This window comes from Schistocerca serialis, chromosome 8 (genome assembly GCF_023864345.2).
Source record: "Schistocerca serialis cubense isolate TAMUIC-IGC-003099 chromosome 8, iqSchSeri2.2, whole genome shotgun sequence".
Classification (NCBI taxonomy): domain Eukaryota; kingdom Metazoa; phylum Arthropoda; class Insecta; order Orthoptera; family Acrididae; genus Schistocerca; species Schistocerca serialis.
Window position 1 is genome coordinate 51,165,170 of NC_064645.1, and position 121,896 is coordinate 51,287,065.

Here is a 121,896-nt window from a genome sequence, read left to right on the forward strand (position 1 = left end):
AGGTCAAGATGAGCGTGGAGGTGACTCACCAGGCAGACAAAACGTGGGTCATTGTCTGAAATTCCGTAGATATCCAGTAGGTTATCCACTAATGTGAACCAAGTCTTTGGGTTATCTTTTTGCAAAGCAGACTGCTTAGGAAACCTGTTGGGTAACACATGTTGATGTAGCACCAGCAGACGGAGATTGGGAGTGCAGTAGTGGTGGATGGTTCGTCGACCGAGGTCTGTGTGAGGGAGGGGCGGGGGAGGGGGGCAGCCACATGAAGCTCACAGTGTGGAGTGTGCATGTGCAAAAGTCAGCACGAAGTGTCCGAACTGCAGGCCCAATGATGAACACGACGTGGGTGCAACAGCCAGTGCTGTTGCAACAGGGAGCAGAAGGTGGTCGCAGTGCAGCTGCGGGGGGGCTGACCTGGTAACCGGCGTGGGCAGAACGGCCGGCGTCGTTACGAAAGTGGGCAGGAGGCGGTCTGGTGTAACCACAGAGCAATGGTCACAGAAACTGGTGCAGTCAAGGCGACCGGTGTCGCCAAGACAGTGTGCAGGGGAGCAGGGGGAGGGGGGGGGGAGGCGGGGGGTGCTGTGACACTAGGCATATAAGAATGTGCAGCAACCCCTGTGCATGGAAATATTCGAATCACAGTTCTGGAACTTCGTCAGCACATCAAACCAAACCAAAGGAGACTGCATAGCTGAGGGGTAAACCAGAATGTGCTTCACTGGGGCTGGGTGGGGTGGCTGAGCGGTTCTAGGCGCTACAGTCAGGAACTGCATGATCGTCACAGTCGCAGGTTCGAATCCTGCCTCGGGCATGGATGTGTGTGATGTCCTTAGGTTAGTTAGGTTTAAGTAGTTCTAAGTTCTAGGGGACTAATAACCTTAGGAGTCCCATAGTGCTCAGAACCATTTGAACCATTTTTTCCTTCACTGGGTGGTCATCCACAATGTCATTAGCTGGGGTACACTGTCCATGTTGTGGCCGTTGTTGAGCTGCTCCACTTGACTGTGGCCATGTTGGTCCAGTTAAGGTTATGTGGCTGAGTGTAGATAATTTTTCACTTTTAACCAATGGCGCATTAGGGACACTTCACCAATCATGGTCATGAGCACAGTTAATAGGATGCATAGCACTAACACTGAAAGACACTGGTAGAATCATTGTTCGAAAGACAATTTGGGCTGGCACACGAAGTCCGTTAATGACGAAGAGAAGCATAAAATAACTCGCGATCATATGACGATGATATCGGGGTCACCACAGTGGTTATCACATTATGCTGATCGGTAATAACGCAGTTTAAGTATCGTAAATGCATTTATTAGACATGAAGCAAGAAGAACAAAGCATGGCAGCACACAAGTTGCGCTCCAAGTGAGTCATAGAACAAAGCAGTTCAAAGAGATCGGAGTCAAAGTTAGGGCGCTTTGCGCCAGAGACGCCACTAGTTGAGAGATCCCACTGTCTCTCATTAAGAATCCTATTGCTCCTAGAGAAGATGTTATCGAGTGAAAGCCTACTTTAGTGAATAGCTCATTACGTCCATTAGCCTCCAATGCAACCATATCTTTAGCTTCTATGTAGAGTGGTTGATCAAATGTCACGATATATGTTTGCAGTGTGGTCTTCTCTGTGATGGCATAAGTTAAAGCAGTTAAAACAGTACTGTAATCTGTATGCGGGTTGTTGATGAATGAAAGCCTTCGATTGCGTATCAGGTTCTGCAGTTGCGATTTTCTCGATAAAACCTTGCCATGCAGGAAAAGAAAGCAGTAAAAACTGTACCATAATCCAAGTAAAATCGTAATTGGTAGGCACTGTTGATTTAGTGAATGGTTTTGCTGAGGAAACATTTTGCAGAACAATTTCTTCAATTCCAACACTATTCTGCCTTCGGAATGTTACCTGACTAATTTTTTGGGCACTTGCTGTTTCAGTAGAGCTCGGCATGACAGAGAGTTTCGTTACTTTCTGATATTCTACCGCTGTCCAGGAGCCACGGACCTGGTTCCATCCATAGTATGGAGTGTACCTCTGCCTGTCATTGTTGCAATACTGACGTCAGCATTGTTGAAAACGAACTGCGAGAACGAATCATTTGAAATATTTGATTTCCAGAACTGAATGGCAGAAGCCTTAAACAAAGCCACAGCGCTATATGAAGAGCAGAAACCCATATTCGAGGCAATTTCAACACTGTTTCTTGATCCCAACGTACAAAACAAGTACACAGTAAGACCAAGTTGCAGTGGGGAGATAAATGAACGAGGCCTGACAGCCGACAATTGCATGGGATATTGATGTAGAGTTTTTTAAAGGAGACTGTTCACAACCTTTCTTTTTTGACAAAACCACACCCTTCAAAGATTCGTGTAAAGCGTCAGGAACCATAACTTCAGCATTCTCTGTTAAGTCATTGATATCTGGATAATCGACGTTACTGTAAGGAGTCATTCTTATATCCTCACGGATGATAGCTACTGCTTCTACTATTCTCCTTTTCTCATCTTTGTCATCAACAGCTTGTTCATTGTACCACTGACTCAAAAGTTTGTGGCCACTGCGACGACAACATACAACTGAGGGACTTTTTGGCATTGTGGCAAACAAGACCCCATCACCAAAGTTTTCAGTCAGTTTCTTTTTCAGAGTTTTTATAGTCATTGTCGCTCCTTTCGGGAGTCATTCATTAACTTTCTGCAACGAATCCTATAAATTTGCAAAATTCTCGAAAAGCGGCATCAAGTTGGTATCTTGAGGGCGACCTCTTTTTCGAACAGACGAGAGGTTCGACACCAATTCTGGATGGCAATCTTGATGATAACGGGCTTCTGGAGCTATTAAACACAAAACACTGCTGATGCGGTCGGAAACCTTCCTACCGAAATCATCATCGCATTTCTCTGCTTTCTCAAGCAGCGTATGTTTCATAGTTAAAGAGTGAGCTTCGAACTCTCCACGGTGTTTGTGGAATAGTTTTTCGTTTCCGCCTATATGTCACACTTTTCAGCACATATGATACAGTCTTTTATGAAACTGAGTGGATAAGAGAAAGAGGATCTCAAACATTATCGTCTACTTGTGCAACATACTGATTAATTAGTTTCCTTACAATATGTTCCTTGATATATTCATGTCGACATACCTTATGCACTTCAGTCAGTGCAGCGTTCTGCAGAAGATTATGAGTCCCATCCTTCTGTTCCTTGCTGATGCGTATCAGACTTTCCAAGCCCTTCGTCACTATTGATGTCTCTCCTTCCGAAACAGATTTACCACAAGTAAACCAGGAAGTAGGGCCCAGCATTATTGTTCTCTCAGTCCAGACAAAAGAAATGAGACTAAGAAGAAGCGCTTGATAACACCACAAACTGATAAACACTGTCACAAAACAGAACTCTCTGCCACTACTTTGACAGTTCACAACATTAACTCCACTGAAATGGGCACTGGGTAGGAAGAAACGGCAGCGACAATAGTGGTAGGGATGCGCTGAGTGACTGGGAAGGCGAACTCAACGTTTTCGTTGTGGGCACCTGCTCCTTATTTCAACAATACTGATCGCAAAAGAAATATCATCAAGTAGAGTATATACGCTACGAAATATTTCCATACACATCATTAAGCTTTTGATATAAATACTTTGCTAAGTAACAAAACCTGCAAACTATTACGTTTTAACAGAATTCTGTTCCAATTCTTATACCTCAAACACTTTTCTTATAAATGAAAAGATGCACAAGATCTTTTCCGTGTACAATTTTGCGAGGAATATACTTACTAATAAGAGCCGAGTTCGAAGAGTGAGCCTTTTTGCGTATAAATTTAAATTGACTTTGGAGGGGATAAACGGGAGACGCCCCCCCACCCCCCACCCCACCCCCTCCCCCAACGAAAGGAACTTTTCTGTTTCTTATTACTACACCCCATACGAGTATTTTCCCGAACTTTCAAAACTATATACATTTTCCCCCATTTGCTGCTTTTCTTACTAATTTGCCTGGGGTAAGACGGCGGCAATAGCGTGCAGCAGTCGATGAGTTTACAGCGAATGGCGAGCCATGTCCTTTGAAGAAATTATTACAGCAGAACAAGAAACGTCAGATAAGTGGCAATCTGGTAATTCTCAGTATACAAATAGATCGATTGGAAGGAAGGTACTGTGTGGAACAGCAATGAAGCTTCTACTGACGGCTAGTAAATATTATGATTATGTCTTTCTGTTCTGACAAAATTAAATGAGAAATATGTCTCGCAAATTTCTTGCCTCTAGCGATGTTAAATGCAATTGCTTGGATTGTCTAATGCTGCTTTCGTTTTAAGATAAAATTTCAAAAAACAAAAAGTTGTTGAATTGACTTTTACTTACATCAAGGTAATTGCAAGTTCTTCCCCTGGTGATATAGTTGAGTGGAAATTGGTACAGGGTACTCTCAAGTGTGCGCCGGTCTTGTTCAAAACGTAATCAAACTTAGACACAGACATTCTCGAGCATTACTGGAATTTATCTGGATCTAATCGCAAAATCTCTCCTCCCGCTATCAAATCAGATAGCAATGCATCAGTCTCTGTTGTTTGTCTCTACGTGTAAGAACTACTGCGATTTTAGAGAAACAATTGGTAGTAAATATTTGTACCCGTACTGTGTAGCTTGACAATAAACTATCGTTGCATTTACGCGTTCAACCATTAAGTTTCTTCAATTTCTGTTTAGTTTGGCAAACGAAGCTAAATTTAATGTGACATCCAGATGAATATACCTAGTATGCGTTACTCAAAAGTCGTCACTGATAACACTTCTGCAGAAAAAATGTTACAGCGTAGCATCTTTCCGTTCCTATGGCATTACAGAACCATCTTTTAACCATTCCGTGATATTGGCGTCGACGAATAATTTCGAAGTTCTGCAAGTCGTCAATGTGTTCATGGTTTCAGAGTTACGAAAGAGTTTTACTGCGTTAGTTATACTCTGCAGCATGAATACAGCAATGTTCTATTAGAAAGAACAAATTTGATGCCTGTTTAGCTGTGGACAACAAGTTAACGAAAACATGATAGCCATTACTTTATGAACAGCGAGACTACTCACAAAGGTTAAAATAAATTACAAATATTTGTAATCTATCTTTAACACATTAAAAGATTATTACGTATGGTGAGGCACCTCATCACTTCACTCTGAATATACACTATCCGCTGTGAATTGTTTTATGTTTCTCAGATGAAGAACAGGGACGAAATACTTTGGTAAGTTTCCAATCCAGTCGTTCACTATCAAAAAGTTGATGGATTACGTGCTTACGCTTGAATGGCAACAGTGTTGGTGATTTATTTTGTCTGAATCGTTAACCGTTTCCCATTTGAAGAACCATAATTTGCTATGGTTAATGGCTACATTTCTATTGGTGACTGGTTTAATTGTGCTCCTTTTACAAAAAACACAGTACAGATCCACAAAGTCTACTTGTAATAAGTGCTGCAACAGAATCATGCAACAGAGGAGTTATTAAACGAGTCAAAGCCATTGTACTGATTTGCTGTTTGTTTTTTATTTTTATTGTGTTTATTTTTGTACTAGCAAATTCTCTTTTAACTACCTATCAGTGACTTTTTAAAAATTACAGTGCTGGACTGAAAAAAAAATTAAAAACTGTACCTTCAGCTATATCGACATAGATAAGAAAGTTACGTATGTTAAGCACATAGCAAAATACTGTCGTCGTTGTGTACTATCATTTGCCAAAATCTCTTTTCGATATCTCGAGCGGTTTAGGAAATATAAGGTATGCTACGAATATTTCACTGTCGCACGCGTTCAGTCAGAAGTGGATGTGCTACGTAAGTTCTATTTTCTCTACAGGAGACAGACAGAGACCTCGAGGCCAAGTCTGAAGACAAATTCAGTACTTTAGTTAAGTTTCATTCACAGCAACATATGATATAATGTACACCATATGCAAAACCATAGCGACCCATATTTTTCATTGCAAACTCTTTCGAGGTTCGCGCAGCTTCTTACTTAAATGCGGATATCTCAATAAGTATGACCTATATCTAGATCATTTCACCATTACAGTGACACTCAAAGCTGTACACAATGTAAAAATGATTCTTTTTTAACCGAATAGCTTCTGTAAAATCGTGTGGGAAAAACTGCAGAGTTAAGGAAAGGGAGGGGGGGGGGGGGGGGTGCGTGACATTCTACTCGTAACGGCACTGACATCCTGATTTCAAGACAGCATTCTGGAAAGTGAGATGCGGCACAGTAGGAAGATTCTGTTGAGTACGAGAGCTATTTTTGTTTTTCTTCAATACCGCGCGTAACTCTCTCACTCCTATCCTTACTCTGGTGCTAGCGGTGCAAGAGTGGAGTATGTTAGCGGAGTATGTCCCTTTCTCTGTAGAAAACTAATTGTTTTGTTTTTTTTTTTTTTTTTTAATCTAATATCATCATCGAGAGTTATGGGACCTGATAGTAACATCACACATTGAAAGTGCGGCCGACAAATTCGTGAACCTCTCTAGAATGAAATTACAACTAAATCAGTACCATTAGCTGCTGACAGGCGTTGATATACATCAACGGGGACAGTTGAAAATGTGTGGCCCGACTGGGACCCGAACCCGGGCTCTCCTGCTTACATGGCAAACGGTTGATCGTTGGGTTTGGTCGTTGCGGACGTCACATGACAGCCATTAAAGTTCGTTTGTTGATCGTTCCACTCAGTTTTTTATTACAGAGGCCAACCAGCTCTCTGAGCGAACACGCTGGGCTACCGTGCCGGTTAGCCACCGAGGGCACAGAGGATAGTGCCACTGCAGGGACTTATCGCCGGTTCGCTCCCCGTGAGACCCACATTCTAAACCTGTAGTCCACACACTGCATGCGTGGTGCCCCTGCCATTGTACCCATTACTCGTGGGAGACAATCCACCGAGTCCCGTAAGAGTTCAGGCGATTCGTGTGCATGTGCACTGAAGAAGGTCATCGGCCGGTTAGCCTTAACTATATGAAGATGGCATCTGTTCTTTCGGACATGTCGATTAAAAGATCACATCATAGGCAAGAAATGTAACTAGATGCTACCTAAACTCAAGCTGATCAACTGGTTCAAATGGCTCTGAGCACTATGTGACTTAACATCTGAGGTCATCAGTCCCCTGGAACGTAGAACTACTTAAACCTAACTAACCTAAGGACATCACACACATTCATGCCCTAGGCAGGATTCGAGCCTGCGACGGTAGCAGCCGCGCGGTTCCGGACTCAAGCGCCTAGAATCACTCGGCCACCGCGGCCGGCTCAAGCTAATCCTGCATAAGTGACAGCATTCAAAATTCAGCTGTTTGCTTGCTTATATGTCCGTTTCTGGTAGTTCAGTTTCTGATGACCACTACATTTGGCTTCTCAATTTTTATGAATATGAACAGCATAAGATGAAACTTACACGCAAAATCCAACAACTTACTGAAGAAAGACAGAAAATAGCACCTTTGCATCCACCGCTAGTTATGCTTTGTCGTCAATGTAATCCTTACACTTACAACACACAGTTGTAAGCATGCAATTCTACTATTGTTGTGCAGTTCACGAAAAATGTTTGCAAACTACTGAAACTAACATTATGTCCACAAAATATACAGCATGTACAATTTTATATACCATAACTACAATCACTGCTTCACCCTAATTGGAAAATTTCTTCTTTATTGTCGTATTGTTCAAATGGTTCAAATGGCTCTGAGCACTATGGGACTCGACTGCTGAGGTCATTAGTCCCCTAGAACATAGAACTAGTTAAACCTAACTAACCTAAGGACATCACAAACTTCCATGCCCGAGGCAGGATTCGAACCTGCGACCGTAGCGGTCTTACGGTTTCAGAATGCAGCACCTTTAACCGCACGGCCACTTCGGCCGGCTGTCGTATTGTATCTTCATATCAGGTTACAACTTATTTCAATCTTACGTGACAGTCACTGTGAAAATTTAGATTCAGACTGTTACAGTATAGGGTTTCGGACTTCATGTTTACCGTGGCAAACCTTAGCAATGAAGCAAACATTAAAAAACTGAATCTAACTATGCTAAGGAAACCATCAATATCTTTTTTTTTTTTTTTTTTTTTTTTTTTTTTTTTGCTGCTGGTAACGGCGTAAACACTTTGTTTTATCAGAGCAAGTACAGCGTAGAAAATGAGTAAGAGAATGAGGTATTTTCTCTATGCCAAATGGGCCACTATAAAATAATTGTCGTGTTTTCTTTTCATACTAATGAGGGAAACGTTTTGATGATTCCTTCTCAGCACATTATATGGAGTACCTTCTCCTCCCAAGAGGTTTCTTTCCTAGACAGTTTTGATTAGTGAATTCATCTATTCATTATCTTCAAATATATTTAAGAGTAGCTTACACGGGGTGCTATTAGTTGAAGTGTGTGGTAAGTTGTTCACGATTTCTTCAAATGGGACGATGTACTTGATCCAATTACTACGTTTGTTGAAGCAATGGCTTGCAATAAATCTATTGAATTCCCTAAAGACTCTCTCCACTCCGTTAGCTTCCAAATTGTACTGTGATATTAATATTTTACTTACTTTTCTTGCAAGAAACGTTTCCAGTGTATTCTAGTAAAGTTACTTGCATTGCATGAGAGAAGCGAAATGGGCGTGCCAGATTTCAGAATATAATGTTCTACAAGTTACCCGATTATTGGAGCACTTGTAGCTTCTTAATGACATACAATTTTATACTTTTTGAAAATTAGTTGCATACGCCAATTCTACAGGGTGGTCCATTGATCGTGACCGGGCCAAATATCCCACCACATAAGCGCCAAATGAAAAAACTACAAAGACGAAACTTGTCTAGCTTGAAGGGGGAAACCAGATGGCGCTATGGTTGGCAAGCTAGGTGGCGCTGCCATAGGTCAAACGGATATCAACTGCTTTTTTTAAAAATAGGAACCCCCATTTTTTATTACATATTCGTGTAGTACGTAAAAAAATATGAATGTTTTAGCTGGACCACTTTTTTCGCTTTGTTATAAATGGCACTGTAATAGTCACAAACATATGGCTCTCAATTTTAGACTAACAGTTGCTAACAGGTAGGTTTTTTGAATTAAAATACAGAACGTAGGTACGTTTGAACATTTTATTTCGGTTGTTCCAATCTGATACATGTACCTTTGTGAACTTATCATTTCTGAGAACGATTACTGTTACAGCGTGACTACCTGTAAATACCACATTAATGCAATAAATGCTCAAAATGATGTCCGTCAACCCCAATGCATTTGGCAATATGTGTAACGCCATTCCTCTCAACAGCGAGTAGTAATGTTCGCACATGCATTGACAATGCGTTGACCCATGTTGTCAGGCGTTGTCGGTGAATCACGATAGCAAATATCCTTCAACGTTCCCCACAGAAAGAATCCGGGGACGTCAGATACGGTGAACTTGCGGGCCATGGTACGGTGCTTCGACGACCAATCCACCTGTCATGAAATATGCTATTCAATGCCGCTTCAACTGCACGTGAGCTATGTGCCGGACAACCGCCATGTTGGAAATACATCGCCATTCTGTCATGCTGTGAAACATCTTGTAGTAACATCGGTAGAACGTTACGTAGGAAATCAGCATACATTGCACCATTTAGATTGCCATCGATAAAATGGGGGCAATTATCCTTCTTCCCATAATGCTGCAGCATACATTAACCCGCCAAGGTCGCAGATGTTCCACTTGTCGCTGCTATCGTGGATTTTCCGTTGCCCAATAGTGGATATTATGCCGGTTTACGTTACCGCTGTTGGTGAATGACGCATCGTTGGTAAATAGAACGCATGCAAAAAATCTGTCATCTTCCCGTAATTTCTCTTGTGGCCAGTGGCAGAACTGTACACGACGTTCAAAGTCGTCGCCATGCAATTCCTCGTGCATAGAAATACGGTACGGGTGCAATCGATGTTGATGTAGCATTCTCAACACCGACGTTTTTGAGATTCCCGATTCTCGCGCAATTTGTGTGCTATTGATGTGCGGATTAGCCGTGACAGCAGCTAAAACACCTACTTTGGCATCATCATTTGTTGCAGGTCGTGGTTGACATTTCACACGTGGCTGAACACTTCCTGTTTCGTTAAATAACGTAACTATCCGGCGAACGGTACGGACACTTGGATGATGTCGTCCAGGATACCGAGCAGCATACATAGCACACGCCCGTTGGGCATTTTGATCACAATAGCCATACATCAACACGATATCGACCTTTTCCGTAATTGGTAAACGGTCCATTTTAACACGGGTAATGTATCACGAAGCAAATACCGTCCGCACTGGCGGAATGTTACGTGATACGACGTACTTACACGTTTGTGACTATTACAGCGCCACCAATCATAAAGCGAAAAAAGTGGTCCAACTAAAACATTCATATTTCTTTACGTACTGCACGAATATGTAATAAAAAATGGGGATTCATATTTTAAAAAACCGCAGTTTATGTCTGTTTGACCTATGGCAGCGCCATCTAGCGGGCCAACCATAGCGCCATCTGGTTTCCCCCTTCAAGCTAGACGAGTTTCGTTCTTTGTAGTTTTTTCGTTTAACGCTTATTTCGTGAGATATTTGGTCCGGTCAATATCAATGAACCACCCTGTATACCCAGTGTTCGGAAATTTCCATTACGAACTTCTAGGACTTGTAGAGGGAAGTGAGTACATAATTTATGGAGTAGGAACCCATATCTGAAAACGTACCGTTGCTAATTAGTTGTACAACAGGATAGTCATGGTACAGATGGTTACGTCATTTGAAGTCCATCCCACCTCTCTGACGTGCTTCAGGCGCCATTCACGCGTCTGTGAGTGTTAGAGCAACATGGATGATCACACGTTTCCAGAATAAACAGACATGATCCTTCTGAACGGTAACGGATGTGCTCCTTTATCGAGATCGTCTTCTACGTCCGACTCCATTACATACCATTTTCGCCATAATTATGCGACGGCTTCGAGAAAGGTTACCTTAATCGTCACCAACCAAAATGTGGATCCTGCAGCTCTTCAACCATTGCCCTGAAACTTCTAAGGTCCCCAGGATATGAAGAAAGGCAAGGATAGTGGCTCTGCTGCAGCGTGGAAAGGAACCAGACTAGCCAAAGAAGTATTGGCCTATATCACTTCATTGCAGCTGTAAAAGTTCTGTTTTGAACCACATGGAGACTCTATCGATCTGAAACTTATCCCTCATCTGGCTGGCTTTAGGCTGGCAAACCATGCACCAGTCAAACTACGTACCTCACAGGACATGCAGAAGAAGATTACGGAAGTAAAAGGCTTACAGGCGTGGCGCTGGTCCACCTCACCTCTGTGCACGATACAGTCAATCGTAGGTTGCGCTTCCAGAGACTCTACAACGAGCACATAAATAAACAATTCGTCTAGATAATTGAGTTTCTCTTACCAAAATGGATAATTTTACGTTCTTATCGAGTGAAAGAAGAGGTCTGGTTCAGGGAAGCGTTCTGGCCCCCCTCTTATTTCAGACTATACACTAACGACCAGCCAAGACATAATCATACTAAGCATTCCCTATAGGTAGAGCTACGTGAAATTCGTTTATGCTATAAATGTGAGATAAAATGTGATATCAGCGCATTTCAGCGAAATTTATTAAAATTTGCAGATTTCAGCGAAATTCATTAAAATTAGCATATTTTAGAGAAAAGATATTTTCCGTAAGACAGAAACCGAATTTCGTTTCCTTCTTTTAGCGATTTTGCTCGACCGATTTACACAAATTACGTCTGGATATCAGCTGTTCTGGTTACCGCAATGGCTGTTACTCTTCAATTAAAAAGTAGAAGTAGACAATTTCACGCTCAGTCTAATTTCCTACTTCTCCTGAACTGCACAAGACGTCTCTCCGTCCACATTAACCGAAAATTTTTAAAAACACGACGTAACCTCACAATCTGGTACGCTTCAAAATCGGTTGTGTGTTTACATTAGGTTTGTTTGAGACAGCCTACTTCAGTCGACTCCAGTAAGATCTGACCGTTGCTTCTGCGCATGCGCGAGTTGGATTCTACTCCAACGCTTTGGCACCAATGTTTGTTGGCTGCAATGTGTAAACACGTGTATGTAACGTTTTGCGAGTGTTGCGAAGTGATAATAGTGTGTTAAAAATAGGTAGGCATAAAGTCAGTTTGCAGGACCGATGAAATGGCTATCCCAAAGAAGAAGGTTTTTATGTTCACGATAAAAACACTTTTATGTGTCGATTTTGTAATGAGAAGCTCAAATGGGAGAAGAAGGACAATTTAGAAAAGCACATTAATAGTGCTAGTCACAGGGCAAAAAAAGCGTCTGCAGTGGTTGCGGGAAATTCATCAAAAAGGCAGACTGATATTGGCGAGATGTTAGACAGAGCCAAAAAAGTGAAAACTGACAATGAATGTATGCGCCACGATATAGTTAAAATATGTTTAAAGGCCAACATGCCATTGAGAAAATTAGATAACCCTGAAGTTAGGTCCTTTTTGAACAAATATGTACCCGGTGCTGGTTGTGTACCAAGTTCGCCGACCGAAGTGGACGAGCGGTTCTAGGCGCTTCAGTCTGGAACCGCGCGGCCGCTACGGTCGCAGGTTCGAATCCTGCCTCGGGCATGGATGTGTGTGATGTCCTTAGGTTAGTTAGGTTTAAGTAGTTCTAAGTTTTAGGGGACTGATGACCTGAGCAGTTAAGTCCCATAGTGCTCATTGAACCATTGTTTTTGTACCAAGTTCGGATAGACTTCGACGAGAATATGTCAGTAAGTGCAGTGACGAAATGAAAGAAGAAATCAGAGATTCTGTGAAGGATGTACCTATTGTGATTATCGCTGACGAAACGAGTGACAAAAATGGAAGGTGCGTATTTGCGGTTTTATTTCGGACAATGACCTCAACTTGCGAACAGAAAGTGTATCTGCATTCATGTAACTTTTTAGATGTTGCTAACAGAATTACTTGTGCCCAGGCCATAGTGGATGCCCTAAAAGACTACAGCATCAAAAATGAAAATGTTGTGGGTTTAGTTTCAGACTCTGCTACATACATGGGATATTGTTTTGAGGTACTTCAAGAACTGATTGGAGACCATTTAATACATTTCAAGTGCTGGGCCCACAAAATGAACTTCGTCGCTTTATGAAAGAACTGAAGGAGCAAAATTTTATTGTCAGTAAAGTGAAAATGGCGTTCCTGCACTCTCACAAAATGAAAAGCGCCTACCTTCAGATTCTCCAAGAAAAATATCTTCGCCTGCCAAAAAACCTTTTTCCCGACCTGATAATCACGAGGAATTCTTGGTTCCATGCAGTGAAGTACTTGGACACATACTTAACAACTATCATCGAATTTTTCAGATCACTGCAAAACAAAAATGTTGCCATTGAGCTCATTCTGGATCACTTAAAAAATGAAGCTGCCTCAGATATAGTCGTCCTGCAATGCAAATTTGTAAGTGACATACGTGCTAGCATTGTTAGTTTCATCACAACACCAGAGGGAGCGACTTACCCATTTGCACATTTGTTATGGGAGGAACTTGAGAATATTAAATCAATACAGAAAAGAAATTCTGAAGGTTGGTTTTCAACAGGCACTATTAATTGTATAAACACACTCCAAAACGAGGCACAGAAAGCATCTGCAAAAAGTTGTCTTAAATCTGCTGCTATGAAAAGTTTCTAAAGCTATGTAAACACACAGCACCAGACCCAGCTAATATTTTTTGCTAAAACATTGGCAAGCTCTTCAACCCTGCAGTTTGTGGTGCGAAGTTAAATTTGGACAATTCTGCTGTTGTTAATATAGCAAAAACAATTCCGCAATTTGAAAGCATTCCAACTGACGGATTTATTGAAGCATATTCATCATTCCATCGACACCTTACTGACTGTTTCAGGCATGATGAGAAGCCTGATATATTGCAGCTTCTACTAACTGAAAAGCTGAAATACGATGAATTTGGAAATGCTGCTTTATCCGCAATATGGGCACCTATCAATAGTGTGGACGCGGAGAGGTACTTCTCAACACACAATTTAATTGTAAGTGACAGGAGGAAGTCAATTAAGTCAGACACTATTGAAACAACTTCAATGATTGCATTCAATAGATAAACATTTTTATATTGGTGTATAGTGAGTGGTAATTTGAATGAGAAATAAAATTATGATGACGTGTTCCATAAATAATCAATTTCCTATTTTCTTCTTCTTTTTGTTATTACAAGAAAACTGGGAATAGTGCAAAAGAAAAATCAAACTTTAAGGTAAGAACTTTGTCGTCTAAGTGCATAAATAAACCAAAAAAAAGTAAATGCTAAATTCAGATATTAAAAGCTAGATTCAAATTTCAAAATGCTAAATTTTCGAAGTTTATTTTCTAATTTCACGTAGCTCTACGTACAGGCAGATGACTTGGCAGTGTCAGCTCAGAGGAGGAGGACTTTCGGGAGATAGAGCAGAAGCTGGAGAAAGCAGAGTCTTGTCACAGTGCTATCCGAATAACTCCCTTAAAACAAATCCTTCGAAAATTCATAAAAAGTCCTTGCCGTCTTCGATCCCTTTTAAGCAAAGAGAAAGCTCAGTTTTTGCTGGAGTAGTACCACATTAGAACACTCAGATAAACCAACCTCTCTGCGTTTGATGTTGGGTAGATATCTAACACATGGACACCATTGTGGAAAAATCCGTCAGAAGGTGGCCTCCACAAATACTATTTTGCCGAAACTCGTAAACAGCAAAAACTACTATCTGAGAACTATGCTTCTCTAGAGCTGAATGCACATGCCCGCTATGGGCCGATCAACCCACGTGAATAATGTCGACATAAGCATAAAACATGTCGAATGGCATCAGGGTGTACGTATCATATGTCCCTACTAAAGCTTTACACAGCTGCTGGTCTTCCGAGTCCCAGCTTCCGAAGAACACCTACGAATACACAGAGGGGCTCAGACAAACCATCGATGATCGACATCCTCCCTTTGGCACTAGGTGCCAGGCTGGACGACTGGGATCCCGTAAGCGGTTCTTACAGACGGACAACGAAGAACCACCAGCGAAGGTGGCGGCTCCAAAACCAACTGGAAAACATGGAGAAATCTGAACCGCACAATAACAGGCTAAGCCCCAGTCAAAACAAACGTGATCTACATCTACATTTATACTCCGCAAGCCACTCAACGGTGTGTGGCCGAGGGCACTTTACGTGCCACTGTCATTACCTCCCTTTCCTGTTCCAGTTGCGTATGGTTCGCGGGAAGAACGACAGTCTGAAAGCCTCCGTGCGCGCTCGAATCTCTCTAATTTTACATTCGTGATCTCCTCGGGAGGTGTAAGTAGGGGGAAGCAATATATTCGATGCCTCATCCAGAAATGCACTCTCACGAAACCTGGCGAGCAAGCTACACCGCGATGCAGAGCGCCTCTCTTCCAGAGTCTGCCACTTGAGTTTGCTAAACATCTCCGTAACGCTATCACGCTTACCAAATAACCCTGTGACGAAACGCGCCGCCCTTCTTTGGATCTTCTCTATCTCCTCCGTCAACCCGATCTGGTACGGATCCCACACTGATGAGCAATACCTAAGTGTAGGACGAACGAGTGTTTTGTAAGCCACCTCCTTTGTTGATGGACTACGTTTCCTAAGGACTCTCCCAATGAATCTCAACCTGGTACCCGCCTTACCAACAATTAATTTTATATGATCATTCCACTTCAAATCGTTCCGTACGCATACTCCCAGATATTTTACAGAAGTAACTGCTACCAGTGTTTGTTCCGCTATCATATAATCATACAATAAAGGATCCTTCTTTCTATGTATTCGCAATACATTACATTTGTCTATGTTAAGGGTCAGTTGCCACTCCCTGCACAAAGTGCCTATCCGCTGCAAATCTTCCTGCATTTCGCTACAATTTTCTAATGCTGCAACTTCTCTGTATACTACAGCATCATCCCCGAAAAGCCGCATGGAACTTCCGACACTATCTACTACGTCATTTATATATATTGTGAAAAGCAATGGTCCCATAACACTCCCCTGTGGCACGCCAGAGGTTACTTTAACGTTTGTAGACGTCTCTCCATTGAGAACAACATGTTGTGTTCTGTTTGCTAAAAACTCTTCAATCCAGCCACACAGCTGGTCTGATATTCCGTAGGCTCTTACTTTATCAGGCGACAGTTAGGATCCGTATCGAACGCCTTCCGGAAGTCAAGGAAAATAGCATCTACCTGGGAGCTTGTATCTAATATTTTCTGGGTCTCATGAACAAATAAAGCGAGTTGGGTCTCACACAATCGCTGTTTCCGGAATCCATGTTGATTCCTACATAGTAGATTCTGGGTTTCCAGAAACGACATGGTACGCGAGCAAAAAACATGTTATAAAATTCTACAACAGATCGATGTCAGAGGTATAGGTCTATAGTTTTGCACATCTGCTCGACGACCCTTCTTGAAGACTGGGACTACCTGTGCTCTTTTCCAATCATTTGGAACCTTCCGTTCCTCTAGAGACTTGCGGTACACGGCTGTTAGAAGGGAGGAAGTTCTTTCGCGGGGGTCATGGTAAAGCGGTGGATGACACCTCCATGCCTGTCCAAACTGTCCCTACACATGACATCTCGGCAATTTGCGCCTGGACAAGAAAGAAGTCCTGCATATGGCCCAATCCTGGTCTGAAAACGTAAAATACGTAGAAGGAGATCGAGTCGTGTATTCACGGAAATGGCCACTCGTTTAAACACCTCTCTTAAATGAACACACCACAGCCAGAACATCCATCTGAAAACTGCCAGTAAAGTTGAATCCACCGCTGGAACTTTGGACGTTTGTAACTCCCTTGCTAAAATTGATAGAAATTCGATTTAAACTGGTTTGTACACAGCTAATTCGAGTACATCATCGAAAAAAATAAGTTTCTTTTCAAAGTACTGTAACTCGTTGCTGTTATTCTCCGTAAAATAACTTATTAATCTATATTCATTGTTCCGCAGAAGCAGTAACGTTTCTTACGTTTACCTAGTCAGATAAATATTCGTTTTCTTTATTATTTTACAAGTTACAGAGGTAAGTTTGAAGCACCCTGTTAGTGACGAGGCACCAGAGATACACGGTTACCCGGTAGAGGGCCGTAGACCTCTATGAACGACCACGTGGCTCAGTCCTGCCCCAGTGTGCAGAGCTACAGGCGTCTGTAGTCCAGTAACCACCACCTCGGTCCCCGAGTCGCAGACTTCGAGTGAGTACGTGGAAACTACAGTTATTGCTGCCGCGACTTTGCTCCATCGTTTCGTGTGTTTCGGGAGCTACAAAAGAGCTGTCTTACTACCGTAACCGTTTTACGGTATGTTTAGAACACATTGTCAACAGTTGAAGTGTCGCTAATACAGCGCACATCCCTCTTGAGTTACAGCACTGTCCCACCATTGTAAAACTTTTTTTTTTTTTTGTGAAATGCGACTTAGGTCGACCTTGTAAACTAATTAAATGCTTAATCCGTTAAAGTACATGTGAAACTCGTCTGAATGAATGTCGGAAACTGTTTGATGTTGGCTCTTACCATCATGGTAACGAAGTAAACGTTGCAGTGGCTGACAAGAAGTGTAGTGTGAATGTCTAGGTTTGCTCTATATTTAAAGCACATTTAGCTGTAAATACTAAAACTGAGAAGTAAATTTAGAAAACCTCCAGTAAATTGTGCACGAATGTGAGTATTTGGACGCATATTTTGTTGTTGCATATTGTGTGCAATATCGCACATAACTACAAAAATGCAGAGGGCGGCCGAATCAGCGCCAGAATCTCGCTAGGTTAGGTGGTGAAAAGGTCCATGAACAGAACCACTAAGCTCAAAATTTTCTTGATAGATTAGCCCCTGAACCCGCTTGTGAGTTTCTCACGCTACACCGAACCACAGTGAATGAACCAAAGCAGGTAAACGTGTTATTTGGAACTTACAAGTAGCTTCTTTAATTCGTAAAAATATGAATTTGTAGTCTTAAAAAGGGGTAGCTAATATAAAACAAATGTTTGACTTTGATTTTCGGAGGAGAGTATTTTAAGCACATTATCGCATAAAATTGTGATGTTCTATCAAGCAGCGAGAGAAGAATGAGTTAACATATTTGAAATGGTCATATCTGAAAACTCTATTCGACAAAACTGATTTACCGTTATCTTTCCACTCACCCATTCATGACTTGAGTTTACCTACTAGCCTATAGATTACAGCCACGGCAACGTCCAATAAATTAGTCCATTTTTTGCGCTGCATAGGGAGATGACTGTAGTGAATGTCTGTTTGCGTACTCCGTATGACATGATAGTAGTTCCTCGCTGTGACGTGGATCAGTGTTTATCTGTAATAAAGCTGCTCAGTGAAAAAAATGACATTGCTATTTAAATAACTCTGTGAATAATCGCAGTTTAAGTTCCGAAGGTGATGGTTTCGTTGAGTTGATGTCGAACGGGTTAATAAGCTTCGTAATACACTGCTTCACGCTTAGGTATAGCTACCTCCTTTTTCAAAGCCCTTTTTGCCCTATTCTGATTTTCAGATTGTTACTTTGAACACATTAATAGAACGTTCCTTAGAGACTGCGATACTATTTTAGTCTTCATGAAGCTAAACCCCCTACTCACGCACAAACTTATCGGCCGGCCGATCAATTTCGTGGCAGCTTACACACGTCCGACCGACTGCGCTTAGCGATTACTGCTCTGCCCTGTTGTGGTTCTTTGTTCTAAGAGATCCTGCTTGGTTTTACACAAAGAAACGCGGTTTGCCTTGCCTGTTTAAGAGAAGGCCAAGAAACCCAAGAGAAAGCGTAGCTAATGTAAAGAAAATTTACTCACGTTCTGTCCTTTAAATAGCTGGGAGCTGATTTTCGTAACTATCCTAGAATGGACGAAACATGCATTTCTGAGATGCTGAACATCAAACTATTCTTAACGAATCAGAAGTCATAGGATATGCTCTAAGTTGCAAGGTGAAGTAGTTACCTACATTGCGATTATGATGGTGGCGCACATCATAATGAACAAGAAGCTTAAGAAATGAAGCATTTAGTGTTAGAACTGTAAACAAAGTCACACTCAGACCTTCATAACAGAGGGCTTAGACGTAGACTGGACTTTCTTACCACGTATACTAACAAAGCAAGTGTGTTTAATAATGAAGTTCCATTGAATGTCGATATTAATTTTCTAGTTTTAATTTCCGATATTAGAAATAAAATTTCGAAACAAATACAGGAGATCGACGGACATCGTAAAGTGTTTTACTAGTGTGCCAAATAAAATGTTATGGAGTCATTTAAAAATTAACATTTCTTGTATCTCTGTTGCTATACTTCTCGGAGAAGTTCCTTCCGGCTCGCATCCTGTCGTATGTATTAGAACAGCGTTTAATTCGGCGCGCAGTGACAAAACACGAACTTTGTCAGGCGCTTTGCCCGACACCGCTACACAGGGCGCCATTTGTCGGGGGCAGTGGTACGGCGCCCGCTGTCGGGTGGCCATACCCTGCCGACATCCCGACAAGGAAAGTTTGTCGGTCGGTTGGCCGGTCAAAACGCCTACACATGTCAGAGTTGTCGCTCCGTCGGTTGGTGCGTGTGTAGTGCCCTTAATGTAATGTTTAGTTACGTTGTTGATAGTCGGTGGCCAAGCCCCGCGGCCCCTAAAATACTCGTAACTTTCGAGGCGAGATACATCCTAATGCCGCTACATATTTCACGACTTAAACGAGGGAGGGACATCTCAGAAGTTGTCTGGGACCAGACCAAAACTACCAACTGAAGTGCGGGCCACAGACTTATTGGTCAATTACGTTGAATAGTCTTTACAAATTAAGAAAATTTAGTCATTATTAATAAAAATCATTATTCCAAGTTACTTTGTGTATTTCCTTTGAACTGACACAAATAGCTGACGTAATTTATATAGAGTACGTAACGCAAGCAGCAACCGAAAATATTGAAATTGGTGAAACTACAGAAAGTTTTTGAACTCTTGAATAAATACATTTACAAAATATTTTTATTAAAAGGCATATTTAATGGTGAGGAGTGACTGTTTTAGTACCATAGCAGTTTGACAAACTACTACTTATGGACATAGTTGTGATACAGCGATAATCATGTATTTAAGTGACCTTCCGTGAAAGGTTTGCCAGCAGCAGCAATTCTCTCAGAAACCAAGTAGCTTCCTTTGTAGCCACTTCACTATCTGCGCATGCTTTCTTGAAAAAGTGGTATTGACTAGACAGTTTTAGCAAATTGGACGGCTTTATTTTCCTCTAGTTATCAAGCTTCGTCATATCGGCATATTTTTATCCAAAATAGCATCGTATATCCATTTATAAGTGCGATTGATTCGCCGGAACAAACTACTTTACCTTTGCACAGTGTGAAAAAGTACTTATTTGTCCACACAGTATTACTCAGCTTTCAGTTTCTCGCTTGCGTTTGTCAGCCATTCTTTCTGTGCGCCTTGAAGTGAACATCAATAATTGTAGCTCGTACTGGATTGTGCACGCACGCGTGAAAGCGGAGGGATCATAATGGGCAAATACATAGGCATATGTAGGACTCGTATCTAACGATATGATACAAATATTCTTCAGAAGTTTAAGTCAAATACTGAGACGATCTGACTGGTTTTCTCTTTAAGCAACCTTAAATACCAGAAACACTTCACACGTCGCTTTATAGTGCAAAAGCCACATGCAGTGTTTGCTTGTGTGTAGGTGTGTAGCTTACACTGACGGCCGATAAAGCAGCTTCCCTCACCGTAGGTCACCACCTGTGTGCCACTTGGCAGGTGTGCATACCACCTGCTTAGTAGAGTGCATTAGCGGTGCATTTTTGTTCCGACCGCTGTCTAACCTTAGTGTCACTGGACCCAAGCCCAGAATTGCCACCTCGTCGCAGGCACTTGGGTTACTGAGCAGTTTGATATGTAAACCTATTTTAAGCTGTCTGTCGCAGAGACTGCCATTGCTAATAAGTTTTTGAATGATAGTTGATTTAAGAATCATAATTATATCAAAAAATATGGAACTGATCATTCACTCTGCCGCGGACACAGCGACAGACGTAACGGCCCGCTTGCGGTCCTCGGGTCTTACGTCCCGCGCTCCTGACTGACGTTTCTTTGAGCGCTCTGTTCATCTTGAGGTTTCTAGTAGATTTTCTTCGTGCATGTAAAACCAACCAATCGTACACTTAGGGCATATGATCAGATTATCGAGATAACCACACAAGGTAGCGTTTTGACACTTTTTTTTTGCGGAGAATTGTCATAAGAGGTTACCTAATTTTACTGCAGAATAATCATACTGGCTTCACGTAAAATAGCTGTGCTACTGTACGTGGAGTAAGACAGTTGACGTGGCCTCCTGCCAACAAAACTTATTACCAGACATAGCTTAGGCTTATTCCACAATATTCGAGCATTATTCACAGCTGGTGGCTACTGCGTCCTTGCGTTTACTGAGTAATCGCTTTTACAAAACGAGCTATATGAAGCACAGATCACGTACAGTTAAAAGTAGGAATATAGGCCATTTGTTCACTACGGCAAACATTAAAATACTGATATTTAGATCAGAGCCAACGCAATTTAGCTTATGGGAGGGGCTGGATTTTGATCATCATAAAAGCAGAACTGGGCAGTTCTATAAACCTAATAAACCTTACTGATACGTTTGAAAGCAACTACTCAAGCGATGTAGTTTCGATCAGCACAAATGTTCAACGTGAAATGTGCAACTGTGGGGCGTCTCACTCTTCGGGTCAAGCATGAATACCTGAAAAAATAAGGGCGCTCTACACGTAGTAAGGCCGTAGGAATGACACGTGCTTAAACGTGTGTGTGTGTGTGTGTGTGTGTGTGTGTGTGTGTGTGTGTGTGTGTGTCCTTTTGCCGCATTATTGTTAAATATTCGGCAAAGCAGGGAAATACAAGACACGTTGATTTAGCACCATTTATAGTTGTGCCACATTTGTCCTTGCCGACTTTAGTCTTCGCCAAAAGCTTCGGGTTCTTAGTGTTGAGATCCTCACGGCGTAACTCACGCTGTAAAAATGCCAAGATTAGACATTTCAGCTTCATAAAGTTAGCAAAGTGACAGGTGTATGCAACCTAATTTTCATTTTCATGGGTAGATCTAGTCACCTTAACACCTTTTCTTGAACCATGTTAGTGCTGATCCTATCTCACTTACAACAAGAGTAGTTGATGGACTATAAATTCTGATTTTTCTACTGGGTACAGTTTCAGCAGATGGAACTATTGCCTCTTTATCATACAATTCAGCTGTTTTTTTTTTGCCCTTCGCACTTACTCCTCCAGCATTTTACATGTTTGCTCCTTCGAAAAGTACAGTTGATCCTTAGTTCAGAGTTTGACCCTACACATCAGTAACGGACCTACCGACAAATTGGACTTGTGTACACGTTTTGGCAGGCTGACGGTAGTTTTCTTGTCGGGTGGGTAGGGCCGACATCCGCCTTCCACCTAACAAATTGTCGTGAGTTGCACTGCCAACAGCAGCCCGTGTTTTGACTAGATGCATGTTCTAATATGCGCAATGTGCGAGGCGGACGAAACTTTGACAAATTATCTGAATATATGTGGACTGTATTGTGACCGTACAAAGTGCACCATGAATTTGACCTGGAATTAATTTAATTTCTAATTCCTATGAGATATGTCTCCCCCCCCCCCCCCCCATGAACCATGGACCTTGTCGTTGGTGGGGAGGCTTGCGTGCCTCAGCGATACAGATGGCCGTACCGTAGGTGCAACCACAACGGAGGGGTATCTGTTGAGAGGCCAGAAAACGTGTGGTTCCTGAAGAGGGGCAGCAGCCTTTTCAGTAGTTGCAGGGGCAACAGTATGGATGATTGACTGATCTGGCCTTGTAACATTAACCAAAACGGCATTGCTGTCCTGGTACTGCGAACGGCTGAAAGCAAGGGGAAACTACAGCCGTAATTTCTCCCGAGGACATGCAGCTTTACTGTATGATTAAAGAATATAATAATACCAATCCCAAAGAAAGCAGGTGTTGACAGATGTGAAAATTACCGAACTATCAGTTTAATAAGTCACAGCTGCAAAATACTAACGCGAATTCTTTACAGACGAAGGGAAAAACTGGTAGAAGCGGACCTCGGGGAAGATCAGTTTGGATTCCGTAGAAATGTTGGAACACGTGAGGCAATACTAACCTTGCGACTTATCTTAGAAGAAAGATTAAGGAAAGGCAAATCTACGTTTCTAGCATTTGTAGACTTAGAGAAAGCTTTTGACAATGTTAACTGGAATACTCTTTCAAATTCTGAAGGTGGCAGGGGTAAAATACAGGGGGCGAAAGGCTATTTACAATTTGTACAGAAACCAGATGGCAGTTATAAGAAGCGAGGGGCATGAAAGGGAAGCAGTGGTTGGGAAAGGAGTGAGACCAGGTTGTAGCCTGTCCCGATGTTATTCAATCTGTATATTGAGCAAGCAGTAAAGGAAACAAAAGAAAAATTCGGAGTAGGTATTAAAATTCATGGAGAAGTAAAAACTTTGAAGTTCGCCGATGACATTGTAATTTTGTCAGACAGCAAAGGACTTGGAAGAGCAGTTGAACGGAATGAACAGTGTCTTGAAAGGAGGATATAAGATGAACATCAACAAGAGCAAAACAAGGGTAATGGAATGTAGTCAAATTAAATCGGGTGATGCTGAGGGAATTAGATTAAGAAATGACACACTTAAAGTAGTAAAGGAGTTTTGCTATTTGGGGAGTAAAATAACTGATGATGGTCGAAGTAGAGGATATAACATGTAGACTGGCAAAATATCTATGAAGCGATAGTTGATGTTAAACGAAAGCGTCCGTTAGTGTCTGATTCCAGGAACACGTCTTCTGTTTATTGTTCTACCATGAATTTTTTCCGTCAACTATAAATTACATTGCCCATATGCAAGTGCAGTAATACGAAATTTTCGTTGCAAAACGCTAAACGGGCCTGTTTACTTGACGAGTCGTAAAATTTTAGAACTGTAAATAATATGCGTCAAGCAGAAAGCCGGCTGGAGTAGCTGAGGTTCTGGACTGGAATCAGACATGATTGGACTTCACATCTTTCCAGCCATCCAGATTTCCCGAAATTAGAGCCTATACCGGAGTGGTCACTGCTGAATCCCTCCCCTCCCCCAACCTCCTCCTCTGCATCCTGCTTACTTCATCACGCACAAAATGAAAAGCCAAGAGTCTATGTAAGTTCGAATACTTCGTGTTATCCAGTATTGGAGCCTTAGTGTTTAGCGTGCATCATTGCATACTTATCGGAAATGTGACGAATTTGACTGTTACTCGGAGCGGCAGCTGTCTCGGAACATGAAGTTCCCAAACGGAAAGACATGCCGTATCAGCGTTGTCAATACATGTAGGGTGGCCCAGAAGAAATAGTAAATAGGAGATTCGCTGGAGCAATCATTCGAAGCAAAAGCTGAGCCAAATGGGCTTTAAAATGCGTACCTAAAGAGCTATAAGCAATTGATCGTCTTTGCTAATATGAAACACGACTCTTCTGCTGAACAACTGCTTAAGGTACGCACTTCAGTTTCTCTATACGTGCTCCAAATGATCGTTCCTGTATTATCCCTCACTACTGGCCATTCGGTCTTAGTGTACTCAGCGGCATTGGCCCCCAACTTTGCCCCCATTTATCGCGAATCTGGCCCAGAACACGCACCCAAGCGACTGGAAAAATGCGTCGATGACTCCTGTAGGGTAAAAGAATGGGCCTGGAAAATTAGACCAATATCATTACCATAGATTTCCTTCCGAATTTTTGAATATACTGAAACATCCCCTTAGAAAAATTAATTAATGAATGACTGTTCTGATAAACCTCTTACGTTATTTGCTTTTCAAACAGCTGAGCAAAACTGAACGTACTCAGAAATTACTCTTTAATTATTGTGATCAACACTAAACTGACACACAATATTTTTAGCGCAACGCAATCTGACTTTCAATAATCCCTACAAAAGAATGGCCCTGACTAACAATAAACTATACCTTTCACGAATCGCTTACCTCACAAAAATCTTAGTTATTCAAACTACTGCAATACAGCGAGCGCCAATACTGCCAGCTAAATAAAAGATTCTAACTACTGAAGGCACTAACTACTGTAGGGCATAGTTAGCAAATGAATGATTTTGATAGAGATCAAACAATGTATTTGCCTTAATAGTGTTCAAAAGTCATAACATATATATCAGTTCATCACATCCAGTCTTACAAATTTACTCTCTGATGGACACACGTCCAGATCCTCTCTCAAAACTCCATCTCTCTCCCCATATCCACCACTGCTGGGAGCTCACCTCAAACTGCACGACGCTACTCGCCGCTAACAGCCAACAGCCCAACACTACAATCGCAAATTCCAAAATGCAAACAAGCCACAGACTGCACACAGCACAGCCTGTGACCCCCACACAGAGCGCTATGTGGCGTTACCAATATGAAAACCTAAACAGCATACTTACATAGCCCCCATGCTCTCCACAAAAAATTTTACAAATTGTTTTGGGCACTGGCCAATACATATTTAACTTTTTATATTAACGCTAATAAATATATCAAATACACACACTTATCGATACAATGTGGGTCAAAAGCTAAAATTTTCTCACAGTCCATAAAGACAGTCCTGATCATTCATCACAGTAAAATGTGTTTTTCTCAAAGTCTGAGTAGTAAAAGAAAATGCTCACAGAAGTAGTGGATTTCCATGCAATCTTGAAGTAGTGTAGTCATTCCAACAAACAGTGCTAACTCTTGACATACAGACAGTTAATGGGTCACAACAGAGCAAACCCACAGCAGTGTAAGTCGAAGTTTTGAAGAATATTGGTAGGTAGGTCATCACAGAGCAGACCCACTGTAGTCCTAGTAGAGATTATGGTAGTGGTGGGCCACGAGAGGTGCAGACCAACTGCAGTCCTTGTCGAAATAACGGTGTTGGTGGGCCATCAAAGATGCAGACCCACTGTAGTCCTTGTAGAAATAATGGTGTAAACAGTGAAACAATCAGCGAACAGAGCATTATCGATCGATCGGTCGGCAACAGCTCACCTCAGGAATCCGAAATGACAGGACACAATCTTGCAAATACTGTAGATTCAGGTTTTGCGTCCTCGCTGTTTTCTCAGACAAGTCAAAACACATTTTCTGCTTTTCAAAATGCGAATATTGCCGGTTCAAATGCACTGCCGAATAGCACTGAGGAACATGTTTCAGACACCAGTGCATTGTTATTACAGTTAATGCAACAAATGGGACAATCTTCGAAAGTTAGACGCAATGGAACAAAATCAAAAACTGTCACTGCAACAAATGGAACAAAATCAGAAATTACACAATTCAACAAACACGTGAAGCTTTAACTACTGAGTTACATAACATCGAATCGAAATGTCAAAAAGTCTGTAATGACGTAAAACACAAATCTGTGAGCATTTTCAACCTATTTTTTCGCGGCATGAAAATGCATTACAGAATCACGAAGTAGCCATAAAAGAACTGCAAACTATTGTTCATGAAAATCAAATAACGTAAGAGGTTTATCAGCACAGTAATTCACTAATTTTTCTAAGGGGACGTTTCAATACTTAGTTCGAATGTAATAAATGTCATCGACGGACACGATGCTCAACTGCAGGCTGTTAACGAAGGTACGAGCTTACGGAGTAGGTTCCTAGATAAGTTTGGCTCAAAGAATTTTTCTAGTAATAGAAGCCATTACCTTGTACGCTACGGCGAAAGCTAACGTCAGGAGTGTCCGATGGAAGTGTGATAAAACCGCAATAATCCCGAACGCCATATATATATATATATATGGCGTTCGGGATTCGTGCTAAGTAGGCTTAAAGGAAGGCGTCGAAGCAATTTAGAGGCGGGCCGCTAGATTAGTTACCGGTAGGTTCGATCAGCACGCAAGTATTACGGACGTGCTAGGTGAATTCAAATGGGAATCCTTGCAGGAACGGCAACGCAGTTTTGGCAAGGCGCTAATCCGCAAATTTAGAGAACCGGCAGTCGAAGATGACTGCAGAAAAATTCCACTGCTGCCAAGGTACCATTCACGTGAGGACCACGAAGACAATTTTTATCTCGTACGGACGTATGTAGGCAGATTTTTCACCCTCTCTGCCTGCCAGTGGATCAGGAAAGGAAATCAATAGCAGCACACAGTACCTTCTACCACGGACCAGACCATGCGGTGGCTTATGGAGTATGTACTTAAGTAGATGCTGATTCCTCCTGGGACAACCTGTGTAATTGTACCTTGACAGGGAATCTGAATCACATGACCGCCTCGTAAAACTATAAAACGGATTGAGAGAACAGCAAGGATTCCGAAAACATCGATCATATCAAACGCAACTGTTTCTGCCACACATCTTGAAGGCAATGGATCAGGCTAGTGAGAAGCAGCATTTGTCTTCGAAGAGCATTTGACTTGGTACATCTGCGCTTATTAGTGAAAATTTGATCATATGGGTTATAAAATGAAATTTCTGACCGGATGAAACATTTCGTGATAGTGAGAGCGTAGCATGTTATCCTGTGTGCAGTGATTGGCAGGTCTAGAAGCAACTTCGGGTGTGCGCCAGGGAAGTGTTGGACCTTTGGTGTTTGTGTTTTATGTAGATTAATGACCTACTAGTGTATTAATAGTAAGCTCACAAGAGGTCACTGCGTTCGGATCACGGATTTACTTCAAACTTGGTACACGTGTAGTTGTCCATTAGGACTGAGGCCTACTACTTTGACGATTTGGATAAACTCGGGAGAGAATTTGAGTCAGTGATGTGCCGGCGCTCTGCGACCCTGAGCACCATCTGAACACGGTCCTGTGGTTGGCGTTGAAGTTCCGTGGCAGCTCGCTCATTGAATAAATTAGTCCCGCTCAATTTTTATGTATATTTTTTAAAATTGGTCACATCGTTTCATCCATGTCATGAAAAGACAACATTATTGAATTTCCAATGTTATTTGGTTGTTTGCTAGTTTTACTATCACAATAAATATATTTAAAACTACCAACAAGTAGACTAAACGCATAAAGTTTCCATGAAGATGTGTGCCTGTGACACTCCTTAAACGCCTTATACCTGCAGTCGGGTAAAGCACCATGAACTTTTTTGCACCTTGACATTTCGGTCTGCAGAAGCAAGTTTCAAGGAAGCGGGACAGGCTTGGAAAAACTTAAGTCCAACATCGATAAATAAAGGAGTAAATAACTTTACTCAGTAATACAATGTGCTACAATATTCCACAATATGATGAGGGCAACTGACGATTAAGTCAAATGTGATTTCGACTAAACAAGTTGCATAATATTTTTCAGGCACAGGGAAAACAAAATAGCATATACTACGTCGAAAGACTGCATTTTTCCCGCATGCACAAGGAATCTTTAGAGTTTCTAAGGAAAAACAGAGCGAATTTACATTTTGAAAATTTTTCCGAAAATCTGAATGCAAGCCAGTGTGTTCAGGAGAAGCAATTAATTATTCGTTATCAATCCAATATGGAAGTTTGAAAGTGCTTGATACTTTTTAGCTTTCCGTTGCAAATAAGTCCCGTAACATTTGTTGAAATACTTACTAAACAGCCAAATAAACATAATTTGAAACACGAACAGCTGCTAGCATGAGTTTCTTAGTAGATACCTTAAGGGTTGCGAAGCAACTCAAATCCCTTGATACGGGTAAGTCTTCAGGTCCAGATTGTATACCGATTAGGTTCCTTTCAGATTACGCTGATACAATAGCTCCCTACTTAGCAATCATATACAATCGTTCGCTCACCGATAGATCTGTACCTGCAGATTGGAAAATTGCGCAGGTCGCACCAGTGTTTAAGAAGGGTAGTAGGAGTAATCCATCGAACTACAGACCTATATCATTGACGTCGGCTTGCAGTAGGGTTTTTGAGCATATACTGTATTCAAACATTATGAATCACCTCGAAGGGAACTATCTATTGATACGTAATCAGCATGGTTGCAGAAAACATCGTTCTTGTGCAACGCAGCTAGCTCTTTATTCGCACGAAGTAATGGCCGCTGTCGACAGGGATCTCAAGTTGATTCCGTATTTCCAGATATCCGGAAAGCTTTTGACACCGTTCCTCACAAGCGACTTCCAATCAAGCTACGGGCCTATGGGGTATCGTCTCAGTTGTGAGACTGGATTCGTGATTTCCTGTCGGGAAGGTCGCATTTTGTAGTAACAGACGGCAAATCATCGAGTAAAACTGAATTTATATCAGGTGTTCCCCAGGGAAGCGTCCTGGGATCTCTGCTGTTCCTGATCTATATAAATGAACTGGGTGACAATCTGAGCAGTTCCCTTAGGTTGTTCGCAGATGATGCTGTAATTTACTGTCTAGTAAGGTCATCCGAAGACCAGTATCAGTTGCAAAGCGATTTAGAAAAGATTGCTGCATGGTGTGGCAGGTGGCAGTTGGCGCTAAATAACGAAAAGTGTGAGGTGATCCACATGAGTTCCAAAAGAAATCCGTTGGAATTCGATTACTCGATAAATAGAACAATTCTCAAGGGTGTCAATTCAACTAAGTACCTGGGTGTTAAAATTACGAACAACTTCAATTGGAAAGACCACATAGATAATATTGTGGGGAAGGCGAGCCAAAGGTTGCGTAACATTGGGAGGACACTTGGAAGATGCAACAAGTGCACTAAAGAGACAGCTTACACTACACTCGTTCGTCCTCTGTTAGAATATTGCTGCGCGGTGTGGGATCCTTACCAGATGGGATTGACGGAGGACATTGAAAGGGTGCAAAAACGGGCAGCTCGTTTTGTATTATCACGTAATAGGGGAGAGTGTGTGGCAGATATGATACGCGAGTTGGGATGGAAGTCATTAAAGCAAAGACGTTTTTCGTCGCGGCGAGATCTATTTACGAAATTTCAGTCACCAACTTTCCGAATGCGAAAATATTTTGAGCCCATCATCAAAATAAGAGAAATCAGAGCTCGAACAGAAAGGTTTAGGTGTTCGTTTTTTCCGCGCGCTGTTCTGGAGTGGAATGGTAGAGATAGTAAGATTGTGGTTCGATCAACCCTCTGCAAAGCACTTAAATGTGAATTGCAGAGTAATCATGTAGACGTGGAAATAACATTGGAAATTGAAAGTTCATACAAATACGTCATCATATTACTTTACGAAACAATGACTCGTGTTGAAAAATATAAGTTAACGATGATAAGCAGGACTAACAGATTCAGCGATCCAGCATTCGTGATGTAGCAAAAAATGGCTCTGAGCACTATGCGACTTAACATCTGAGTTCATCAGTCGCCTAGAAGTTAGAGCTACTTAAACCTAACTAACCTAAGGGCATCACACACCTCCATGCCCGAGGCAGGCTTCGAACCTGCGACCGTAGTGGTCACGCGGTTCCAGGCCGAAGCGCCTAGAACCGCTCGGCCAAACCGGCCGGCGTGATGTAGGACCCATCCCGCAACCGCCGATGAGGCTCCAGCAGGGATCGCGAGGACAAGCTTAGACTAATTTCAGCGCCCGCACAGGCGTTTAGACATTTTTCTGGCACCCCACACGTAACTGGTAGCGGGAAGTACTTCAGCAGATGGCTGAATGTGCGTGTAAATGCGCAGTCTAAATTGGCCTTCTGTGTAGTGTAGTCAAATTACCGGCTCTCAGAAGTACGTTATCTATCCTGTATTCAATTTAGGTGAAATATAAAAATGACTTTAAATTTGCGAAAGTCATTGCAACAAATTGTTTTGTAGGGCTTATCTGAATAAAATACTGAGAATACTTGTAAAGTCTTCGGGAAGCGTGTTGCAGTGTGTCATGTTGGTAATAAGCATTATTAAGTCACTTTACTCCAACGAAAAATATCCCTGCAGCTGTATTTTCTGTATTTTTGTGAACATAGATATGTGTGACTAGCGAACCAAGCAATACTTAGCATGTTAGATACGTTTATGGATTAGATATACATTCTAATGCACTCTTCGCCATCTGACAACAATATCCTCCTGTAACTGTCCAGTCCCACCCATCATCCCCCCCCCCCCCCCCACCTTCCCATCACCAGTCCATCTCCTATTCCGCCTCTCACCTAGAGCCTTGTTTGTAGTTACGGCAAATTCTAATAATACGATACGACCGCACACGCTAACTTGCCTGCTTGCTGTTTCGCAGTAGACAACCGCGTGAGGCCAACAATGGAAGAACAGCAGAGTCGTGTGAGGGGGGAGGAGGAGGCGGCTGCAGCAGCAGCAGCGCCGCCTGCTCAGGAGCAGCAGCCTCGCGAAGGCCGAGATGTGGCAGGTCCGTCTCGTGAGAGCCGAGACACGGCCGCCGTGCCGCAGGTAGCGTATCACTTGCACGCTTGTTACATAGTCCCACAAGGGGAAAAAATAATCTAAACCACATTAGTATCAGAAGGTGTGGATGTCAGTTTTTGATGTGCTTCATCGCCCTCCACAACCTCTATAAAAGTACTGGTGCAGCTATGTTGATGTACTTTTTGCATTTTTCTGAAGTTTTTATTAGTTGTTAGCAATGTTTATGGTGAGTGAATTTCGAAGGTGCCTTCTCAGTACCATTAGCAGATAGCCAAATAGATTAAAAACATTTGTTTTTAGCCCCTACATTGCCATCTTCCAATTTTCGCTTTCGTCCTACTGTTGTTATTTATGACACACAAGTTAAAAATGTTCTTAGGCTTGAAAATTCTGGAGGTAATACAGCCAACGGTTGTCAATAACTATTTTGAATTTTTCATTCACAACACCTGAAAGCAATGCCCCAGATAGACAGAAGTCACTGTAAACACCACAGTTAGAGGTCCTTTGTAGTTGCATCCATTTTGCAGGAAGTCGGGCTAGTGAACCTGAAGCATAAACTATCAAAGTAGTGATTATCACTACTCATCACGTGTTACTTCTACCACGCCCGTTTCTCTATAGTATTTGTCGCTCTTTGACGTCCAATCGGTCAGTCGGCAAGACTCGACGGAGGAGCGCCTCTGAGGATGTCCAGCGCAGTCCTGGACGAGACGTCAGAAACAAGTTTCTCGGACCACGATCTCACAATCGGCAGCTTTCCAAGCAAACTATCTACGTCTGTACGGCACGTTGCAGTGCATGGAAGTTTTGTCGCAATACCACTGAAATTTGCAGGCTTCAGAAATTACAATGCCTTCGTTGAAAGTTAAGCACAGCAATCCCCCTGCGTACCATACCTTGTCCACCCTGCAGAATTTTCCGCTTCCTAATTTGTTCCCTCTGGTAGCTGTGGCCCCCACTAGTCATCTTCAAATGTTGCGACTGCAGTTCATTGTGCATCTCAAAAAGCACGTCCTGAACTATGCTGTCCCAAATGTTTCGACAGGTTAAAGGCAATCGCCTCGGTTGGATACGCATCACCCACCCTCAGTTTAAATTTCCTTTTTCAGTGTTGTGCATTAGTAATAAAGAATCGTTGAGAGAGAACGTTCGTTCGCTAAATCGAGAAGCTGTAACTTACATTACGGCGGTAATATTTACTCGTGTTTAAACTGTGCCTACAGAGAAAGCACATATTGACGAAACTAAACAATTGCTGTGATTTTTTAACATTGCAGTGTTGCTTCTCTGCTAATCGGATGTTTAAATTTTTGGAGTAAAATGTATGCACTTCAGTTGCAGCCCCTCCGTTCCCTCACCTTCATCAGTAGCTATTTCACTATTTCTAGTCATAATTGACGGAACGTGATTACCTCGTAATGGGATGGGCTTCGGCGGCCGCTTGAGGGGTCGCGGCGGTGGCCCGTCGCCTGCCTCGAACCCAGGGACCCCTGGCTGCTTTGGCTCACTGGTCCAGCTGTGCTCCTCACATTCCCACCTCTACAATGTCGTACATTGTTTACATATATCGTTGGTCTAGTGTCTCCTCGACATGGTTCTTTCCTGATAGTTTAAAACGTATCTGCATTGTTAGCTTGATGGTAATGGATGGCGAGAAAACGCTGATAAGGTGCAGAGGGTCTCTCTACCATCAAATAATGTCACCTGAAAATCTCCAGCTGCCTTTTGGGCGGGGCAACACACTCCTCGTCCACTTCCACACTCCCCCCTGCGGGTTCGGGGGTTTGAATAGGCCCGCGGTATTCCTGCCTGTCGTAAGAGGCGACTAAAAGGAGTCTCAAACGTTTCGGCCTTAATGTGTTGGTCCCCCAAGGGGTTTGATCACTATCTTTCAAAATTTTCTGTTAGTGCGCACCATTTGGGGAACGACGCCTTACGTGGTATATTATATATCCATCTTGCCCTAAGATCTGGCACGCCCGATATTGTCATGGAGTTGGACTTCCACCAAGCTTCTGGCCACATTGGCTGCAGTGTGTTCCGGATAGCATCCATTCCCTCCATTGTGTACTTCCATCTTTGCCCTCGTGATGTACATGGATATTTTGACACCCGACATCCAGCACGGTAGCCAGTCCGTCGAAGTGTGGTTGTGATGTACCCTCTTGGTGGTAGCCCCCTGACTACACAGGGATCACACTGCTGATGCCTGAGCTGCTACCTCCCCACGTATGCCGAGGAGTAGATGCCTATCCCTCTGGGGCATCGGGACTCCCGGTAAAGGCCATACTGCCAGGTGGTCTTTGCTGTGGTGGGGTGGCGCCCGTGGGGAGAGCCCCTGGTCGGAGTGGGTGGCATCAGGGCGGATGACCCACAATGAAGCGTGGTACATCATCTCTCGCTGGTGGGCCTCCACCAGCAGTCTCTAAGCGATCGAGGTCTAACCTCAACGGCAAGCAATTGAATCAAAGATCATTTCCCTCCCTGGCCACTCCATGGGAGGAACGCATGGCTAAAGGCAGTGGAGATTATTCACCCTGGTACCTTGTCTGTAAGTGGGTTGATGGTGAATCTTTTATGCAAACCAAGCCTCAGTTTTTTGTGGAGCATTTAGAGGACAAGTTTGGGGAGGTGGAGGGCCTGTCCAAAATGCGCTCTGGGTCGGTTCTCATCAATACAGCATCCTCTGCCCAGTCACGGAGGTTGCTCACTTGTGACAAGTTGGGGGATGTTTCAGTCACCATCACTCCCCATAAAAGTTTAAACATGGTCCAGGGTATTATATTCCACAGGGACCTTCTACTGCAGTCTGACGATGAACTATGTGCTAATCTAGAACGACGGGGTGTTCACTTCGTCCGGCGCGTCCATCGGGGTCCGAGGGATAATCAGGTAGCCACCGGTGCCTTCATCTTGGCCTTCGAAGGTGATGTTTTACCCGAAAAGGTCAAGGTGATGTGAAGCCATATATCCCTCCTCCGATGCAGTGTTTCAAATGCTGGAAGTTTGGGCACATGTCATCCTGCTGTACTTTCGGCATCACATGTCGAGTTTGTGGACGTCCTTCACATCCCAATACTCAATGTGCTCCACCTCCAATCTGTGTTAACTGCGGAGAACACCATTCCCCCTGCTAACCGGACTGTAGGATATTGCAGAAAGAACGGAAGATAATGGAATATAAAACCCTGGACCGCCTGACCTACTCTGAGGCTAGGTGGAAATATGAGAGGCTCCATCCTGTGCCAATGACGTCAACGTACGCCACTGCTGCAACGACTGTTCTTCCCTCTGTGTCATCCTGTACAGTTGGTTCTATGATTGGTCAGAATCCAACAGCCCCCTTGATTGTGGGGGCACTTCATACCCTGTTGCTCCTGCTCCATCTTCTTCAGGAGAAACACCCTCCCAACCATCGGGGACATAAGTTCCCCCTTCCCAGCTGGAGAAGCGTAAGACTTCTTCGGCTACTCTCGCCAGGAAGGGATTCCTCGGGGACCTCCCTTTGCAAGTTCCGACCGGTGGAAAAGCGTACACCCGCAAGTGGCTGAAACAACCACCAGTCCCTGGTTGTAGGGCCTCACGGTCGTCGTCTGTCCCTGAGACTGACCCAGTGAAGCCCACGAAGCCTGAACCACCGAAGGCACAGCGCGACAAGCAGAAAAAGAAAAGTCCCCAAGACCAACGATCATGCGGTGGCACCTGTCCCACCGCTTCCTACATTCTCTGCCTCTGAGGACGAGGTGGAGATTCTGGCGTCCGCTGAGGACCTCTCTCGCCGGTCCCTCGGATGCAATGCCCCCCAGGGGGTCCACAACTCTTCCGTGGATACGTGCGTGGCGAGCACGGGGCCCCGAGCCATTGCAGCCTTCTTTCTCTCCTGGGCTGCATTTCCTTTCCCTTCCCCTCCTTTCCCCTCCATACCCCTTTCCCCTCGCCCTCTCCTCTCCTCTCCCTCTATTGGTGTCCTTGCTTATGTTGGCCCCCGCTATCCTCCTGGTTCTGTTGGTTTTACACTCTGGCTTTGTTGCGTAATCATCTCCTCCTTTTGGCATTCCTTGGTCCCCCTCTGGGGTTTGACCTCCATTCCAAAATTTCTCTTTCCGTAGTGTGAGCCATTTGAGGAAGAGCACCTTACCTAGTGTCTCCGACGTGTGCCCTCCTAGTATATTCCACCTTTTCTTCTACGTCGTTGTCTGATGCTAGGGTGCATAGCCAGCACGGTAGCCAGCCCGTGTGGTGGGGTCGCTATGTACCCTTTTGGTTGAGCCCCCTGAACACACAGGGATCACACTTCTGATACCTGAGCTGTGACCTCCTCATGCATGCCTTGGAGTGGTTGCTCGTCATCCTGGAGCATCGGAACTCCCGGCAATGGCCGCCATGCCAGACGGCCCTTGCTGTGGCTGGGTGGCGCCCGTGAGGAGAGCCCCTGATCGGAGTGGGTGGTATCAGGGCGGACGCTATGCAGATGAAACGCATAAGGGTCCAAACCTCTGGCCGCTCTTCTGCGGCCGTCTCTCTGCGTGGTACTGATTCCTCAAGTGCTGCTTCTCTTGCCCCTTCGGCCTTCCCTTCCGTGGCTACCCCCTGGGAGGAGGGTCAGGCCCGTCGTCTAGGGGCAAAACCTTTCCCCCGTTATCTAGTTTGCACCAGGACTGATGGAGATACTTTCACCGGTGTCAAACCTTTATTCTTTGTGGAACACATTGAAGACAAGTTCGGCGAAGTGGACTCCCTGAGCAAGATGCGGTCGGGTTCATTACTGATAAAAACTGCTTCGGCTGCCCAATCTGCGGCCCTTCGTGCCTGTACCCATCTTGGCACAATTCCCGTGTCCATTACCCCTCACCAGTCTCTAAATATGGTACAAGGTGTGATTTTTCAGAGACCTCATCCTTCAAACTGATGAGGAACTTCGGGACAATCTCGGACGGCGGGGTGTTCACTTTGTTCGGCGTGTTCAGAAGGGTCCTAAAGATAATCGTATTGATACTGGTGCCTTTATCCTGGCCTTTGAAGGGGATACCCTTCCTGAGAAAGTTAAGATTATGGTCTATCGCTGTGATGCGAAGCCGTACATCCCACCTCCTATGCGGTGTTTTAAGTGCTTGCGTTTTGGCCACATGTCTTCTCGCTGTACCCAGGACCCTCTCTGTGGTGACTGTGGACGTCCACTCCATGAGGGGAGTCCCTGTGTTCCCCCTCCTGTATGTGTAAATTGTCATGGTAGTCATTCTCCACGTTCAGCAGATTGCCCAGTCTATAAGAAAGAAAAAAAGATACAGGAGTATAAGTCTCTTGATCTGTTTAAGCTACACAGAGGCCCGTAAGAAATATGCACGATTGCACCCTGTGTCCATGACATCTAGTTACGCCTTGGTTACATCTTCATCCCTTCCTCCCCTTTCCTTACCCCCGTCCCGGACCCCTCTCCTTCCCCCCTCCCCTGCGACCCCCCAGGGGGTCCACAACTCTTTCGTGGATACGTGCGTGGCGAGCACGGGGCCCCGAGCCATTGCAGCCTTCTTTCTCTCCCGGGCTGCATTTCCTTTCCTTTCCCTTCCCCTCCTTTCCCCTCCATACCCCTTTCCCCTCGCCCTCTCCTCTCTCTCTATTGGTGTCCTTGCTTATGTTGGCCCCCGCTATCCTCCTGGTTCTGTTGGTTCTACACTCCGGCTTTTTTTTGCGTAATCATCTCCTCCTTTTGGCGTTCCTTGGTCCCCCTCTGGGGTTTGACCTCCATTACAAAATTTCTCTTCCGTAGTGTGAGCCATTTGGGGAAGAGCACCTTACCTAGTGTCTCCGACGTGTGCCCTCATAGTACATTCCACCTTTTCTTTTACGTCGTTGTCTGATGCTAGGGTGCATAGCCAGCACGGTAGCCAGCCCGTGTGGTGGGGTCGCTATGTACCCTTTTGGTTGAGCCCCCTGAACACACAGGGATCACACTTCTGATACCTGAGCTGTGACCTCCTCATGCATGCCTTGGAGTGGTTGCTCGTCATCCTGGAGCATCGGAACTCCCGGCAATGGCCGCCGTGCCAGACGGCCCTTGCTGTGGCTGGGTGGCGCCCGTGAGGAGAGCCCCTGATCGGAGTGGGTGGTATCAGGGCGGACGCTATGCAGATGAAACGCATACGGGTCCAAAACTCTGGCCGCTCTTCTGCGGCCGTCTCTCTGCGTGGTACTGATTCCTCAAGTGCTGCTTCTCTTGCCCCTTCGGCCTTCCCTTCCGTGGCTACCCCCTGGGAGGAGGGTCAGGCGCGTCGTCTAGGGGCAAAACCTTTCCCCCGTTATCTAGTTTGCACCAGGACTGATGGAGATACTTTCACCAGTGTCAAACCTTTATTCTTTGTGGAACACATTGAAGACAAGTTCGGCGAAGTGGACTCTCTGAGCAAGATGCGGTCGGGTTCGTTACTGATAAAAACTGCTTCGGCTGCCCAATCTGTGGCCCTTCGTGCCTGTACCCATCTTGGCACAATTCCCGTGTCCATTACCCCTCACCAGTCTCTAAATATGGTACAAGGTGTGATTTTTCACAGAGACCTCATCCTTCAAACTGATGAGGAACTTCGGGACAATCTCGGACGGCGGGGTGTTCACTTTGTTCGGCGTGTTCAGAAGGGTCCTAAAGATAATCGTATTGATACTGGTGCCTTTATCCTGGCCTTTGAAGGGGATACCCTTCCTGAGAAAGTTAAGATTATGGTCTATCGCTGTGATGTGAAGCCGTACATCCCACCTCCTATGCGGTGTTTTAAGTGCTTGCGTTTTGGCCACATGTCTTCTCGCTGTACCCAGGACCCTCTCTGTGGTGACTGTGGACGTCCACTCCATGAGGGGAGTCCCTGTGTTCCCCCTCCTGTATGTGTAAATTGTCGTGGTAGTCATTCTTCTCGTTCAGCAGATTGCCCCGTCTATAAGAAAGAAAAAAAGATACAGGAGTATAAGTCTCTTGATCGTTTAAGCTACACAGAGGCCCGTAAGAAATACGCACGATTGCACCCTGTGTCCATGACATCTAGTTACGCCTTGGTTACATCTTAATCCCTTCCTCCCCCTTCCTTACCCCCATCCCGGACACCTCTCCTTCCCCCCTCCCCTGCGGCTCCCACACCTTCTCCTCTGGGCGCTGCTCCCCCTCCCCAGCCGGAGAAGTGTCCCACTCCTTCGGCGTCTGCCGGTCAAGGGCGCCTCTCCCGGGATGCCCCTTCCCGGCACCTTCCAGGTCAAAGGTCTGCTGCAGCGCGGCGACCGCGAGAGCCGCGGTCTATCGGCCCCCCGGTCGCCCGGTCTCTTTCTGTTCCTGATCTTGCTGCTGCTGGCTCCATTATGCCACACAGCCCTCCTCGATCTCAGCCTGAAAAGAAGAAGAAACATAAGTCCCGGGACAAAGAGCCTCTGGTGTCACCAGAGGTCCCTTCCCCGGCTTCACAACCGGATTCTGACCTGTCGTTTATGGATGTCGCCCCCTCCTTGTCGGTGACGGGTGGGGACCCGGCGGTATGACTGGATTTAGCGTGTTCAGCCCTCATTTAAACCATCGTTCTGTGGTTCTCCAGTGGAATTGTAATGGCTACTATCGTCACCTTCCGGAATTGAAATCCCTTCTTTCGTCCTACTCAGCAGCTTGTGTGGTTCTCCAGGAATCTCATTTTACTGATGCTCACTCACCGACCCTCCGTGGGTTCCGTGTTTTCTGTCGAAATCGGGTCGGACCCTTGCGGGCTTCTGGTGGCGTTTGTACGTTGGTCCGTACAGACACTGCTAGCACGTGGATTCCTCTCCACACTACATTGGAAGCGGTTGCTGTTAGGGTCCACTTAGACTCTGCAGTCACAGTATGCAATCTTTATCTCCCTCCTGACAGGACTCTTACACCTGCTGCCTTAACCACCCTTCTTCAGCAACTTCCTCCTCCCTTCCTCCTCCTTGGGGATTTTAATGCTCATCATCCTTTGTGGGGCAGTGCCTTTCCATCTAGACGAGGTCTTCTTATAGACCAATTTATTGCAGACCACGACCTATGCCTTCTTAATGATGGCTCCCCTACTCATTTCAGTGCTGGTCATGGTACCTTTTCTGCCATTGATCTTTCTCTTTCTTCTCCCTCTCTCCTCCCTTCATTACACTGGTCGCCACACGACGACCTTTGTGATAGTGACCATTTCCCGTTGATTATCACGCTCCCTTCCCGCTCCCCGATGGACAGGTTACCTCGTTGGTCTTTCCACCGCGCCGATTGGTCTCTATATACTGCACAGGTCGAGTTTTCTCCCTCTTTGTTGGGTTGTATTGATGACGTCCTACGTGACGTGTCTGCCGCGATTGTTCGCGCTGCTAACCTTGCTGTCCCGCGCTCATCTGGACAATTTCGTCGTCGGCAAGTCCCGTGGTGGAGTACGGCCATTGCCATTGCCATCCGTGATCGCCGTCGAGCTTTGCAACACTTTAAGAGGCACCCATCTGTAGCCAGCCTTTCTACCTTTAAGCGCCTTCGCGCTAAAGCCCGTTATTTAATTAAACAGAGCAAACGGATATGTTGGGAACGATTCGTTTCTTCCCTTGGTTCCACTGTCCCTCTGTCACGGGTATGGGCTACACTTCGCTCTCTCCAAGGTTGCCATCGGCAGTCCACCCTCCCAGGCCTTCACCTCCCAGATGGCATTTGTACGGACCCATTAGTTCTCGCAGAACATCTTGCGACCCATTTTGCAGTGGCATCAGCGTCGGCCTCCTATCCAGCTGCTTTCCTTCATCAAAAACAGCAGGCTGAAGCTGTCACCTTATGTTTCACCACTTGTGAGTCAGAATCTTACAACGAACCTTTCACTGAATGGGAATTTCTTTCTGCTCTATCTGCTTCTCATGATACGGCTCCTGGCCCAGATTCCATTCATAACCAGCTGCTTCAACATCTCAGTGCTCCACAACGGCACCATCTTCTTCGGGTGTTTAACCGTATCTGGCTCCAGGGTGACTTCCCTTCTCAGTGGAGGGATAGCATTGTGGTTCCTGTCCTTAAGCCTGGTCAGAACCCCCTATCTGTTGACAGCTATCGGCCAATTAGTTTGACCAATGTTGGTTGTAAGTTACTTGAACGGCTGGTAGCCCGTCGGCTCACTTGGGTCCTCGAATCTCGGGATCTATTGTCCCCTTACCAGTGTGGCTTTCGAGAGGGACGATCTCCAATCGATCATTTGCTTCGCTTGGAATCCGCAGTTCGGCAGGCTTTTTCCCAGCGCCGCCATTTGGTTGCAGTGCTTTTTGACCTTCGCAAGGCCTATGACACGGCCTGGCGCCATCACATCTTACTAACCCTTCATCAGTGGGGTCTTCGGGGCCCACTCCCGATTTTTATCCGCCAGTTCCTGATCCATCGGTCATTCAGAGTTCGAGTTGGTACTGCTTTTAGTTCTCCACGGACCCAGGAGACGGGCATCCCACAGGGTTCTGTCTTGAGTGTCCTTCTTTTCCTCATTGCTATCGATGGACTTGTGGCCTCTGTCGGTCCCTTGGTCGCCCCTGCCCTGTATGTGGATGATTTCTGCATTTGGGTTAGTTCCTCCTCGATGCCATCTGCAGAACGGCAGCTCCAGGTGGCTATACGGCGTGCCTCTGCATGGACCCTCTCCCACGGGTTTCAATTCTCTCCTTTAAAATCGCGGGTGGTCCACTTCTGTCGCCGTACTACGGTCCACCCTGATCCAGAGCTCTATCTCGCTGCACAAAGATTGCCTGTGGTTCCACAGTTTCGTTTCCTAGGTCTTCTTTTCGACAACAAGCTCACTTGGCTGCCCCATATCAGACTCCTGAAGGTAGGATGTTTCCGTAAACTCAATGTCCTTCGCTTCCTTGCCCACTCCTCCTGGGGTGCGGACCGTTCCCTCCTCCTCCGTCTTTATCGTGCTCTAGTTCTGTCACGTTTGGACTGGTTGTCAAGTTTATGGTTCAGCTGCTCCTTCCACGCTGCACGTGCTGGATCCAGTCCACCATCGTGGTATCCGTTTGGCCACCGGTGCCTTCCCTACTAGCCCTGTTGATAGTCTCCTGGTTGAAGCTGGGATCCCCCCCCCCCCTTTCTGTTCGGCGGTCCCAGCTTCTGGTGTCTTATGCCCTTACTATCCGTTCTTCTCCCGCTCATCCTTCCTATTCTATCCTATTCCCAGACCATGGGCGTCGCCCGCCTGACTCCCGCCCTCGGGCGGGTTTACCGGTTGGGCTGCGCCTTGCGTCTCTTACCCGTGATTTTCGGCTTCCTTCTTTGTCCTGTCTTCCTCGCTCCCTCCCCTCCACCCCTCCTTGGTTAGTTCCTCGGCCTCGAATTCGGATGGATCTCCGCCGCGGTCCGAAAGATTCCATCCCCCCAGTGGTGTTCCGTTCCTTTTTCCGCCAAATTTTATGGGAGTTTCGGGATGCTGTTGTTTTTTTACACTGATGGTTCTAAATCTGCTGATCATGTTGGGTATGCCTTCACGTCCCTTGTTGGAACGGAAAATCATCTACTGCCACCCTCATGTGGGGTGTTTACTGCGGAATTGATGGCAATTTCCCGGGCCCTTACCTTTATTAAACAATCCCAACACAACCGCGTTTTGTTATGTACGGACTCGATGAGTGGCCTTCTTGCTATTGACCGGTGTTTTTCGCGCCATCCCTTGGTCTCTGCCATCCATGACCATCTCGCTGATCTTCACCGTGCTGCTTGTTCCATTGACTTCCTATGGGTCCCGGGCCATGTGGGTATCCCGGGTAATGAGCTCGCTGATCGTTTGGCTGGGGGAGCAGTTACTTACCCCCCGTTTTCTGTAACCCCTCCTGCAGCGGATTTACGGCTTCACATCAAATCCCACTTTGCACAGTCATGGGCCAATTCTTGGGAGGCTACTCCACTGTCTAATAAACTTCGTGCCATTAAGGTGAATACAGGCCCATGGCGTTCTTCCTTTAGCCTCTCCCGCAAGGACTCGACCACACTGTCGTCTCCGCATTGGCCATACCAGGCTGACCCATGGTTTCCTTTTGCGTGATGAGCCACCCCCGCTATGTGGTTGTGGAGCCTTCCAGTCAGTGGCCCACATTTTGGTTGAATGCCCCCTTCTTTTGGCTCTGCGTGCTACGTACAGACTCCCCCACACTTTACCTTTGATGTTGGCTGACGATTCCCGGATGGTCTCTCTGGTTCTAGATTTCCTCCGGGAGAGTGGTTTTTATTCTCAGTTTTAAAGTTTTTAATCTCTCTCTGGTGTTGGGGCAGGGCGGTGAGTGTTTGGGTGTCTCCCACTGTTAGCAGTGTTCAGAGATTCCCGATTCACCTCCCTGACCGGAATCCTCTTTTCTTTCCCTTTTACTCTGTTTTCACCCCTTCTTTTTAAGGCTTGGTTAGTTTTTCTATTCCCATACGTACTTTCTGCATTATAGCAGTTGTACCTTTTAAGTCACAGGTGGTCTTGCCTATGCTGTTTCAGCATAGTGTTGGGTTCGTTCTCTTGCCAACTTCCCTCATTTGTTTTTACTAATGACAACGTGACTGCCCTTTTACGTTTCCCCTTTATCCGTTTTATTTTTCTGACTATACTGAGATGTCCCGTTAGCAGAATGGAGTCTATTTGAAACAAGGGACTGATGACCTTGCTGTTTGGTCCCTTTAACCTCAAACAACCAACCAACCATCGGATGCAATGGATAGCATTTGCACAGGTGCTCCATCGGAGGCAGCAGGTGACCCAGCGGCGTAATCTGCCTTCCCAGTCCCGTCATGCCTTTCACAGACATGGAAAATACCATCCTCCAGTGGAACTGCAGCGGTTCCTTCCACCATCTAGCTGAGCTCCGGCAACTTATCAGCCTTCACCCTTTCTTCTGCATTGCTCTTCAGGAAACTTGGCTTCCAGCAATGCGAACCCCCGCCCTTCGAGGCTATTGGGGTTATTATAAGAATCAAGCAGCTTATGAAAGGGTGTCTGGTGGCGTCTGCATCTATGTCCTTAACTCTCTTCACAGCGAGTCTGTCCCTCTACAGCCAGCTTTAGAGGCTGTCGCTGTTAGGGTGTGGACGCCACAGGCTATTACCGTCTGCAGTCTTTACCTTCCACCAGACGGTGATGTCACGCAGCTTGAGCTACTGCGCTGCTAGCCCAATTGCCATCACCTTTCTTGTTACTGGGCGACTTCAACGCCCATAACCCTCTGTGGGGTGGGTCAGTGGCAACAGGTCCAGGCGCCACTATTGAGCATTTATTGGCACAGCTAGATCTTTCACTTCTAAATGATGGTTCCTTCACACACTTCAGTGTGGCGCATGGCACGTACTCCGCCATCGACCTTTCGATCTGTAGCCCTCGCCTCTTACTGTCTGTCCAATGGAGTGTGCATAACGACTTGTGTGGCAGTGACCACTTTCCGATCTTTCTGTCACTGCCACCACGCCACTCTTCTTGGCGTCCCAGCAGATGGGCTATGAATAAGGCTGACTGGGACTTGTTTTCCTCCACTGCCGCTATTGAGCCTCTCTCAAGTGATGACATTGATGCGGTGATTCAATCGGTCACTACCGGCATCGTTACTGCCGCCGACTCTGCCATTCCCCGTTCTTCTGGGTCCCCTCGGCGGAGGGCTGTGCCTCGGTGCTCGCCTGAGATCGCTGAAGCGATTAAAGATCGCTGGCGGGCGCTCCAGCGTCACAAGCGACATCCCTCCATAGACCACCTTATCGCCTTCAAACGGCTGCGTGCGCGGGCCCGCCTCCTTAACTGCCAAGGAAAGGAGTGCTGGGAGCGGTATGTGTCCACCATTGGCCTCCATGTTACTCCATCGCAGGTCTGGGCCAAAATACGACGCGTCTACGACTATCGGACCCCCGACAGCGTCCCTGTGCCCCCCCAGGGGATCCGCAACTCTTTTGTGGATACGTGCGTAGCGAGCACGGGGCCCCGAGCTAATGTGGCCTTCCTTCCTTTCCGGGCTGCATACCTTCCCTTTCCGCATCCTTCCCCATCCCCTGTCTTCACCCCCCCCCTCACCTCTTGCTCTTTCCTTCACTTTCTCCCCCTCTGGGAGTATGGTTTGCGCCTACGTCCGGAGACGGACGCTTGTAAATGTACCGCATTCTTCTTCTTCCTTGCTTGTATGTCTTCTTCCTTCCTTTGTCCATCTCCTTTCCTTACCTCCTCTCTTTACCCTTTTCTCCGCTGCGGCGTTTGAGACCCCCTCTTCTTTCCTTTCCCTTTCTCTTTCTTCCTCCCTGTGCGTGTCTGAAGGCCGACCCACGCACTTCCATGCGTAGCCGGTGACGGGGTAACGCGTAATTCCCCGCCCCGGGTAGACAGGTAGGACACGTACGTACCCCCTGGTAAAGGCCAGGCCCAGGGAGGGGTGATTACCCGAGCTGATACCTTCCGAAAGTGCCGATTGGTCCCTCCGTCCGTATGTCGGGAGGTGTGACCTGAGGTGTGAACAATCACCTAAGGCGGGTGTGCCCTCGGTGAGGGCCCCCACAAGGGAGGAGCGCGCCATCGGAGACGCCGGTAATCATGGGGGATTCTTCCGCAATGGTTTCCTCACCTTCCACTATGTCTGCTCACAAACGTAAGTTCACTGAGTCTCAGCCACAGACGGTTCTTCCATCGTTGCCACAGTTCCTTGTTGTTTCTCGGTCTGACGAAGGTCACGACTTTTCCACGGTCAACCCTTTCATTATTCAGAAAGGTGTCGACGCAATTGCGGGTCCTGTAAAGTCTTGTTCCAGATTACGGAATGGCACCCTGTTGTTCGAAACAGTCAGTGCCCTCCAGGCTCAAAAATTGCTGCGTACTTCTCTGCTCCACACCTTCCCTGTCCGGGTGGAACCGCACCGTCCCTTAAATTCCTCGCGTGGAGTCGTTTATACACGCTCCCTCGATGGGTTGTCTGACGAAGAAATTCAGCACTACCTGTCTGACCAGGGCGTCACCGCTGTTCATCGGGTTATGAAAAGGGTTGACTCGAACATCATTCCAACCCGCACTGTCTTCTTGACTTTTGACAAAGTTCAACTCCCATCAAAAATCAAAGCAGGCTATGAGATAATTTCCGTTCGCCCTTATGTCCCAAACCCTACGTGTTGCTATCGATGTCAGCGGTTTAATCACACCAGCCAGTCCTGTTCCAATGCGGCCAAATGTGTTACGTGTGGCAGGGATGCCCATGAGGGTGCTTGTCCACCTCCATCCCCTCGCTGCATCAACTGTATGGGTGACCACGCTGCTTCCTCTCGAGATTGCCCTGTTTTTAAGGACGAAAAGCTGATCCAGGAAATAAGAGTGAAGGAAAAGGTGTCGACCTTTGCTGCTCGAAAGTTACTCGCCAGTCGACAGCCCACCGTGCCTCAGAAAGGAAAATACAGCGCTGTCCTTGCTTCTTCTCGGCCAACAAAGGAGGCGGCCACGCAGACTTGCGACCTCACATTTAGTACCACGGTCGTCAGATCGGCCAGCGCAAAGATCGCCCGTTCAACCTCACCTCTTTCGCCTGCCCACTCTATGGCTCACCCTTCGTCGGGTTCTGATAAATCTCGAGCCCAAAAGTCAGACGCCAAGCCTACAAAAAAAGAGCATTCTCGTGAAGAGTTTTTACGTACTGCAACTTCACAACCATCGGTTCCTCCTTCATCTAAACATACCTCCAAGAAGGCTACGAAGAAACACAGTTCCTCTCCTTCTCCGCCAAGGCGTGTCCCATCTACAGCACCACCTGGCGGAAATCGCCCTCGGCCATCTTCTGTGTCGCCGAGGCGCACTGTTGGTGGCCGGTCAACTGGCCGATCGTTGGTGGCAGGAGCTGCTCCTGACCAACCTATGGATCAGGATCTTCTGCCTTCGACTGAATGCCATTCCATGCTGTCGGTCGCAAGCTCTGAGCAGTCGAGTTGACAGCACCCTTGGTGCCGTTCCTCCATTTTCTGTTCACCCTATGTCCATTATCCACTGGAATATCCGCGGCATTCGCGCCAATCGGGAGGAATTGTCGATCCTCTTACGATCCTACTCGCTGGTCATCTTCTGTCTTCAGGAAACAAGGCTGCGTCCCCATGACCGCTTTGTTCTCCCTCATTTTCAGTCCGTCCGATATGACCTCCCCTCAGTTGAAGGCACTCCAGCCCATGGAGGACTCATGATTCTGCTCCATGATACTCTCCATTATCACCCAATCCCCTTAAACACTTCCTTCCAAGCTGTCGCCGTCCGTCTTTCCCTTTCTGGATACACGTTCTCTCTTTGTACGGTATACATTCCATCGTCTACACCAATGGCACGAGCTGATCTCCTTCATCTTCTTGATCAGCTTCCACCCCCCTATTTGCTGGTTGGGGACTTCAATGCCCACCACCCACTTTGGGGATCTCCACATCCTTGTCCACGTGGCTCACTATTGCTAGACGTCTTCCACCAAGCGGATCTAGTCTGCCTCAACACTGGGGTCCCTACATTTTTGTCTGCCTCCACGGCAAATTTATCCCATTTGGACCTTGCGGTCGGTACTGTTCCGCTAGCTCGGCGCTTCGAATGGTTCGCCCTTGATGATACACACTCGAGTGACCACTTTCCATGTGTTCTTCGACTGCAGCCTCAACTGCCATATATGCGCTCGCGACGCTGGAAGTTTGCCCAAGCCGATTGGACACTTTTTTCGTCTCTAGCGACATTCGATGACCGTCGCTTTCCCAGCGTCGACGATGAGGTCACACATTTTACCGACGTTATTCTCACAGCTGCGGAACGTTCAATACCACACACCTCCGAATTGCCCCGGCGCCCTCCAGTTCCTTGGTGGAACGAGGCCTGCCGTGACGCAATACGTGAGCGGCGACGTGCTCTTCGCATTTTCCGTCACCATCCAACTTTGGCCAACTGTATCCGATATAAGCAGCTCCGTGCGCGATGCCGTCGCGTCATCCGCGATAGCAAGAAGGCAAGCTGGAAATTCTTTACTAGCTCATTTAACAACTTCACTCCCTCCTCGGAAGTTTGGAGTCGGCCTCGACGGTTCTCAGTCGCGCCTAGTTTCTCCCCGGTCTCTGGGCTCACTGTCGCGCATGATACCTTAGTGGACCCCGTCGCAATTTCTAACTCATTGGGTCAGCACTTTGCTGAGATTTCGAGCTCCTCAAATTACCCGCCAGCGTTTCTCCCGAAGAAACGTGCAGCAGAAGTGCGGCATCTTGCTTTCTCCTCTCAAAATCGCGAAAGCTACAATACTGTTTTCTCCATGCGCGAACTCCAACATGCACTCTCTACTTCTCGCTCCTCCGCCCCAGGACCGGATGGTATCCATGTCCAAATGTTGCTGCATTTATCAACCCATAGCCTGCGTCACCTCCTTCGCCTTTATAATCGAATTTGGACCGACAGTACCTTTCCCAGGCGATGGCGGGAAGCTATTGTCGTTCCCGTTCCGAAACCTGGAAAGGACAAACATCTCCCCTCTAGCTATCGCCCCATTTCTCTCACGAGTAGTGTCTGTAAGGTTTTGGAGCGTATGGTGAATTACCGTTTAGCTTGGTGGCTGGAGTCCCGCAGTCTTTTAACACCAGCCCAATGCGGATTCCGAAAGCATCGTTCTGCTGTTGACCATCTTGTTGCTCTCTCCACTTATATCAGGAACAATTTTCTCCGGAAACGCCAAACGGTAGCAATATTTTTTGATCTGGAGAGAGCGTACGATACCTGTTGGAGGACAGGCATCCTCCGCACACTGTTCTCTTGGGGCTTTCGAGGCCGGCTGCCCCTTTTTCTTCGCGAATTTATGGCAGAGCGCACATTTAGGGTGCGGGTGAACACTACTCTCTCCCGTACTTTCTCCCAAGAAAACGGGGTACCCCAGGGCTCCGTGCTGAGTGTTGTACTGTTTGCCATCGCCATTAATCCAATTATGGATTGTCTCCTTCCTGATGTCTCGGGCTCCCTCTTTGTGGACGATTTTGCGATCTACTACAGTTCTCAAAGGACCAGCCTTCTTGAACGACGTCTTCAAGGATGTCTCGATCGCCTCTACTCGTGGAGCATCGAAACCGGCTTCCGTTTCTCACCCAGTAAGACCGTTTGTGTTAATTTTTGGCGACGTAAGAAGTTTCTTCCGCCCTCCTTACATCTAGGTCCTGTCAACCTTCCGTTTTCCGACGTCGCTAAATTCTTGGGTCTTATGTTTGACAGAAAACTGTGCTGGTCCTCCCACGTTTCCTATCTTTCGGCTCGCTGTCTGCGTTCCCTTAACACCCTCCGTGTCCTGAATGGTACCTCTTGGGGAGCGGACCGGGTGGTCCTTCTCCGCCTCTATCGCGCCTTAGTGCGCTCGAAATTGGATTATGGAAGCATAGTCTACTCCTCTGCTCGGCCGTCTATTCTTCGGCGTCTCGAGTCTATCCACCACCGTGGATTACGTTTAGTGTCTGGAGCTTTTTACACCAGCCCTGTGGAAAGCCTTTATGCTGAGACTGCTGAACCTCCGCTGTCCAATCGGCGTGCAGTCCTTCTGAGTCGTTATGCTAGCCATCTGTCTTCCATGCCTGCTAATCCAGCCCATAACCTTTTCTTCGACGCCTCCTTTGATGTCGGGTATGCAGGCCGCTCCTCCTCCCTACTACCCCCGGGAGTCCGCTTCCGTCAACTGCTCCATTCTCTTTCCTTCCGCTTTCCTAAAACCTTCTTGACAACTTGGGGTACAGCACCGCCTTGGCACCGTCCCCGGATCGACTTGCTCAGAGACCTATGTCAATTTCCCAAAGATGGTACCCCTACACTTGTTTACCATCGGGCATTTGCTGCTCTATGTGCACAAATGACGGAAGCCACAATTATTTACACCGATGGCTCGAAAACATCGTTAGGTGTAGGGAGTGCCTATATTGTTGGCGACACCCCAAATCACTTTCGGCTTCCCGACCAGTGTTCGGTTTATACTGCAGAGCTTTACGCTGTTCTCCAGGCTGTCCAATACATCCGCCGCCATCAGCGGATACAGTACGTAATCTGCTCAGATTCTCTCAGCTCTCTCCTAAGTCTCCAAGCTCTTTACCCTGTGCACCCTCTGGTCCACCGGATTCAGGACTGTCTGCGCTTGCTCCACCTGGGGGGCGTCTCAGTGGCGTTCCTCTGGCTCCCGGGACACGCTGGTATCTGTGGAAATGAGGCGGCCGATATAGCGGCCAAGGCTGCAGTCTCTCTTCCTCGGCCAGCTCTTCAGTCTCTTCCGTTTACCGATCTACGGAGCGGTTTATGTCGCCAAGTTACTCATTTATGGCATGCGCATTGGTCAACACTTCCCCACAATAAATTGCGGGAAGTGAAAGCCGTTCCTTGCGCTTGGACCTCTTCCTCCCGACGACGCGTTCGGGAGGGAGGTAATTTTAGCTCGACTCCGGATAGGGCACTGTCTTTTTAGTCATCGACATCTTTTAAGCGGTGATCCTCCCCCACTCTGTCCCCACTGCTCTCAGCTGTGGACGGTCAGACACCTTTTAATTGAATGCCCCTATTTTAATCCGTTACGCTCCCGTCTACAGCTATCGCCTGATCTATCGTCGATTTTAGCAGATGACACGCGCTCAGCTGACCGCGTTCTACAGTTTATTAGTGACAGTGAAATGACGTCAGTCATTTGAAGCTTTTTTTTTGTGGACAACCAACCCCTTTCTATAGTGGACTTTTAAGCATTCCTTCTGCCTTTAGTTTCTCCAATTTTCTGACTATGTTTCCATTTCTGCTGATTTTAAATTTCGTTTTTTTCCTGTTTTCTACGTCACGGGCTGGGCGCTAATGACCATAGAAGTTTTGCGCCCTAAAACCACAAACAAAAAAAAAAAAAAAAAAAAAAGCGTCCCTGTGCTCTTACTGCATGGAGCAGTTTGTACTGACTCCGACGTCATTGCAAACCGCTTAGCAGAGCATTTTGCTAGGAGTTCCGCTTCTGCGAATTACCCCAGGCCTTCCGCTCCATTAAAGAGCGGATGGAACGTCGGAGCCTTTCGTTTCGCACCCACCACCCAGAATCATACAATGTTCCATTCAGTGAGTGGGAATTTCGCAGTGCCCTAGCCGCTTGCCCTGATACCGCTCCTGGGCCAGATGGCATCCACTGTCAGATGCTGAAACACCTTTCAGTGGACTGCCAGCGACGCCTCCTCGACCTTTACAACCGTCTTTGGGACGAGGGGAGTTTCCGTCGCAATGGTGGGAGAGCATTGTCATCCCCGTTTTGAAACCTGGAAAGAACCCTCTGGAGGTGGATAGTTACCGTCCCAACGTAGCTACCCTCACCAACGTTCTTTGCAAGTTGCTTGAACGGATTGTGAGCCGGCGCTTGCATTGGGTACTGGAGTCTCGGGGCCTTCTGGCTCAGTCTCAGGGTGGGTTCCGTAAAGGCCGCTCCGCCACCGACATACTGGCGAGCCTGGAGTCAGCCATCCGTACTGCCTTTGCTCGCCGTCGGCACCTGGTCGCTGTCTTCTTCGACATGCGGAAGGCATACGATACGACATGGCGTTATCACATCCTTTCTACGCTTCATGGATGGGGTCTTCGGGGTCCTCTGCCGATTTTTATCCGCAATTTTCTGTCGTATCGTACCTTCCGCGTGCAAGTCGCAGCCTCATATAGTTCCTCCCACGTCCAGGAGACCGGTGTGCCACAGGGTTCTGTTTTAAGTGTCTGCCTGTTTTTAATAGCCATTAATGGGCTCGCTGCGGCCGTGGGAAATTGTCTCCGCTTCCCTGAATGCTGACGACTTCTGCCTTTACTATAGCTCTAGTGGCATTGCAGCTGCTGAACGTCAGCTACAGGGCGCAATCCGCAAGGCGCAGTCTTGCGGTGTAGCGCATGGTTTTCAGTTTTCGGCTGCCAAGACCCGCGTTATGCATTTCTGCCGGCGACGTACTGTCCACCCGGAGCCGCGGCTTTATCTTGCTGGCGAACTTCTTTCAGTGGTGGAATCACACAGGTTTTTGGGGGTGGTTTTCGATGCCTGGTTGACTTGGCTGCCTCATATCCGGCAGCTTAAACAGACGTGTTGGCGGCATCTAAACGCTCTGAGATGCTTGAGCCACACCAGCTGGGGCGCCGACCGATCTACCTTGTTACGGCTCTACCAGGCGGTAATCCCGTCCCGTCTGGATTATGGGAGCCTGGCTTATGGCTCAGCATCCCCATCTGCGTTGCAGGTGCTGGACCCAATACTACAAAGCGGGATCCGACTTGCCACTGGTGCCTTCCACACCAGCCCTGTGGACAGCATCCTTGTTGAGGCAGGTGTCCCTCCACTGCGATTGAGGCGCCAACATTTACTGGCCGCTTATGCTGCCCATGTTTTTAGCTTGCCTGGGCATCCAAATTACCGTGTCCTGTTCCCGCAGTCAGTCGTCCATCTGCCAGACCGTCGGCCCAGGTCAGGTTGTCCGATCGCCGTACGCGTCAGAGCTCATCTCTTGGCTTTGAATTTTCCCAGTTCCACCTCCTTTCCGGGCAGCTCTGCGCACGCCCCCATGGTGTGTGCCTCGCCCTTGCCTTTGGCTCGATTTGGCACTGAGTCCGAAGGACTCAGTCCCTCCGGAGGCCTTCTGATGCCACTTGTATTCCATCCTGGCCACGTATCAGGGCTCTGGAGTTTACACTGACGGCTCGATGGTTGCTGGTCGTGTCAGGTATGCGCTAATTCTAGGGGACCACTCTAAACAACGTTCCTTGCCAGATGGCTGCAGTGTTTACACTGCGTAGCTGGTGGCCATCTTTCGTGCCCTAGAGTATATCCGCTCCTGCTCAGGTGAGTCCTTCGTTATCTGTAGCGATTCCTTGAGCGGTTTACGAGCTCCCGACCAGTGTTTTCCACGTTCTCGTCTGGTGATGGCTATCCATGAGTCCCTGCATACTCTTGCGCGTTGCGGCCGCTCTGTGGTTTTTGTGTGGACCCCCGGTCACGTCGGCATCCTGGGCAATGAACGTGTTGACCGCCTGGCCAAACAGGCCACCAGTGAACCCACCCTGGACATTGGCCTCCCGGAGACTGATTTGCGGGCAGTCTTCCCCCGCAAAGTTCTCTCGCTTTGGGACACTGAATGACGCAATCTGCCCACGCCAAACTAACTCCGTTCTCTCAAGGCGACGACGCGTGTGTGGCAGTCATCCATGCGAGCCACTCGCAGAGATTCAGTTGTTCTTTGTTGGCTCCGCATTGGTCACACCCGCCTATCTCAGTTATTTATTGCCTCATGAGGACCCGCCTCTTTGTCGCTGTGGGGCGGTTTTGACGGTGGTGCACATTTTATTAACTAGTCCGCTTTTAACTGTGCTCAGGCAGACATTTGCGCTGCTTGATACGCTCCCTGCCCTTTTACTAGATGACTCTGCCATGGTGGACTTAGTTTTGCGTTTTGTTCGGGCAGGGGGTTTTTATCGTTTAATCTGAGTGTTTGTTTTTTAGTGTTGATTCTGGATTTTAGCCTCTGATATTACTGAGTTTTTAATGTGTTCTTGGTGGTTGGCTTTTGCTCTTTTTTTCTCTATGGTCGGCCAACCACCATCACCCCCCTGCGGGTACGGGGATTAGAATAGGCCCGCGGTATTCGTGCCTGTCGTAAGAGGCGACTAAAAGGAGTCCCTCCCCCTCACGGGGGTAGTTCGCGCCTGCGTCCGGAGACGGACGGTTCCACGACCTATCATCGTGGTCCTTTTGGTTTTTCTCTTCTCGTTTCTTCCTTCCTTTTGTTGGTTCCTTTCTTTGCTCTTCTCCACCTCACTGTCTTCCTTACTCTTTCCCTTGCCTTTTTCTCCTTGCCTTCTCATTGCCTTTTTCTCCTTGCCTTCTCATTGCCTTTTTCTCCTTGCCTTCTCATTGCCTTTTTCTCCTTGCCTTCTCATTGCCTTTTTCTCCTTGCCTTCTCATTGCCTTTTTCTCCTTGCCTTCTCATTGCCTTTTTCTCCTTGCCTTCTCATTGCCTTTTTCTCCTTGCCTTCTCATTGCCTTTTTCTCCTTGCCTTCTCATTGCCTTTTTCTCCTTGCCTTCTCATTGCCTTTTTCTCCTTGCCTTCTCATTGCCTTTTTCTCCTTGCCTTCTCATTGCCTTTTTCTCCTTGCCTTCTCATTGCCTTTTTCTCCTTGCCTTCTCATTGCCTTTTTCTCCTTGCCTTCTCATTGCCTTTTTCTCCTTGCCTTCTCATTGCCTTTTTCTCCTTGCCTTCTCATTGCCTTTTTCTCCTTGCCTTCTCAGTGCCTTTTTCTCCTTGCCTTCTCAGTGCCTTTTTCTCCTTGCCTTCTCAGTGCCTTTTTCTCCTTGCCTTCTCAGTGCCTTTTTCTCCTTGCCTTCTCAGTGCCTTTTTCTCCTTGCCTTCTCAGTGCCTTTTTCTCCTTGACTTCTCATTGCCTTTTTCTCCTTGCCTTCTCATTGCCTTTTTCTCCTTGCCTTCTCATTGCCTTTTTCTCCTTGCCTTCTCATTGCCTTTTTCTCCTTGCCTTCTCATTGCCTTTTTCTCCTTGCCTTCTCATTGCCTTTTTCTCCTTGCCTTCTCATTGCCTTTTTCTCCTTGCCTTCTCATTGCCTTTTTCTCCTTGCCTTCTCATTGCCTTTTTCTCCTTGCCTTCTCATTGCCTTTTTCTCCTTGCCTTCTCATTGCCTTTTTCTCCTTGCCTTCTCATTGCCTTTTTCTCCTTGCCTTCTCATTGCCTTTTTCTCCTTGCCTTCTCATTGCCTTTTTCTCCTTGCCTTCTCATTGCCTTTTTCTCCTTGCCTTCTCATTGCCTTTTTCTCCTTGCCTTCTCATTGCCTTTTTCTCCTTGCCTTCTCATTGCCTTTTTCTCCTTGCCTTCTCATTGCCTTTTTCTCCTTGCCTTCTCATTGCCTTTTTCTCCTTGCCTTCTCATTGCCTTTTTCTCCTTGCCTTCTCATTGCCTTTTTCTCCTTGCCTTCTCATTGCCTTTTTCTCCTTGCCTTCTCATTGCCTTTTTCTCCTTGCCTTCTCATTGCCTTTTTCTCCTTGCCTTCTCATTGCCTTTTTCTCCTTGCCTTCTCATTGCCTTTTTCTCCTTGCCTTCTCATTGCCTTTTTCTCCTTGCCTTCTCATTGCCTTTTTCTCCTTGCCTTCTCATTGCCTTTTTCTCCTTGCCTTCTCATTGCCTTTTTCTCCTTGCCTTCTCATTGCCTTTTTCTCCTTGCCTTCTCATTGCCTTTTTCTCCTTGCCTTCTCATTGCCTTTTTCCCCTTGCCTTCTCATTGCCTTTTTCTCCTTGCCTTCTCATTGCCTTTTTCTCCTTGCCTTCTCATTGCCTTTTTCTCCTTGCCTTCTCATTGCCTTTTTCTCCTTGCCTTCTCATTGCCTTTTTCTCCTTGCCTTCTCATTGCCTTTTTCTCCTTGCCTTCTCATTGCCTTTTTCTCCTTGCCTTCTCATTGCCTTTTTCTCCTTGCCTTCTCATTGCCTTTTTCTCCTTGCCTTCTCATTGCCTTTTTCTCCTTGCCTTCTCATTGCCTTTTTCTCCTTGCCTTCTCATTGCCTTTTTCTCCTTGCCTTCTCATTGCCTTTTTCTCCTTGCCTTCTCATTGCCTTTTTCTCCTTGCCTTCTCATTGCCTTTTTCTCCTTGCCTTCTCATTGCCTTTTTCTCCTTGCCTTCTCATTGCCTTTTTCTCCTTGCCTTCTCATTGCCTTTTTCTCCTTGCCTTCTCATTGCCTTTTTCTCCTTGCCTTCTCATTGCCTTTTCCTCCTTGCCTTCTCATTGCCTTTTCCTCCTTGCCTTCTCATTGCCTTTTCCTCCTTGCCTTCTCATTGCCTTTTCCTCCTTGCCTTCTCATTGCCTTTTCCTCCTTGCCTTCTCATTGCCTTTTCCTCCTTGCCTTCTCATTGCCTTTTCCTCCTTGCCTTCTCATTGCCTTTTCCTCCTTGCCTTCTCATTGCCTTTTTCTCCTTGCCTTCTCATTGCCTTTTTCTCCTTGCCTTCTCATTGCCTTTTTCTCCTTGCCTTCTCATTGCCTTTTTCTCCTTGCCTTCTCATTGCCTTTTTCTCCTTGCCTTCTCATTGCCTTTTTCTCCTTGCCTTCTCATTGCCTTTTTCTCCTTGCCTTCTCATTGCCTTTTTCTCCTTGCCTTCTCATTGCCTTTTTCTCCTTGCCTTCTCATTGCCTTTTTCTCCTTGCCTTCTCATTGCCTTTTTCTCCTTGCCTTCTCATTGCCTTTTTCTCCTTGCCTTCTCATTGCCTTTTTCTCCTTGCCTTCTCATTGCCTTTTTCTCCTTGCCTTCTCATTGCCTTTTTCTCCTTGCCTTCTCATTGCCTTTTTCTCCTTGCCTTCTCATTGCCTTTTTCTCCTTGCCTTCTCATTGCCTTTTTCTCCTTGCCTTCTCATTGCCTTTTTCTCCTTGCCTTCTCATTGCCTTTTTCTCCTTGCCTTCTCATTGCCTTTTTCTCCTTGCCTTCTCATTGCCTTCTACTCCTTGCCTTCTCTGGTCTCCGCCTCGGCGTTTGAGACAGCCTGTCCTCTTTCTCCCTCTCTCTCTTCTTTTTCCTCTTCTTCCTTCCTCCCTGTGCGTGCCTGAAGGCCGACCCACGCGTTCTCACGCGTAGCCGGTGACGGGGTAACGCGTAATTCCCCGCCCTGGGTAGACATGTAAGGCACGCGCGTACCCCCTGGTAAAGGCCAGGCCCTGGGAGGGGTGATTGCCTGAGCTGATACCTTCTGACCATGCCGATTGGTCCCTCCGTCTGTTTCTCAGGAGGTGTGACCTGAGGTGTAAACATTCACCTAAGGCGGGAGCGCCCTCTGAGAGGGTCCCCACAAGGAAGGAGCGCGCCATCGGAGACGCTGGCAATCATGGGGGATTCCTCCGCAATGGATTCTACTCCATCTCTTTCGACTTCGACCCAAAAACGGAAACGTGACCAGCCAACAGTGACAAAAGTACTACCGCCTGCCCCACAGTTCCTCGTAGTTTCTCGAACTGAGGACGGAAAGGATTTTTCCTCTGTCAACCCTTTCGTTATTCAGAAGGGCGTAGATGCCATAGCCGGATCTGTCAAATCCTGTACCAGGTTGCGTAACGGCACCTTATTACTAGAAACTGAGAGTGCCTTTCAGGCACAAAAACTGCTTCGGGCCACCCTCCTGTACACGTTCCCTGTCCGGGTGGAGGCCCACCGAACTTCGAATTCGTCTCGTGGTGTGGTCTATACTGGCTCCCTCGACGGATTGACTGACGAGGAGCTTCAATCATTCCTCGCTGAGCAGGGCGTGACGGCTGTCCATAGGGTCATGAAAAAGGTCAACAATGACCTTGTACCGACCCGGACAATTTTCTTGACCTTCGATAGTGTTAAGCTGCCATCGCGCATCAAGGCGGGCTACGAGGTTACTTCTGTTCGCCCCTATATCCCGACACCTACGCGCTGCTACCAGTGTCAGCGTTTCAATGACACTCGACAGTCTTGTTCCAATGCGGCTAAATGTGTCACCTGTGGCAGGGATGCCCATGAGGGTGACTGTCCACCTCCGTCTCCTCGTTGTGTGAACTGTCAGGGTGACCATGCCGCATCCTCCCGCGACTGTCCTGCCTATAAGGAAGAACGCTGTATCCAGGAAATTCGGGTCAAAGAGAAAGTGTCCACCTCGGCTGCTCGCAAGCTATTGGCTAGTAGGAAGCCCACGCTGCTCCCAGCGGGGAAATACAGTACTGTCCTCGCCTCTCCTTGGACTACCCGGGAGGTAGCAACCCAGACATGCGATCTGACCTTCAGCACCACGGTCGTCCGTTCGGCCAGTGCTAAGATCGCGCGGTCGACGTCTCCTCTTCCTCCCATCACCCCACAGACACCAGCTTCTTCCTCAGCTTCTGCTAAGATGAAGAAATCGAAGTCAGATGCACGGGCCTTCAAGAAGGAACCATCCCGTGCAGACTTCCTCCGTACCTCGACCTCCCAGCCTTCGACCGGTACTTCCACTACACGTCCTTCCACAAAGGCGCATAGGAAGCACAGTTCTCCTTCCCCGCCACGGCGCATTTCTTCTCTTGCGCCACCCAGCGGCTGCCGCCCCAGGCCGTCATCCGTTTCGCCTGGCCGCACCGCTGGTAGCCGTACATCTGGCCGTTCACTGGCGGAGGAAGCTCCCCCTCCCGGCCTTCCTCCCGAGATGGCCGATGACCCTGTAGACCCAATGGACGATGACTGTCCGCCTACTGATAGCGGCAGCAGTGCTCGCTCGAAGCCAGGCCCTAAGCGGCCTTAGAGGTGACCACTTCTCTCATCTTTCTTTTCTTACGATGGCACTTATTCACTGGAATATTCGCAGCATTCGCTCCAACCGAGAGGACTTGAAGTTGCTGCTCCGCTTGCACCGTCCGCTTGTCGTAGCCCTCCAGGAAACGAAGCTACGCCCATGCGATCAAATTGCCTTGGCACACTAAACCTCTGTGCGTTTTGACCTACCCCCTGTGGTAGGTATCCCAGCTCATGGAGGGGTTATGTTGCTGGTCTGGGATGATATTTACTACGATCCCATCACGTTGCACACCGGCCTGCAGGCAGTTGCCATCCGCATTACTCTCCCCACTTTCACGTTTTCCTTTTGTACCGTTACACTCCATCGTCATCTGCCGTTACCAGGGCAGACGCGATGCAACTTATTGCTCAGCTACCTGCACCATTTTTGTTAACTGGAGACTTCAATGCCCACCATCCCCTTTGGGGCTCTCCAGCATCCTGCCCGAGGGGCTCCTTGTTAGCAGACCTTTTCAACCAGCTCGATCTTGTCTGCCTCAATACTGGCGCCCCTACTTTTCTTTCGGACACATCTCACACCTATTCCCATTTAGACCTCTCTATATGTACTCCCCAACTTGCACGCCGGTTTGAGTGGTATGCACTTTCTGATACATACTCGAGCGACCACTTCCCGTGTGTTATCCATCTCCTGCAGCATACCCCCTCTCCGTGCTTCTCTAATTGGACCATCTCCAAGGCAGACTGGGGGCTCTCCTCTTCCAGGGCGACCTTTCAGGATCAAACCTTTCCAAGCTGCGATCGTCAGGTCGCACACCTCACGGAAGTCATTCTCGCTGCTGCTGAATATTCCATCCCTCACCCTCCTTCTCCACGTCGCGTACCGGTCCCCTGGTGGACCGCAGCATGTAGAGACGCTTTACGTGCTCGTCGACGTGCTTTACGCACTTTTAAACGCCACCCTACAGTGGCGAATTGTATCAATTATAAACGATTACGTGCTCAGTGTCGTCGTATTATCAAAGAAAGCAAGAAAGCCAGCTGGGCTGCTTTCACAAGCACCTTCAACAGTTTTACTCCTTCTGTTGTCTGGGGTAGCCTGCGCCGGCTATCTGGCACTAAGGTCCACTCACCAGTTTCTGGCTTGAAGGTCGCGAATGACGTCCTTGTGGCCCCTGAGGCTGTCTCCAATGCCTTCGGCCGCTTTTTCGCAGAGGTTTCGAGCTCCGCTCATTACCACCCTGCCTTCCTCCCCCGCAAACAGGCAGAGGAGGCTAGGCCACCTAACTTCCGCTCCTCGGATTGTGAAAGTTATAATGCCCCATTCACCATGCGGGAACTCGAAAACGCACTTGGCCGATCACGGTCCTCTGCTCCAGGGCCAGATTCTATTCATATTCAGATGCTGAAGAACCTTTCTCCTGCGGGTAAAGGTTTTCTTCTTCGTACATACAATCGCATCTGGATTGAGGGACATGTTCCCGCATGCTGGCGCGAGTCTATTGTTGTCCCGATTCCTAAGCCGGGGAAGGACAAGCACTTGCCTTCCAGTTATCGACCTATCTCGCTTACCAGCTGTGTCTGTAAAGTGATGGAGCGAATGGTTAACTCTCGATTGGTTTGGCTGCTCGAGTCTCGACGCCTACTTACCAATGTACAATGTGGATTTCGTAGGCGCCGCTCTGCTGTTGACCATCTGGTTACCTTGTCGACCTTCATTATGAATAACTTCTTGCGGAAGCGCCCGACCGCGGCTGTGTTCTTTGATTTGGAGAAGGCTTACGACACCTGTTGGAAGGCGGGCATCCTCCGCACCATGCATACATGGGGCCTTCGCGGTCGCCTCCCTCTTTTTATTCGTTCCTTTTTAATGGATCGACAGTTCAGGGTACGTGTGGGTTCTGTCCTGTCCGACACCTTTCGCCAGGAGAATGGGGTGCCACAGGGCTCAGTTTTGAGCGTCGCTCTCTTCGCCATCGCGATCAATCCAATAATGGATTGCCTCCCAGCTGATGTATCAGGCTCCCTTTTCGTGGACGATTTTACCATCTATTGCAGCGCGCAGTGTACACGTGTCCTGGAGCGCTGTCTTCAGCGTTCTCTTGACCGTCTTTACTCCTGGAGTGTCGCCAATGGCTTCCGTTTTTCTGCCGAGAAGACGGTCTGTCTTAACTTCTGGCGATACAAAGAGTTTCTCCCACCGTCCTTAAGACTCGGTCCCGTTGCTCTCCCAATCGTGGAGACAACCAAATTTTTAGGCCTTACATTTGACAGGAAACTTAGCTGGTTTCCACATGTGTCATATTTGGCCGCCCGTTGTACCCGTTCTTTAAATGTCCTCCGTGTTCTCAGTGGTCTGTCGTGGGGAGCGGATCGAACCGTCCTACTTCGTCTATATCGGTCGATCGTCCGCTCCAAGCTGGATTATGGGAGCTTCGTATACTCCTCTGCACGGCCATCCATCTTACGCCGCCTCAACTCCATACAACATCGGGGTTTACGACTTGCGATCGGAGCATTTTATACCAGTCCCGTAGAGAGTCTTCATGCTGACGCTGGCGAATTGCCACTCACCTACCGGCGCGATATACTGCTTTGTCGGTATGCCTGTCGGCTACTGTCAATGCCCGACCATCCGTCTTATCGTTCCTTTTTTGACGACTCTCTTGACTGTCAATACGGGTTGTATGTCTCTGCCCTGCTATCCCCTGGCGTTCGCTTTCGTCGCCTCCTTCAACACCTTACTTTTCCCTCCCTGCAACCTTTCGAGTGGGCGAGAGCCGCACGCCACCTTGGCTCCAGGCTCAGGTCCGCGTTCACCTTGACCTCAGCTCGCTCCCAAAAGAGGTCACCCCCGGTTCGGTCTACCACTCCCGTTTTTTGGAACTTCGTTCGAAGTTCATCGACATGACTTTCATTTATACAGATGGCTCTAAGACCAATGACGGGGTCGGGTGTTCCTTTATTGTCGAGGCAAAAAGTTTCAAATACCGGCTCCATGGCCATTGTTCGGTCTTCACAGCTGAGCTCTTTGCCCTCTACCAGGCTGTTCTTTACATCTGCCGCCACCGACATTCTGCTTATGTCATCTGCTCAGATTCCCTGAGCGCCATCCAGAGCCTCAGTGATCTGTACCCGGTTCACCCTTTCGTACACCGGATCCAACGCTCTCTTCAGCAGCTGGTGGACGTCGGTTCTCCAGTTAGCTTTATGTGGGTTCCGGGCCATGTCGGTATCCCTGGGAACGAAGCTGCAGATGCCGCGGCCAAGGCTGCGGTCCTCCAGCCTCGAACAGCTTCTTGTTGCGTCCCTTCGTCCGATTTTAGCAGGGTGATTTGTCGGCGCATCTTATCTCTGTGGCATGCCGATTGGGCTGCACTTACCGACAACAAGCTTCGGGCCTTAAAACCTCTTCCCGTGGCTTGGACGTCCTCCTCACGCCCTTCTCGGCGGGAGGAGGTCGTTTTAGCCCGGTTAAGAATTGGACACTGCCGGTTCAGCCATCGCCATCTGCTGACGGCTGCGCCGGCGCCGTTCTGCCCATGTGGGCACTTGCTGACGGTTAGACACATTTTAATGTCCTGTCCAGATCTTAACACACTGCGCCTCGATCTTAACCTGCCAAATACTTTCGATGCCATTTTAGCGGATGACCCACGAGCAGCTGCTCGTGTTCTTCGTTTTATCAATTTGACACACCTCGCTAAGGACATTTGATGATGCTGTTTTTTAATCCTATGCCTGTCAGTCTGTCTTTTATCGTGTTTTCCCTTTTAGTTGTTGTGGTCAACTTGTGCCTCGCGGTGCATTCTTAGAGTAGTCAGGTCGCTAATGACCATTGAAGTTGTGCGCCCTAAAACCACAAAAAAAAAACCACCATCACTGTGTTTTAATTTGTTTTGTCTGATCTCTGTTGGAGTCTCTCTTGTCCCATGTCGTCTGACGTCTTTCCTGCTGTTCTTTTTTATTGTCTTTGGGAGGTTTTAATTTTTTGGAAAAAGGGACTGATGACCGTTGCAGTCTGGTCCCTTTAATCCCACCAACCAACCACTTCCACACTCATACTGCTCTCACCCCTGCTCCTTTCTATACTTCGGTTTCATTCTCCTATTCCGTTAAAATTGGGTTAATCAGAATGTCTTTACTGTCCTCCCTTGAAGAACCCCACCCGCAGGGGGGCCTCATAACCCTTTGCCGAGTTTGTGCCTGGCCACCACGAATCTCCAATCTTTGCAGCACCGCTTCACTTTCCATGCTGCATGTCTATCTTATTCTTTTTCCGTTCTCTTGGGAAACCTGTCCTGGATATTTTTGTGAATGTATTCTGCAGTTTAGATAGCTTGGCATCTTAATTTTTTCTCAGTTTCTTACGCTTCATCCGTTTCAGCGTTTGAGGTTTGTTTCTTCTGCCTCCACCGAGCGAGGTGGCGCAGTGGTTAGCACACTGGACTCGCTTTCGGGAGGACGACGGTTCAATCCCGTCTCCAGCCATCCTGATTTAGGTTTTCCGTGATTTCCCTAAATCGTTTCAGGCAAATGCCGGGATGGTTCCTTTGAAAGGGCACGGCCGATTTCCTTCCCCATCCTTCCCTAACCCGAGCTTGTGCTCCGTCTCTAATGACATCGTTGTCGACGGGACGTTAAAAACACTAACCTAACCTAACCTTCTGCCTCCCTGTTCGCTCCTGAACGTCATCCCATGCGTTTGATCCATAGTAGGTGATTGTGTGACACTTAACCAGCTGTGGGACGACAGGTGCACTTTGTACGTACCCTCTGGTACAGGCCATGCCAAGGAAAGGGTGATTGCTTGAGCTGTAATCTTCCCAAATTGCCAGTTGGTACCTCTGTCAGGCGACTCGGCGCGACTCCCCCCCCTCCCCTCATGGAGGGGTCGGCAGTTGGAAGCAGCACACCATCAGAAATGCTGGAAATTGTGGGGTTTTCTTGCAGAGAGCCAGTCACAATCTGTCTACTAAATGTAAACAGAAGGCTAGAGTCAATGTCCCAGCTGCACTTAAGTCCCTCATGGTGTCATGTATTGAAGATCAATCCATTGCTAAAGTTAATCCGTTCATTATTTGGGAAGATGTTGATGGAATTGCAAGTCCTATGAAACATTGCTCTTGACCTTGTAATCAGACTTTCGCTCCGGAGACCAACTGTGATTTTATAACACAGCAATGGTTCAGTTTAGCAAATTTACAGCTAGCCTGTTCTTGTTGATGCCCATCAAGTGCTGAATTCTTCACATGATGTTATTTACACTTGGCTGGTTGATGGTATGTCAGAGGGAGAAATCCAAAATGATCCCTCTCATAAGGGTTTCACTGCAAACCATTGGGTAATGAAAAAGTTTCATAAATGTCCCCCTTCGCAGCGTGAGTCTGATAAGTTATCTATGGATTTCCCCCTCATCGGTTACAACCACTGACCTGATGGCATGGTTGTTTCTACATGTGTAATCTGTACTCTAACCACCTGACAATCCAGTGGAATTGCAAAGCATTATCATCTACGGGAAATAAAACTTTCTTCCTGTTATTGCGTTTTCTGTCTTGCTCTTAAAGAAACACACTTCTGTGATAACTGTTTCGTGGTTATTGGGTAGTGCATCAGAACTGTGCTGGCACTGGGGTAGTTCCTGGAGCAGTCTGCATTTTAGTTTGCACCGATGTCATTAGTGATTGGATCCCACTTCATATCAACCTGTAAACAATAACGATAAGAGCGCAAACGACCCCAGGAATCAACACTTCCAATGTCTACCTCCTTCCAGGTAGGCCACTTCCTTACGTTCATCTGCCTACCTTAATACACAACTCCTGCCCCTGTACCACCACCTCAGGGACTACAATGCACACCACTCGCTCTGGGGCAGTGCTGCTTAGACATGTAGGGGTCTTCTAATAGACCAAATTACACGCTTCGTCTCCTCAATGACCTGGCTTATGACAAGTTTCCTACCATCAATCTCACTATATCCTCCCTTGCTCTCGTGGATTCCCTATATTCGTCACCCCATGAAGATCTTCGTTCCAGTGACCACATTCCAGTGATTGTACCACTCCCTGCCGTCGTCGTGCAGACAGGTCCTCACGTTGGGAATTCAATAGAACCATTCAGTCTTTATATACGTATGCTGTGCACTTACACCTCTGACTGCATTGATGTGGTTCTCTGCCACTCCTGCATACCGCTGGCAGTGCTGTCCCCTATCTACTGGTCCTGTTGTCGGCTGGTACACTGGTGGACTAAGGTCATAAAAGTCGCTATCCAGGACTGCCTATGGATGCTGTAACGATTTAAATGACGCCTTTCACAGACCAACTCTATCGCTTTTAAGCACCTCTGTGCTAAGGCTCACTACCTGCTTAAAGCAGAGTAAAAAGGAATGCTGGGAGTGCTACGTTTCCTTCCTTTGGACATACGCCTCTTCATTGCAGGTCTGCCCAACTGTGGCAGACTTACCGGCAGTGACATTGTCCAGGTTCTTATCCTACAGGCTGCTCTGTGTATTGATCCACTGGCCGTTACAGAAGACATTGCAACACACTTTTGCGACAGCATCAGTCATTTTCCTATCCTGCTACCTTTCCTGGCAGAAACGACTCGTTTCTGCCTTCTGTGTGTAGTCGCTTTAAAGTTTATCGAATTATTCTATGGTTATGACATGGGTGCTTATGACGTCGGCTGCGTTTGCACCGTAAAACAAAACAAAAAAGGTTCCTGAACACTTTCCTCGTCCTGACTCATATGGAATAGATTAATGATCTCGAATTTCGATCCTTCAAACAAAAATTAGTTCAGTTGAAAGATGAGGAGGAAAACATAATTTCATTGCCATATCGATTCCTGAAGTCCCTGTTATTCTTCTTAATCATTTATAAAGGATCTAGTCTCCTGGTACCCCTTATTTTTTGTCCACGAAGACACACTCCTATAAACTTTCCGAAAATGCTTATAAAGTTTAAATTTCTATTTAACACATTTATTTTCAGAAGTTTTCTTGCTATTGCAGCTTACATCCCTCCATGCTTAAACCATTGTCAGCTATTTCGCTACATTAATGGTAGCCTATCTACTTTACATTTGCTATTGTAATTCGCTGAGCTTCACCTGATACATTCTGAACTTCACTGTCGTGCTTTTTTTGTTGATATTAAACTGTTTTCAAGACACGGCCCATAGGGATCCATTTTCCTTCAAAGTCTGTCCGACAAAAGTGCATATCAAGAAACATAATTCCTGTCTGTGAACTGTTTCCAAATTTGCCTTGGTTTTGTTCATAGGTTGCTCAGTCTACGGGTTGAGTAACAATGTGTATAGGCTGTAATCCTCACTAACTGCGTTCACTACCGTATCCTGGTGTCGGCAGATGTCCGCTGGTTGCTCTGTAGTGCAACCGCCGAAGAGTTTGAGGGAAAATGGAGTTTACATGTGTTTTTACTTGCAGGGGGAGGCCCAGCCGCCGCAAATGGTTGCCGAGGCAGGCGCAGCAGCCATCGCCGCTGACGACGACGATACGACGACGACGAGCATGTCATCGTTGACCTCGGCAGATGGGGCAGGGGCATCCTCGTCCACTGGCCACGATATGCCGGAGTTGGAGTCTGTAGCGGTACGTGGCGTTCAAAGTAACTAAATTTGGTGTCTGCAACAGAACACTCTGCCCATCGATAACGATTGCCGATTGTGCGCCGACGGGCTACTGACGTAAGACAGTTTCCAGGGCACGCCCGCATGTGGCTATCCTCTCTTCAGAGAGGCACCACCTCCGCCTCCCAATCCAGAGTGTCAGTTAAAACACCTGCGTGTGCTGCCACGCAGCCTCCGCTGCTCCTGCGTGGGGCAGATGTCTGTGAACGGTCCGAGACTGCCAGTGTATAGTGATGGCACAGTGCTGCCCCCAAGTATGGGCTAGACGACAGTCAGTTCAACCCTCCACCCAGGGGGGGCTTGCTGCTCTTTGGCGGGTTCGTGCTTGGCCATCGTGGAGCCCCAGCCAGTGCAGCATCTTTTACCTTCCGTGCTGCACGTCTGTCCTCTCGCTATTCCTATCCCCTCCCTTCCGGAATACGTCTAGGGCGTTTTCCCGAGTTTTTTCGGGACTATAAGCAGCTGACATAAGTCTCTCCCTCGTTCACCTTCTCCCATCCTTCCTTCGCTTCGGCGTTTGGCACTCCTCTTTTCCTTCCTCCCTGTGCTGCTGAAGGCCGTCCCACGTGTCTGACGCGTAACAGGAGACTGGGTAACTCGTAATTCCCACCCTGGGTGGACAGGTGGGGTTCGCACATAACCCCTGGTACACGCTAGGCCCAGGGAGGGGTGACTGCCTGCGCTGCAACGTCCCCAAATTGCCGATCGGTCCCTCTGTCAGATGTTCGGGAGGTGTGATATGTGAGATCAACCACCTAAGCCAGGTGAGGCCCTCTATGGGGGGTGGGGGGTACACTTGGAAGGATGGCACCATCGGAGACGCTGCCAATAGTGGGGATTTTCTTGCACTGAGCCAGTCATAAATTTCGCTGCCCACGTCTACCAGCCATAAATGGAATGAAGCTCTGGATTCAAAGACACTCAAAATTGCATCATAGTTCATGGTGTCTTGTACTGAAGAATTAGTCCTTCGCAACCGTAAATCCGTTTCTTCTTCAGGAAGGTGTTGATGCAATTGCTGGCTCTGTGGAATCCTGCTCTTCTTTACGCAATGGCACCTTGCCGTTGGAGACTACTTATGATTCTAAAGCACAACTGCTTGCAGCTTTGCTTTTCCATGGCTATTCTGTTAATATCGAAGCCCATAGAACTGTTACTTAAAATAGGACCGAGCGAGGTGGCGCAGTGGTTAGCACACTGGACTCACATTCGGGAGGACGACGGTTTAATCCCGCGTCTGGCCATCCTGGTTTAGGTTTTCCGTGATTCCCTAAATCGCTTCAGGCAAATGCCAGGATAGTTCCTTAGAAAGGGCACGGCCCATTTCCTTCCCCATCCTTTCTTAAGCCGAGCTTGTGCTCCGTCTCTAATGACCTCGTTGTCGACGGGACGTTAAACGGTAATCTCCTCCTTAAAATAGGCTGCTCGATAGTCTGACAAAGGCAGAAATCCCAACATACCTTTCCGATCAGGTTGTCGATCGGGTGATGAGAAAGGTAGACGCAGCCTTAGTGCCCACACGCACTCACCTTTCGTAGTGGTGCTTCCGTCAAAGATCAGAGCAGTCTATGAAATTACAACAGTTCGACCATACATTCTGAAACTGATCTGCTACCAGTGTCATTTCAACCACACTCGAATGTGTAACCTGTGCAGGAATGGGCATGAGGGAGATTGTCTGCCCCTTCTTCCCACAGTATCAACTGCAATGGCGACCATATCACCTCCTCGAGTGTCCCATGTATCTCGATGAGCGGACTGTGCAGGAGACATGTTTAAAGGAAACTGCCTTTCCTGGTCACTCAAGTTATTGGCCAGTCGCAAACCTTGCATTATACCATCACACACTTAAAGTACTGTTCTTGCTACTTGATGGGCACAGCCACGCAAACATTAGACCTCAATGTCAGCACTGTGGTTGTAAGATCGCCCAGTGCCATGGCGTCATCGCCATTTGCTTGTCGAGCTGTGCAATAAGCCACCAAATTGGACTTCCAGGGCAGTAACCTGCTCCACAACTGACAGGCTGCAAAGGAAAGAATAAATACTCCCTCGAAGACTTTCTATGTCCCTCCAGCCAACAAACATGTTCTCCTCTGCCAACTGGAAAGGTCAAACAAATGCAAACGCTCTCCTCCTTCGCCGATCCAGAGATCCTTTTCAATGGTGTAGCCACATTACACACTCGCCTGACCTGCCTCCATGTCGCTGGTGCGCACAGCCAACAGTTTTTCTGCCCTGGAAACCAGATCGACAGAGAAAATGCTGACGCCTCTGTACATCACATGAAGGACCCTCAAGACTCTTCGCCCTGTTGCAGTGAATCTTTAAAGGTTGGCACTTGGCAGCTGAGGTGATGGCATTCAATCTCATGGGAAGTCATGCCCCATATCGAGGATGATAATGAGTCAACGAATCTCCCTAATTATCCATCTTCAAACTGTTGCATTTCACCTTTTCCTTCCCCACCTGACTTTCCCTCTGTACCATTTATATCCTTCAATCGCGTGATGTCACCAGGGCAGACTTCCTCCAGCTTATTGGTCAGCTACCTCCCCTATTTCTGCTGCTCGGTGACTTTAACCCCCTTTGGGGTTCTCCTACAGCCTGTCAGAGGTGCCCTCTTGGCTGACCTTCTTAATCAACCTTCTGCCTGAACATTGGAGCACCGATGTTCCTTACAGACTCCTCACAAACCTATTATCATTTGGACCTATTCTTCTGGTCTGCCCAGCATGCCCATCTTAGAGTGATCCATTATGTCTGACACCTACTGAAGCGATCATTTCCCATCTGCTGTTCGTTTGCTGACTCCTACCCCAACTACATGTACAACCAAATGGCAGCTTACTAAGGTCGACTGGAGGCTTTACTTCTCCCTGGCACGAAAAGCATTATTCAAAATGGTGGCGTTGCTGTCAGGATTCCTGAAAGCCACAATCCGTAGGTAGCAGTCATCCACTGCAGTAGTAGCCCTTCGGCAGTCTGAGCGAGGGAAGTCATACAGTTCCTGTGTCTCTGTGGCTCCGTGTCCGAATAACACCGCTTTGGTTCACTCAGAGACGCCCAAACACTTTTCTTGTTAGGAGCCGTTCGTGGCACAAAATAACAATGCGGTCGCGATCAAACCGCGGTGTTGACTGTTGTGATGTTACAAAATAAGTGATGTTGTTATTCAATGGAAAAGTTGGAAATTGAGATTTCGCTTACTGTTTTATCAATCACAATTGGCGTAAGAATCATGGATTGACCATTGTCATAAAATATTGCATTATGAAATGGTAAGTTTTTACTTGCAGTTTCGCGTGGCTTGAAGCAGTCACAGCTAGCGTGCTATTAAAAAATTGCATTATCGTCTAATTACTTCATGATCGTAGATACGATCATACCCGGTTGTGAAGTTATGACAAAACAATTTCCTAAGAGACCAGAAAGTTCTTCAGCGCGCAAAAACTGTAACATCACACAAAAGGGAAACTCAATATTAAAGCTGATGCAAGAAGACGATAAAACAGTTTTCTTGTTATCAATGTAACACGCACACTGGATTGCTGATCTTGGTGTCTGTAATCTTTGCAAAATGCATAATTAAAATGAAAATAATACGCAGATGACAGGAATGAGCACTGCTAAATGATTCAGTATTTCCAGAACAAATATTTATTATAACTAAAACATGTATCGTACCTTAAGCTTAGTACTACAATGGCGGTAGATTTTTGTCTGTTTCATGTCCATTGAGCGCTCTTTTATATAGCCATTGTCCTCTTGAGTCGCTCGTGCGTCGTTACGATAAGTTACAATAGTTCTTCTTTTTACACTTCACTCAAACTTAGACATAACACGTTTTTATACATTTAGTAAAAAAATTAGATCAGACCGCCACAAATCTGCGTCCGTCTTACTCAAGAAAAACAGTAGAAGTCTTTAGCGCTCAGATTCATTTGTTCTGCAGCGAACAAAATAGTGAATGATCGCATATTTATCCGTATTTTTCTGTTTATATTGCCGCCCAAAGACGACGAATTACGTTATTTAGAAAATTCCACCGTCGCTATGCGACGCCTTATTATACGTTAATCATTCTTTATAAACAAGTATTTGCCTTCTGGATGAAAGTGTTAATTATTTGCTGTTTTAATGAAGCCAAAAATAGCGAATCACACTGTCTAGGCATGGTTCAACTACAGACAACACGAGGCGTGTACCTCCTTCCTGGTGGAATGACTGGAACTGATCGGCTGTCGTATCCTCCTCCGTCTAATAGACGCTGCTCATGCAGAATTGTCTACATCTTTGGGTCGGTTTAGTGAAATCTTTGAACAGTCAAAGGGATTGTCTAATATAATATAGTCAGCGTCTATCTACAGGAATTCTGACAACCGGGGTGACGCAAAACTTTTTGGATGTGTTTGCAATGGATGTTTGTATTGTCCTACCCACAACGACTAATACATTCGTTCATCGTGCATTGCTAATGAACTGTCAGGTATTGTACAGAAGTTGCGAAACAACGCGAATCTTAGTAAAATGCGCTATATGTTGTCTTAACACCTGCAAGAGTGATACGTGGTAACTAGCTGCACTCACTTTTGCATAGAGCTCGTATAGGCTGTGCAGACGATCTGACATTTACCCCTTTTCGGCCTAGAACAATTCCTGAAACTTGGTCAATTAAGCTGTTTACTCATGTGTAACAAAGCAAACATGTATATACGGTGCAACTACTTAATGCAAATTTTTTCGTCTTTTGGAAACCAAAACACTGAAATAATACCCTCATTCGTAGTGTAATTTACAGGACAGCTTGGAGCGCAACATCAGGGCCTCATTACAAATTCCTCGAACACGTAACAGAATGATATTGTATCACTTCTGCTGCTAGATGTAACTGGGTTTTCTCTTTTGATGCTATTCAATTGTCAGGTTTAACATGTGGGCAGGGTGGGTTCTCCCTTGGCTTGGGTATGAGATAGAATGAAACAGCATTTTTACATAAGATAACTTTTATTGGTAGTTTTTGTACAACTGTTTCCTTACTGGATGTTCTGGCTCGGAGATCGGCAGCTGTGTCGTTTGCGAAGCCTCCTGCTGCGGCAGCGGCGGCGTCTGATTACGCCTGGCGGTGTGTATCTCGTGTCGCCGTCTCGCCCAGTTGACTGGAGACGCGCCTCATGCGGTGGCCCGTTTAATTATTGAGAGCGAAGTCGTGCATCGGATGGTGATACCTTGGATGTGGCGTCCCTTTGTTTCTCTTCTCTAAGCGGCCGCGTGTGTCAGTGTTGTGCGTCGGCCAGCGGAGCGGCGTGGCGGGGAAGGCCAGTGTCCCGGACTCGAACAACGGACTGCAGCTTACCAGTCTTTGGCTGTCAGATCTTCATCCCAGCTCACAGGTGGTTGCTGATGTGGGGCCGTCTCCTTCCCGTCCTCACGAGTCACCTGGGTACGTCAAAATAAGTCTTCAAATACTTTCTAACTTCTGTCTTCTGTCTTCTGGCGGCGAGGCTGCTGCTTACTATTCCATTACAGCGGCGGACTTGATGCTTCTGTGTACGATGTAGTCTCTTCCTGCATGACGGTCTTCAGCTCCAAACTGAACTGAAAACTACTCTTCCTCTTGTCGGGCCCACTGCGTCCCGCGTATTTATTCACTTTAGTTCACTGGAAGTGAAAGACTTCACGGACATTGCCACTTTTGTCACGTTGAAAAGCTTCTCGGAGAATCTTCTTAACGTGAGCCGGTCGGACGATGCCCTGACGGCTGAATAGACAGTTTCCGCTTCTCTCCTGAACGAGCTGACTTAAAGCGCCGGCCGTTGCCACTGCTGCTTTGCCCGCTGTTTGCCAGTGTGTAATTCTTCAAAACTAAACTAAGTTTTTCATTTATATTCTAATTTCTACTTCACTTCACTTCACATTGATTTCACTAATTGACCTATCTTAATTACCACTCAACAATATATATTTTCTGAAAGAAAAAAATAGTGCTTAATTAACGCTCCTTACAGTACGAAAAACTGTCAGATGTGAAAGGCAGCAGATGGTCCTCGCAGAAACGTTACAAGCTCACTCAAAGCTGGGAGCGCCCAGCCGGGGTCTTTCCGATCAGAATGCGGTCGTAGCCTGGGGGACATCAGTGCGGGAGTTGATTGCTGGCGTGGACTCTGAGACCCGTGACATCATCCACAAATATTACGTCGACGGATCTTCGGACCATCAAAGTTGCAATATTGGCTCTTTCGACCGTTTCATTGTAGCATTCCTCCGCATTTTACCCAGGCTTAGAACTGGCTACTGACATCCTATATGGGCGTGTGTAAATGCATTGTATCGTTCTAAAAGTGAATGAAGAAATTTTTTATCCAGTTGTATGAATTTTAATATCTTCGCTCATCTTTCGTAGGTTCTTATCTTCGGCGTCGTTAGACATGGTGTATAATTGCGCGGTTCGGTGGTGCCGTGGTGGACTACAAATCGAAAGGTGGTGTGTTCAGCCACTGGATAATCCTTGGGGTTTGGTCCGTTATCACTTCCGGAAATGTCTGTTGGCGTAAAAAATGCGGAATAGCACCACAGTAGGTCATACTGTAAGTTCCCCCCAGCAAGGGGCGGGATCAGTCAGGTCAAAGACCGGAGGAAATAATCGGCGTTACACTTGCAAAACGGACTTCGCATATAAAAGCACTGTTGTGCGGAAAATACTCTACAAATTGATGACTGCTTTACTTTAATGTCTAACAACCTTTCAGGAAGTTCTTCGCTCTTTTTTAAGAGCGAGCCAATGGAATCTCTTCGGATTTCGGATACTGTATTTACTGCTTCCTCTTTCAGCTTATTTACCAGAATAACTTAGCGTTGTTGTACTATCCTGATCTATTAAAACATTCCACATTATAAGATATAACAATTTTCCATCCACTGATCTTGCACTCTGTGTATTGCATCACCTTTTCTCCATTTGTCTTCCACACTTTAACACTGTGCAATGGAAGACGTCTCTCTGTAGCACCAATGAGGAAATACAATCTGACGTCTTCCCCCACTCTACCTGAATTCCTTCGTTAATACCTTTTCAGTTTCTTCCACAGACGTTGGTTGAAACGGAAATTGCAACTGGAAAGAGATGTTTTGGAAACAATTTCATAGCTTCAAATTTAGAATTTCTAAGTATAAAACTGCATTTACGTGACCATCCAGGCATCTTAGATGGTGAAAAAACGGAGCTTACCGTAATAAGCCTATCAGCTAATACGGAAATTGATATAAGGGCAAATAGTTCCCATCTGAATCAGCAAGTGGGCGTAGTTGCCGCCTAGAAATGTAATACATTCCACAAATCAGACACGGAACTACTAGGGAAAGGGAATAGGTAAGTGCCGACCACATTACCCCATCAAGACTGGGGCGTGTTGGCAAGACCAGATGGCCACTCCCTGCTGCAGCAGAGCCAAAGTGCTGCAGACCGGGTTTAGTGCGTTCGATCGCTTCTAGATACTCCTTGCATTTAGGGATGCCAACCTATACTGCATCGAAACAAAATCACATCCGTAGAATGTTCGCGGCCTGAGACTGAGTTAACATGAAGTAGATTCTCCCAGGAAGCCAAATTCTTTTGTGAGTAGACTTAGTGTACATGGGACCTTGATCTTCTCTCCCAGACTTCATTCTCTTCCCCATATCCACTCGTTCGCATCCTTGGTCCTCCCCGTCCTGTGCCCCTCTTTCTCCCTCGGTACTTCCCTTTATAAAAAATCCAGGTTTCCCTCGGTGTCGCTATTCCTTTTCAGTCTTGTCTGTTTCCATTCTCCTTTTGTTTCTCGGGTCTACCTTGGGGCTTGACCTCCCTTTGTAAATTGTTTCCATAGTATTAGCCATTTGGGGAACTCACTCCCTACCTTCTCAGGAGTTGGTTCTTCCACCTGCTTTCCCCCTTCCTTCCCTACTCTAGCTCCCTCCCCCTGCTAGGTCACCTGTTTTTTGTAGCCAGTCCACGTGGTGGAGCTGTACGCACCCATATTGCCGAGTCCCCTGGCACCACATGGATGACACTTCTAGTACCTAAGCTGTCACTGCCGCGTGTATGTCTAGGAGTGGGTGGCCATCTTTCTGCGGCATCGGAATTCCCGCAATGGTTTTCATGCTGGGCAGCCTCGACGTGGCTGGGTGAGGTCTTGATCGGAGCTGTGCTCCTATTTCTGGCAACTCGTCTGTGGAACGATTTTCTCTCTATTCCTACTTTTGTTTCCTCAGCCTTCACTGCTGATTAAAGTATTATGCCAATCAATCGTCTTCCCTTTGTGCTTGCAAGGACTTAAGAGAAATTTTGGTGATGACTCTTGATTAGGACTTAAATAAGGTCCAGGGCTTTATTTTCAAAGGAACGCTCTTCAATCGGACGAGAAACTCGGGACTAATGGGAAACGGCGTGGCGTTAATTTAGTCAGGCAAGTCCATCACTTTCACCCTCGCTTTAGTAGATACGCTGCTGGAAAAAATAAGAAATAGTGACGAGAAGCCATATATCCCACCTTCCATGTGCCCAGTGTCTCCATTTTGGTAACACGTCACCATTTGGGTCACATGTCTCCACAGTGTCCATCCTCCATGTTAGGAGTCCTGGCGGCCAACCACCCAAGTGCCTGACCTGTTCTGACCCACATTCTCTTTGCTTGTCGGACTGCCTGGTCTTAAAAAAGGAAAGGAAGATTCAGGAATTCAAAACTCTGCACTGTCCCATTCAGAGGCCTGTCAGAAATTCGACGATCTCCACCTGGTGTATTTGTCTAGCTTTGCTTTTGTTGTCTTCCCCCTCCTTCCTTCTTACCTCTATACTGTCCCTCTTCCCTTTCCTCCCCTGTGCCAGTTAAATTTCGCTTCCCTCGTGGAACTGCTGCTTCTCCTTGGTTGTAGAGGAAACCCCCTCCTCGGGCAATTGCTGAGGATGAGACTACCTCTAGTAACGCCCCCTCAGTGTCGTTAGAACGAGAAGCCTGTTGTTCAGTCACACGTGGGACCAATGCTCTATGGGCCTCGTGGCCACTCGTTCTTTTGGATCCTGATGTTGCTGTGATGTGCTCTTTTCCTGACCACAGCTTCTCTCTCTCTCTCTCTCTCTCTCTCTCTCTCTCTCTCTCTCTCTCTCTCTCTCTCTCTCTCTCTCTCTCTAACTCGTAGCTTATGTCGTGTTGCAGGAATTGTTTTGTGGATACTCACTCACGTACTGTGACTTTAAGCCTGCTAACTGGGTCGGCCCATTGAGAGCCTCTGGTGGCGTCTTTATGTTCTGCATGGACATAGTTCTGGATGTCTCTTTATACTGTGCTAATAGCATTGGCCATTCAAATCCATTTAGCCTGTGGTAACTGTATGCAATCTTTACCTCCACCTACTCTGATCTCATACACTTCCTGCTCTTCATGCTGTTCAACAGCTCCTTTTCCCTGCCTTCTCTCTGGAGACTCTAATGTTCATAAACTTATGTGGGGTGGTACTGGGACCACTTACTGGGACGAGATAGTTGAATACGTGCTGGCAGGGCTTGATCTCTGCCTTCTCGACACTGGAGGCCCCCACACTTGTACGGCAGATGGTACTTTCTTAGCCATTGATCTCATCACTTGTAGCAGTGGATTCCGCACCTCCATTCAATTTGAAATTCATGACGATTTGTGTGACAGGGATAGTTTTCCGATCATTGTATCTTCAGTATCACTTGCCTGGATGCCCTCGAAGATGGCACTTTAATAATGTATATTTGGATGCTTATCCTCAGCAGCCATCCCAAACGTTCCGCCAGATTGTCATTGAAAACGCCATACAGTTCGACCGACGCCAACCTTTTGGCAGGTGCTTTGGCGATTGTCTTCCTGGGGTTTTTCCTGGTAGAAAACTGTCTCTTGGTGGATTGATTTAAATGGCTTTGTGCCTGGGCTCATCTTCTTAAACGCCAGAAACGGATTTGTGGGGAACGATGTGTCACTGCCAGAGGGCTTTATACTCACTATTCGCAGGTATGGGCAAAGATCAGGCGTAATTTTGGCTATTGTTCTGCAACACGTGACCCAGCACTATCGGACACAACTCCTTTTATCTTTAGTTCCATGCCCCATGGAGCCTTATAACGCCCTGTCAGAGTAGGAATTGGCTATTGCCTTTGCTCTGTCACAATCCAGCTGCTGGTACACTGGGTGGACAATGAAATCCTTAAAAACGTAACTGGCGCTGGCCAATTTCATATATTTGCCCTTTCTGTCTGGAGTGAGGGTAATTCCCTTCCCAATGGCGAAAAATTATTCCAGATTTGGAATATGGTAAATCGCCTTTTCAGATGGAAATCAATCATCTGATCATCTGATCATTTTGCCTATGCCTTGGTTACTTGAACGCATGAGACGAAGGCTACATTGCCTTTTTGAATCCTGGGACGTTTTTGCTTCAGTCCACAGTGGTTTGTCGAGACCATTCTACTGCACAGTTTAGTCCGTCTCAGTGGCTTTTGACTGACGTCAATGCCTTTTTGAGATCTCCTTCGATCTGCATAAAGCTGCATAAAGATCTCCCTGACTCACCATTCCTTGTCAGTGGATGCTGCCTAGTGGCTGTCCTAGTTTCATGGTTTGTCAAGGGGTTTTTTACCACTCCCTGCAGGACGATGCCTCAGTATTGTTGGCCCATTTAGGGGTTGGCAGGAGAGGCCTTGTTGCCGTCTGTCCCAAATGAGCAGAAAATCTCCGGATTTGGTTGCCCACCCAATCCCTCGTCCCATCTGCTCTTTTGTTCGCATGTTGTTGCATTTGACATTCTTTCATTGTTTCCCTGTTTACGTCCCCATTGCAGTTTCTGCCTTGGGGGCCCTGCAGCTGCTCTTTAGAGCACCTTGCTTGCCTTTCTTACTTCTGCCTTTTTTCTTACTTCCCCTAAGCTTTGCTGACCTTCGGTAGAACTTCGCATTTCTTTCCTTGGGTTTCGCACGCAAGGCCCTTCTTTGCCTTGCCTGTTCCATGAAGGCAGGGGCCGATAAATTCCCAGTTATGTCCTTTTAATCAGTAAACATTACAATTAGCCAATATGAATGAATAAAATTGCATCAGTCTTAATAATTCGGTCTGGGACGAGTGACAATAATAGTTCCCCCTAAAGAAAACCAGTGCCAAAAAATGCTAAGCAGCAAGAGACAGCACACTTCCATTCCGAAAGCACAGCAAGGGTGAGTTCTACAGTTAGCAGATATAAAGAAACACTTAATGTCTGCGAAAATTTGTTGGTTAAGGGATCTGACGCCATTTCTAATGGAAGTCAACCTCTGCACTACATTCGTTGCGAAGTGACAAGGTTTTCTGAAGTCAACAGTCCCCTCATCTTAAGTAAATACTTCAAAAAAGAGAAATAACTAGAAACCTCTAAGGTAGTTCTCCAGTCTCTGATGCATAGTGATACCGTTAGTCGATGTTTACTTGTCAAGAGATTGAACTGTTAACAAATATGAATTACGTAAAATTTAATGAACCTTAAAAAAATTTCTTCCACATAAATTGCTACTTGGTTGAAGATTTCCATTCAGTTTTCTACATTACTCAGAGAAATGAGGTTTCACACACGTAACTACTACGAAAGTAAACACACTACACACACTGATTTTTCAGTGATTTGTCTAGGACCAGTTACTGCCTGTTATCCTTGCAGCTGCAGAAATGAGGAATTAGGCATTGTTAATGTTGCAGTGGTAAGTGCAGCAAGTTCAGAAAATTTTATTTACTGCTGCTATTCGTTGAGTGCTCGATAATAAATGATTTTAGTGGTTATACTGTTCTTTCTTCATACATCCAAACTAGAATTCAGTAAAGTGATCGGACAAAATATCATCCCTAGTCAATAACGCTCTTACTGCCTTCAAAAGTTTTAAATAATTGGCTTAGAGAACAGAAGAGTACAGACAAGCCAAAAACTTTCCCTTTCCATTCGAAGACCATAAGTTTGGATCCTGCTTTGAACCATATATCATGCCAGATATTGACAAACGGTTAAAGGGTGGTTGAGATGGTTCTGTTTCCTGTGGAAGTTTGTTTTCAGATAAAACGTTTAAAGCTGCCTTTACCTGTAGGGGTTGGAGTGGGAGCATTCCTGCTGCACGCTGATCTAGGCAACTCCTGACCTGCCTCCTTAAGTAGCTCTTTCATCCACCTCTTACAAGGTTTTAATTGATTTTTAGATGTGGTTCGTCCCTTTTCTGCAACAACGTAATTTCTATTTTAGAGGAAGCACTGGTTGAATAGTGGGCGCTCTTTGCCGCCTTGACTACACTGGAGCAGGGGTGTAACGACTATGGGTAAGACTCCCCCATCGCTTGCAGAGCCCTGGGGACGCCCACCTGCTGGCTTACCTATTTCTCTCCTTGTCTTTACGGCCGAACGGACTTCCATCATATTTTTAGCCTTTCATATTTCACTTTTCTTACTTGGTGGCTAATAAAATTACTTTACTCTGTAACGGTCTTCGTCCTTCATTGGCCTGTCAGTGGTTGCGTGTAAGGTGGGAGAGCCCTAATCTTCTCAGACCTACGTGCCAGCCTGATCCATTCGCTTCTCCATAAGTTTTTTCTCAGCTTTGGCATTAGTATGGCTTTCAATGCATCGGTTTTGCTGCTCCTATTGCCTTTCATCAGTATACATACATCACAGATGTTATTAATTCGAGGTACGAGATCCTTGCTGTTTAGTCCCTTAACCTTCAATCAAATGATCAATTTAGTATTACACATTTGAGTACATAACAGAAATCTGGTACTCAACTGCAATTAAGAGTTAATTAGAAGTCCTGCTAAAAATATGGAGCAACTTCCACCCAGCCTTAATATTTGTAAAATCCTCTTTCAAGTATTTGTTTTTGCAAGTGCAATATAGTGTTCAGAAATGATTTCACAATTCAATTATGAATTTTAACAGCTTTTAGTTTAGTTACTGTGATCATGACACTTTCTAACCTTACTTTCACTATGGACAGCAGTTATTCTTTAAACTGAATTTATTCTGCTCTCAAATCTTAGCGAAGACCTGACTTGACCGGGCTGTGCTCTATAACCTTAGCTGCAATAACACTGGCCTCGCGTGGCAGTTCTGTCGCAGTGTCCAGACTGCAAGCACCTCCACCAACTCGCAGTATGGCTGAGCGGTTCTCGCTGAAGTAGTGTCGTTTGCACAAATAAAAGGGAGAGTTTAATTTCTCCAGCATTGCTGCTTTAAGTGCCCTGATTTCACTATACTCTTTCATATTTACACACTGTCACAACATGTTCAAATTCATAACAAAATGTACTGTAGGAATTATTACCTTTGCTTAGGAATGTCCATGTCGTGTAATTGGTTGTGATCTACAATTATTAAATTTTTAACACTTTCAACTTCGTCACGTTTATGTTCCAGACATTGTCAGAACGCATTTCGTCAGCGAGCTGCCATCAGATGTATGAGGCACCACTGGTGCCAATGCATCGTGCGATTGAACGATGGGAAATAAACGTGACTGAAGCTGGAAGTGTAATTTTATGGTTTCCTCGCCATGCCTCCCAACACCCACCCCTACCCCCCCACCCCGCACTTGGCGAGTGGCGTGTCTAATGGCTGCTTTCTTTTCCCCAGGAATGCAGCATGGAACTGGACGCTCTGCCTGCTACAGCTGCTGATCCACAGGCTGGTAAGTGTTTTGTAAAGCTGAAGTCACTGTGGCAGTGTGCAGACTTCAGCGCCTTGTGGTGTGGACGACCGTCTCGTCTTAGTTAACTCCACATATGTCTACAGCAGTGCCCCCTGACGTTCTGTTGCTGTACTGAAACTCCTCAGTCTCGAGTGGTCCTATGGCTTACATGTCACTGCCGTAACTGGGTGTAGCGTGAGCAATCTGCTGTTCAGTGCGGTTACGAGGAACATTTTTTACGAAAAAGGCGGAATGTAGTGACAAAACGTAGGAACAAGCAATGATAAGTTTATTAATGACCAAAGCAGAATTCACTGGGTCAGTTCTTCTCAAAGTGTGGTAAAATTCATTACCCTCCTGAGAACTGAAGGAATAGGAAAAAATCACCCGAACACACATTTGCTTGAGAAAATATGTACTTGCGCACATGTACATTTCTAGAACCCAGTAAATGTCTTTGTTTTATCCATTTTATCTCGTTTTATTGCCAATTGTAAGTTCCACACAACGTCCAAAACTATTTTTCTGGTCAAATAATCGTTCGTTGATAGGCTCGTAATTGTTCTTTCCTGATATTTTATTTTCTGTGTAGCTAGTTTCCTCGGCGGCCGTCGAGGTGACCCTTTCTTGTTTTTGTTTTCATTATTGCACTTATTCAATGGAATGTTCGCGGCTTTCGGTCCAACCGAGAGGAACTAAAATTGCTCCTTCGAATGCACTGCCCGCTTGTCGTAGGTCTCAAAGAAACTAAGTTACGCCCATGCGATCGTATTGACCTGGCACACTACACCTCTGTGCGTTTTGACCTACCCCCTGTGGAAGGTATTCCAGCTCATGGGTCATGTTGCTGATTTGGGATTATGTTTACTATGATACAATCACGTTGCACACAGATCTGCAGGCAGTTGCCGTCCGAATTACTCTCCCACTTCCACATTTTCCATTTGTACTGTTTACATTCCATCGCCTGCCTGTACTAGGGCAGACATTATACAACCGATTGCTCAGCTTCCTAAGCCATTTTTGTTGGAGGCTTTAACGCCCACCATCCCCTTTAGGGCTCTCCAGCATCCTGTCCGAGAGGCTCCCTCTTGGCAGACCTTTTCAACCACCTCAATCTAGTCTGCTTAAATAGTGGTGCACCTGCCTTCCTTTCGGACGCAACGCATACCTATTCCCACTTGAACCTCTCAATATCCACTATCCAACTTGCACGTCGGTTCGAGTGGTATTCATTCTCTCTCTCTCTCTCTCTCTCTCTCTCTCTCTCTCTCTCTCTCTCTCTCTCTCTCTCTCTCACACACACACACACTCGAGCGACCATTTCTCCTGCGTAATCCATCCCCTGCATCACACCCCTTCTTCACATTCCACTAACTGGAACATCTCCGAAACCGACTGGGGGCGTTTCACCTCCCTGGCGACCTTCCATGATCAACACTTCTCCAGCTGCGATAGTCAGGTCGCATACCTCATGGAAGTTATTCTCACTGCTGCTGAATATTCCATCCCTCGTACTTCCTCTTCTCTAAGTAGAGTCCCAGTCCCCTGGTGGACTACAGCATGCAGCGACGCTATTCGTGCTCGGCGACGTGCTTTACGCACCTTCCAACGCCACCCTACGATGGCGAACTGTATGTTACAAACGACACAGTGCACAATGTAGTCGTGTTATCAAAGGAAGCAAAAATGCTTGCTGGGTTGCTTTCACCAGCTCATTGAACAGTTTCACTCCTTCGGTTGTCTGGAGTGGCCTGCGCCGGCTATCTGGCACCAAGGTCCACTCCCCGATTTCTGGCTTGACTGTAGCGAACGAAGTCCTGGTGGATCCTGAGGATGTCTCAAATGCCTTCGGCCTCTTTTTCGTGGAGGTTTTGAGCTCTGCCCATTACCACCCAGCCTTCCTCCCCCGAGAACAAGCGGAAGAGGCATGGCAACCTTCTTTCCATTCTTTGAATCGTGAAAGTTACAATGCCACCTTCACTATGTGGGAACTCGAAAGTGCATTCACCCAGTCCCAATCCTCTGCTCCGGGGCCCGATGGTATCCATATTAAGATGCTGAAGAACCTTCCTCCTGCAGGTAAAGACTTTCTTCTTCGCGCCTATAATCGCATCTGGACTGAAGGTCATGTTCCCACACGCTGGCGTGAAGCAATTGATGTTCCCATGCCCAAACCAGGAAAGGACAAACACCTTCCTTCCAGTTATCGCCCCATCTCCCTTATCAGCTGCGTCTGCAAGGTGATGGATTGCATGGTAAGTTCTCGATTGGTCTGGCTCCTTGAATCTCGACGCCTCCTTACCAATGTCTAATGTGGCTTTCGTAGGCGCCACTCTGCTGATGACCACCTAGTTACCTTGCGACCTTCATTATGAACAACTTTTTGCGTAAGCGCCCGAGGGTGGCTGTTTTAGATTTGGAGAAGGCTTAAGACACCTGTTGGAGGGCGGGCATTCTCCGCACCATGCACACTTGGGGCCTTCGCGGCCGCCTCACTCGTTTTATTAATGCATTTTCAATGAATCGAATGTTCAGGGTACGTGTGGGTTCTGTTTTGTCAGATGCCTTTCGCCAGGAGAATGGGGTGTCCCAGGGCTCCGTTTTGAGCGTGGCCCTTTTTGCCACAGTCATCAATCCAACAATGGATTGCCTTCCATCTGACGTTTCAGGCTCCCTTTTCGGCGACGACTTTACGATCTACTGCAGCGCTCAGAGAACATGTCGCCTGGAGCGCTGTCTTCAGCGTTGTCTAGACCGTCTATATTCCTAGAGTGTCGCTAACGGATTCCGTTTTTCTGGTGAGAAAACGGTCTGTATGAACTTTTGGCGTTAGTCAGTTTCTTCCACCATCCTTACATATCGGTCCCGTTGCTCTCCCATTCGTGGAGACAACAAAAATTTTAGGTCTTACATTTGACAGGAAACTGTGCTGGTCTCCACATGTCTTAATTGGCTGCTCGTTGTACCCATTCTCTAAATGTCCTGTGTGTTCTCAGCGGTACGTCATGGGGAGCAGATCGAATTGTCCTGCTTCGCTTGTATCGGTCCCTTGTCCGTTCAAAGCTGGATTATGAGAGCTTGTCTACTCTTCTGCCCGGCCTTCCATCTTACGCCGTCTAAACTATATCCACCATCGGGTACTATGTCTGGCAACTGGAGCATTCTACACCAACCAACCTGTTGAGTCCGTATGCCAAAGCTGCTGAATTACCGCTAAACTACTGGCGCGATATGTTGATTTGTCAGTACGCCTGCCGACTTGTCAATGCCCGACCATATGTCATATTTCTCCTTCTTCGACGACTCTCTCGACCGCCAATACAGGCTGTATGTCTCTGCCCCGTTACCTTCTGGAGTTCGCTTTCGTTGCCTGCTTCAGCACCTTGATTTTACCCTCCCTACGACTTTTCGAGTAAGAGCCCGACGCCACCTTGGCTCCAGGCTCAGGTTCGCGTTCACCTTGAACTCGGCTCGCTCTCAAAGGAGAGGACCGCGGATTCGATATACCGCTCGAGGTTTGTCGAACTTCGTTCGAGGCTCGCTAATAACGTCCTTATTTACACAGATGGCTCAAAGACTACTGCTGGCATAGGATGTGCCTTTGTCGTTGGGGATGATACCTTTCCATACCGGCTCCTTGACCAGTGTTCAAGCTATACAGCTGAGCTTTTTGCTCTCTCAGGCTGTTCAGTATATCCGCCGCCATCGTCATTCTCCCTATGCAATCTGCACTGATTCTTTGAGCGCCATTCATAGTCTCAGTGACCCATATTCGGACCACCCTCTCGTGCAACGAATCCGACGGTCCCTTCAGTCACCAGCTGATACCGGCACTCGTCTTTTTTTAATTCCTGGCCACGTTGGTGTGCCTGGAAATGAAGCTGATGATGCTGCGGCCAAGGCTGCTGTCCTTCCTCGGACAGCTTCCTTTTGTGTCCCGTCAACTGATGTTAGTGGGGTTCTTTGTCGGCGCGTTGCATCATTGTGGCATGAGGCTTGGTCCACTCTCCATGAAAGTGAGCTTAGGGCCATTAAACAGATCCCGACGGCATTGCCGATGTAGCCACCGCTACCTGTTGTCCGGTGACCCCCGCCCCGCAGTGAGCCTGTGGTCATCCACTGACGGCGCGCCATGTTTTACTGTCATGTCCCCGTTTCATTCACTCTCGTGTTGTGTTATGTCTGCTGTCTACCTTACAGGAACTTCTAGCTGATGACGCTCGAGCAGCTGCTCGTGTCCTTCGTTTCATTACACTGACGGACTTGTCCAAAAAGATCTTTTTTGTTTCTCTGCGCCTTTGTAAGTACTTTCTGATGTTGCCCCATTGAGTTTTTCTACGCTATTAGTGCACTAACGTTTGTGACTGGGCGCTAATGACCTTAGTAGCTGAGCGCCCTAAACAAAAGACTTACAACCAGCATTAATATTGTGTCAAGGAATAGAGTACGCGCGTCCTGTACACAATAGATCCTTCTGACCGACGCCCTGCACCCCTGGTTTTGTGTGTGATTCTCTCCGTGTAATAATTCGTAAGAACTATAGTTTACTTGTCCGCAAGTGAGAAAGCTAAAGAAGAACGTGTAGTAAAGCCCCACCGCTAGGGAAGTAGTTGGGCAGGACTGGAAAAGGTGGACTCGGCGCGGAAGGTGTTAGATTCCGTTAGGGGCGATTGGTATAGTCGCGTTCTCACTGTGATACTAAGTGGTCAGCTATTGAGCTTAATTTGGATGTATAAATTGTGGCAAGAATAGTCTGCAAACGTGTAAATTAGCCTCGGATGGAATGTTAAGTGGCCCATCGACCACGGTATCATTATTGGCGCTCTTCGGTTGAACTTAAGACGCCAAGAGGAGTTGTCAGGGTATGGCTAACATAAAACACCACAGTTGCTTTACCACCAGTTTTATAGCATTCGCAGTTTGCCACAAGTGCCACCACCTTCAGCAAAACTGTTATCTGAATATATACGTTCAACGGACCAGTTATTATGTATGGAATGATAACTTTTTGTGTACTAACAGCTTGTGTGTGTGCACACCCGTGCACACACACGGTCCTTTCCAAGAGGACTGATCCACAGTATCTTATTTTATTAAACTTACAATTTGTCCTGTAAAGCTTTTTGCACTTATTAATTTTATGGAGCAAGAAACTCGGTTATTTTTCTGTACAGTAGTAAAACATTTACTCCAAATAACTTTCCACTTTTGTTTCCTAAATCATGTTCATAAAGTTTTTCATTAAATAAACTGCCATTAAAATAAACAAGTGCTTATAGCTGCCTGTAAGCAAAAGTTATAAAGACAGTATTATTCAGTATTTCACTTTGAACGTGTTTTTTAAACTTGTAATTGTTTCTTTGTGTATGTTTTAAAGTAGTTCTTAAAGTTGTGCACTCGTTTACAAAGCCAGTTTGACTTGGATACAATGACACAAGTTGCTTGGTCCCCTTCTTAACAGTTGAACTACTTTCGCATTGTTCATTATGCTTCATTATACTTCGTTAGCAAAGATAATGGCCATTTTCTTAATTTTGTGATACCATTATAATTGATGGTTCTTCAAACCATACCAGTTTAAGCAACCTTGTAAGCTACTTACGTGATAAATGAAAGTAATGGTTCTTTCTGAGCAAGTGCACCAACCTGTACAATCTCTTACTCTGAATCACTCTCCTTATAAATAATAGCTGTGCTGTCCATTTGTGTAGCGTAGCATGACGTGCAAATTTCTGAATCCCATAGTAATAAATACTGTTTCAAATCATAATCTTTTGTGATAGTTAATTAAAATAATGCTATTGGCAGTCACTTATTTTATAGGTTTATATCATTCTGCATTTGTTCATTAAACTATATAGTGTTGTTAGCGTGTACTGCAGTACGTATTGGCGAGTCTGTTCTGTGTAAGGGTTAGCTGTTGTATTATTTGCTAGGGTAAGTTAATGTATAATATTGAGAATAACTGTTAAGAGATCAGAGTATCAAATGAGCTTAGTTTTCTTAGGTGAAGTTTATTTCCGCTTATCCATAAAACTTGATACCGTATTGTCTAATTACGCTAGCGATCGCATGTGTACAATTAGTTTACTTCAGTATTATTGCTTAGCTGATGTTACTGTTTCACTTAAGAATTTAATTTCTTGCCATTGGGTACAGTCAGGGTCAGGCTAAAACCCTTCACAGAAGGGTAATATTGACGATTGCCAATTTTGTAAGGGCCGCTTTGGTTAGTCTAATTAGTCACGATGATGCAGAGTGATAAAAAATAGGCTAGGTGCCACGCTAGGATAAAGCTGTCACGTGTGATGTTACCGCCTGCAGCTGTTGTGTAGTATGGACAGAGGGTCTACTTTCTTAGCTGCCATTTTCGCTGGCGACCGTGCCACACAGTTATCGCCAGTCGCGCGGCAAACACAGGGTGTATGTACTTCCGTCCGTGTGCGCTGACGTGTGATAAACATCCCAGTCGATCATTTGTAATTTTGTACCTTGTTTCATTCGGCAACAGTTCAATAATTTTACTCGCTTTCTTTTTGTAAGCTAGTTTCGATCTTCAACAATAACAGATCGAAAGATGTTTAAAGGCATGTGGCAATGATTGACAAATTTTCCAGGAGAATACTAAAATTTCTTGCGTGATAATACTGCCTTGGACTTAGGTGATTCATAATAAATGAATCCACTATTTTAGTAGGCGGTTAAGTCTAGGAACGGTGAACAATGTATAATGCTGTTGCAGCTAAATATTTAACCTCGGGACAACTCTTGAAAAACCGTATAAACAATAGATATGGCGTGAGTTCATTCACTGCTGTGTCGCGACTACAATCGTTTAAAATGTGGCAACCGTCGCTAACTACTGAAAGCGCAATGTTGCCGAACGGAGGAAACATGCCTCTGTGGCAATGGCTGAGGCAGCTTGCTTCCCCACTAATTCATCTCATTTAATCACGCTACCTCCCGTTAACCTTGTTTAACAGCAGGTTTTACTGAACAGTTCAAATTTCTAGGTGTTCAGATAGTAAACTGAAAAGCCCACTTTCAGGATCTTGTTCAAAGACTTAATGCTGCCATTTTTACTATTAGAATGGCATCTGGAGTGAGTGATGGTTCGACAAGGAAATTAGTCTACTTTGCTTATTTTCGACTGCTTATGTCGTATCGTATTATATTTTGGGGTAACTCTTCCCATTCTGAAAGGATACTTTTGGCTCAGAAACGGCCGGATTTGGCAATAAGTGGTGTAAGTTCGAGCCTCTTGTCGACCCCTGTTCACGAGTCTCAATATTTTGACAATCGCCTGCCTCTCTCTCTCTCTCTCTCTCTCTCTCTCTCTCTCTCTCTCTCTCTCTCTCTCTCTCTCTCTCTGTCATTTCTGGTTATCAATATTAGCTTATTCCCAGGAATAAGCAGCTGTAATTCAGTTAATACTCGGCAGAAATCGAACGTGCCTTTGGATCGTAGTTCCTTAACTCTCGTGCAGAAAGGTGTGCACTACACTGCTGCATCCATTTTCAATAAGCTACTCCTCGAATTCAAAAATCTTAGCAGTAAACCACGCGCTTTCAAATCGAAACTGCAGTCTCTCCTGATGGGACACTCCTTCTATTCTGTCAAAGAGTTCTTTCAAAAATTAAGCTAGTTCTTGTTGTATTGTTGATTGCGTTTTCTTAAATTTATGGCTTCAGTTTTTCGGGTTCATAAACATTTTATTTTTCTGCTATCACTTTTATGTTCCAATTTCATGTACTGACACGTTCCATGACGTTGCTCCTCCTACGGAACTTGACGTGTAAATCAAATAAAAAATAAATACTCGGTGTCCTGCAGCTGACATGAAGTTGAAAAGCACGCGCACGCGCACGCGCACGCACAAAACGCTGGTTATTTATTGGTTTGGCCTACCAAAGAGCACATGACGTAACTTTCTTCTTTTCTCTCCTTTATTTCCAGCCTTTTTCAATCTTTTTCTTTTTTCTTCTGGCCATATTGTCTTTCTCCTCGAAGCCCTTGGAACTTCTTACTTTTGCTCTGAATTTCCTTTTTTTCCCCTATTCCTCTTTGTTACTTAGATTTCCTCAGGTATCCTTAAACTTCCTTGATCGTTATTTGTTTTTGGATTTGTATTGAAACTTACGTTCTTTTTCATCTAGGCTTTTTAGGTGTTCATAGAATCCAATTCCTTTTTCATTGTCTACTTACATCGTTTCACTCAACACTGGTTTTGAGCAACATGTCTCAAGTGTGACAGAGGACGCGCCAAAAACCAGTTAAAAGTTTAGGTTGTGAAAATTGCATGATGGGACAATAACTTACACGACCATCGAAGACGGGCATGTAGTTAGGTACCGCTGTTATCAAATTTTTTAAAAAAGCGGCCTGGTTTTGTGTGTTTCATAAACCCTTGTTTCACTTAAGTTCATGTTAATCTTGCAAATGAAGACAGTTTCCATTCCATGAAACTTCTTTTCAAAGTGCTTTGCCGTCTCTTACCGAATTCTAGTGCTATCAGGAAACCTCAGTTTTCTCTCTTGTCTCTGAACTTGTTTCCTCTGCAAATTTGATAGTCTCCTGTACTGTTTACTCAAGGTACAGGGTCAAAGCGACAACAATTTCCTCATGTTCCAACCTTTTCGTCTGAATAGCACTTGCAACCTACGTCCTCAATTATTTGCTGATGTATTCAAATCTTTCTCTACAGATTTTCCCCTTCCAGCTCCCTCTAGTTCTGTGGAAGTCATTCCCTGATATCTTAAATGTCTATCATCCTGTCCCTTCTTGTTTCCCATATATTCCGTTCCCCACCGAATCTCCAGAGAACCTCGTCGTTCCTTATCAATCCAACAAATTCCTAACATCCTTCTGCGGCACGACATCTCAAATGCTTAAATTCTCGTTTGTTCCGGTTCTCTCTGTCCATTTTTCACAACTATACAATGCTGCGCTCCAAACGTACAGTATGAGAAATATTCTTCAATGTAAGTCCTGTTTTATACTAGTAGACTTGTCGAGGAATAACATTTTTGCCAACGGTAGTCTGTTGTCCTGGCTCCATCCTTCAGGAGTTACTTCTTTGCCCAGGTAGCAGAATCTCCCCCCCCCCCCCCCTCCCCTCCCTTTCCAGTTTCTGATACTTTACCCGCAATTTTCATTTCTGCTACTTCTTGCTTAGGCTTTTCTTAGATTGAACCTCAGTCCCTATTCTGTACTCATTAGGCTGTTAATTCCGTTAAACAAATTCTGTAACTCTTTCCTTTCACTCCGATATCGATGTCCTGAGCGAATCTGATCATTGATATCATTGCGCCCTGAATTTCAATTCGATTCTTGAATCATTCTTTTATTTCCGCTATTGCTTCCTCGATGTGTACTGCACTATAGGGGTGGAGGGCTACTTTCCTGTCTTGTACTTCGTTCTTAGTCTTTCAGTCTTATTGTCTTTCTTGGTTCTTGTAAATATTGTATATTACCTACCTTTCTCTATGGCTTACTCCTGTATTTCACATAATTTGGAACACCTTGCACCATTTTACAATGACGCGTTTTCCAGGAAAAATCCGATTTTCCTCGATTTTCCTCGATTTTCCTCGATTTTCCTCGATTTTCCTCGATTTTCCTCGATTTTCCTCGATTTTCCTCGATTTTCCTCGATTTTCCTCGATTTTCCTCGATTTTCCTCGATTTTCCTCGATTTTCCTCGATTTTCCTCGATTTTCCTCGATTTTCAACTGCAACTTCAGCACTGATTCTGTTGTATTTGTCTTTCCTAAAGCCAAACAGATCCACAAGATAGATTTTCTTTTATATTCTTCTATTTTTGTCAGCAACTTAGATGCTTGACATGTTAAGCTGACTGCCATAATTCTCGCACTTGTCGGCTCTTGCTATCTTCGGAATTGTGGATATTTTCTCGAACGTCTAAGAGTATATCTCCAGTCTCGTAGATCCTGCACGTTGCGAATAGTTTTGTTCTTCGTGACTACACTTAAACTTCAGCGTACTCATCACAAATTTTTTATTTATATCTGCTCCTTTGTACGTGTTAAAGTCGAAAACCTGATTTCGAAATCTGCCGGACTACGACGTAATTTGACTGTAATCTTACCCCCTCTTGTGAGTCTTGAACAGAGTATTCGCCTACTCTCTCCTGTAACCCTTCTGCTCCTTCCCTCGCAACCACATTCCAATCCCCAGTGACTGCTTTTCATCCGTCTTTACAGACTGAATTATCCATTCGTTATCGTCCTAATTTTTCTTGCAACGTCAGCCTATATACCTGAACTATTGTCGGTGTTGGCTTGCCGTCAATTCTGATATCAACCCTATCAGCAAACTGTTCACAGTAACGGTCTGTGCCCTACCATCCTATTCATAACGATTCCTACTCTCGTTACACCATTTTCTGCTGCTAGTGATATATCGTACCATATAATTGTCCGACCTGGAATCCTCTTCTTCCAGTTTCACTTCACTGACCTCCCCACTATAGATTGAGCCTTAGCGTTTTTCGTTTCTGCTTTGCCACCTTTCCTACCAGCTTCTGACATTTCATACCCCGGTTGGACGTGTATCCAATCTTATCATGGTCACCTCCCCTTACAGTCCTTTCCCAGAGATCGGAATGCGGAACTAATCCCGGATCCTTTGCCAATGGTGAGGTCATGGCAATGGCACTTTCTCAATAACAAACCATATATCCTGTGGACATCCAGTGTCTTTAATGCAGCGGTTTTTATTGCCTTCTGCATCCTCATGCCGTTGAGCATTGACTGATTAGTCAGCCATTTAGGGGCAGTTTCCCACCCCAAGGGCAAGTATCTGCTCTGAACCCCCGTCCACAACTCAGTCCTCTGACAAGGTCGTTAACAGAACGACGGTGAGTTATGCCGGAAGTCTCAGACTGCCGTTGTTAATTTGTATTCAAAATTGATAGTTGTGAGATTCGAACGCGGGACGCAGGACGTATCGGTGTCAATTAAGAGTTAGACGCTACGCCTAGGTCATGTCTTACTTTGCAGTATCGTGCACTTAAACTTGTATAAGAGCAGTCTCGTTTCGACCCAAGTTGTACATATGTTTCACCGTGCGATGTGGGCTTTCACGTCCGGCGTCTTCGCCAGTTAAAGCTTTCGGGCTGAGCGACCGTGATCGATGTACAAAACTGATTCCTAACGTTTCGTCCCAACTGCAGGAGACATTTCCCGACGTAAAACGGCTACTGCCAATAAGACTGGGCGAGTCCACGTCTCGTGATGCCGACTGCATGACTCTGGATGGCATCGCCAGTCTCGATTAAGTCTTTGTTGGCGCAAAGTCGACATCCCTATTTTATCGTCCTTCAGTCACCTTTCCTATTAAAATTATAAATTTGTCTGTGAATATACGTGCTTGCGTAATAATGCGATGATCTTGCTAAAACGCTCGTCTCACTTAATTTTCGTGGTTACAATGTCGAAATCTTGTTCTGGTACGGCCGAGTTTTCGATATGTCCCAGACACGACTTTGAAGGTCGCAGGAATAAGTCAGGAAACAGACTGTAACTACTTCATTCCAGCGAACGTTGTCAAAAGCTTTCTCTGAAGCTACAAAAGTTATACACGTAGATGTGCCTTTGTAATGAGCTGTAGTCTCCGTACAGCCTCGTGTGTTCCTACGTTTCTTTGGAACCGATTTTATCTTCCCTGAGGTCGGCTTCTAACAGTTTTCCATTCTTCTGTAAGTAATTCCTATCGGTATTTTTCAAGCTTGAGTTAGTTGGTTGGGTAATATTGACACCTGTAAGTACATTCCTGCGTTTTAATAGTCTCACCCAGCTGGAGACTTCGTTCCAGGCACCAGTGGGCTGGAGCCGAGGACCCGGCCAGCTGAAACTTCTGCAGAAGGGCGAGAGAGACCTTCAGGGTCTCGGGTGTCTGCAGAGGGCCAGGTGGAGGGCAGAACCACGGAGGGTGACCGGGGGCGGCCCGTCCCAGAGGGGCCGGCGCCACTGGAGAAGAGACAGCCGCAGCAGTCTGAGGGAGAGAAACAGCAGCCTCAGCCAGGAGGCTCCAGGAAGAGGTAAGGCGCTCCAGTGCAGCAAGGCAGAGCACTCCAGACGTTGTAGCCAGACTGTGGGTTAAGGAAGTGTGTAATCAACCATGCCACACACTGGTTGGAACTTTGCAATAATTTTCACTTGACGATGTGGTAAAACTTCTTTGGAATAGATCTGCTGCTGAAAACTAGTGCCTCAGAATTTCTTATTCTGTTCTGAATATTGGTTGACGTATTAGTGTCGTGCATATTACTCGGTAGACTTCGCTGACGCAACTTGCAACCCTCTGCCCCCCGACCACTCAGAATTGCAGCGTATAACATGGCGGTCTGTGACGTAACTATGTCGAAAGCATGAATTTGGAGAGTTCGCCCACGCATGCAGCACCCTCCTCCTTCAGAGTAAAAATTCCAGACCACACAAGAGGGCTGCGAAATCTGCAACAATCCAACGTCTTGGTTTCCTGTCAAAGATCTACACAGTCCTGACTTGGGTCCATCCGATTTTCAACTGTTCCTAAAACTTTATGAATACATTCGAGAACTTCATTTGCTAGTAACGAAGCGGTGCAAGCACAGGCGAGGTTGTGACTCTGTCGATAGTCGAATTCTTTACGGTGTCTGTATCGACAAACAGGTTTCTCGTTAGGATAAATGTGTTCGCCAGGGTGACTGTTACGAAATAAATATGTAGGTATTAAGAATGATGTAGAATGTTAATAAAGTTTGATTTATTTAAAAAGATCCGCCTTTCACGTAATTCAAAGGCATTACTTTACAGCACAGCTCTGTACCAATATTACGAAACTGAACAATGGCGTGAAGTATTGGTCATTTCATCACCATTAGCAATAGTTACATTCAGGTTTTCAGCGCTCTCTCTCTCTCTCTCTCTCTCTCTCTCTCTCTCTCTCTCTCTCAAATGTCATCTTCTTGCATAATGGACAGCGTGAAGGGGTGGGGTGGGGTCTGCTTCGTCTTCGTTGCAGATCCCTCCATGAACAAATGATCTCCTCACTCCCTTTTATTTCTGTTCTCCCGCTTCAGATATTTGTCCTTCCCAGAGGTCCCCTTGCCAGTTCTTGGCCACAAGTGACACTTTTTTTTTTACTAGTACATGACTTAGTTCGTAGTTCATGCAATCTTTTGTTTATTTCCGCGAGTCAGTAACTGTGACAGATTTTCAGTATCACGCCACTATTGTGCAAAAAAAGGAAATAAAATCAGTAACTAGATTTGACGCACGCACAACCTGCTGGTTAGTGTTAGGCAACATGAGGTTTGACAGCCGACAACAATTCATTTTACAATAAAATTCTACCATCACAAATACAAAATACTAAAAATAAAAACTGGTACAAACCCTTAGTGCAAAGTTAGGTCAGGTGACACTAATAACAAAATACGAGAACCTTCTGAACAAAACAGGTGGTGGTGGTGGTGGTGGTGGTGGTGGTGGTGGTGGTGGTGGTGGTGGTGGAATTTTTATTCTTAAATAAATTGCTGTCAACTGTCATACATCATAGCGCTTAACTCGAGCCAGCATGTATATCTTTACGATTGTCTGATTGTAATTACGTTTAGTTCATGTGAAATTTATAAATAATAATGAACCTGTACTGCTCCAGTAAGGAAAAGGTCTGAGAACAATTCATATAAACAAAACCTGTTAGTGTTGATTAAAACCATGAATCAAAGGAATGTAGTAATGATAGTTTAAAGTGTCTTCAGCAAATATGGAATGAACAAGCTGCCCAGTTGCTTCACTATTTTTAAGTGCAGATCTATCCCTGTGCAGGTACTAACGAAATTTACATGCACCCAGAAAGTCAGTGAATAAAAAGTGCGGCTCATGATATTTCAATGTGGACAGTGGCCTGGAAACATTGCTAGTCTGAGGGAGGCTTTCATAAATCCTACGCTGGTCAAGTCTCGCGCTGCGTGGAGTTGGAACTGTAAGCGGCGAATGGCTGGTGTCTTACTGAAGAAAGCTGCTTACAATAGTCAGCTGGAGGGTCGTGACGTCATTTACTTCGGCCCTACGCGTCCGCAGCTCGTGGTCTAGTGGCTAGCGTTGCTGCCTCTCGATCACAGGGTCCCAGGTTAGATTCCCAGTTGAGTTGGGATCTTCTCTGCCTGGCGACAGGGTGTTTGTGTTATCCTCTCATTTCATAATCATTCGTGACAGGGGCTAGATTGGACTGTGTAAAAATTGGACTACATAAAAATTGGGACTTAGTACGGGCGCTTATGACCGCACAGTTGAGCGCCGCACAACACATTATCTGGGCTTACTCAGGTTGCGTATTCTGTTCAAATCGCCCGACTATTAACAAACCAGTGATAGAGTGCGACCAGTTCATGTGTCCCAAATAATTTAACGAATAAAACAAGTTTTCATTTGAAACAACTTAAGTCCTGGGTAATGAAAGATGGAGCTGATGCATCATAACACTTTTTGACCACTTCATAAAACTGCTCGAAACAATCCAAACCTTTCCATATCGATCTTCTTGGCTTATTTCTATCAGATGTGATTGAAGTATTAGTTTAGTTAGTTTTCTAGTAATTATCCTAAGTTTTGGCAATACGTTTGGTAGTTAGAACACAGCCTTATGCCCAGTGATGAAAGTTCTGTGAGTGAGTAGTTTCCATAAACAACTCAGCGAGCACTGCTCACAACTTCGACACTATCCTAGAAAAGGCTTTTCAAGTGATTCATGTATTTCAATCGGAGCACGAAACAAAAAGGTCTTGGAATAGTCTTACTTAAAATGTGATGTTTTAATCAATGTTAATCAAAAGTTCATGAAAACGCATATATAATTTGTTATACACTGTCTGACAAAATCAAATTACCTTTCCATAATCCTGATTGTCAGTACACCCTGAAAAAACATACTATGTGCTGTTCAGAAATTGTAAAAGATTTCCTGCCAGTATATGTCTAAAATTGACAGTTGATTGTTTGATTCAACTGGGAGCAGAATACAACAGAACTGAAAAACTGAAGCTCTGTTTGCTATGTGAATGTTGTAAGACATAGCTGATACAAAAATAAGAGGTAGCATATTAAGATTCCTTTCATTCCAAAATGTCATTCGGGTTTATTTTCTAGGGTAACTCATCAAGCCAAGCTTAAGTTTTGAGTTGAAAAACGTGGAATAAGTTATTTCTGGTATGGACAGTAGAATGTCCGGCATAGGGCTGTTTAGGGAACTGGGGCTACTAACTTCTGCTTCTCAATATATTTATTCCTTAATTATTTATTCCTTAATGAAATTTGTCATCAAAAACATTTTTCTTCAAACCAACAGCACAGATCAGGGAATACCACCAGGGGGCTCGCAACTCTTAGAGTACACGCTTGGCTACCATTGGTCCCCAGCCATTGCAGGATTACTTCCTTTCTGTGCTGCATGCTTGTTCTTACCCTTTTCCTTTCCCCTCTGCTTGTCCATCGAATGGCTTTCTTGGTGCTGTCCCTGCTTGGACCTAGCTTATGGCTTCACCTCAAATTTACACTTCTCGTGTATTCTAAAACTTCTCGTCAAATGGTCCCCATTGTTGGATTTGACCTACCAATTTCCAAATTCACCATCCAGGTGTCCATCTATGCCCTGGAATGGTTCAGTTGTTCAGTGATGTTTGTCTGGACCCCAGCTCACGTCGGGATCCCAGACAATGAACATGCAGACAGGCTGGCCAAACATTTTAAGTTGAATGATATTTATTGGTTTAGATGGTAAATTATTTTCCACTCTTATTCTTTTGTTACAATGTTTGAAATACATTGTAACCTATATTGCGACGTAATTATTAAAGAAAATGATTGAGTCTGTTGGAGTAATACATTCACTGGTTTCTGAAGTCATTTTATCCAGTGTAATACGATACTCCATGGGGAAGGCGGCTATAGCCCCTCCCCCTTGCCACTGCCTCTGTTCGTTACCTTTCCTTCTTTCTTGTGGTTTTCCCTTTCTTTCCGTTTTGTGTTGTATGTCTCATTTGTTTTATTCTTTCCCTTGTCATTGTTTTATTTGGAACAAGGGACTGATGACCAAGTGGTTTGGTCCCGTCCCCCCTCTCTTAAAACGACCGACCGACGGACCAACAAACCCATAATGGTGTCAGGCAGAGTTGGAACATACGTTCCAGACAGTCCAGATAGTGAACTCGTGCCTCTTACCACATCTTTGAAGGCTGTGGGTAATGGAATTTCAGGATATTACTATCTGTATTGCTTACCTCCCTTCTGATGTCCGAGAACATATTGTTTGCTCAACCCCCCCCCCACCTTTCAAAACTTGGGTGATTTCAATGCTGATAAAACTTTTTGGGGTGGAGTCATGGTCATTTGCCACAGTAAACACCTCAAAAATTACTGGGGGAACTTGACCTTTGCCTGTTGAATACTGGTACCCCATACACTTCAGTGTCACCTGGATGCCCACACAGATATGCTCTCAACTGTGCAGACTGGGATGTTTTAGCTGCTTTTGTCGACATTAGCTCCCTGCTGCATGGAGATGCCCATGAGGCAGTCCAGAACTACACCCACTGTTTCAGCAGCTGATAAAGCAATACCCTGTTCTTCAAGCCTGCCCTGTGGAAGGCATTACCGTGGCAGTCTTTCGAAATCTAAGGCCGTCTGATATCATAGGTGGGCTCTTAATTGCCATAAGCGGACCAATGTGTGGAGCACGTCATTGCTCTTTACCCAGGTCTATGACCTAATAGAAAGACGGAAGTGAGATAGCTAGAAACATTGTTTCAAAGAGTCAGGCAATGTACCTCTCTGGCAGATTTGGGCTCGCATCAGGTGTGTGTATGGATACCATACGTCTCCAGATGAACCTGGTATTGCCTTAAATGATACTGCATACACTGACTCAGACACCATTGCCGAACATTTTGCTCTCCGTTATGCTCAGGCCTCAGCGTCTGAGAATTATCAACCTGCTTTTCATGTCTTAGAACAGTGGTTAGAGCAAAAGAAATTTTCACTACAAGCCACCTGGAGCTGTATAATGCTGCATCCATTGAGTGGAAATTGTCGTCGCCTACTGCGCTGATACAGTCCAGGGCCAGACCACATCCACAACCAAATGGTAAAGCACATTGCTAGTGACCTGTCAGTGTCACATCCTTGCCATCCTTAACTGCATCTGGAGCAAGGGAGAGTTCCCATCGCAATGGCGAGAAAGTATCATGGTTCCAGTTCTGAAACTTGGTAAGCACCATCTAGAGACACAGTTACTGCCCAAAGAGACTCGCCAATGTTTTTGTAAATTGCTTGGATGCATGGTGAGCAGGCGGCTGTTTTGGCTCCTAGTCTTGGGTGTCTTCTGTCAGGATGGTTTTCGACTTCCTGTCTCACTGTACTTACCAGGTTAGAGTTGATTCCTGCCACAGTACACCCATATCAAAGAGAATTCGGCCCAACAGGGATCTGTACTGTCTCACTTTCTACTAGCCATCTACAATCTAGCAGCAGCTGTGGGGGGTGGGCCTTAAGTATTGTCCTCCTTGTGTGCTGATTACTTCTGCTTCTTCTATTCCTCATCTAGTGTTGGTGTCTGGCTCTGAACGTAGATTGCAAGGCGCCATACCAAAGACGCGGGAATACGCCCTGATCTATGGCTTTAGATTTACCGCCGCCAAGACTCACGTCATGAACTTCTATAGTCATGCCGTTCATACACAACCAGAACTTCACCTATACGATAAACTACCGGATGTGGTGGAGATTTATTGCTTTTTAGGACTGGTCTTTGATTATCAGTTCCCCATCTTTGCCGATTATCTAAAAGTATTGGCGGCGTCTTAATACCCACCGTTGCATAAGTAGCACTAGTGTGGTGCAGATCGCAGTACCTTCTGCGGCTTTCCAAAGCCTGGTAGAATCCTGCCTCGATTATGGGAGTCTGTCTGCCACCATCTTAGCAAAAATATCTCCGCGGCAGTTTTGAATCGAGAATTTTGACAAACATAAATGTTGGTAGAAATAAATAAATGGCAGTAAATGTGCACCGGTGGTCCGGAATCTACTTTAAAAGACAAATTCAACTTAAATTGAATCTTTAAAAATAGTGTTCACAGCACGTTACGTAGTATCAATTTATTTGCTGATCTATGAAGCCTAATTATTTCTGACGATTTACATGAAATATTTTAATAGGAGACATAAGTCAGTGTTGCCCGCGGGTAGTATTTTGTGACTAAATGTTCCTTTTGCTAGAGAAAAGTGCTTCAATGTTAAGTAACAGTTGTGTAAAATCTGTAAAATTATATGCAATTTAGTGCCACTCAAAATACTTTGGACATTTCTACACAACGTAAAGTGGAGATTTAACAGTGAGACAAATATTAGCCGGGCTAGTCCTTTCTGAGATCAAACGAATTGTTACACTGACAATAGGTAACTGGTTTTATATTTTTTGATCTACCTGAAATTTCATTTATGTGATTAAAGTCACGAAATACTATGAAACGGTTCCGCGACAAGGACATCACTGCAGACCACCTGCATCGCTTCATTCTCGAACTCCCGCCGTACGTCGGTGACTTTCCCCAGCAGGATAAGTGTCAACCTTGCTAGGTCAGATTCGTGCTACAGCGGTTTGAGAGGCAATGTTAAAAAATATATTGGCTCAACAACTTGTTTATAGTGTAAAACACTAAGATTGACGCGTTTCGGAAATAAAGCTTCCATCAGAATAATAAAATGTAAAAGAACCTGTTAAAAAAAATGGTGTCGCCTATGGTGTTCAAAATCTAACCACATGGCTCTCTCCTCTATCGTCGTAAACCGCCCGTGCGTCTTCGTTGATACCACACACCACATAACCAAACACGACGCTGAAACGCGCTCAAGCGCAAGTAAACAAGGAAGTCAGAGAGATGTCTATGTACACAGATAACGTATACTTGTTCCAAGGATCTCATTAAATGATGGTATCATGCCAATTGCTAAAAATGTAGACGCTAAAAGAAGCCAGTAAAATGTTTGAAAAAGTTATTTGTATCACCAGTTAGCTGTTCAGTGTGTTTTGATTATCCACGCTATGTATCGTAATTTACAGCTGTTCTAGTAGATCCAACTTTTTGCCTTTGTCCTATGTAAAATAACGAGATCCTAATCTATTCCCAACATGGGGTGTCCCGTTTCCCAAATGTGCGTGGCTACAGCTGACTTTTCGAAATTATTAAGCCGGAAAGCATTGATGTTCTTTGTACCGTACTTTGAAGGACCTAAGAGTTTGGCCTACATAGCTTGCCTTGTACGTGTTACACTGAATTTTATAGACTGCAGCTATCTCATATTTATAGCTTTCCTGCTGTAAATTATTTCTTAGTTTAAATCGCAGCGTATTATTGGTCTGAAAAGGGGTATCAACTTTAAAAGGTTTGAAAATGTAAGCCACTTTTTGCGAAATATCACCGCAGTATGGTATTGTGACTCTCGTAATATTTGCGATTTCTTCCCTACATTCGCGCGCTGTTTCTGTCGTTAATTTATTGACAACGTTTTGGTGATATCCGTTAGCTCTGGCTAGTTGTTTCGCGATGTTCAGCTCAGTCATTTTGTCTTCTTCATTCATAGGGACTATGTGGAGATGCACCTTGGAAGACACGGCTGCAACAAGGGAAGTAGCCACGATGTTTTAATTTTATTATCAATTTTATTGTGCCTGGTGCATGTTCCATTTTAGCGAGTTTTAACAGGTTTTTACTTTTTACTATTCTGATGGAAGCTTGACTTCCGAAACGAGTCACTTAGTGTTTTACACTATAAACAAGTGGTCGAGCCGATATATTTTTTAATATTGACATCCACAACCACGACCTCTGATCCAGTATGGTTAAAGTCGATGGTTTGAGAGGCATTATGGTGAACTCACATTAATGGCTGGCAGCATACGTGGCCGACCTATACCCACTGAAACACACATTGGGGACCAGCTGAGTCTCTGTAAATCGCCATGCCGTATTTGAGGCAATTGCTTGACCTGCGTGCAGACATCTAGCGCCACATACTACCTGAATCCTCTGCAGGACTTGTAAATCTGCGCCAAACACTATCTGTTACATTCTATTTTATTTTATAGTTGGAACAAGACGCTAATTAACAGGTGGTCAGTGTTTCGGCTCACCTGTCTGTCTGTCTGTGTCTGTCGGTCTGTGTGTGTGTGTGTGTGTGTGTGTGTGTGTGTGTGTGTGTGTGTGTGTGTGTGTGTGTGTGTGTTTCTGTGGATCATTTGACTATTTCCATGGGGTCGCCCCTCAAATTTCTCCCTCATATCACAAAATTGTCTGATGTAGTACAAACTGAAAAAAATTCCTTTTAAAGCACAATTTCGTATGTAATTTATATTCAAAACCTTACACCTGTGTCACAGAACAAATCCTACATAGAGAATACTTTACACGAATTTAAGGGAAGAAATGCTTCCGAAAATTATTACAGTATTTAAAGAATATCAAAATATGAACAGGCTAAGATGAACAAACAATACATGAGACAATGTTAACCAATTCAACTGTAAAAAGGTAACGAGCAATGTATTAGCAAAATGAGAATTATGCAAAAGTGAAATGCCAAAATGAGCACTTCTCAATTTGGAGTAAATCAAAACAATCAGAATGGCTGAAAGAGAGCACAATAACATGAGCCATAAACGAATAAGAGCTAAGAAACTAAGCAAATGAGAGAATAGGCAAAAATGAGATGCCAACAAAATGAGAGCTGGCCGAACTCCGTCGGCACTTGTATACGGTTGCGCTCGTGGCGGCACCTCGCGGCCCGTACGCAACACACGCACCTCCGACCGCAATGCACTAACGCTCGCGGCGGCGTCTAGCGGCCCGTACGCAAGTTGTGCGATTGCTGTCGCAGGTCGACCCTTAATCTATGATGTTACGCATCGTATACAGTGCCTCGACTTGACACTTTACTGGTAATGAGCCTTCGATTTTGCACAGGGGGCGCGCTGGGGAGAGGCGTGTCAAGGGCGCGACCAAGAGGCGCGGCCGCAGGAAGGGGCGGAAGGCGGCGCAGGGCGAGGAGGAGTCGACGTCGGCGTCGCTCTCCACCACGGAGGGTAGCGCCAGCGCCAGCGACGACGGCGGCGAGATGGAGGAAGAGATGGAGGGGGAGGCGGAAGAAGAGGGCGGCAGCGCCAGCGTGAGCGCGAGCGGCTGCGAGCAGCAGAACGGCGTGCCCAGCTCCGGCTCCCAGACGCACGGCGACACCAGCTCCTCGTCCACTCAGTCTAGCGCGTACAGGGCCCGCCTGGCGTGGCTGCACGCCGCCGAGCGGGGGTCTGCCGACAGGTGGGTGCACGGCGCGGTGTACACAGCAAAGTCTCTCTCTCTCTCTCTCTCTCTCTCTCTCTCTCTCTCCCCCCCCCCCCCTTCTCTCTCTCTCTCGGCAAATTCTAGTAGTATTGGCTGTTCATCGTGCGTTGCTCTCAGAGATAATCACAAAAAACTCGACCTCCAGCATCCCAAAACACCAACATGACTTTTCCAGCTGACGCTTGGTTTTTGATTTTTTGGCGGGTGAGCTGATGAGCTTCCGCTTCATGTTTTCTTTTTGATTCTCGCTCATAATAGTGAACACAACTTCCATCAAAAGTTAATTTGGTTGAAGTGCTCACCCTCTGTTTCATAACGTTACTTTAGCTCTGAGCACACTCCACCTTGTTTCCTTGTGTAGCCGTATCAACTCCTTTGGGGCCCCGTGTTGCACCAGTTTTGCTCTAATCCGGCTTGTTACAGATGTTATGAATCGTACCACAAACAACTTGAACCTTATCAATTATAATTTGACACGGCGGTCGGCTCGAATAACATCATAAATTCGACTTCCCCCAGGGGGTCCACAACTCTTTTGTGGACACGTGCGTAGCGAGCATGGGACCCCGAGCTAATGTGGCCCTCCTTCCTTTCCGGGCTGCATACCTTCCCTTCCCTTTCCGCATCCTTCCCCGTCCCCCATCTTCGCCCCCCCCACTTACCTCTGGCTCTTTCCTTCCCTTTCTCCCCCTCTGGGAGTATGGTTTGTGCCTACGTCCGGAGACGGACGCTCGAAACTGTGCCAAATTCCTTGCTTTCCACACTTGCAAGTCCTCGTCCTTCCTCTGTCCTTTTCCTTACCTCTTCTCCTTGCCCTTTTCTCCACTGCGGCGTTTGAGACTCCCTCTTCTTTCCTTTCCCTTTCTCTTTTTTCCTCCCTGTGCGTGTCTGAAGGCCGACCCACGCACTTCCATGCGTAGCCGGTGACGGGATAACGCGTAATTCCCCACCCCGGGTAGACAGGTAGGACACGTACGTACCCCCTGGTAACGGCCAGGCCCAGGGAGGGGTGATTACCCGAGCTGATACCTTCCGAAAGTGCCGATTGGTCCCTCTGTCCGTTTGTCGGGAGGTGTGACCTGAGGTGTGAACAATCACCTAAGGTGGGTGTGCCCACGGTGAGGGCCCCCACAAGGGAGGAGCGCGCCATTGGAGACGCTGGTAATCATGGGGATTCTTCCGCAATGGTTTCCTCACCTTCCACTATGTTTGCTCACAAACGTAAGTTCACGGAGTCTCAGCCACAGTCAGTTCTTCCATCGTTGCCACAGTTCCTTGTTGTTTCTCGGTCTGACGAAGGCCACGACTTCTCCACGGTCAACCCTTTCATTATTCAGAAAGGTGTCGACGCAATTGCAGGTCCTGTGAAGTCTTATTCCAGATTACGGAATGGCACCCTGTTGTTCGAAACAGTCAGTGCCCTCCAGGCACAAAAATTGCTCCGTACTTCTCTGCTCCACACATTCCCTGTCTGGGTGGAACCGCACCGTACCTTAAATTCCTCGCGTGCAGTAGTTTATACTCGCTCCCTCGATGGATTGTCTGACGAAGAAATTCAGCACTACCTGTCTGACCAGGGCGTAACGGCTGTTCATAGGGTTATGAAAAGCGTTGACACGAACATTATTCCAACCCGCACTGTCTTCTTGACATTTGACAAAGTTCAACTCCCATCGAAAATCAAAGCAGGCTATGAGGTAATTTCCGTTCGCCCTTACGTCCCAAACCCTACACGTTGCTATCGATGTCAGCGGTTCAATCACACCAGCCAGTCCTGTTCCAATCCGGCCAAATGTGTTACGTGTGGCAAGGATGCCCATGAGAGTGCTTGTCCACCTCCATCCCCTCGCTGCATCAACTGTATGGGTGACCACGCTGCTTCCTCTCGAGATTGCCCCCGTTTTTAAGGACGAAAAGGAAATCAGAGTGAAAGAAAAGGTGTCGACCTTTGCTGCTCGAAAATTATTCGCCAGTCGACAGCCCACCGTGCCTCAGACAGGAAAATACAGCACTGTCCTTGCTTCTCCTCGGCCAACAAAGGAGGCGGCCATGCAGACGTGCGACCTCACCTTTAGTACCACGGTCGTCAGATCTGCTAGCGCAAAGATCGCCCGTTCAGCCTCACCACTTTCGCCTGCCCACTCTATGGCTCACCCTTCGTCGGGTTCTGCTAAATCTCGAGCCCAAAAGTCAGACGCCAAGTCTTCGAAAAAAGAGCATACTCGTGAAGAGTTTTTACGTACCGCAACTTCACAACCATCGGTTCCTCCATCATCTAAACATCATAATTCCAAGAAGGCTACGAAGAAACAGTTCCTCTCCTTCTCCGCAAAGGCGTGTCCCATCTACAGCACCACCTGGCGGAAATCGCCCTCGGCCGTCTTCTGTGTCGCCGAGGCACACTGCTGGTGGCCGGTCAACCGGGCGATCGCTGGTGGCAGGAGCTGCTCCTGACCAACCTATGGATCAGGAGCTTCTGCCTTCGACTGAATGCCATTCCATGCGGTCGGTCGCAAGCTCTGAGCAGTCGTTGAGTTGACAGCGACCTTGGTCACATTCCTCCATTTTCTGTTAACCCCATGTCCATTATCCACTGGAATATCCGCGGCATTCGAGCCAATCGGGATGAATTGTCGATCCTCTTACGATCCTACTCGCCGGTCATCTTCTGTCTTCAGGAAACAAAGCTGCGTCCCCATGACCACTTTGTTCTCCCTCATTTTCAGTCTGTCCGATATGACCTCCCCTCTGTTGAAGGCACTCCAGCCCATGGAGGACTCATGATTCTGCTCCATGATACTCTCCATTATCACCCAATCCACTTAAACACTTCCTTCCAAGCTGTCGCTGTTCGTCTTTCCCTTTCTGGATATACTTTTCTCTTTGTACTGTATACATTCCATCGTCCACACCAGTGGCACGAGCTGATCTCCATCTTCTTGGTCAGCTTCCACCCCCGTTTGCTGGTTGGGGACTTCAATGCCCACCACCTGCTTTGGGGATCTCCACATCATTGTCCACGTGGCTCACTATTGCTAGACGTCTTCCACCAAGCGGATCTAGTTTGCCTCAACACTGGGGTCCGCACATTTTTGTCTGCCTCCACGACAAATTTATCTCACTTGGACCTTGCGGTCGGTACTGTTCCGCTAGCTCGGCGCTTCGAATGGTTCGCCCTTGGAGATACACACTCGAGTGACCACTTTCCATGTGTTCTTAGACTGCAGCCTCAACTGCAATATATGCGCTCGCGACGCTGGGAGTTAGCCCAAGCCGATTGGACACTTTTTTCGTCTCTAGCGACATTCGATGACCGTCGCTTTGCCAGCGTCGACGATGAGGTCACACATCTGACCGACGTTATTCTTATAGCTGCGGAACGTTCAATACCACGCACCTCCGAATTGCCCCGGCGCCCCCCAGTTCCTTGGTGGAACGAGGCATGTCGTGACGCAATACGTGAGCGGCGACGCGCTCTTCGCATTTTCCGTCACCATCCAACTTTGGCCAACTGTATCCGATACAAGCAGCTCCGTGCGCGTTGCCGTCGCGTCATCCGCGATAGCAAGAAGGCAAGCTGGCAATTCTTTATTAGCTCATTTAACACCTTCACTCCCTCCTCGGAAGTTTGGAGTCGGCTTCGACGGTTATCAGGCGCGCCTAGTTTCTCCCCGGTCTCTGGGCTCACTGTCGCGCATGATACATTAGTGGACCCCGTCGCAATTTCTAACTCATTGGGTCAGCACTTTGCTGAGATTTCGAGCTCTTCAAATTACCCGCCAGCGTTTCTCCCGAAGAAACGTGCAGCGGAAGTGCGACATCTTGCTTTCTCCTCTCAAAATCACGAAAGCTACAATACTGTTTTCTCCATGTGGGAACTCCAACATGCCCTCTCTTCTTCTCGCTCCTCCGCCCCAGGACCGGATGCTATCCATGTCCAAATGTTGCTGCATTTATCAACCCACAGTCTGCGTTATCTCCTTCGCCTTTATAATCGATTTTGGACCGACAGTACCTTTCCCAGACGATGGCGGGAAGCTATTGTCGTTCCCGTTCCGAAACCTGGAAAGGACAAACATCTCCCCTCTAGCTATCGCCCCATTTCTCTCACGAGTAGTGTCCGTAAGATTTTGGAGCGTATGTTGAATTATCGCTTAGCTTGGTGGCTGGAATCCCGCAGTCTTTTAACACCAGCCCAATGCGGATTCCGAAAGCATCGTTCTGCAGTTGACCATCTTGTTGCTCTCTCCATTTATATCATGAACAATTTTCTCCGGGAACGCCAAACAGAAGCAATATGTTTTGATCTGGAGAGAGCATACGATACCTGTTGGAGGACAGGCATCCTCCGCACAGTGTTCTCTTGGGGCTTTCGAGGCCGGCTGCCCCTATTTCTTCGCGAATTTATGGCAGAGCGCACATTTAGGGTGCGGGTGAACACTACTCTCTCCCGTACATTCTCCCAAGAAAACGGGGTACCCAAGGGCTCCGTGCTGAGTGTTGCACTGTTTGCCATCGCCATAAATCCAATTACGGATTGTCTCCTTCCTGATGTCTCGGGCTCCCTCTTTGTGGACGATTTTGCGATCTACTACAGCTCTCAACGGACCAGCCGTCTTGAAAGACGTCTTCAAGGATGTCTCGATCGCCTCCACTCGTGGAGCATCGAAACCAGCTTCCGTTTCTCACCCAGTAAGACCGTTTGTGTTAATTTTTGGCGACGTAAGGAGTTTCTTCCGCCCTCCTTCCATCTGGGTCCTGTCAACCTTCCGTTTTCCGACGTCGCTAAATTCTTAGGTCTTATGTTTGACAGAAAACTGTGCTGGTCCTCCCACGTTTCCTATCTTTCGGCTCGCTGTCTGTGTTCCCTTAACACCCTCCGTGTCCTGAATGGTACCTCCTGGGGAGCGGACCGAGTGGTCCTTCTCCGCCTCTATCGCGCCTTAGTGCGCTCGAAATTGGATTATGGAAGCATAGTCTACTCCTCTGCTCGGCCGTCTATTCTTCGGCGTCTCGACTCTATCCACCACCGTGGATTACGTTTAGTGTCTGGAGCTTTTTACACCAGCCCTGTGGAAAGCCTTTATGCTGAGACTGCTGAACCTCCGCTGTCCAATCGGCGGGCAGTCCTTCTGAGTCGTTATGCTAGCCATCTGTCTTCCATGCCTGCTAATCCAGCCCATGACCTTTTTTTCGACGCCTCCTTAAGTAGGGTATGCTGGCCACTCCTCTTCCCTGCTACCCCCGGGAGTCCGCTTCCGTGAACTGCTCCATTCTCTTTCCTTCCGCTTTCCTAAAACCCTCTTGACAACTTGTGGTACAGCACCGCCTTGGCTCCGTCCCCGGATCTACTTGCTCCGTGATCTATGTCAATTTCCCCAAGGATGGTACCCCTACACTTGTTCACCGTCGGGCATTTGCTGCTCTATGTGCACAAATGACGGACGCCACATTTATTTACACCGACGTCTCGAAAACATCGTTAGGTGTAGGGAGTGCCTATATTGTTGGCGACACCCCAAATCACTTTCGGCTTCCCGACCAGTGTTCAGTTTATACTGCGGAGCTTTACGCTGTTCTCCAGGCTGTCCACTACATCCGCCGCCATCAGCGGGTACAGTATGTAATCTGCTCAGATTCTCTCAGCTCTCTCCTCAGTCTCCAAGCTCTTTACTCTGTGCACCCTCTGGTCCACCGGATTCAGGACTGTCTGCGCTTGCTCCACCTGGGGGGCGTCTCGGTGGCGTTCCTCTGGCTCCCGGGACACGCTGGTATCTGTGGGAATGAGGCGGCCGATATAGCGGCCAAGGCTGCAGTCTCTCTTCCTCGGCCAGCTCTTCAGTCGCTTCCCTTCACCGATCTACGGAGCGGTTTATGTCGCCAAGTTGCTCATTTATGGCATGCGCATTGGTCAACACTTCCCCATACCAAATTGCGGGAAGTGAAAGCCCTTCCTTGCGCTTGGACCTCTTCCTCCCGAACGCGTCGTCGGGAGGAGGTAATTTTAGCTAGACTCCGGATAGAGCACTGTCTTTTTAGCCATCGACATCTTTTAAGCGCCGATCCTCTCCCACTCTGTCCCCACTGCTCTCAGCTGTGGACGGTCAGACACCTTTTAATTGAATGCCCCTATTTTAATCCGTTACGTTCCCGTCTACAGCTATCGCCTGATATATCGTCGATTTTAGCAGATGACACGCACTCAGCCGACCGCGTTCTCCAGTTTATTAGTGACAGTGAAATGACGTCAGTCATTTGAAGCTTTTTTTGGGGACAACCAACCCCTTTCTGTAGTGGATTTTTAAGCATTCCTTCTGCTTTTAGTTTCTCAAATTTTATGACTTTGTTCCCATTGCTGCTGGTTTTAAATTTCGGTTTTTTACTGTTTCCTAAGTCATGGGCTGGGCGCTAATGACCATTGCAGTTTTACGCCCTAAAACCACAAACAAACAAGAAAATCATAAATTCGACTGTCAAATGAGGGAGCTGAAACTGCAACAGGTCGGCAGGAACGGTGTTCGCCAGTCACTGAGTCGCGGCTTTTTTGAACTACTCTACTCACTTGTAAAAAATTTGCACGATTCATACAACCTTCACAATAAATTTTAGACATTCTACGTTATATATTCACTAGCGTCTCGCCTTCAACGAGGAAAAAACGAACAACAGATCGTTTTCCAACTAATTTGGACGTTTCAAGCGGACTCGCCATCTTGAAATGTACTTTTGAGGTTGTAAACAAAACAATGTTGATACATCAGCTGACCAGGACTCATTCCAGTGATGCCATCTCAAAGCCATAAAAGTACCAAACGTGTCCTAACAGTTTTTCCCAAGACCAATTTGTGTCTCTAATTATTGAACGACCCTCGTAGAAACCACTACGTAAGACCCTTCTTAAAATTCCTACTACTCGTCCACGACTCATCAGCAAACGAAATAAGTCTCTCAAAGGTACGTAGAGCACACAGTTCAGGAAACGCTGTGATGCACACAGACTGACTGTGTAAAGACTGCTGACGGTCAACAGGTGTCACTAAAGGCGCATGTAACCAAAGTTCAGAGTGTATGTCAGACTAAAAACATATGAACATTTCTAATATAGTTATTTGAAAGAGTCAGATAGTGTAACTGATAAGACTAGTTCTGTTGGCTAAATGTTGTGGTAAATATCAACAAACTACATAAGACTAATATAAGGTAACAAGTCTAGATGATGCATCATATGCTATACTCGAGTCGCTTGACGATGACCATGTTGGCAACGTGGAACTAGTCTATCAATTGTACTAAACTTCTTGTAATGAATACATTGCACATATCCATATTTCTAGTCTTTGGTATTGGACTCAAAGATCTTGGGTCACATGTGCCTCCCATGACACACACATATTAACTGTCAGTCGTCCTTAATCATATAAGACGTCTACAGCATTATCTAAATCGTTTATCGCACATATCGCTGTGAAACATCGCGCCGTTCTGCAGTTGACCATCTCATCACTTTCTCAACCCATTTCATGAATGTTTTTCTGTGGAAATTTGACTGTGGCCGTGTTTTACGATTTGGAGAAAGCCTGCGATACCTGTTGGAGAACTGGTATCCTCTACACGTGGGGATTCTGTGGTGGCCACATGCCCGGTTCCCTTAAACAATTATTAAAGGACAGTTTTCAAGATACGTATGGGTTATGCCTCGCCAGACACCTTTGCCTAGGAAAACGGTCTCTCTGTGTTCTGTCCTGATAGTCGTCCTTTATCCTATGTCCATTAAACCTATAATGGCCTGTCTCCTGCTGTGCATCTGCGGCTCCCTTTTCGTTGACGATTTTGCGATCTCTTGCAGTTCTCAACGGACTTCCCTTCAAGCGGCGTATTCCGCGGTGTCTCAATCTTTAATCGTGGAGCAACGACAATGGCTTTGGTTTTTTCCACTGACGAAACAGTTTGTATGAATTTCTGGCGGTGCAGTTGGTTTCTCCCACTGTTTTCACATCTTGCGCCTGTTTGTCTCCCATTCTTTGAAAATACAGTCCTGGAAATTGAAATAAGAACACCGTGAATTCATTGTCCCAGGAAGGGGAAACTTTATTGACACATTCCTGGGGTCAGATACATCACATGATCACACTGACAGAACCACAGGCACATAGACACAGGCAACAGAGCATGCACAATGTCGGCACTAGTACAGTGTATATCCACCTTTCGCAGCAATGCAGGCTGCTATTCTCCCATGGAGACGATCGTAGAGATGCTGGATGTAGTCCTGTGGAACGGCTTGCCATGCCATTTCCACCTGGCGCCTCAATTGGACCAGCGTTCGTGCTGGACGTGCTGACCGCGTGAGACGACGCTTCATCCAGTCCGAAACATGTTCAATGGGGGACAGATACGGAGATCTTGCTGGCCAGGGTAGTTCACTTAAACCTTCTAGAGCACGTTGGGTGGCACGGGATACATGCGGACGTGCATTGTCCTGTTGGAACAGCAAGTTCCCTTGCCGGTCTAGGAATGGTAGAACGATGGGTTCGATGACGGTTTGGATGTACCGTGCACTATTCAGTGTCCCCTCGACGATCACCAGTGGTGTACAGCCAGTGTAGGAGATCGCTCCCCACACCATGATGCCGGGTGTTGGCCCTGTGTACCTCGGTCGTATGCAGTCCTGATTGTGGCACTCACCTGCACGGCGTCAAACACGCATACGACCATCATTGGCACCAAGGCAGAAGCGACTCTCATCGCTGAAGACGACACGTCTCCATTCGTCCCTCCATTCACGCCTGTCGCGACACCACTGGAGGCGGGCTGCACGATGTTGGGGCGTGAGCGGAAGACGGCCTAACGGTGTGCGGGACCGTAGCCCAGCTTCATGGAGACGGTTGCGAATGGTCCTCGCCGATACCCCAGGAGCAACAGTGTCCCTAATTTGCTGGGAAGTGGCGGTGCGGTCCCCTACGGCACTGCGTAGGATCCTACGGTCTTGGCGTGCATCCGTGCGTCGCTGCGGTCCGGTCCCAGGTCGACGGGCACGTGCACCTTCCGCCGACCACTGGCGACAACATCGATGTACTGTGGAGACCTCACGCCCCACGTGTTGAGCAATTCGGCGGTACGTCCACCCGGCCTCCCGCATGCCCACTATACGCCCTCGCTCAAAGTCCGTCAACTGCACATACGGTTCACGTCCACGCTGTCGCGGCATGCTACCAGTGTTAAAGACTGCGATGGAGCTCCGTATGCCACGGCAAACTGGCTGACACTGACGGCGGCGGTGCTCAAATGCTGCGCAGCTAGCGCCATTCGACGGCCAACACCGCGGTTCCTGGTGTGTCCGCTGTGCCGTGCGTGTGATCATTGCTTGTACAGCCCTCTCGCAGTGTCCGGAGCAAGTATGGTGGGTCTGACACACCGGTGTCCATGTGTTCTTTTTTCCATTTCCAGGAGTGTATTTCTGGGACTTCCGCCCGCTTTATGCAGTTCCTAGATGTCCTCAGCGGTACTTCCTGGGGAGTGGATCAGATCACCCTCTGTTTGTATCATTTGCTTGCCCCATTTGAAAATAGACAATGGGTGTTTTTTATGCATGTGCTCGTCCGTCCCTTTTGTACTGCCTCAATACTAGCCAGCATTGTGGCATCCGTTTGTGCACTACGCATTTTACACTAGCCCAGTCGAGAGACTGTATTCAGAAGCTGCCCAACTACTGCTGTTGCACCGACATGACGTTTTCCTCAGCAGGTATGCTCGCTGCTCGCTGTTTGTGTGCCATGCCTGGTCACCCATCCTCTGCCGCCTCCTTAGAGAATTCCTTCGACAGCGCGGGGCGCGCCCCCTCTTCTGCTACCTCTTTAAGTTCGCTTTCGTCTCTTTATTTGGCAGCTTAACTTCTCGCTCCCTGCAACTTTCCCGGTGGTTGTGAACCCTTCACCACCTTGCCTGCGGCGGCCACTGTTCACGTCGGCCTTTATTCGCTTCCCAAGGACGCTACTCCAACCTCGCTCTATCGCCTTCACTTTCACGACATTCGTGTGGAACTTCGCGATAGTACCTTTGTGCACACTGATGGCTCTCAAACTGACTGGTGTCGGGTGTGCCTTCGTCATTGACACCAACGATTTCAGTTTCTGGAACACTGTTCAGTATTTAAGCCAGAGCTCATTGCCCTGTATCAGGCCACGCAGTTCATCTGGCGAGACTAATTTCAGTTGAGAGAGTTGGTTCGACTCTGTCCCTTCAGAGCTGTGTGTGCCGTAAACTGTCCATCCTTTAGTGCCATGGGGTCTGGGGAAAGCTGTCACACGCTCACTCCTGATGGAGCCACTGTGATGTTTATGTGAGCTCCTGGCCACGTCAGTCTGACAGCAAACGAGGCTACTGAGGCTGCTGCCAAGGCTGCGCCCCTCCAGTTCTTCCACTCTGTCCGATGATGTGTGTTACCGTCTGTCAGCAGGTGGTCTCACTTTGGCACAACCACCACCACTGCTGCTGCTGCTGCTGCTGCTGCTGCCGCCGTTATGGGAACAAGCACTGGGGACCTCTCTCCCACCTACTTGAACGACTTCCTCTCGGCCCCCTCGCCATGAGATCAGTTTAGCTAGGTTGTGCATCATTTCCTGACGGGATGTACTTTAACAACTTACGTTCTCATTTATCTTGGCGTCAGAGTTGTCGCCCGCTTCAGCAAACGGCGCGCGGCCTGTCCACCGCGTTTCACTTTCTATCCGTGTTAGCAATATGCACGGACATTTAATCTTTAGTTCACGACCTCAGTTTCTTTACGGCGTATTTTATGGATCTTTCTCAGAATACCTGTTTTTAGATGTCTTTCCTTCCGTCGATTGGGCTGAACCTATAGCCGTTTGTAACTCTTTTGTCTTCGTGTTCTACGTTTCTGACTTTGGCGCGTATGAAAATTGTTTCTGCGTCCCAAAACAAAACTCAAGTGAGTAAAATACGTTGTTTACTGAAGTCTGTGGCGCCAATTAGTAACGACAGTTACATTTCGTGCGCACAGGAATAGGACCACCACCACTAGCAGCACCTCACTGTGCAGCCAGCGATTTCCTCGAGCAGCCGTGCTGCAGGTTGATAGACACCAGAGCAGTATTGGAAGACAGAACGGGGAAAATAGCTTTATCGAGAACAAAGGCGTCGTATCATACTCTTCAGATAAACATTTTGTCAAGCAAACACTTCGCCCTAGCTATACTACGAAAACGGCTCCTAGATTTGTAAACCGTGAAGAACTGTTAGAGCTGGGAAGGGTTGACCCTCTCCCCAGCGTTATAGACAAACGAACCTTTTATGAACATGTGATCAGGAGCCCCGACTGTTCTCGGCTCATTTGTAAAGGAAGGAAGCGTCTCAACGCAGCCGAACGCGCCCGTACTAAAATCTAAAAAGAGGGGAGAAACTATTTACTTCATGAACGATCGAAATTACTCAACCATTTCGTCGCAAAACTGCATCTAAACTATATGAAAAATTGGATGTTACAGCGGATTGTTTTTTGGTCCTGCGCAACTGTCATTTACAATATTCATGATCTGAATTTGCAGCTCCTTGTGTTGACCGTGTTTGCAGTTAAAACTGTAGGATGTGAAGTCCACCAGATACGCAAAACACCATCGTGTTTTGCATATCTGGCGGACCTCACATCATACAGTTCTCATTTACAATGACTGTTTTCCTTCTTTCTGTACTGGGTTGGGGTAACAACCTTAATAAGAAATCAGTCTAATTCGTCGACTTCTTTGAACTATTACCTATATTACAGAAATCGTTCCATTTTCGTGGACTGGACGAAATGTTGCCTCGCCTACTATCCATGGAGGAAAAATTGTCAATTTTATGACGGGTGATAATAATTCGTTGGATACAAGTGCCCTAGTGTTCGACAATAACTGCAAACCAGTGTATGATCTCAAATGTCTCATTCAGTGACTTTAGACTATCAGACTGACCTAAAAAATGTGAGCATTTGAGTCAGAGTGCGGTTCTAGGCGCTACAGTCTGGAGCCGAGCGACCGCTCCGGTCACAGGTTCGAATCCTGCCTACGGTATGGATGTGTGTGGTGTCCTTATAACTAATTAAACCTAACTAACCTAAGTTCTAGGCGACTGATGACCTCAGAAGTTAAGTCGCATAGTGCTCAGAGCCATTTGAGTCAGAACACAAGTTAGCAACTTAAGTATTCACATTATCTGATGAGCTTCTACCAACCAACATACCCATCTCCTTCAAGGAAACAAGAAGCAAATTTTGTACGGATATTTACCATCGTTAGTCATTATAATATACTGAAATTTTAATACACACTTAATGGCATGTAAGTTACTGTGCTTACAGCTGCCAGGTTTTAATTGCCAGATGTTGCTCACCATCAGCATTTTTTATAATACGTAAAAGATGATCAACAGGTGGCAGTACTTGAGCTTGACGAAAGGATCACACATTCGCAAATGTGTACACGAGGTTTTCATTCAGGAAAATTTTTGTTCCACCTAAGACACAGTAAAATCAACTTACACAGTCGTAGCTACTGGGTCTAAAAACGTTAATATTCTATACAAACCAAAGTAAGAGTTAAAATATATTTCAAAGGAAAAGCTAGAACTTAAACAAGAGTAACAATAAAATGAGTTAATTGTAATTACTAGTTCTGGAATGTGTCTGAAATGCATGCACTATATAATGAAATTGGAAGCAGTATCTCGAAACAAGAAAAAGCTACACAACAGGCTGTTTCGTTCCCCTAGGGGGCTCAAAACACTTTCGTAAGTTGTACTTGACTACAACAGAGCTCCTGCCTTCGCTCCATCACCTCCCTTCTGTGCTGTGTGCCTACACTCCCACAATCCATTTCTCACTTTGTCTCTCCATTGGGTAGTTTTCTTGGTGCCAACCCTGTTTGAACATGGTATATGACTGACACCTAAAGTTTCCACTTATAGCATATTCGACAATTTTTCACTGGGTCTGAGCTGCCACCAAATTTTCGAAACTCTCCAGATGGACTGATTCTGCAGGGTAGGTTGGCCAGTGCGATGTGTGATCAACCTTTGTGCTTTCCCGTCTGTGTACCCTTCACTCTGCTACAGTAATGCACCCAAAACCCAGCACAGTAGCCTTCCTGCTGTGGAGGTGAGAAGGGAGGGGGGTAGTCGGGGGTTGTGAAGTACCTACCTTATGGTAGTTCCTCCCCTGACAACACAGGCATCACGCTCACTACGTATGCCAAGGTGTGTGCACCCATTGGGGCTGGGGCATGGGGACTCTGAGCATAGGATTACTGTCCAGGTAACCGATTCTGTGGTTGGGTGGTGCCTATGAGGAGAGCCCCTGTTCAGAAGGGTGGCACCATGGTGGATAAGCTGTAAATGAAACAGATGAAGTGAACTCCTGCTGGTGGGCATATGGCCCCAGCAGTCTTATGAAAGACAGCCACCTTTCAGAGCAAAGAGATGTGATCCAAAAATGTTACATTCCCTGTCCATGCCATGGGGGAATGTAGGGCTAAGCAGCAAGCAGAGCTGTTCTATCCACAATACTTGGTTTGCACAAGGGCTGATCATTCCTTCTTAGCCAAAACGCCCTTGTTCTTTGGGGAGAACTTGGAAGACAAGTTGGGAAGTGGCAACGATCTCTAAGACGAAAACTGGGTTACTTTTCATCAAAATGACATCCCTGCTGAACTATTGGCGATGCTCTCTTGTAACAAGGTGGGTGACATAATGGTGAATTTCACTCTCCATAATAGCCTAAATTTAGTTTAGGGCATAATTTTCCAGAGAGACCTGCTCTTACAATCTGATTAGCTACGCACCAACTTGGGGCGACTGGGTGTACACTTTGTCCATAATGTACATAGGGCCAAAGGACAATATGACTACTACTAAGGCCTTTGTCTTGGCCTTTGAGGGGGGATTCATTGCCTGAAAAGGTCAAGGTGATAGTGTATGGATGAAATGTCAAACATGTCTGTTCCCCCTATGTGGTGCTTAAAGTGATTTAAATTTTGGCATATGTCTTTGTGTTGCAATACTAGCCCCATCAGTAGAAAACAAACACTCCCTGTGTATCTCCATCCTTCCCCTCCCCCCCCCTCACCCCCTGTCAATCCTGTCAATCTGTGCTAACTGTGAGAAGCACCATTCTCCTTGCTCACCAGACGCTGTTTCCCAGAAGAAAAAAAACTCCTGACAGTCAGTTACCAAGAGGCCAAGAAGTAATAGTGGCTGTGTGCAGAATGTCAAATCTCATGCTACTGCTATGATGACGTTGGCCCCCTTTGGTAATAGTACTCCCACCAGTTACACCACCTGCAGTGGGCCCTCAGGGCCACTCAACCATGCCTGTCCCTGTGATGGTTGTGGCGCTGCCTTTTTTCTGATTCCACAATACCTACATCAAAATTATGACTTCTCATCCATTAGGGACATTGGTCCCCACCTTCCAGTTGGAGACAAATCATCTTCCTCTGGCTTTTCTCACTATGAAAAGGCCCCTCACTACACTTTCTTCAGTGTTAGTCTAAAACTGGACACAAGCCAGTGGCTGAAGAAGCCACAAGCTGCTAGTCACAGGGCTTCACTATAAACAGTGAAACTGATTTAGAGAAGCTCCCCTTATCATCCAAATCAGATATTTCAGTGGCACCCACGCCACCAGACCCCACCTGTTCCACTCCAGTGGTTGTGGTGGAGAGTCTGTCACTGAGGTCCCAGTTCACAGCACACAATGGAACCCAGAACTTGCATATATTGAACCAATAGCCCCTCAACCATTCAGTGGGTGACCCTAAGGCAAAACATGCTCCTGTGGCATCACTGTAAATAGACAACATTATTGTCCAGTGGAATTGTAGTGGTTTTTCCATCACCTGGCTGAGCTAAAACATCTTCTAAGCACTTCACCTGATTTCTGCATTGCCCTTTAGAAGACTTGTTTCCAGCAATGCAGACCAGAGCCCTTCTTGGCTACTAACGATATTAAGGACTGTCTCTCAGATGCTGGAGTGAAGCCAGGCATACCCATACCAAAGTCCAGTAAAGCCAAACACATTACTTCTAACAACTGGCCCATTTCTCTGACCAGTTGTTTGTGAGGTAATGGAATGTATGATTCAGACTCCCTTTTTGTTGACGATTTTTCGATCTATTGCACTTCTCCACGTGCTTGTCTCCTTAAGCGATGTCTCTAGCAGTGTGTAGATCGTCTTTACTGTTGGAGCATCGACATTGGCTTTGCCCATTGACAAAACTGTATGGATTTTTGGCGGCGGATTGGCTCCCTTCTACCATCTTGAAACTACAAAATTCCTGGGTTCATGCTCGATAGGAAACTTTTGGTCCTTCCACTTGTCTTACCTGGCTGCCAACTTTGTGCGGTCCCTCAATGTCCTAAGTGTTCAGGCGGTTCTTCCTGGGAGCAGCTCAGATCACCCTCCTCCATTCCTACCGATCCCTTGTTAGTTTGAAACTATACTATAGAGAGTTGGTTTATGCATCTGCACGTCCGGGAATCTTACGCTGTCTCAATACAACCCACCGTTGTGGCATCTCTTTGGCCACTGGCGCCTTCTACACTAGCCCAGTTGAGAGCCTGTATATGAAAACTGCCAAACTACTCTCACATCGATGTCATGTTCTTCTCAGTGGATACGCCTGTCGTTTGCCTACCATGCCGCCTCCTTAGATGACTCCTACGATTGCCAATGCAAGCCAGGATCCGACGATTCGTCGCTATCATGTGACTGTAGAGAGGGAAAAGTTGAACTTCAGGCCCAACAGTTCTGAGGCCTAAAACTCCCCTTTTTCCATGTGAGCTCGAATCAGCACTGACTGCATCCGGTCACGACCAAATCCGGTACTGCATACTTGGACATTTGCCAGTGGCATCAAAGGAAATCCTCTTCGAATGTTTTAATCTAAGCTTCCCCTGTAAGCATCGCTGTATTGGCATATTCTTAGATACAAGTAAGGTATCAGAGGCTACTTGGAGACATTGTATTCTCACACAACTGCATCAATGGGGCTTTCGTGGCCACCTCCCCATCTTCAGTCTTTCCTGTCTCATCAGTTTTTTAGGACCCGAGTTGATGTGTGATGGATTTGGGCAGGACAATGGTGTTCCTCAGGGCAGTGTTTAAAGTGTTACCATCTTTCAGTATCACATCTACGGTAAGGAATCCTGTATAGTGCTCCTTACTCGTAGACGATTTTACTGTTTTCTGTTACTCCTCCAGTGTTTCAATGGCGAGAAGCCAGTTGCAACGTCCAGTGCAGAGGTTAGAGGAGTGGGCTGCAAAGATTGGATTCCAGTTTTAATATGGGGGACACCATGCTACATTTTAGACCCAGTTCAGTTTCTGGGCCCATTTTTGACTACGGATTGTCATGGTTACCACACCTGAGACCTGAAATACAGAAACCTGAACTCACTGAACATCATAGTGTCTTAGCCACAGGGCTTGGGGAGTGGACAGGGAGCATCTCCTTCAGTTTCATCAAGCTTTTGTGCGTTCTCATCTAGACAATGGTTGCATGGTGTATGGGTCAGTGACACTCCTTTACTTGAAGATCATTGATGCTGTCCATCATGAGATTTGGCTGGCCACAGGCGCTTATTGGACAAGTCCCATAGCTAGCATCTGTGTGGAGGCAGGGAACCGCCATTTACCATCCCACGCCAGCTCCTTATGATGCGTCAGGTGTGAAAGTTCCTTGCAACTCCAACTTCACCCACACGCCATACTGTTGCTCGTTCAGCTCTGGAACATCTGTTTTCGAACCATCCATGAGCCACAATGCCATTTGGGATCCGCGTGCAGTGTGTGCTTTAGTCACTCAGCTTGAAGCCAGTATGACCCCAAATCCAGTATTTTAACCATCTGCGGTTCTGGTTACTGGAGAGACCCAGAGTGATTTTAGATTTGCTACAGTACAGGAGAGAGCGCTCCTGCTTCAGTTTTTAATGCCATATTCTCAGATATTTTATCTGAGTACCACGACTATGTAGCTGTTTTTACGGATGGGTCTAAGCAGGGGACTCAGTGAGTTGCTATGTCGTTTTCCCGGATCTTGTCGTCAAGGTCAGACTGCCTCCGGAATTTACCATCTTCGACGCAGAATTATATGCTATACGCAGAATTATATGCTATCTTGCAAGCACTGGAGCAGATGAGACGTTCTCCTGGTGTTAATTTCTCATCTGCTCAATTTTTCTGAGCGCCTTTTATTCTCTCCAATGTTTGAACCCCGCAGATACAGCAATGTAACCCAGAATATCCAAGATGCCCTACAGCTACGACGAGTGGGGAAGGTGGTGTGTCTACTGGGTACCTGGCCAGATTGGAATTGAGGAATGAAAAGGGCGGATCGAGCAGCCAAGGTGGTGTCGTGATCCTACAGTATTTCGGTGTGCTATCCCCATGCATGCTGTCGCCTCGCTGTTGAGGTAGTCATGTGTCGATCAGAAGACCAGTGACAAGCTCCGTGTCATCGAGCCCACCACTCGGCTGTAGAGTACTTCCTTCCAGCCGCGTTGGCGAGACGAGGTCCATCTTACTAGTCTTCACATAGGTCACAGCCCGATGAGAGACGGATTCTTGCTCTGGCGAGAGGACCTGGCAATGTGTGGTGCTTGTGGCGTGCAGATCACGGTGTGCCTCATTTTACTGGATTGTTTCATTTTCCCACCAGCGGACTGCGGCCGATTTGCCAGTGGATATGCCATCTGTTTTATGTAATGATAAAACGAATGGGTTTTAAAGTTTTGTGAATTTCCCAATTTTTAAACAAGATTTTAGGGGGATGTTGTTAATGTCAAAGGGTGGACGGCTCATCCTAGATTTTTTGTAAGTGGTCAGCCAGTCACATTTCCCTGTGCTTTTCTTTTGCTCTCTCTCTCTCTCTCTCTCTCTCTCTCTCTCTCTCTCTCTCTCTCTCTCTCTCTCTCTCTGTGTGTCTGTGTGTGTGTGTGTGTGTGTGTGTGTGTGTGTGTGTGTGTGTGTTTTTCCTCCCAATTGGTTTTAGTGCATGGGAGAGTGCATGTGATACAGTGTGGCTGTGTGGTCATTTAGAGTGCATTGTGTACAACACTTTTCATTCATCTGCACATTGGTTTGTTCTAAATAGTGTAAGGGCGCTGATGACCTCGCTGTTGGGTGGCCATTACGCACGCACGCAGATGCTCCTGAGCCGAAAGGCTCAAAGATGCAGCAATGTTACATACAGTCCTTGCATCAGCCAAGTTGATGCCTACTATGGTACTAGATAAGGTATTTTTCACCCCCAGACAACTTTTATCGATAGTTTAGGTAACCCTAGATCCTGAAATGGGATCGTCATCGTACACGAGCGAAGATCCTGTCAGCAATAGCGACACATTCAATGGAATGAAGTATAACAAATATTGATACATGCCATTGCCTCTTGTGCAGGACTGAAGGGGAGCAACATACACAAGAGCAGAGTGAGCGACAAGCATCAGAGGGGCCAGCACAGCAAGAGCAAGCTGAAATGGCAGGCGAAGGACAGCAAGAGCAAGCTGAAATGGCAGGCGAAGGACAGCAAGAGCAAGCTGAAATGGCAGGCGAAGGACAGCAAGAGCAAGCTGAAATGGCAGGCGAAGGACAGCAAGAGCAAGCTGAAATGGCAGGCGAAGGACAGCAAGAGCAAGCTGAAATGGCAGGCGAAGGACAGCAAGAGCAAGCTGAAATGGCAGGCGAAGGACAGCAAGAGCAAGCTGAAATGGCAGGCGAAGGACAGCAAGAGCAAGCTGAAATGGCAGGCGAAGGACAGCAAGAGCAAGCTGAAATGGCAGGCGAAGGACAGCAAGAGCAAGCTGAAATGGCAGGCGAAGGACAGCAAGCGGTCGCAGCCCCAGTCACAGCAGAGATGGGCTCCGCGACCCCCGGCGAGCAGCAGCAGGAACAAGGGGCAGAGGCTGTGGCACAACCGATGGAGGAGGAGGAAGAAGAAGCAGCAGCAGCTGCGGCAGCAGCAGCAGCAGGGGGTAGCGCAGAACCGATGGAACAGGAAGTAGGGGCAGAGGGTAGCGCAGAACCGATGGAGCAGCAGCAGGCAGGGGAGGAGGGTAGGGCAGAGGCGACTGAGTAGAAAGTAGGGGAAGAGGATGAAGCGACAGACAGGAGGGAGTAGCAGAGGTACCACTGGACATTGACACACCTGGGGCAGAACAGCAATAGGCGAGGGTGCCAGGACCTCCTGTAAGGTGTCGCTAAAGAGGAGCAAGTGAAAGTGGCGTGCCAGCACAAGACTTATGGCTGCACACAATTTTAGATAAATTCTTAAACACATTTTTCTAAATTTCATAACACTATTATGTATCAATTATAAGTGCATGTAACTGCTGTTAAATTACAATGACTGTTACTGATAAAAGTAATTTTATGTTCAGATCATTTGCATGTTATATTTTATGCAATTTAAAAAGTCTTTTTTGATCAAAACAGCATGTAATAAGGGCACTGAGGAACAAGATTTTAAGGAAAATTTTTAGTGGCTTAGTTCTGTCAAATATTTAAAAGAAAGGAATTTTTATACTTTCATGTATAATTTACTATGATGAATAAATAATTGAAGGTTGTATAAATATTGCTTCGCTTCAAATGTGTGGTAACAATGTCCGTATTCAAATTCCTCGTAACTTTTCGCAGTTGAGTGACCTGAAAAGTTAAGATACTGCTGAGAGCTGTTTAGGTGATACCTTGCCTCTTTCAATTCTGAATATTCTTTTATCTTTATGAAGCGTAAATGGAGGTTTATCATATTTACCTAGGTTGAGTAAATGACGTTTGTAGACACATTACTAAAATGGAGTCGAACTGTCCAGACCAATGACTTGGAAAAAGTGGGGACTAACAAGATAATGGCAGCAGTGTTGCAGTCTTCATAAATATTTTGTACAAGATTTTTGAAAGGTCGTATTGCTACATGTTAAATGACATGGTAACGTGCGAATTACTTATGATGAATTTCGGCGCTGTACTGACTCCTGAGATAGAATCACGCTTAAGATACAATACAGTAATGTCAGTGCAAGGAGCTTTCTAAATGGCTATTAATGTGGCCCAAGTATTGAACTCTAAGTTGGCAAATTCATAACAAAACAATAAGTGGCATCAAAGACCAAAATTACCAAAAGAAAAAGATATATCAGCTATTGAAATGAGAACCATTAATTATTGCGACGACAGATTCAGTGCAATATATATATATGAAGTATGACGATAAAGTACAGGGTGATTCAATAAGAATACCACAACTTTAGGAATTTAAAACTCTGCAACGACGAAAGGCAGAGCTAAGCACTATCTGTCGGCGAATTAAGGGAGCTATAAAGTTTCATTTAGTTGTACATTTGTTCGCTTGAGGCGCTGTTGACTAGGCGTCAGCGTCAGTTGATGCTAAGATGGCGACCGCTCAACAGAAAGCTTTTTGTGTTATTGAGTACTGCAGAAGTGAATCGACGACAGTTGTTCAGCGTGCATTTCGAACGAAGTATAGTGTTAAACCTCCTGATAGGCGGTGTATTAAATGTTGGTATAAACAGTTTACAGAGAATGGGTCTTTGTGAAATGGGAAAAGTTCTGGACGGCCGAGAACGAGTGATGAAAATATAGCACGCATCCAGCAAGCATTTGTTCGCAGCCCAGGAAAATCGACTCGCAGAGCTAGCAGACAGCTGCAAATTCCACAATTTCAGCAGGATGGAGCGCCACCACATTCGCACTTATCTGTCTGTAACTACCTGAACGTCAACTACCCGCGGTGATGGATCGGCCGCGAGGCAGCCCGTGACAGAGCACTTCATCACTGGCCTCCAAGAAGCCCTGGTCTTACCCCCTGCGATTTTTTCTTATGGGGGTATGTTAAGGATATGGTGTTTCGGCCACCTCTCCCAGCCACCATTGATGATTTGAAACGAGAAATAACAGCAGCTATCCAAACTGTTACGCCTGATATGCTACAGAGAGTGTGGAACGAGTTGGAGTATCGGGTTGATATTGCTCGAGTGTCTGCAGGGGGCCATATTGAACATCTCTGAACTTGTTTTTGAGTGAAAAAAACCTTTTTAAATACTCTTTGTAATGATGTATAACAGGTTATATTATGTTTCTTTCATTAAATACACATTTTTAAAGTTGTGGTATTCTTTTTGAATCACCTTGTATGATTTGGAATTAAAAAGCTATAAATCATAGAGCTCTAATGATTCTCTGGCAATGTTAGTGGGAAGGGTGAAATTTTCTAGACAACCAATCCCTCTGACAAGGGGACCTCCCCATCGCACCCCCCCTCCCCCTCAGATTTAATTATAAGTTAGCCCAGTGGATAGGCCTTGAAAAACTGAACACAGATAAATCGAGAAAACAGGAAG

At 46.3% G+C, this 121,896-nt stretch overlaps 1 protein-coding gene across 1 annotated transcript; it reads left to right on the plus strand.

Annotated features, from left to right (window-relative positions):
• Positions 1-31,377: 31,377 nt before the first annotated feature.
• Positions 31,378-119,538, plus strand: LOC126416813 (serine/arginine repetitive matrix protein 2-like). The gene is made up of 5 exons (XM_050084696.1): positions 31,378-31,524; positions 65,193-65,357; positions 90,895-91,148; positions 100,110-100,228; positions 118,934-119,538. Exons 1-5 carry the CDS (start codon positions 31,378-31,380, stop codon positions 119,536-119,538), a joined length of 1,290 nt encoding a protein of 429 aa, XP_049940653.1.
• Positions 119,539-121,896: the final 2,358 nt, after the last annotated feature.

Excerpts from the sequence above, each read along its gene's own strand:
- LOC126416813 (XM_050084696.1), top strand. The coding sequence starts at position 31,378 with ATGGAAGAACAGCAGAGTCGTGTGAGGGGGGAGGAGGAGGCGGCTGCA. Across the intron at positions 65,358-90,894 it reads CGGAGTTGGAGTCTGTAGCG|TCTCACCCAGCTGGAGACTT; the intron begins GTACGTGGCGTT and ends GCGTTTTAATAG. Across the intron at positions 100,229-118,933 it reads GTCGCTCTCCACCACGGAGG|GACTGAAGGGGAGCAACATA; the intron begins GTAGCGCCAGCG and ends CCTCTTGTGCAG.